General features: G+C 48.9%; 1 protein-coding gene across 7 annotated transcripts; it reads right to left on the bottom strand.

Annotated features, from left to right (window-relative positions):
• Positions 1 to 43,237: 43,237 nt before the first annotated feature.
• On the bottom strand, positions 43,238 to 143,279 carry ADCYAP1R1 (ADCYAP receptor type I). 7 transcript variants are annotated; one of them, XM_053896961.1, is made up of 18 exons: positions 143,064 to 143,279; positions 90,544 to 90,682; positions 88,921 to 89,026; positions 75,007 to 75,114; positions 72,417 to 72,437; positions 71,333 to 71,374; positions 68,830 to 68,939; positions 68,125 to 68,222; positions 67,530 to 67,662; positions 66,444 to 66,597; positions 65,960 to 66,020; positions 65,358 to 65,427; positions 61,250 to 61,341; positions 58,262 to 58,345; positions 54,172 to 54,255; positions 50,908 to 51,037; positions 49,491 to 49,532; positions 43,238 to 48,047 (listed from the first exon to the last, which is right to left on the bottom strand). In XM_053896961.1, exons 2-18 carry the CDS (start codon positions 90,592 to 90,594, stop codon positions 47,859 to 47,861), a joined length of 1,575 nt encoding a protein of 524 aa, XP_053752936.1. In that variant the 5' UTR covers positions 90,595 to 90,682; positions 143,064 to 143,279; the 3' UTR covers positions 43,238 to 47,858. The 7 variants fall into 7 exon arrangements, with proteins under 7 accessions (XP_053752936.1, XP_053752935.1, XP_053752937.1 ...); XM_053896960.1 differs by lacking the exon at positions 143,064 to 143,279 and adding an exon at positions 101,876 to 102,282; XM_053896962.1 differs by lacking the exon at positions 143,064 to 143,279 and adding an exon at positions 101,876 to 102,282 and having other exon boundaries at positions 54,172 to 54,252.
• Positions 143,280 to 144,179: the final 900 nt, after the last annotated feature.

Here is a 144,179-nt window from a genome sequence, read left to right as displayed (position 1 = left end):
GGCAGTGACCTCCTCCAGGTGCAGAAGACTCCTGCGGCAATGACCTCCTCCAGGTGCAGAGGGGCATCGTCAGACCAAGGTTAGCACACTGTGCCATGGGAGAATTTGGTCCCAGAATTGGAGCGATAGCTGATCAATATACGTTATAGATGACTGACCGCACACGTTTGTTCACTTTCTGGGCCAGCCACTGTGCTAAAAACACTGGAGACACAGGAATAAAGAGGACTTGGCTCCCTACCCTTGATGACTTGATGATCCAAAGAAGGGGACAAACAGATAAACACTTCTTTACAATATGTGGCATGTCTACAATAGAATCAGGAAAAAAAGTGCTCTGGGAACTTGGGGAGAAAACAACAAACTCCATCTGGGGGGAAACAGTGGTCAGGAAGGCTACACAGTGCAAGTGACATCTGGGCAGACCCCACACAAGACCAGGTCGTCAGGTTGGGAGAATGTCATACCCAGGAGTAGGAACAGCATGTGCAAAGGCACACCAAGTTTGAAAACAGAAGGGAGAGTCTTCAGCTTCTTGCTCTGGCTTCACAACTTTCCATATCAGGTGACTTAGAGCTCTGATTGTTGTCCCTCCCAAATGTATGACTTGGGTTACTCACAAGATTTATCGCTAGTGGTAACTCTTATAACTGCTCATCTATGGGTCAATGATGGAATGAGCAACATGGTAGAAAAATAAGACCTCCCTTGAACTTACAAAAGTACATGGAAATAAACTTTCAAGATATGGAGCTGCCCCTTCTCGGCTTGCACTCGCTTGCTCACTCTCTCTCTCTCTCTCTCTCTCTCTCTCTCAAAAATAAGTAAACAAACAATAAGAAAATTTTCTAAAGCCCCTTCCACTCAGCCCTTAGACGCATGAGGACTTAGGAAGTATTTGTGGCCAAGCACATGCCTTGCTGACTGTCTCTCAGTATTGCAAGAGCAAGGAGGTTATCAATAGCTAGGATTGTCTAGTTTCTCATAGAAATTTCCAGTCACCTTGGACAACCACCTTGGATTGCTCTGTCATGTCATTTCTCAGAAAAGGCTCATTGTTTGTTTATCCCTTCTTGAAATGAAAGGTGTTATGCTCCCTGAAAAATTCTATTTTTATTTTAAATGCTCAGTTGGGAACCTTAAACTTTGTTTTGCTAACTCATTTTTAACTGAAGCTGAACAATGGTGTACGATCTGAATTCTATAAATTTCTCTCTTAGCTTCAAAGACTTCCACTCCCAAGAGCTTGAACCCCGGCACTTTATACAGCCACGTGGTTTGAACGTATTGGCGGGCTGAGGGTAGAACTTGCCATCAGGATAGCATTTGGGGCTAAAATAATCCCACAGTCACAACTGGGGCATCCCTGCCCTTCTGTCAGCACTTTTGCTGCCCTCACCAGCCATTCTGGCTCCCACGATGACTCCAGTAAGCAAGGAGCTAACCACAGAAGTGGAAAATAGAAGGAGAGGCTCCCTATAATATAAAAATACAGTGGAAGCTCCCTTGCGGTGTCCCCGCATAAAGAATGCCAAATAATAGCATCTATTAACCATATCCAGTGTGCCAAGTGCTAGGAATACCAGGGCAAAAAGACAAAGTCTGGGCCTCCTGAAAGATGCATTCCTGGGGGGAAGACCAAAAACATACACCAGCATGACAGGCAGTTATATGCGGAGATGTAAAGCTGGCTATGCGGGCAGAGATGATGGGGTAGGAGAGGACTGTCCTTGCTCAGATGGTCAGAGCAGGCTTCTTTTAGGAGATAAAACTTGAGCAGAGATCTGTCTGAAAGGAGAGAGAATCCAGATGAATATCCAAGGGAAGTTGCTGGATCATTTTCTGGAAAAGAGGTGTCTGAGGGCGTCACCCCAGAGCAGGAGGGCGAAGGTGGCTCCAGTTCCCATTAGCGACCCATCCAGGTACCGCGAGCAGGTGTGCTATGCCGGGTTGGCCTCCTAACGGAGAGAACTCACTGTCTACACCCCAGAACTGCTTTGGCTGTGATCGTATTTAAGATAAATGGGTTTCAGGAACACTCAAATCGCCAAAGGGAGAAGACCAAATCTGAGATCCTAATACCAATATTCTAGGCAGTGAGAGGAGAATCCATTCTAATTCAAAACAACCACGTGAAGAATTTCTTTACACACAGACTGATTTCTCTTCATCTATTTCTATCAATATTATAGAACATCTATTCACAGAAGCATCTTATGGAAGTTGTATTCATCAGATACTATACTTCCCAGGATGAATACCTTTGTTTATCTTTTCTCCTTTTTTGTTTTCACGTTAGGGGAAATTTCTCCAACTTTACCTTTTAATTCTTCTGTTGAAATTTTAGTTTTGGGAAATAAATGCTTCGTTTCCAAGAGTTCTTTCTTATTCTATGATTGTTCCTTTTTCCATAGCCTACTGTATTTATTTTATGGATACAGAACTTTCTTGAACATCTCTGAGGATATTAAGTAGAGGATTTTTTTTTTTTTTTACTTTCTTATGTTCCCTGGTTTAACCATTTTCTTCTAGGAGAATTATCCTATTGGATCTATCATGGTGTTTGTTTTCATGTTGCTGGTTATCTTTATACCCATCTTTATTCTCTGCTAGTACAACTGGGTGATGCATTTTTTTGCTGCTGTATGTATACATCTCCTTATCCATCCCACCATCACTAGGTCTCTTCCAAGAATAGAAAAATCTGGCTATTTCTATGCGTAGGGCTGGGGCTTGTTGCTGACAGAATTCTATCACCACGAGCTGGTAACAAGCTGGCACCGGCATCCACATTGCAACCCGAATTCTCCTCAGAGATTTTTACCCAGTTTCTTTAGAGAGACATCTGACATGTAGCCCAGGGACAGAGGGAGGCAAAAATTCAGACCACTTGTCCTCTGAGCAGAAAAAAAAAAAAGGCTGTGGGATCAGTACAGCATTCTTTCCAGTGATTCTTAAATGGAAGCAGTACCCCCTTTTCATTTAGAAACAAGTAGGGGCATTTTTCGTTGCCATAATAACTGGGGAATCATTGGTACTAGCATTAAATGGGAGGGGCCGGGGATGCCAAAATACATAGGAGTGTCCCATTTAATAAAATTTGATCAGCAGGGCACCTGGGTGGCTCTGTCTGTTAAGCATCTGACTCTTGGATTCAGCTCCGGTCATGATCTCATGGTTTGTGAGTTCAAGCCCCTCATCGGGCTTTGTGCTGACAGTTGTGGAGCCTACTTGGGATTCTCTCTCTCTCTCCTCTCTCTCTCTCTCTCTCTCTGCCCTTCCTGGCTTGCTCTCTCTCTCTCTCAAAATTAAACATTTAAAAAGAAATAAAATAAAATTTGAGCAGCACAAAATGCCAATATTGCCTCCATTGAGAAAGTATTGGACAGACTTCAGGTTAAATGCTCCCTCTCCCTGTCACCATCCCCAACTTTCCTCCTCACTCACATCAACTCTTATTCTTGTTCCTTAACATCTGCTCCCGCAGGCCCTCTAGGTCTCTGGCCCGCAGACTGATGCCCTCTGGTGTTAAGGGCCCCCTTCTGGATATTTGGAGCTATCGCTTCCCTGCTCTATTTGACCATCAAAGGGCTTCCCCATCTTCATTATCCACACATTTACTGAAAGCACTGTTTGCTGCTAATCTCTTTTTTTTTTCTCTCTTTGGTAACACGGGATTATTCCTATATGACCATTTCACTGAGGCCTCAAGAAAGGGAGAGAGAATAACTAGAATGCTGTGCAACATCATGACTCTGTTTTTTATTCCATCGACATGACTCGGTATCTTCATTCCCTTCTAAACACAAAGAGGCTGAGGGTTGATGGGGGGTGGGAGGGAGGGGAGGGTGGGTGATGGGTATTGAGGAGGGCACCTTTTGGGATGAGCACTGGGTGTTGTATGGAAACCAATTTGACAATAAATTTCATATATTAATAAAAAAAATACTATATAAACACAAAGAGGGTATCGGCACACTTCCTATTCTTTCTAACACTCTCCCCTTCCACCTTCTACCCTATAACTTGCACTCGACTTGCGGCTACTTTCACTACCATTTCCATTAATTTCTGCAACTGCAAACATCATCCATTCTTTGTCCATAAACCCACTCTGAAAGTTGAAAATCAATAACTTTTATTTACATTTAAATATTATTTACAGCTGTCCTGCATACAATGTTGAATTACATTTCCTACAGGCCCAATGTCCTAACTTCTGGACATTCAACAGAGCGCATTTCTAGAAAATAATTAAATGGATTGCCCCCCCCCCCACCATTCTTTCTGATAGAGTGATTATTTATGGTTTTTTATGCTTATTTTTTGTTATTTTTTAATGTTTATTTATTTTTGAGAGAGAGAGAGAGAGAGAGCATGAGCAGGGGAGTGGAGGGGACAGGCAGAAGATCTGAAGAAAGCTCTGCGCTAACAGCAGCAAGCCCGATGTGGGGCTCGAACTCACGAACCATGAGATCATGACCTGAGCTGAAGTCAGGCACTCAACCAACTGAGCCACCCAAGTGCCCCTCTAATAGTTAATATTATGTGTCAATTTGGGCCATGGGGGGGCCAGATATCTGGTTAAAAACATGTTCTGGGGGCGCCTGGGTGTCTCAATCGGTTGGGTGTCCGACTTCGGCTCGGGTCATGATCTCGCAGTTTGTGGGTTCAAGCTGCACATCGGGCTCTGTGCTGACAGCTCAGAGCCTGAAGCCTGCTTCGGATTCTGTGTCTCCCTCTCTCTGCCCCTTCCCTAGCTTGCACACTCTCTCTGTCAAAAATAAACAAACATTTAAAAAATATATTCTGGGTATGTCTGTGAGGGTATTTCCGGATAAGCTTAATATTTGAATCTAAATGAAGTAGATTGCCCATCCCAGTGTGGATAGGTCCCATCCAAACCATTGGACGCCTGAATAGGACAAAAAGCAGGGTAAAGAAAAATTCACGGATAGATTTAAAAATTAATATTGAGTGAAAATAAAGGAAAAAGAAAAGTTATTGCAAAAGTAAAAATGGTTATATTTATAGCATGCTATGACTATTATAGAAATTTTTAAATGGATGGGCAAGATAGGCGAAGGGGAGTAAGAGGTACAGGCTTCAAATTATGGAATGAATGAACTACCGGAATAAAAGGTACAGCTGAGTCACTGATATTGTAACAGTGTTGTATGGTGACAGGTGGTAGCTGTGCCTGTGGTCAGCACAGCATAACCTGTAGAGAGGTTGAGTCACTGTGTGGTACACCTGAAACTGACGTAACATTGTGATTCAGCTATACTCAAATAAAAAAATCGATGAAAAAAATTGAAACAAAATAAGAAATCCAAAACAACACTAACCGCTAAAAAATTAGAAGTGTTGGGAAAGTAGATCGAAAGGGCACAGCTTGAACATACAGCGTGGGTGTGGACAGGACAAGGAGGAGGAGACTGGAGGGAAGGATGAATGGGTGGAAACAACAAAATCAAACCAAGCGAAAGAGACATCTCACATGGACCAGTGACATTCATGGTCCCGAGCTGAGGAGCATGAGTACGTCCATTCTGTTCACCCGAGGTCCCCACCTCGCATCCCTGCAGTGAGAAGTAACAAAGCTGAGACAAAGGGCAGAGAGGGTGGGCAGTTGTCGCACACTCTTTCTCTCTGGGCCTCACCAGCCCCACCTACCACCTCCCTCCCGTTCACCTCCTCTTCAGGACCAACTTCGTCTTTCTAAAAGCATTTCTGGCCAACCACCCTTTCCTGAGGTGTCCTTCCACCGTTGAGCACTTAGGACCTCCTGAGGTGTCCCCAGGGGGAGGCATTCATGCTCACCCTGGGCCCCGCAGAGCACACTCGGTGGGGCTTGTGCATTATCGGTCTTCGTCACAGCGTGAGGACTGTGCGTGGAGTCCTCCACCGGCCTGGGCTGGGGCTGCCTGGGGGGTTCGGATCCCACTTAGGAATTCGGCAATGATTCTTCTAACCTTTCTCCGTGTACTGGGAGCTGCACAGACTGCTTCCGTCAGCTTTCTGCCCAATGCCTGGCACATCTGCAGCCATAACTGAATTTTCGGTGTGCGGAGTGAGGGATGCAAAATACATACCTCAGATGGACAGTTTAGTAACACTGTAGAGAAATGACGGTGCATCTTCCTTTTAAAACTTTGCTACTGTTGTGTTTAATAACTTTTGAAAAGGGATTTCTGAGGGGAAAGAGACAAATTTCCTATACAGAAGAATTCAAATAGTTTATATAGAAGGAGGGGGAACCCAACTCCCTATTTCTTAGGTGTGGGCTGCACATAGTGCATTTGAGGAAAAGTAACTTTAGAGTAGTGAAATCTGACAGACACTACATCATCCAGGTGATCAAGGTCAACATCAGTGGTCAGAAATCATGTTGATAGTACGTGTCTTTGAAATGATGTGATGAAGGCAGAACTTTACCTCTGGGACCTTCCTCCCCAAATCCCCATAACACCTGTCTAATCGTAAGAAAAACATCAGATAAATTCCAATAGTGGGCATCTACGAAACACCTGACAACTACTCTTCAAAACTGTCAAGTCACTGAAAACGAGGAAAGTCTGAGAAATTGTCACAGAAAAGAGGAGTCTAAGGAGGCACAATAACTAACTGGAATATGGTAGCCTGAGTGGGATCCCAGTATAGAAAAAAAGGGCACTAGGTAAAAATGAAGGAAATCTGAATAAACTAGGGGTTTTACTTAATTATGTACCATTCCTGGTTCACTAATGATAACAAATATAATATACTGCTGCAAGACGTTAGTAATAGGGGAAAGGTATGGGGTGGATGGGAACTCTGTACTACACTGGCCACTTTTTCATAAATCTAAAACTGTTCTAAAAAATAAAGGCTACTAAAAAGAAATCAGATTTGTAAAGAAAAGTAATTGCCCATATCGTAAGAGCATGTGCCCATACCATAAGAGCTTATGTGCTTTCCGTTATTATTAGCATTGTTGGCCTACGGAGCAAACCACAGGCTACTCCCTCCCTACCCCCTGTCAAACTGGTTAAGCCCACATTTAATGAATATGGCCACTCCTCTGTAAAACTGACACAACCTGAAAAAAAGAGTCAGGAGGAGACAAGTTGACCCTCTGGCTCATAGCAAGTAGAGCAGGATCAAGACATGGAATCCTCTCCATCTCGAGTATGTGGGGCAACTCTCTTCTCAGTGGAAAAGAGGTCCCACTAGTGGCAAGGGAGACACAGTCTCAAAGAGAGAGACAGACAGATGATAGAGACAGACACAGACACAGACACAGACATAAGGTATCAGGGTTCTCCACAGACCATCATCTGATGCAATATTTTGCTGGCGAAATCAGATTTTTCCCCCAAGACATCACATTTCATTAAAATTAGAAGAGATCTGCATATGAAAGTGGTTTATAAACTGTGATAACTGTTCACATATCAATTATAACATTCTACCTTATTGGCACCTTGATGTGATCAATAGAACCAATACATACTGATCTACAGCCTTAAGGCTGACATATCCAAAAGTATTGCTGATAACAACTAAGAAACCTTAATCTGCAAAAACTATACTGGAAACCCCAAAACAGGGTACATATAAAGGGAGACCTCAGCAAGTTCATATAGAGTGGTGATGGACACTTAGGCAAAGGGACCATCCTTCCATAGCAGATGTGAGAATTAGGCAAGGAAAAAAAAAAAAAAAAGCTAAGTCAAAACAGAAGTGATCTTCTTCATTAGCTGAAAGTATTTGATTTTATTTCTTTTTGGGGGAGTCATTTCCTGCAGGAGAATGGACTGTTAATAAGAAGACAAATGGTATTTTGATACCTTATGTAGTGTTAATAGAAATAGGGGAATATCATCATTAAATGCTTAACATAAGACTAGTGAATAAAATCAAACTCCCTCTTCTCCCAATAGCTTTTGCGAAAGTTTTGTGCCAAGAACAATCTTCACAGATAGCACGAAGGAGCGCGTAGTTATTATGCAAGGAGAGTTTTATCTTGCTGTCAGAAGCATTCAGCAAGAGTGCTGAGAGCCTCTTTGGATGCTCAGAAACAGAGATGAATTTTCGACTTGGAAATCTGACTGCCTGGGATCTCTCTGGTTTCCATTTTGTTGCCTTTGTTTTCACTGCTGTGCGATGCTGGATGGTATCAGGCAAGGATCGAAGGCGGGAGAAATGAAGTTTCGTGGAAACAAAATGATCATTCAGAGACTCTCCTGCTGAATATTGCAAAACCCTAGGGGAGGAGCTGAAGAAAAGCCAAGGAGCGATCCTCGTTTCCCCAGCTGAGTTAAGTTCCTGTGTTCTTCCTGCGCTCCCAACTTCCTTTAGGGAAAAAGATGTATCCATTAAATGCCTCCTCACAGAGTCTGAAATACCTAGCAAAGTGAATCCCAAAAGGATAAATCTAGATGGTTCCTACAACAGAACGAATTGGTTTAATAACTTCAATCGCTGCGATTTTGTTTTGTTTTGTTTTTTCTTAAGTTAGCTGATCCCTGTTTGTGAATAAAAGTTCATATCTGGACAGGCTCTCTCTTCTCTCCACAGAAGCCTTAGAAGGTCTTAAATCAGTATTTCTTAAACTTCTGTGAGATTATAGGTCATCCCTTTAAGAATGTAATTAAAGCTCAGGGCGCCTGGGTGGCCCAGTCGGTTAAGCAACCAATTCTTGATTTCGGCTCAGGTCATGATCTCACAATTTGTGAGTTTGAGCCCCACATCAGGCTCTGTGCTGACAGCAAGGAGTCTGCTTGGGATTCTGTCTCTCTCCCTCTTTCTCTGCCCCTTTCCTGTTTGCATGCATGCTTGCTTTCTCTCTCTCTCTCTCAAAATAAATAAAAGAAATATTTTTTTTAAAAGAATGTAATTAAAGCCACGGATTCCTTCATAGAGTGACATGTGAAAACACACACACACGTCAGGTGAGAATCCTTGCTCTAAATAACTTTCCTAGTTCCTCACATTCCCACAGTTTCATACATTTGGCATGCATTCACAGGAGCTTAAGCAAGTTGTAGCAAAATTAAATGCATTCTTCAGAATCCTTGCAGGTATCATTCCAGGGAGGCATACAAGCACAGGTTTGAGTCGAGAAATAAGGCAACGTGTGAGTAAGCAAGGCAGTACGGCTCGGAGGCCGGAGCGTACAACCCCGTTCCATGCTGGCTGAACTGCTGTGGCTCTTTGGGCACAGTACTTGAGCTGTTTTCTCAGCTGGGAAAAGAGGGTAAAATAGTACTGCCTCATAGGCTAGGTGCTGCCCAACACTGCCAAGGACTTGGCCAACTCTCAGTAGAAGTTCGCTATTATTACTTAGGTTTCAATGAACTCAAACTATGCTCCCTTTTTCACTTGGCTACCCTATCATCTCCCCTCTCCCAAATCTTATGATTCAAAGACACACATGGGGTGCCTGAGTGGCTCAGTCGATTGAGCATCTGACTCTTGGTTTGGGCTCGGGTCATGGTCTCACAGTTTCTGCACTGTCAGCTCGGAGCCTGCTTGGCATTCATTCCCTCTCTCTCTCTCTCTCTCTCTCTCTCTCTCTCTCCCTCCCTCCCTCCCTCTTTCTCAAAATAAATAAATCAATAAACTCAAAAAAAAGAGAGAACTTATGAGAGGTGGAAGGGAATAGAGAATCCAGTCCAAGAATAGCCCAACGGGTGGTCATCCTGTCCCTACAGGAGTCTAGAAGACATCTGCAATTCCTTGTCATCTAAACTACTTTGAATCACCACAGCAGGAAGGCTTGCTGTCTCTCAAACATAACCCCTTCTAACTTGGGACAGTTCAGTTTATAAAGATCCATTTCCTTTTATGAAACTGAAATTTTGTCTTAAAGCCGCCACTATTATTCCTACCTTGCTCTTTAGAAGCATGCAGAGTCAGTCTCCTTTTCCTTCCCTCAAGAGAAGTGTCCAGAAAGCAGGACATATTTGTATTTATCTTCTACCCATCCCGGATTCCATGCACAGTCCCTGGCCCCAAGTTGCTGCTCGGTTCTTAATTTAATTCATTAAGACTCTCAAGAGGTCCCCTCTTGAAAGCTAACTTCCCTGTTTCTTTCAAATTCCTCATATAACATGGCTCCCATGTGGTCACCATCTCAATGGTCCTTCAGTTTGAGCACAATATTCCAGGTGCAGTCTGACCAGGTCAGAGAGGGAACATCGTCATCCTTGTTCCATTCCCTCATTCCCTCATTCATTCATTCACTTACTTATTCACTCATTCACTCATTCAACAAACAATGCCTTTGATTCTTCTTCCTAGAAAATTCTTGGGGATTTAAAAATAGGTATGGTTTCTAATACACAGCTCAAAACGCTTGACTGTTGACGGAGTGATTGTTATATTTCCCTCTAGGGAAAAGCCATGCTAGTGCTTCCTAAACCTGTTGTGGCATTAATTTCAGCTCACACGGACCATTTGCTGCTCCTTACTCTGGACATCAAGCTTTTTTAACGTTCCCAATTGACCTCCTCTTTCTCCAAAATTAATTTTTAAAAAGCTTTCTTCCTCTTGCAGTTGTAAGTTTCTTATTCCTTCAGGCACGGCTTCCAGTGACTGTTAATCTTTGTTTGTTTGTTTGTTTTGTTTTGTTTTTCCACTCAGTGGCCAACACGCACCTCTCCCTCCCTTTTGACCTGTGTCGTTGCAGAACAACGTGTCAGCCATTCCCAGAGGAACTTGGCTTCCAGATACTAACAACCAGCAACCACAGGGGCAGGGGGAATACAAGAAGAAATATTTTGCCAAGGGGAAATTCAAAAATACACAAAAGAAAAACTGCTTCCATACTTTTGCAGGCAAGTCAGCTATACAACTGTCTGCAACTTTGTGATTCTCCCAAGGAACAGCCGACAGGTTTAATTTTAGCACAATTTTTGAAAGAGCTTAGGGAGCCCAGGATAACTGGTTGTACTGTAAATCCATGATACGACAGGACAGGAGGGGTGTGTGTCCCCTAATAAATATTGATACTGGCTCTCAGATTTTCATGGGATGACTGTTTTCAAAGGAAGTCTTTTATCTGCAGGATCGGATTGACAGGTAATGGTTTTGGAGGCTCTTTCATCAACAGAATGGGTGGAGAAACACTGGCATAATTAGCTCTTTTAGCTGCTGATTTTTTTTTTTTTTTTGAGACCTGTATTCTACAACTCTCAATTCACTATTCTCTTTCTGAAGTGAGTTCCAGTTCCCAGGAGGTCGAGGAAGGTCTACCGACTTCTGAAAGGTCAAACTGCAAACTAGTGACAGATCTGAAGTCAGGACACCCCAGTGATCATAGTTGAGTCCGAAAGGAGCACAGGGTGTGGTGAGTGCAACCCTCCACAGGGTGGGTGAAGGTCTAAGGGGGGCAGAAGGCAGAAGAAGGGGCCTGTGGGAAGACCCTAAAGAGATGAAAATGTCCTCTGACAGCATGTACAGAGCCACCTCTGAAGGAAAAGCTACCAAAGTTCTTTGAACCCCTGGCTTGTGCCCACTTACACAATTTCACAGAAAATAAATACAAAGCCAGGAGAAACACGGGGTACAAAGCAAGGGTACCCGAGTAGAAAAGAAAGGAGAGTTCAGGCGGTGTTCCATCTCTTCTTCCCTAGAGAGTTTTGGCTCTGGAAGACAGAAGAGGTTGGGGGAAGTGGCCAACTGGACTAGATTCTTAAGGTACATTTTACAATGTCAAGATGACTACTGGAATGAGGCAGAGGGCATCCAATGCAAACCGAGGAGAAGTTTTGGGCAAGATACTTCCTTTTTTTTAAAGTTTACTTATTGAGAGAGAGCGAGAGAGCGTGCATGTGTGAATGAGGGAGTGGCAGAGAGAGAGAGGGAGAGAGAGGGGGGGAAAGAGAGAGAGAGAGAGAGAGAATCCCAAACAGGCTCCATCAGCACGGAGCTCAACTTGGGGCTCGAACCCACAAAGCGTGAAATCATGACCTGAGCTGAAATCAAGAGTGAGACGTTTAACCTACTAGCCGCCCAGGTGCCCCAAGATACTTCTGAATGGAGCCAGAGAGCTTTAAATTGGGCAAGAGAGAAAAGTGCCCACATGCAATGATAAAAACAGAGGACGATGGAAGACAAATCAACATCACTGTGTGTGTGTGTAACATTACGCTTCTTTAGGCAGCACGTAAAACATCCTAACCTCTTAATGTTATTATTCTTATTAAATTTTTATGTAAGCAATTACCAGTATGAAACTCAGGACTCAAATTCAGCAGTGGAATGGTATACATTGTCCCATTAAAACAGAGTTTATTTTAGTCTAATAGGACCAAGTGAGATAACGCATAAAAGAGCCTGTTGGTGGGGTGCCTGGGTGGCTCAGTCAGTTGAGCGTCCGACTTCAGCTCAGGTCTCGATCTCGTGGTCCGTGAGTTCGAGCCCCACATCGGGCTCTGGGCTGATGGCTCAGAGCCTGGAGCCTGCTTCCGATTCTGTGTCTCCCTCTCTCTCTGCCCCTCCCCCATTCATGCTGTCTCTCTCTGTCTCAAAAAAATAAATAAATGTTAAAAAAAATTAAAAAAAAAAAAAGAGCCTGTTGGTTAAAACTCTGTCCATTCATGTATTGATTCTATGGAGACTTACGGCCTAGCAACTCTATGTGCTGTTAGGCATGCCCGTGCTATAGGCACCACAGCTATGTAAGTAAATGCTCTTGAAAAGCTTATTAGCTAGTGAGTTCCCCATAGTACGTGTCATCAGAAAAAAAGATACAATTGAAGTCAAAGACAGAGGAGAAAAGATTCTAATAAAGATTGTGTGAAGAAAAGACCACAATGGAGCCAAAGTGTGAAAGCTTACAAGCCAGCCAAGCAAGAATTAAATGCAGTTCAGTGCAATGATTAAGAGAATGGTTTTTGTTACCTGGTAGACTTTCTGGAAAGCTGATTTCATCTGTGTGGTCTCATTTTCATTCTCTGCAAAATAGGAATATTAATGCCTGTTCATAGAGTTGTTGCAAAACATGAGTGAGGGTATGTATATATAAAGTATATGGGACATGATAAGTACCCAACAAATAGTGATTTTTTTTTTAATGAAAGAAACTTTCACATTCTGTCATATATTTCTGTGTTATTGGCACTTTTATACTAAATATATATTATGATAATAATCAGAAAAGAACAAAAAAAGGGAGATGCCAAAATACAACTAGGCAAATTAATCCTCAATAAAATGGCTTTTTCTGAAAAAATAAATAAGGAAGTATGTAGGTGATATGCTGATCCCCAAAACAAGGACAGAATTATCCAATGCCATATTCTTTCCCCTGGAGGTCACACTACTGAATCAAGTTCCCACCCAAATCAGGTCCAATCAGGACCATTACTTCAAGTAGAGCCCTATATATGCTGGAACCTGGAAGCCGGCAGGGGTGCCTGCCACACAGAGTGTGCCAACGTCAGATACTGAGAAGGGAAACCCCAGGCCTCCATCAGAAGGGGCAAAACATGAGTCTGCTGGAAAGTCAAGCTGCATGGAGACTTTTCACACAGGACCCTCCTTGGGTAAGGAGCGTTCTCTTTTCCGATACCCATAGAACTGGGTGGGCTTTAGGGGATGCCGGTGCCACGTAAAGAGTAATGAGCTTCTGAAAGCAGCCCTTGATCTCAACCAGTACAGATGGCCCATGTGAGTCATTCAGACCTTTAGGCGTTTTGTCCAGGCTGTGCATTTGAGAGTTCCCAATATTCTGTGTTCTGTAGTGGAAAGAGCAGGGCTTGGGTTCAGACAGACTTGACTCACTAGCCTCTTTCTATCACTTATTAATATGTGGTCACCTGTAGTTTACTTAACTATCTGCTTCCATGTGTTCCACTGTAAAAACAAGGAGAATACTACTTGCCTTGCAAACATCTTGTAATAAATAAATGATCTCTCAGTCTGTGAAATCTCGTAATCTAATGTCACTTCAATATTTAATGTTTAATAAATGGTAGCTATAAATGACTGGCTTTCTGGATTATTATTACTTGATAAGCCAAGGAAATTGAAAATTTGTCCAATATTTACTTAAGTTTATGTGGATTAAGAGGATGATGGTATTATGAACAATATATTAAATATATTTCATGGCCCCAGAATAATAACCACTGACTATTAAGAACTGCCAGTCTAACTTGGTTAGTCCTCTTTAGACAGACCTCTTATTTTTTTTATCCTTTAAAAATTTTTTTTTAATGTTTAGTATTTTTGAGAGAGAGAGACAGACAGAGTATGGTGAGCAGGGGAGGGGCAGAGAGAGAGGGAGACACAGAATCCAAAGCAGGCTCCAGGCTCTGACCTGTCAGCACAGAGCCCGATGTGGGGCTCAAACCCACGAACAGCAAGATCATGACCTGAGCCAAAGTTGGACGCTTTACCAACTGAGCCACCCAGGTGCCCCCATTTTTCTTTTTTCACAAGTGCAAATAATTAAGTAAGTAGTAGCTTCCAAACAGTTTCAATGCATTTTATACTCTCAAAAGTTTGAGCAAAAATAAATAAATAAATAAATAAATAAATAAATAAATAAATAAATAAAACACATACACTTATAGACAGATATAGGGCAAATATAGTTAAACGTTGACAATTGGTAAATATAGATAAAGTATATATAGATGTCCACATTGATATGCTTTCAATTGTTCTGGACAGTTAAAAAAATTTTTAGGGGCTCCTGGATGGCTCAGTTGGTTGAGCGTCTGACTTCAGCTCAGGTCATCATCTCGTGGTCCATGAGTTCAAGCCCTGTGTCAGGCTCTGTATTGACAGCTCAGAGCCTGGAGCCTGCTTCAGATTCTGTGTCTTCCTCTCTGTGACCCTCCCCTGCTCAGGTCAGAGTCTCTCTCTCTCTCTCTCTCTCTCTCTCTCTCTCTCTCTCTCAAAAGTAGATAAACATAAAATTTTTTTTAATTTTTTAAAATAAGAATTTGGGGAAAATTTTACTGAACCATTAAATTAAAATTAATTTAATTAAATTTAAAAATGTAAAATTCATATTAAAAGGACATACTAAAAATTTTCCCAGAATGGCCAAGGCAAGACATACACTAGCGGTTTTATCAAACTTTTAACAAAAATAAAATAAAGCATCTTTTGGATATTCAAACAAAGAAACTAAGTCCCTGATACAAGAAAGGAAATCAAATCATTTTATTTTTGACAGTAATGTGATATGCCAGAAAATGACAGAGTAACAGGTTTACACACTTACGAAAATATGAGTCAAAGATTTTTTATATCTGGTCAAACTGACTTCAAGAATAGAACACCGGGCCCCTGGCAGGTTCAGTCAGTAGAGCATGCAACTCTTGATCTCAGGGTTGTGAGTTCAAGACCCACGTAGAGCTTACTTAAAAAAAAAAAAGAAAAGAATACAGGACACAGAAATTTTAACTTTTTATTTTGCAATAATTTTTATAGTTACAGAACAGTTGCAAAAAATGATAGTACAAATAGTTACCGTATATCCTTCACCCAGGTTACTCTAATCTAATGTGACTGCATCCTTAGAAGAAGAGACACCAGAGAGGCACCCAGACAGAGAAAAAGGCCATGTGAGGGCACAGCAAGAGGGAGCCATCTGCAAGCCTATGAGAGAGGTCTCAGGAGAAACCAATCCTGCCAGTACCCTAATCTTGAACTTCCAGCCTCCAGATCTCTAAGAAAATTAGGTCTTCCTGTTTGAGTCATCCTGTCTGGTATTTTGTTATGGCAGTCCTAGCAGACGAATACAAGGAGTGATCTGGTCTGACTTCCATATTTTCTGCAGCTAGTCCTTTCTTCCCAGTCTCTCTCCTTCAACTTAGGATATTTTACTATACATCTGCCAGAATCTTCACCTCTGATATCCAAGGCTCTTGGGTTCCTTGGAATGTTCCCCACAGGAACTGAGCCTTTGTTGTCTTCTTTCAATCTGGTATTTAAATCTTGTATACAATTCCTACGTGTTTCTGGCATGAAGAGGCATCTTCTCCAATTTCCGATTCTGTTGTATTTTTGCCCTATTTTATATTCAAATAGCCATTTCACTGAGAATCTGCAAATATGGTATTATACACACATACTTCTTCAGCTCTCCAGGAAGTCTGATGAACAGTCTTCTTAAATGAATATTGGTTAGAGTAACAGATTTGTTAAAGATTTCTTGATGTAGCAAGGTTATGCATTTAATAGTCTTTCTAGTTTATGAAAATCTTCTAACCTACCTGGTAATGAAGCAGCAGACAAACAACATCTGGGCATATATTTATCTTGTTAAGTTAAACATGCACCTGGCCCCTTAATTATCAACTATAATTGACAACTTCATCATTGCAGAGCACTTTTCTGTCCATGCCACAGTGGTGCAAGTAATTAGGTAATAATTAATGATTCTTTAAGTGCATTATTTCCTAAGAGTTCAATTCGCACTGTATGTATATTTAAAGAGCAACAATTCTGTTTGTTTTGTCCATATAGACAATGCTAGAATAAACGAAAATTGCCATGCTTATCATGGGTAACTCAAAGTAGCATCCATAATCATTTCTAACCTTTTTCTATTCCAGAGAGGGCTTATTTTCTTTTCATTCAGCCTTACCAAATAACCATAAAGTTTTAGAGCTAATTATGGAAACCAAATGAATACACATTCACAAAGATACTCATCACCATGTTACACATAATAAGGAAACATGTAAATATACAAACGACCAACACCAGGGAAAGGATAATTAAATTATAGTACATGCACTAAACAAAATATTATGCCAAATTTTAAAATAATAATTTTGAACACTATAAAAACATGAAAAAGTTATATAAAAGTAACATAAAGTTATCTTATTATAGCTACATGGAATATGTATATTAATAGAAAAATAATAGAAGGTAATAGGTAGTATAGTAATGCCCACAAGTGAAGACTATTTCATTAGAATACATCAAAGTGAATGTTTTCTTCTAAAAAATATTTTATTTCTATTATTCAATAGGTCACACATGCCCACAGTACAACATTCAAAAGATACAGAAGGTTATGCATTAAAAAGTTAATGTCCATCTGAGACCTGTCTCCCAGTGACCTTGTTCCATTTGCTAGAAGTAATTTTTCTAGAAAGTAGTAATTTTTAATAGTTCTTATACAGTATTCCCAAGACAACTTATTCATTATAAAAAATACATACACATTTTTTTTTGACACAAATAGTAACAGTAACAGCACACACATTTTCCCACACCTTGATTTTCTCACTCAATTCCTCTTGGAATAGTTCCATGTCATTACATAGAAAGCTACCTAATTATTTTTAATGGTTATATCTTAATATATGGAATTTATCATAATTCATTTAACCATCTTGTATTCATTTACATTTAGGTTCATGCCAATCTTTTGCTCTTTGAAATAATGTTCCAGACAATAACCATAGTGGTACATTTAAAATGAAAATGAGATTAGACTTCCAATTTGAAGATAGCATTATAAAGTTAGAATTTTTTCTTTCATTTCCCTGGAAGTCTTTGTAATGTAAAGAGAAGAATGAGAAACATAAACACAAAAACCATAAATAATTTCTCTGTAGCAGTGAGGAAAACTAAAAATCCCATATATATTTATCCAATTCATAGAAAGGAAATAAAAGTGAACTTATATACCAAGCCCTGCATCATAAGAAAATTTTCACCTAGCTTCACACAGAGCCCTTACTATTCCTCTCTCTCTTATAAAAAGTTCCTCTGGGACAACTGCACATTCAGTTAAGATAAGTAATCAGAGATTTATGCTTCTGGTAATGACAGAGTAGCTGGTTTCAGACCAACCGTCCCACAAAAATCCACTAGAGATGCTTGGGAATATGTTTCCTAAATATGTATTTGAAGATGTTGAGGAACTACAAAGGCAGTGAAGACTTGAAAAAACAAGATTCTGGGGAGAAAGAATTACAAAGAGGTGATATAGGCATTTATTTCAAACTGCTTTTCTGATCAAGGAATTTGATGATTCACAAATGGTGGCTAAGAGACAGGCTGAGCAAAGATTTCCTGCATTCTTACAAGTCTTAGGGGAAATAATTGGAGGAGGAACCCTAGTAAACACTCCAGGATTTCTTTTAAGAGCCCTCAACAACCTATACTGCAGGAATAGGAATGAATCAGAAATAAAACATCCCTGGGGAGCCTGGGTGGCTCAGTCGGTTGAGCGTCCGACTTTGGCTGAGGTCATGATCTCATGGTTTGTGAGTTCAAGCCCCATATCAGGCTCTGTGCTGACAGCTCGGAGCCTAGAACTTGCTTCGGATTCTGTGTCTCCTCCTCTCTCTGCCTCTTCCCTGCTTGTGCTCTCTCTCTGTCTCTCAATAATACATAAACGTTAAGAAAAAAAAAATTTTTTTAAGGAAATAAAACATTCCTTACAAAGACTGAAGCCCAACTTCAAATTAACTCAACATCTGATTGGATTGAAATGATTGTATTCCACCCTAACTTTCTACCAGAGGCAAAACAAACCCTAGGCATAGATACCACCAACCAGAGCATCTCCAAAGTGTTTTCATGCTCAATGAAGGGATTAAAATAAAAAATGATTGTTACATCATCAGGAAACAAAACCAGATTGTTTAGGGGTGCCTGGGTGTGCAGTCGGTTCAGTAGCCAACTTCAGCTCTGATCACGATCTCATGGTTTGTGGGTTCAAGCTCCGCACTGGGGTCTGTGATGACAGCTCAGAGCCTGGAGCCTGCTTCAGATTCTGTGCCTCCCTCTCTCTCTCTCTGACCCTCCTACCCTCACATTCTGTGTGTGTGTGTGTGTGTGTGTGTGTGTGTGTGTGTGTGTCTGTCTCTCTCAAAAATAAATAAACATTAAAAAAAACCACAACAGATGGTTTAAATCTTGGGGGGGGGGGGGGGCGGCGATAACACACCCAGAGCCACAGGTGATTCAATATTGACTTCATCAGATATGGTCTTTTTTTTTTTTTTTTTTTTTTTTTTTTTTTTAATTTGAGAGAGAAAGTGTGTGCATAGGGGAGAGGGGCAGAGGGAGAGAGAGAGAATCTTAAGCAGGCTCCACACTCATCATGGAGCCCCTCATCACCCTAAGATATGGTCTTTAAAATAAGTGATTACTGTTGTTCAAGAAATTAGATGACAAGACGGTAGGTTTCATTAGAGAATGTAAGCTGTACAATAGAAAATGCAAATTTAAGGGGTACCTGGGTGGCCCAGGTGGTTAAGCTTCTGATTCTTGATTTTGGCTCAGGTCATGATCTCACAGTTGTGAGATCGAGCCCCGCATCAAGCCCTGCCCTGGATGTGGAGCTTTCTTAAGATTTTCTCTTTCCCCTTCCCTCTGCCCCCCCGAAAAAGAAAAATAGAATTTAAAATGCAAAACTAAAATTAAAAACTTAACTGATGTGTCTAACAGCAATATACACACACATATATATATATTATATATATGTGTGTGTATATATAAATCTGTATCTAATAATAGATAGATGGAGATACAGATGGGGAAAGGAGAGAAAATTAGTTAACTGGCAATAAACAAGAAGGAAATATCAAAAGTGAAGCTTGAAAAAGAAGGAAGAAATGGAGTCAGAGACATGAAAGACACGGGGAGAAAAAAGTCTAGGGGCGCCTGGGTGGCTTGGTCGGTTAAGCGTCTGACTTCGGCTCAGGTCATGATCTCACGGTCCGTGGGTTCGAGCCCCGCGTCGGGCTCTGTGCTGACAGCTCAGAGCCTGGAGCCTGCTTCCGATTCTGTGTCTCCCTCTCTCTCTGACCTTCCCCCATTCATGCTCTGTCTCTCTCTGTCTCAAAAATAAATAAACGTTAAAAAAAAATTAAAAAAAAAAAGTCTAATATGTAGAACTGTAGTCTAGGAGAAAATGTAGAAAACAAATGGGACTGAAGCAATATTTGAAGTAATACCAGACAGAAAGTCTCTAAAACTGATGAAAGACATAAAGCCACAGTTTTGAGAAATACGAAACCCCAAGCAGGAAAATATAGAGATAAAACACAGTAAATTTATCACAGTAAAACTGCTGAAAAAATATAAATAGACAATAAAATGTGTTGAAAGTAACAGAGGAAAAAGAAGACATTTCCTTCAGAGAAGCAAAATAAGAATTACAGCTTACTTCTCCATTTAAATAATGGAATACAGAAGACAATGGAACGTCTTCAAGCACTGAAAGAAAATAACTGTTAAACTTGAATTCTTTCCCAGAAAAAATACTTAAAAACAAAAATGAAAAACAGAAAATTCAGTAAACCTACAATAAATGGAATGCCAAAGACATATGGAAAACCATCCCAGATTTATCATGGTAATGTAGGAAAAAGATAAAGAGCAAAAGAAAGCTCCATATGCGAGTGAATCTAAATAAGTACTGACTATATAAAAATAATAACCTGATCGAGATTAATAGGTATGTAAAATCAAAATATATAATTCTATGGTTTTTGCATTAACAGAAGAGTGGTAAAAGTACTAATGTATGTTGCATTTTAGTAAGTCAGAATTTGCAGACAACATAATTATGTGCAGAAAATTTTTTTAAACCACAGATAATTTATAATGCTTAATAAATACATTTAACAAGGTTGTTTTATGCAAAAATTAACTCTATTTCTTTAAACAAGCAACAAAAACTGGAAAATAAAATTTTTAAATATTCTCAAAAACTATCCAAAAGTTAAATACCAGAAATAACATTTTAAAAAATGTTCTCTCTTCACAGAAAACTATAAAACATTACTGAAAAATATTTCTTAAAAAACAAATGGGTGAGGGGTGCCTGGACGGCTAGGTCTGTTAAGTGTCCGACTCTTGCTTTCGGCTCAGGTCATGATCTCACAGTTCGTGAGTTCAAGGCCCACATGGGGCTCTGCACTGATGGTGCAGAGTCTGTTTGGGATTCTCTCCCCCTCTCTCTCTCTGCCCCTCCCCTACTCATGCCTGCATGTGTGTACTGTCTCTCTCTCTCTTTCTTTCTCTCTCTCAAAATAAACTTAAAAAATGGATTAATATCACCATGTTCATTGACTAGAAGATGATATTGTTGAAAATGCCAGTTACCCCACACATGGATTTATAGATACAAAGGAAATTCATTCAATCAGCTTTGACAACTGATTCTAGAATTTATAAAGAAAAGCAAAAGGGGGAAAGAAGTCAAGACAATCCTGAAAAGATAAAAAGAATTACCGAAAGACTTACATCACTAGATACCAAGATATATAATAAAATCACTATGAAATAAAATCACAGTAATATGATAACAGCACAAAGAGAGACAAACAGATCAATGGAATGAAATAGAAAGTCTGGACACATATATATGGACTCTTGATATATGACGGTTAGTGACTGTAGTAGGCTAAAAAATGCTCCCCCAAAGATACCAAGTCTTAGTCCCTAGAACCTGTGAACATTACTTTACATGGTAAAGTTCTTACAGATGTGATTATTAACAATGAAATGAGGAGATTATCCTGAATCATCCAGATGGGCCCCAAAAGCCATCACAAGTGTCCTTAGAAGAGACAGGCAAAGGGAAATTACACACACATAGAAGGTCACACGAAGATGGAGGCAACGACTGCAATGATGTCCCTACAAACAGGAATGCTGGCAGCCGCCAGAAGCTAGAAAAGGCAAGGAACGGATTCTCCCCTAGAGCCTGTGGAGCGAGTGTGTCCCTGCCAGCACCTTGATTTCAGCCCAGTGACACTGATTTTGAACTTCTGGCCTCCAGAGCTGTGAGAGAATAAATTTCTCTCTTGGTGTCTTAACTCACCAACTTTGTGGGAATTTGTTACAGTAGCCATAGGAAACTAATACAGGGGTGCCATGGAATGCGGGGATAAGGGTGGTCTTGTCAATAAATGTTGCCAGGTCAATTGAATAGCCATATGGAGAAAAACGAATATAGGCCTTGACTTCACATTATACACAAGCATAATCTTGAGATAAATCAAAAGTCACGAAACTTACACATAAATGATTTTTAAAAGAACATCAAAAAGATAACATAGGGAAACATATTCATGAACTTGAGGTGGACTAAGATTTTTTAACTAGAACGTCAACAGCACTAACCATAAGAGAAAAGTCTGGTAAGTTGGGCTACATTAACATTAAGGACTCCTATTCATGAAAAGACTATATCACAAGAATGAAATTGGCAGTCATGTAATGGAAGAAGATATTACAAAACATAATAACTCTCAAGAGATCTGTATCCAGAAAATATTTTAAGACACTTCCAAATCAATACAAAAAAGACTGTCAACTCAATAGAAAAACAGACAAGAGCTTTGAGCAGGCACTTGACAAAAGAGAACATCCAAATGTCCAAGTAAGCATATAAGATGCTCAATGTCATTATTTAACAGAGGAATAAATATTGAAACCATAATCAAATATAGTTATATACCTACAAGAATAACTTCAACTTTAAAATATTGATAGTAGCAAGCATCGGTGAGGAAATAAAGCACTATTCAGTTTCTTACACCGTTGGGGGAAACGTAAGTTGTACACACAGCATCTTTGGAAAAGCATTTGGCAGTATGTCCTAAAACTTAACATATATACACCTTATGACCAGCTGTACACTGTACTCCAGCCAAAGTGACACATAAAATTAATCATCACACTTCCTAATTGTGAAACACTCTAACATTTGCAGAATAAACATGCAATAGCTGTGGAATATTATTTGCATCAATCTGCTCCTGGATTCCGTTTACCATTTTGCACATCAATATTCAAAATAAAGATTGGTATGTAATATTCTACTTCACTTTCATCTTTGACAGGGTTGATATTAAAGCTTTTCACACCATAAAATAAATGTAGGAGAATTTTTGTCTTATTCTCTGCTCAAGACATTTAAACAACATTGGACTTGCAAGACCATCAAAGGTACCATAAGATATTTCCATGAAACCATCTGGGTCTGGAGCCTTTTGTGGGAACTGACAGTAGCTTTTTGGCAAATTTCTCTATTCCTTCTATTATACTTGGCCTATATATTTTCTAACTCAAATGCATCTTCACAATATTGAGCAAAGATGGTATTTTTCTGATTCTTTGAATTTCCTCTGGTTTTGTAATTAGTTCTACCTTACCTTTTGGAATATGTGAGTTTGTGTTTTCCCTTTTTAAAAATTAGATTGTGCAATAGTTTATCTACTTCTCTAATTTTTCAAATAAGGAACGCATGGGTTTATTTAGAATTTCCAAAAAACTTGTCGTCCAATTTATTGATTTCTGCTTTTAATTCTTTTTTTCTGATTTTCTTGGGTGTATTTTATTGCTTCCTAGTTTTTGAAACAATGCTTAATTCATTTGTTTTCATCATTTATTTTTTATGACCATAAGTGTTTGGGGTGTGTGGATTTTTTTTCAAATTCTTTCAAAATATTATTGCATTGTACTATTTAAGAATAAATACACATATGGCAAAGTTTTCCAAGAAAGGACATGAAATCCATGTTCTGTTTTCAAGGCTAATGGAAATATACAAAAGGTGGATGATTACTGATTTCCCACTACTCTTTGGAAATATGGCAAAATAGTATGGTGACAGTCTAGCTTATGGTTAAGAACTTGAGCTGTGTCTTACAGCTCAGGGTTAAAATCTTGACCTTACTACTTACCTGCAATATGATATTTGGGAGATGACTTATCCTCTCACAACTTCTGTGTCCTTATCTGAAAAAAAAGCAAGATTTAAAAACAAAATTAGGGGTACCTGGGTGGCTCAGTCTGTTAAGCATCCAACTCTTGATTTTGGCTCGGGTCATGATCCCAGGAGCCCTTGCTCAGCTCAGCACTGAGCATGGAGCCTGCTTAAAATCCTCTCTCCCTCTCCCTTCGCCCCTCTCTCCAGCTCACACTCGCTCTCTAAAATAAACTTTAAAAAGGAAAAATAAAAATAAAAACAAAATTTTAAAGATCCTATTGTATGAGGGTGTTGGGGGGATAAAAGTAAAAATCTTTATGAACAGCTTAGAAAAGTGCTTTAATACAGAATTCCAATTAATCTGTTCATTTGTTTAGTGAAAAAAAAATGAATATGATTACTTCCAATGTATTTCAGAAGGATCATGGCACAGCAATATTTATTCTACAGAGGTCTGGACAAGGATGCCTGGTTGACACCCAGGACTGAAATTGTGCCTTTTCATTCACTATTTCCAAGGCCCCAGTGGCTCTCGATGACCCTTAGAACAAAGTGTCCAATGGCTCCAGGGGCTGCAAATACTCTCTGTTGGCCTGAGGACAGAGTCTAAACTCCTGAGTGCAACTCTGCACACTCAAGTCTCCAGCCACATCCCCCCACCACGCCTTCCCACCATAACAAAACTCACCTAGTTCCTCAAAAAGCCATGTTCCCTCACCCCATGCTGCTTCCTCTGTCACAAGGTTTCTCAACCCCAGCACTGTTTTGTTTTTTTTTTAATATTTATTTATTATTTTGAGAGAGAGACAGGGACAGAGCATGAGTGGGAGAGGGGCAGAGAGAGAGAAATACACACACACACAGAATCTGAAGCAGGCTCCGGGCTCCAAGCCATCAGCACACAGCCTGACACGGGGCTGGAACTCACGAACCGTGAGATCATGACTGAGCCACCCAGGCGCCCCTCAACTCCCGCACTATTGACATTTTGGGGCTGAATAATTCTTTGTGGTGGGGGCTGTCCTGTGTGTTGCTGGATGTTTATCGGTATCCCTGGCCTCTGCCCACCGGATGCCAGTAGCACCTACTCCTGCTTGTAACAACCAAAAAAATGTCTACAGACGTTGCAAAATCTAGGGGTGCCTGGTTAGGAACCACTGCTTTATGGAGAAGGCCTTTACCCCCGTTTACCTGGCCACCTCCAACTCATCCTTAAGATTTCAGCTTAAATGCTTCTGTTGTACCCCCAGCATTAGCACCGCTGCTATATTCAAACACATAGGTAATGAAGCAAACAGCAGCAGCATTCAGCGCACCGGGACAAGAATAGGACTGAACAGGCAGAGGTGAAGGGAGGCCACATTAAGTGGTAGCAGGTTGGGTGGGAGGGTGAGAGTTATATAGGAAATTGGACGGCTTGTCGGTGAAATGATTGGGTTATAAGGTTGTAAGGAACGAGGAGGGAGCTACAAAAAAAATCGATTGGGGTGCAACAGGACGGAAAGAAGGAAGCAATGGGTTCAGACTCTGAAACGGTAGGCCGAGGTGCCTGTGGGACAGCCCTGTGGGGACGCTGGTGAGAGAACAGGAAACAGTTGTACTGTCTTCATATATATATAATTTTTTAAGAAAATTAATGTTTGTTTATTTTTGAGAAAGAGAGAAACAGAGCATTAGCAGGGGAGAGGCAGAGAGGGAGACAGAATCCAAAGTAGGTTCTAGGCTCTGAGCTGTCGGTCAGCACAGAGCTGGACTCCGGGCTGGAACCCACCAACCATGAAATCGACCTGAGCCGAGCGGAAGTCGGAGGCCCAACCCATCCAGCCACCCAGGCGCCCCTGTTGTACCTTCTTTCTTGCCCGGAGTTAAATCTGTGCCTTTAGAGAGGCCAGCCAAACTTCTGGTGGTACCTGCAAAGTCCCTCTCCCTCCCGGCACCGCCTTTCCATACCAAACACGCACGCACGCACGCACGCGCATACGCACTTGATTCCTCTGCTTCAAAATCACGCATGCAAACGTGCTGCTGGAAGAAGGCAAATTTTTAAATGGGGTAAGGATAGGGCGAGAAGACGGGGAGAGAAGTTGAGAGACTGAGATAGAGGGTGGCAGAGCGGAGAAGCCAACTTCAGAGCCTGCCTTCTCAGCAAGGACCCGTGGAGCTCCCGAAGGAAAGCGTTGTAATCTGAACAGCGGGCGCCATCTAGTGGCTGATTCTTATAAGGAGTGGAACTGTGGTCTGCGGTGAGGACCAAAGCCAGAAAAGGCAGCTGGTGGGGTGGGGGAAGAGTAAGGGAGTTAGGAAAGTAGGGAAGGCGAGAGGTAATGATTGAAAAGCCACATATAAGCTGTTCTTCTGGGACCCAGGATTCACACATCCAGCTTGGAACAGGGCACCTGAACTGCATTCAGGCTGCCCGTTGACTGTCTCCATCTTCAGCAGCCCCTCTCCTGGGAGGCTGGCTTCTCAGAGTCACATCATCGCCCTACCATTGTCTCCAGATCCCTGGTCCCTTTTCTTTGCTTGACCAGAAGACCCCTCACGTCTGGTTGATGCCGTCCCTTGCTGACGTTTTTCTCCTAATTATTAGCAGTCTTTAGTACTAGTGCCTGGATATAGTATTTCTTATTTGGAAATCCAACACGCTTTTAATTAGAGAAGCAACAGGAAGAGATATTAAGCTGTATTAATGCATCTGAAAACCCAGCACAGTTAAAAGAAAGACAATCTCACAGATACCAGCACTGTTGAAAATTACAGGAACAGCTTCCAGTAAATAACTAAATGGAAAATCCCAGAGAGGGTCAATTGTTGTTAGTTAATATTTGTAGCAAAGCACAGCACTTAATAATGAGGCTGTTTCTTATCCTTATGGGAGGCAAATAATCAGAATTGGGATTTCCACTTTAGATGGTAATTCTGGCTCACTTGTAAGGGCCCCAGATTTTGCAATAATGAGCCTCATGAAAGTTTGTCTTAGAAATAATCCCTCCACCATCAACTCTCAGAAGAAGGGCTTCTAAAAATGCCTCTCTTTCCAAAAAAGTTCACAAAAATGACCTTAGATCAGGTCATAAGATAGACCCTGAAATAGATTGTTTGTAATAAAATGGCCACAATTACTCCCTTCTCTGTATTTAGTCCTTGAACCTGGGATGAATTTGATTTGTTTTGTCTAATAAAATGCAGTGGGAAACACTTACCAATTTTGATCCCTTACACACTTCAGCCCAATCTCTTGGAACCCTGACAGCTGCCAGGTGAACAACCCCAAACCAGCCTCGTGGAACATGCAAGAACATACGGGGCAGAGACACGCCATTGTAGCAAGGCGCTAGGACATGCGGGAGAGCCCAACCAAGACCAGCAAAGCCATCCACAGATGCATGAGAGGACCCAGCAGAAACTGCAAGCTCTACCCAGCTGATCCCAGCCCAGATTGCTGGTCTTCAGAATCATCACGAGCTAAACAAAATGGAGGTTTGGAGGTGGTTTGTGATACAAGCATTATGGCTAAATTGCATATAGAAAATGTGTATTTCCTGACTGCATAGGAAATCAGGATACAAAAAAAAGGGGTGAGGAGCACATTTGAGGGATAAGCCAGAAGGAAATAAGGATGTTGGCCCTTCTCGTGTTGCCAGTCAGAGGACTCATGATTTCCTTCTGGGCTATCTAACCCCAGCTGAAACTAACTCTGTTCCTCATTGGTACATTCTAGTTAAGCAGACATGAAATTTTAATAAGCTGCTGTTCCTGTCGTTACCACGTTTGCCGAAATCCTCATTTATTTCACATGGAATTTATTGTAGCAGCTGATTTTTCTTATACTAAATTTATTTCTATTCCAATTTATATTGTTGTTTACAATCGGACCAAGTGTTTTTTAATGTCTTTTTCTATATGTTGCTCCCCTCCTCAAAATGTTTTAAAATCTATTTCCTGTTGCATAAGCAGGTCTCTTTTAATTTTTTTTTTAAATTGATACATGAGACTTCATAAAAATTTCAGAAGTCTGTTCTTCCAAAAATGCTGTTAAGAAAATGAGGACAAGCCACAGACTAGGAGAAAATATTTGTAAAACACATCTCTGATGAAAAACTTGTATGAAGATTTTTTTCGAGAAACGCTCACAACTCAATAACAAGGAAACAAATATCCCAGTTGTTTTGAAAAATGGGTTATATGAGCAGATATTTAACCAAGGGGATGATGTGAGTGGCAAATAAACAGATGAAAAAATATTCAGCAGTATAATTCACTAGGAAAATGCAGATTAAAACTGCAAGGGATGTCATTACACACCTATTAGAAAGGCTTTTTAAAAAACTACCAATATCAGGTGCTGGTGAGGTTTCGGAGAAACTGGAACTCTCATACGTTGCTGGTGGAGATGCAAAATGGCACAGCCCCTTTGAAAAACAGACAATTTCTTACAGACAGTAGGGAGAAGTTATGGCCTAACCTGCAGCCCATTTACACCTTAAAATTGTGCACAGCCTTTTAAAATAGCTAATCACAAAAGCTTAAGTGAAACATAAAAAAACACTGAAGGCAGATGAAGTATAAAAGAGAGAATCCATGATAGTATTCATTTACATAAAACAAGCACAATTTAAGTTGGCTAAAGAGAAGAAAAACTCAATTTGTACTATTTACATTTATTATTATTATTATTATTATTATTATTAGGTAAGGCTCAATTTACAGATCCTCCCATGCATGTCTGATCAAATTATTCAAAGCTACTTACATCAGCATTTCTCTTCTCTAGTAGCGTTTCATTTTTTAACTTTTTTTTTTTTTTAATTTTTTTTCAACGTTTTTTATTTATTTTTGGGACAGAGAGAGACAGAGCATGAACGGGGGAGGGGCAGAGAGAGAGGGAGACACAGAATCGGAAACAGGCTCCAGGCTCTGAGCCATCAGCCCAGAGCCTGACGCGGGGCTCGAACTCACAGACCGCGAGATCGTGACCTGGCTGAAGTCGGACGCTTAACCGACTGCGCCACCCAGGCGCCCCCTCATTTTTTAACTTTTTAACAGTTTTATTGAGATACAATGCACATACCAAGCAATTCACCTATTTAAAGTGTACAATTCAATAATTTTTATTGTACAATTCGCCTATTTAAAGTGTATGATTCAATAATTCAAATAATATTTGCAACCATCTCCACAATTTTAAAACATTTTCATCATTTCAAAACACACACACACACACACACACACACACACACACACACATACACACACACAAAACCTTTTCACTATCATCCCTCTGTATTCACAGTCCTGCCCTAGCCCTAAGCACAAACCTACCTCCTGTCTCCATAGATTTCTCTGTTCTGGGCATTTCAGATGAAAAGCCATGTAATCTATGGCCTTTTGTGACTGGCTTCTTTCACTTGGCATAATATTTTCAAGGCCCATCCCTGTTGTAGCCTGTGTCAGTGCTTCATGCCGTTGTAAAGCCAAATAATATTCTGTTGTATGGCTGTACCACATTTGTTTATCTATGGATCAGTTGATAGACATTTGGGTGGTTTCTACCTTTTGGGTATTATGAATAATGCTGCAGAAACATTCTTGTATAAAGGTTTCTTTAATCTTTATTCGTTCTCACTATAGAAATGTATAGCTATAAATTCTCCTCTAAGCTCTGCTTTAGCTGCATAATATAAGTTTTTGGTATGTTGAATCATTGTTTTCACTCATTTCAAAGTAGTTTCTCACTTCTTTTGATTTCTTCTTCAACCCGTAGGTTATTCAGGAGTATGTTGTTGAATTTCCACAAGTCTGTGAATTTCCCAATTATTTTCCTGCTGTTGATTTCTTATTTCATTCCGTTGTGACTGGAGAGCATGCTCCGTGTTATTTCTATCCTTTTAAATTTATTGAGGTTTACTTTATGGCTTAGCACATGGTCTGTCCTGGAGAATGTTCCATGTGTACCTGGGAAGAATGTGTATTTTCTTGTGGGGAAGAGGGTTCCACACATGTTACGTCTTTGGTTTACAGTGTTATTCAAGGCTATGAATATTTTCAAGACTATGGCTATTGAACTATTTCCCCCTGCATTTCTGTCAGTTTTACTTCATGTACTTTAGTGCTCTATTATTCGATGCATATACATATGTAATCATTACATCTTCCTGACTGATGGACCTCTTTATCATTATACAATATTTATGTCTATGTGTCTGATATCAGCATAGCCCCTCCAGCTTTCCTGTGGTTGCTGTTCACCTGATATACCTTTGCTCATCCTTTTATTTCCCACCTACTTGTCACTTAGAATCTAAAGTGCATCCCCTGTAGCCAGAATGTAGCTGGATCGTGTTTTTTAATGCAATCTGATAATCTCTACCTTTTGATGGAATTGTTTAATCTAACTTTTCATTGTACGATAAATACAGATAAAGAAATTATACAAAAATGTATAGTTTTAATAAGTTATTAGGTAAAACCCTCATAGCCAGCACCCAGAACTTTCATTAGCTCCTTCAGAAGCTCCTCCCTGTGGCATTCCAATCACAGTCCTGTCCCTGCTCCCCAAATTAATGACTATCTTGACTTTTATAGTAATCATTTCCTGACTTCTTTAAAGTTTTCTTATACCAGTGTATATCCATAAACACTATAGTTTAGCCCCTCCTGTTTCTTTCTATCTAGTAAGTTTCTTCTTGAAAGCTATATGGTTTGGTTCAAGCTGGCCTATGCAAAATGAGAATGGAAACAGGATTCAGCCTTGTTAAGAAGGTCTAGGAAGTCAATGAGGCACCTGGGGGGCTCAATCAGTTAAGTGTGGGATTCTTGATTTCAGCTCAGGTCATGCCCCGCGTCGGGCTCCTCACTGAGAGCTCAGAGCCTGCTTGGGATTCTGTCTCTCCTCTCGCCCTCCCCCGATCACACACGCACTCTCCCCTCTCTCTCTCCCTCTCACTCTCAAATGAACTAAAAAAAAAAGTCTAGGAAGTAAAAATTCAGAGAATCAAACGTCTTGCAGAACTGCAAAAGCTAAAAGTCTGCCACACGTATACTAAAGCCTGTCTGAACAGAGGCAGAAAGTGGGAATGCAGCTGGACGTAAGATTCAGACTAGAGAACCAAAGAAATGGGAGACATAAGATCCCCAGCCCCCTCCTGCCCCCTGCTATCTGCCTGAGATAATGCCTGTTGCCATCAAGGAATGCCAGCTGGAAATGGGGTCTGAAGGCAGGAACGGATGGGTCCTACCCTCCCCCACAAAACACAAATGTATTGCTTAACCTTCGGAGGCAGAGGTCAAGAAAGTAACCACTGGACTGGGATGGAAGATAGAGTGAGAGCCTGTGCTAGGAGGCACGAACTGTAAAAGCAGGATGCCGAGTCCAAGGCCACCATACAACATGGCTTAGGACATTGGACAGCAGAGTACAGCGTTTCCAAGAATCAGATTGTCAGTCAGCATTTTAGAAAATCCCCAAAACTGGTAAATGGGGGGGTCAGAGATTACTAATCCCCAAGACTATCTCCTGGTTCCCAAAACAATGCCCACACTTAGCTGCTGAAGCATAACGGCACTTGGCGGAGCAGAATCCTCCTGGATCTTGCTCTCCAGCATCGCCATGGAAATCAAGGCACGAGGGAAGTCCCTCCAGGGTGAAGCTGAGGTCAGCTGCGTATGGCGAATGGTGGGTTGGGAGAGGAGGGCACAGAGAACCACAGGAATCTGGGAACACCATCCTTTTCAGAAGCAGCTAAGAACATGTGCTGCCCGCAGTGTGCTCCCATTCCCCATGGACTATTTTCATCTGAGCCAGCCCAGCCCAAGTACCACTATGTCCTGAACCAGGTCTGGGCCATCTAACACTGGGAATACCGGGAAGGCACTGGGATGCGGTGGAAACCCCAGAGATCCTCCTTGGAGGTGGGGAAATGACTTGCATCATGAGCTCTAACAACCCAGTGAGGAAAAGTTCAGGATGTTCCAGAAACATACCCGGCATTTACGGCGCTGGCCAGCAGGGCATGGCGTACCCAGCCCTCTGTGCACCACTGTGCTGCCCTATATGCCAGTCCTCGTGCTGCCACCAGAGACAGAGTCCTAGAGGACCTGGCCATAGGAGCAATCCTTCAGCGTGTGCTAATAAGAAAAACTCAGCTGAATAGAATCAGCTTTAGAAAATCAGTCCAACAGAGTCAGGAAGCTACTCTTACACATGTCAGTGCTGGGTGGTGTTAGGTAACCTGAAGAAGTATAGGGCAGCATCCTTCTTCAGGAAGACTCAAGAGCTTTCAAGGAAGGAAAAGCCCCGTCTCTAAGTTTACTTTGGAAATTTGGGTGGGGGGCATTTTGGATAATGAAAACAATGAGAGCTGGAGCACAACTGGCATCTACTGGGCAGGGGCAAGAACAGTGGACATCCCGCAATACCCAGGGCAGGTCCGCACTCTGAAGAATTGTCCCACATCCTGGACAGCCTTCCAATATCCTAAAGGACCTTTGTGGAGGCAAAAACATACAGGTTTTTAACTTAAAACCTGGGCCAGTATAGGTTTACTTTCAAACCTGGACCAAGAACTCAATTCCTGTTTATATTTGAAGGCAAAGTATTAGGGGCGTGGTTTTAAAATATTTTACATTTCCCAGCAGAGCAACTGCTTTGTCAATCAGGGGAAGATTAAACTCTTGTCCAAAACTCTACCAGGATGTGTTCCTAATTTTAGATAATTGTGTCAATGACAATAGTTCTGCTGGTGGCGTTTGGGTCACTGGCATATCTCTAAGAGCCTGTCTTTGCAGCAGCTGTATTTATGGTGATACGATGTACATGGACAAAAGCATCTACTTCTGTATGTCTGCTATAGTGTTGTCAGCTGAGGGCTGACATGTACTTATTGAATAAATATCATTACAGTTTAATGCCCCCATTCTTTTTTATATTGCAGTTAGACCATTATATTGCTTTTTAAAAATTTTAATAAGTACATATGCCTACACATATAGACACATACACACACATATATACTATGTGAATTTCATTTTAGGAAAGTATAATGGATGCATCAATCATAATGAGCTAATTATGCTGCAGAAATTAAGAACTCTGTGTTAATCTCTGCGATTTAAAACAGCCAAAGCTTATGTCTGGCACAAATGGCATTTCCGCCTTGATCTTTGCTCCAGCAGAGGGAACAAGAACATGACAGATCTCACATGGCTCTTGAATGCTTCGATAGCAAAGCGGCCCAGCTCACTTCTGTTCACGGTTCATTGGCTAGTCCATGTCACGTGGCCATACCCAACTTCAAGGACTAGGGTGTATGCCATCCAATTGTGTGCCCATAAAGAGAAGGTTCAAAATATTTAGAAAAGCCCTAACAGCCACTCAAAGTGTAATGAGAAAAATGTTTCATAGGATTGATAACTGCTGCATTAGGAAGATCCTATCCTACACAAATTATAGAAAAGAAAAAAGAAAAAAAACGTTGGCTCTAAGGTCACTCTTCCATCCCAGTGATCATGACAGCCTTTGTGGAAGAGGTGAGATTGGAAAGGTGAGTCCTTTTGTTATTGGGAACACAGACTATTTCAGATGTGAAGGGGGTGGAAGATGGGAGCTGGGGAACGAAATACGTTGAGCAGCTACTCTGTACAGGCAGGAGTGGGAGACTGTATGCTTAGAAGCCATTTGCTCTAAGTCACAGACTTTGGGATTCCACTGCAGGCTAGCTATCTCAAAAGCCCAGGGGTTTCTTTAAATTCCCCACACAGCCACCGAGCAGGAGAACAGGCTGAGAAAAGGCAGCAAAGGCTGGAAAGGGCATGAGGCTTGTCCAATGGAGAGAGGACTGTGGCCTGGCCTTTGGGGATCATGAGTAAGGCAAGCAAATGGGGATTAAAAAGCGTCCTGGAAGTCACTCACTTCCACAAACATCACTCGTTAACTCCTGTGCAGTAAAGAAAGATGAATAAAACACACCCCTACTGCGAGAGCTTACAGACCAGTGAGAAGTTTTAGGTCTTAAGGCCACAGGTCTTCGGAAGGCTTATTAGATCAAAGGACAGCGTATTCTCAGGACACTGACATGGAGAATGGAACTGATAGCCATGCAGAACGAGGACAGCCTGGGCTCCCAGAAGGACCCAAGGTCCACTAGGTCACAAAGGCCACCTGCCTTTGTCACCAGGGCCATTCATCAGGTGACCAGAGGCATTCACTACCAGAAATGGCAGAGACTTGTCTCCTACTGGTTTACACCATCCCTGGTCCTTTAGAGGGACTCTTGGCTCTGAATCCAGAGACTAAATGAAAGACTTCAATGCCTTAAATGTGGAAAGCCTAGAGAATGTTCCAAGAAACCAAATACAGTGCTTGTTTGAAACGGTGTGGAAAACGCTCAGTGGTCAATGCCATGGTTTAAACTAACCATCCATAGCAGGAATTCTGGGAGTTGACACTGACTGAGACCTCAACCACTGGATGAAAAGAATTAGCACATTTGTCCCCATGGGCAAGTTTTTGGAAAATTGTAGGAAAGAAACTTGGTGACATTAACTAGTTGGCATATTTTATTTTCACTACAGAACTTACTTCAATGTATCTAATTGTCCATCACTTGTTTTCTTGTTTCTTTCCCTTCCCACTAGACTGCAAATGCCAGTGATAACAAGACTTTACCATATTTGCTGCTGGGTCCCCAAGGCCTGGAAGCCTGCCCAGTTCGTAGAAGGCACTCCGTCAATATGTGTTTGTGGAATGAACGATCATGTCTAAAGTGCTCAAATCTAACCTAACCTTCCAGGCACATTTTCCTGATCCTAAAACTAGATATGGTCTTTCCTGAGCCTTTTCAATGGCACATGTTTTTATCTGGATTCTGTAGAAGCAGAGCCTGAAACGGAGAAATCTTGAGCAAGTAACTTACGGAGAGGGGTGCCCTTGGGAGAAACTGTCGTGGAATGAGGAAAACAGGGAGGGACGGAGGAAAGGGATGGGCAGAGATGTCATTTCAGCAGAATCAGCCCCCTCCTGCCCCTGCACAGTGCCACACAGAGGCAAGGGACTGGGCTGTTCTATCCCTCCATCCGTCAGTCCCTGGACACAGGCTTCACCCGATGGGAAGTATGGAGGGAGGGTGATATCACCCCTTGGGCATCCCTCAGCGACCATCTGGAGAAGGGGGCAGGGACACCATCAGCAGCCCACACCTGCAGCATCTGGACCTGGGTGGGTACCAATAGTGTCTGTTAAGGCACATCTCCCGGTTTGCCTTCTTAGTTATTTACTTCCTTACAAACAGCAAGCTCCTCAAGATCAGAGTCCTTACCTCTTTCACCTCCGTGTCTCCCACAGCATGGGAGGCAGGACACAGCAGACACCTCAGTGGAAATCTGAGGAACGAATGAATGAATAAACGCGTATATTCATGTTTACAACTGAGTGTGAAAACTCTTAGGCACATATCTACCTCCTAAATGACACTGAACATATGTTTGTTATATTTCTGTGGTCTTCAGAAATCAACTTTCTGTATGATGAGAAAAAAAACGTAAGTGTATTCTTGCCAACCAAAAATGCAGAGGGTTAAACCCAATGCAAAATCCTCTCTAGGCCACAGTCTCTCCGCAGGCAATTTAAGATGTAAGTTTTTCATCCCGATGTTAATTATAGTAAATATTTTAACTTGCTTTTGCCCTTCATTATCTCATTTATGAGTCATTGTGTAAAAACAAGTCGGGTTGGCAGAGAAATCCGAGCTGGGAAGGGCTCCTGCGATTTCTAGAAAGGAGCGTGGCGCTGCCTTGTTGATAACTAAGTGACCAGAAGGGGGCAGTGCAGACCCATGCACTAATTTTCCTCCCAAAGAACTCAAGATCAGGAAACGTGCCTCTAGATGTATTGACTGGGGGACAAATGGGTTCTCAGTTCCTGGGCTTTTTATATTTGCTCTTTCCTCACTTGCTCGTTCAGCTTAAATGACAGGTTGGGTCGTGACCTGTTTTAAGTATTTCCCTGCTCGTGATGCAGATGAATGAGGAGGCAGGTCCACTCACTAGGCCACTTGCAGAGACCAGGACACCGGTCTTCTGCACTCTCTGTGTTTCCATGGTGCCTGCTTTGTGGGCCAAGGCCCAGCCTCAGGTCCTGGTGCTGCTGGGGGCGGGGGATTCAGTGCAGGCTGAGTCTCACTCCTTCAGCCTGTCCAAGTGTTCTCTGAGCCTCTAATTCCCCCTATTAAAACTCCTCATACTTGGAATACCCAGAATGGCTTCTTTTTTCCTGACTCCTGACTGATAAAGTCAGTGACATTAGAAGTTGACCCTTCTGTAACAGAACTCTTCGAGTCTCCCCCACAGTCTACCCTCCTCCTCTTCATCTACACTAATGGCACCCCCACCCCAGCCATTGTTCAAGAACTTGATCATCATCTTTCCCTTACCATGCCCAACCCAAGAGCAACTCCCACTGGCTTGAGCTCCAAATGCCCCTGATCCAGTAGTTTCTCACCATGTCCACTGCTACAGCTCGACTCCAAGCTGAGAGATCCTCTTTCTCATCTGGACAATGGTAGCTGCCTCTGGACGAGGCTACAGTCCATTCTCTACAAGGCTGCCAGAGTGATTTGAACATATAAAGTGCATGACCTCACTTTCTAGCTTAAAACGCTCCCAAGACTTTCTACCGCCCTTGAGAAATATTCCGGATTTCTTATCATGGCCTACAAGGCACTACATGACCCGGTCACTGCCTGCTTCTCAAACATTATGACCTTCCCCAGGACTTGCTGCACTCATTGCTTATTTCCACTCTCCTTTTTTCCATCCCCTGGAGATTTCCCTTTCTTGCATTCGTTCTGCTATATTTCTAAACATGTACATATGTATACATATCACTCTTCACCCATAATTTCTATGTATTTGAAACTAAAGTTTGCTTACCAGCCTTGTTCATCAGACATTCTAGCCACACTGGTCATTTTTCTGTTTCTAGGAACACCACGAAGTCTGTACCTACCTCAGGATCTTTGCACTCTTCAGATCATTGCCCTTTTGATCTTTGAATGGCCATACCCTTGTCTTTTAGCACTCAACTCAAATGTCACCTTCTTGAGAGGCTTGTCCAGAGCACCCTATTGAAATCTGCTCTATCCCATTACCCTATTTTGTAGTACTACATATAGCACAACCTGAAACTATGTTATTATTTACCTATATTTTTTCTGCTTTTCTGATTAGAATGTATTCCCTACAAGAAAAAAAAAAATCTTATCCTTAACTCATGGTTTTATCCCAGGCATCTAAAACATATAGAACTTAATAGACATGCCGTTAATATTTTTTGCATGAATGCTCGCATTCAGTAGGACTTCAGTACAGAATTCTAGGAGAAAATATCAGAGAGGATTTAGCCAGATTTGGGATCATGGAAAGCTTTTCAGAAGAAAGTCAGTAAGTCTTTGCTCATACTACTTTTGCTGCTTTTAATGGTATTTCTTTCCTCTCTTCTTATCCATTTGTTCATTAATACTCAGACTTAAAAAAAATTCTCCTGGAAAAGTTGACTTACCAAACCCCTTCCCCAGCTATTAGCAGGTGTCTCTAACAGTCAAAATACTACATGTTTCAAGAGACTAAAAATGCAGCACCATGTCACATGTTGAGTAGTGTTAGAGATACATCCAGTTTGGGTTACAATTAAGAAATGTACTGTTGCTTCATTATATAGTTAGATGATTACTAAGCCTTCTAGGAATACTATTATATTTCATTCAGCATTACATATAAAAACAGAGGGCTAGAGATCATATCAAAATGTGAAAGTGTCCTACAGTGTCTGGCATTGTGACTCCATTGTTTGCGGAGAAACAAAGTTTGGCATATATGGGGCCAGGCACTGGTCTGTGAAAATAATCGTCCAATCACCAGATATGTAACATTTTAAGTGGAGGATTCTGTTCTTACTGGTACTGAGACCAAATTATCAATAGTAAACTACATATTTTATTAATCGTGTGACTAAATTAGATTTCAATTATCTGTATAGAGAATGATTTAAAAATTATTATCCAAAATAAGATATAACCAAAGAGTGTATAGCCCAAAAAGTAGACAAAAGTGTCATAGAGTAATTAATATAAATATTATACATTTTGGGGGATTTTAAAATATTTGTGACAGTTGTCAAATTTTCTCATTCTAAAAAAGAACATCTCATTGTTATAACTAAATTTGAATTTAAATTTTGCGTTTTTTATTAAAGAGCCTCCCCCCAATTATATGTGTTTCAGGCTCTATAAATCCCAGATTTGCCTTTGATCAAGTTAGATAAATTAGCCACAAAAAGATTTGACTCTCAAGTACTTATAGTATGTTGGAACTGTCTGTGGTGCTGGACCTGAAGTTCACTCAACTCTCTCCATAGTACTTATGTTACAAACCCCTGCCTTTGCCAATAGATTGGGCCCGGAGATGAAGAGTTGGGGTTCAACTCTTCATGACCAACTGAGGTCATGGTTAATTAATAAAAGTGAAAGTTTTCACCCATGGAGAGAGTGTCTAAGAAGAAGAGGGTTGTGCAGAAAATCACAGATGACTCTCAAATATCAGGAAACCCAAAACACAGGGACACAAAAAGGGTATTATCTCAAGGAAAATGTTGACCACCAGCCCATACCTGAATCTAGATTAAAGGCAGAGAGGAGGGACCCAGGGTGCGAGAAAGTAAGTAAAGAGATTGTAATAGACTGGGGGCACGGACTGTCTTGAAGGGAAACGAGAGAGAATGACTGAGAGGGGTAGCCTGAGAGTAAGCCCGAGGGCCAAAACAAAGATCATTCCCATTGACGTGGTGGGACTTCACTCCTAAATCTCCATGTGAAAGTCTGTATGAGTTGGAACATATGTAAATGATGGTGTTAAACAAGTCTGGCATCCATGAGTATGTGTAGCTGACTCATTTTTTCAGTTTGCTTTTGCTTCTGCTTTGGAATGGGCACTCAACTTCTTTGAAAGCTGGGGTTATTTGGACAGTGACACAAGGTCAGTGTCTAGCCTTCCTGAATGAATTTCATCCAGCTTCACCTGCTGAGACTGGGCCCCCTAAGCGTTTTGATGCTGCTGTGGGGGTTGTGATCTGGCAACGGAATCTGAGGAGTCAGTCAATTTCCATGGGAAACATGAGAAATTCTCAGCAAAAGACCAGACCAGGACTGGGTGGGCCAGGGCTGATGCATGTTTTTGTTTTGTTTTGTTTTGTTTTGTTACTCGAATGCATTAGTGGTGCTGAGGGGTAACTGTGGATGAGAGGAGGCTGTGACACCCACCTTTGCCCCACATTTCCATCATCAATCCCTACCTCTGCCAAATTATCAAAGTCAAAGCAGTGAATCAGCTTAACCAGTGAAGGATCAAACTTTCTTGCCCTTTGCTGTGCATTGAAACATGTCCCCTCAAAAGACACATTGAAATCCTAATTCCAGATACCTGTCAATGTGCCCTTATGTGACAATAGGGTCTTTGCAGATGTAATTAGTTAAAATGAGGTTATATTAGATTAGGGTGGGTTCTAAACCCAATATGACTGGTATCCCTGTAAGAGTGGAAGACACAGATACACAGACAGACATACAGGGAAAAAGCCATGTGATAACTGAGAAAAGGCTGGAGTGATGCCTCTCCAGGCCAAGGAATACAAGAATTGCCAGCAAGACAGGAAGCTAAGAGAAAGGTACAGAACAGATCCTCCTGTAGAGCCTTCAGGGCCTTTAGAGCATTTGGGTACCCTGCTGACACCTTAATTTCAGCCTGCTGGCCTCCAGAACTGTGAAAGAATTAATTTCTGTTGTTTTAAGTGACTCGTTTATGGTAATTTGTTACAACAGCCCTAGGAAAGTAGATGCCCTTCTTTGAATATGCATTTCACACTTTGGTGCATTTTCTCTTGCTGGTTTCTCTACATGGAATGCTTTTCCCTTTGGTGTTTGCAGAGATCCACAGGGGATGGGTTAACGAGTCTGAGAGGGGCAGAATGTTCAGGTACTTAATGTCTGCATCCTAAATAGGTCTCCCCTGGCTGGCCGATGCCAGTACTCTCTACTTATCAATAGCTGTTTTCTTTATAACACTTTCTCTCTATCTGAAATCACCTCATCTCTCTCTTTTCTTATTTAGAATGTAAGATCTTGGAGAGCAGGGCCCTCATCTGTGATGATTACCAGTGACAGAACAGTTCCCGGCACACAGTAAGCACTGAGGTGATATTTGCTAAATGAGGAGTTAGATACTCAACAAGTATTTGTTAACTAAACAAATGAAAGGCACATATCCTACTGCCATCATCCGTCTTCTAAAAACATTGATACCCATAAGCCTCTCCCATATAGAAATTTAGGAAACAATTATTTCAGAGGCCAAGGAAAAACTATCTTTACATGAGCATTTACAAGATAGTATTCTAAAAATTAGAAGAGCTCTTTGTGACTGAGTTTCACACATCAAAATCATAATCTTGCACCCAGAACAGGGGGAATAAGCCATCTGCACACCCAGACCAGAACAGCAGCAATGGGCATCACCAGGGTGCAGTCCAACAAAGTTGGGAAGCTCAGAAGTACCTCACTTGAGTTCACTTGAGAGTGACTGACAAAAATTCAAAGACAAAAAAAAAAAGTGAACTATATAACTACATCCCTACTCTGATGATCCCCCCAATTAAAAAAATACATAATGTAGAATCCATGGCAGAACAGATCCACTCAGGAAATGTAGTCATGAGAGAGTAAGCAGGGTGGAGAAAACCAGAAACAATGCAGACATGCCCTCACGCCTCACACCAGAGCTTCCTATATGTGGACATAAAAAGTTCCCTCAATTATGAGTGGGGCCCTCCAGAGTCCTTCTATGGACAAGGTTGGAGACTGCATCCCTCACTTTGTTCCCACTGTTGGAGAGTGGGACATCAGTGGGATCATTCAGCCTCTGGTTTTTCACAGATGTGGATGAATTCAGTGACCACCACCTATGGGAGTCTGAGACTAGCACACAAATTACTGTTTGCCAGACAGTATCTATTCTCTGCTTCCAATTTTCTTAGGGGTGCATAATACTGCCTGCCTTGCAGTAAACTATGGCCATGTGATTAATTGTTGGCCAAAAAGATATAAGCAGATGTGAGGCTTCTTAAAACAAAATGAACAAATTAGGAGGAGGGGCATCTTGCCTACTCTGACTGCCCCTGAATCTGGTGATGTCCAGACCTCCAGGAGCCATCTTGAATCATGTGACCTTGAGACTGGAAATCACATGCTAAGAATGCAGGAGCAGAAAGAGGGAAGTTTGAGTCCTCAGAGAGACCATAACACCACCACACCAACTTTGGAGTGTTTACCACTGGACTTCTTTAACGTGGTAAAAATTAACTTCTATCTTTGTTAAACCACATATTTTATTTTTATGTTTTTATTTTATAGCCCACTGAAATCCATCCTAGTTGGTTCAGAGATGATCTTACCCTTTGAGACTAAAAGTACATCTATGGGCTGATTTCCTCTTGGAACTTTCTGCCTCCTTTCCCTAAGACAGTGGCCTGGGAAGAAAAGGTGACTAAAGCTTATGCTGCTGACATCTGCATTTGTCCTCCCCACCTTGGGAAATTAATCATTGTCCAGGCCCAAGGTTCACAAAAAGGGACTGTGATGTCCAGCTGGTGTCCTTGGTAGAGTCTAAAACAGTGCTTCCTAAAGTATAGTCTCCAGACCAAAGCAGCACCTGCACCTGGAAACTTTTTAGAAATGCAGAATATGAGGTAGGCCCTACTTCATACCTGCTGGATGAGAAATTTAGGTCCAGCAATATGCATTTTCACAATACTTCAGGTGATTCTGATACATGCTAATGCTTGAGAACCACTGGGTACCCAAGAGGAATTTCTCACACTACCAGTAGCAAAGAACATCATCAGGAATAACCGGAGTTGAAGGCATTCTTTTAAGGGGCTTGGCAGAAAAGAAGTCTGGAATAGTTGATAGACTTGGTGAAATGGATAGGACAGGATTTAGTAGTTTGATGATCTTCACGGTTGCCAAGAAATTCAAGTCTAACACAGAATTCAAGGTTCCAGTTACTTCTGGCTCCTTATCTTTGCTTCTGGAATGTGACCTCCAAGAACAAAACATACGGAACCTCATTTTATCAGGGTCACATCAGTGACACTAGACTTCTAGGCACTAGAGAAGTCTTCTGAGTGGTCAACAGAGTCTGACATGCAGAGATTGATTTTCACCCATTGAGGGTAGGTTCCATTTTGAAAGCAGCTCAAGATATCTGCTAAGTGGGTTATAAGACATAAGCCTGGTAATATTTTTTAGGGTTCAAGAAGAGGAAGACCTGGAGAGGAAAAAAGAGGGGCAATCCTAGGAAGCAGAAATAGCTGGGGAACACCCCCACTAGATACCTGGTGCATTTGGCAAGAGGCCTCTCTCTGCTTGTGGGGCTCACATGTTATCCGGTTGGGATTTATCTTGTCATTGACTTCTTCAGAGTGGCCCACCCAATCGCTACAGGGTGCTAGGGCTTTCTGCCATAGCTGTAGACCTCAGGCCTGCTGTAATGGGCATTCGCTATTTCAGGGCTTTTAGGAAATTCCTAGACTGGGGAGCCTGACTTACCTAAGGTAGAATCCAGAAAAGTCAAATTTCCAGCCTCCTTTGCAGCTGGAACACAGCCAATCTAATGGACTCATGAGGCTTCAATTCAGAAGTGAGAGACTTAAGAGGCTGCACGTGGAATCTGATTTGCTGGTGAGGATGGCAGCAAAGCTCCCTGCTCGGAACTGGTAACTATGATGAGGGGGGTCGCTGGTACAGAAGAGGCTTCTGGGCTGGAAGCAGCAGCTTTGTCACCAGTTCCATGGCATGCTCCAGCTTGAAACACCTTTGCTGTTTTTCTCCAGCCTCAAGAGAGTTCTAGGAGGTGCCCAACATCTTTCTCCTAAACCCCTTTTCTGAATTATCAAAATTATCTTCTGTTGCCGGCAACTGTAAATTCTGACTCATATAAAAACGGGCACTGGAAGTTGTGACGATCGGTAGAAATTCAAGGAAACGGAGGTTACCTGGAATTCATTAACTGGACTGGCCTGGGATGATGGTTCTGAATATCCAGATTAGGGGGAGGGACTCTGGCAGCCAATGATGCACCTGTGCTTACCTGGAATGAAATGCTCACTGTAGGCAAGTTTTGAGGGATCTGGTAGCCATGCTGATAAAACAATATGAAGGCCACGAGGCATCAGAGACCATGGGGTGAGTTACTTCCATTTCTAGGAACCCAAAACATCCAAGACACCTTCATTCCATTCAGTTTGCATGATCCTAGGACCTGACTCTTCCAAGCCCAACCTAAGCTCATTTATGCTTGTTCTCACACCTCTCCCTTAGAATCCAGAAGGCCACAGGACTGTGTAAACCAGATTACTCTGGATGATCAGATTTCCTCCCCTCCTTACCTCCTCTCCTCCCTGCCCTCCACTTCTGCCAAGTTACAGCCACCAGGAAAAATGATAATACATTTATTGAGTTATCTACAGCAGGTTGACATCCTTAAAATCCAGGACAAGGTTGTGAGCACAGCATTAATGGCGGCAGCAGTAGCAGTGAGGTCTGCGGGGTTTATCTTTATTGTGGGAGATGAAACACAGGTGAGCCTGGTTCCACAAGCAAGCCTGGAGCCACGTCTGGGATGCTGGGGACTGCCCCACTTCAGCCCTCACAGGGCAAACTATAAAACACGGACATAAGACAAGACACAAATGGCCAAGCACAGACGCATCCCAGGACTTCACATTTAGGGAAAGAAGAAAGGGCCACATAGCCCACTTCAGGGATATCCCAGATCCTTGAAGGATTCCCATGCAAGTGACATGGAAATCACCACCCACATGAAATTCTCCCATCCTAACGCCAGGAACAAACTATTCAGTTGTTGGCAGAGATAAGCCTGGAATTCTGTGTCTGTCAGAGCCCACTGGCCTTCCCCTTACCCCCGGTGCTGGTGGTTTTACAAGTGGGGCAAAGGTTAACTCAGGAGGGCTCAAAGTAGTTGACAAGCAGCATGGGATCCCTTTCAGGGATCTTCACCCCAGAAACCAGCCCCTACCTGCGTAGTTTCCAAAGCCCTTTTACACACAAGAATGTCTCATTTCAACCTTATCCCTGGCCTGAGGAGCAGGCTGCAAATCATGTCCTCCCATGTCTCATATTAGGAAGCAGAGGCTCAAAGAGGCTAAACCTTGGAGGACAGAGCAGGTGGTAAGGCTTGAGCTACAACACAGGTGTCCCCATGCCACACTGACGCCATTGTTCCTCCTGCAATATGGAGTCCTAACAACTTCTGTAGCCAGAGCCCCTCTCTTGTGCAAGGCTGAATGTTTTCCGTACGGACACTTTATTCTGGCTCACGTGCAGGGCTGGGCACATGCTGGTGGGCCCATTTTCTCACTCAGGTTTGTAAAGCATATTGGATCCCGACACAATACAGGCACTGTGCTAGGCCTGCTGGTAAGTGATTTCTCATCAGCCCAACGGGGAGGTTTGACCTGCAGATCTCCATTTTCTTTCCCAGATCTAGTGCTTCGTGAGTCTCCCTGAAGATATATGGGGATGGGGTCAAGGCCAGGTCAGTGGCAAAGCTGGGAGAAGCCTGGGTTCCCCGCTCCCTGCTCTGAGCTCTTCTGGCAGGCTTCCATGGTCACTGGGCTCAGGCAGGAATTTACGATGACAAAGCACTCACTGCTTTCACTTTGGGGTGACCTTGAAGGGGTCAAGGGTACTCACAGAATCACAAAGAAAGCCTCTTCTAGCTTTCCTTCCAGGAAGGGAAAGGGTCAGATGAAGGAGGTGAATGAGCACACTTGGTGAGTGATGATGTGTACTTCGAGCCTTGGGCCCAGCTCCAGCTGCCTGGCCCTGATCCCCAGAGAAGCTTGTTTGGGGAGGGGTAAGGGTCAGAGAAGGAATCACTGCAGGCCACTGGATATGTCAAGGAGGGCCACAGAGCTACCCACCGAGACAGGAAAAGTAGCCCAGCCTCTAGTAGGGGGTTAAGAAGCCCACAGTGCTGGGTACCACCAAAAAGCCACTGAACCCCTCCCCCCTGCCCAAATCACACACACTTCCCTCTCAGATTCCCTGACAGCCTCAGCATCCCTGACTTGAAATCCCATTTCCCCTAGGGCTGGAGACTCTCTCCTAACACGGCCTTTCCCATGGCGGGACATTCATGGAAGAGGTTGAAAAATCGCTTCATTCCAAGGAGAATTCAGCCTCCCCTGGGTGACGGTTGCCCTTTAGGACCGCATAAAACAAGAAAAAAAAAAAACCCTTCCTGGTAATGATCTTCTAGAGTCAAGGAGTTGGATACCTCTGCTCTTCTCCAACCTAACCATTCCCAAGGCCCTCAAACCCCTGCTGGCTGCACAGGATTTCTTATCCTTTCCAGTCAGGCAAATACAATCCCTGCCTGGGGCCCATTCCCAGCAACTAGATGGCTGGTATTTAGACAGAGAATTCCAAACATGCACTGGGCTACACCAATCATCTAGTCTTACTTCCCATTTTACAGATTTGAAAACCAAGACTAGAGAGGGAAGGTTTTTACCCAAACCTTATGCTTCTCACCCACTGCCAGTGACCTTTAAGCCAGCTGCCTAACCTCCTGGAACATTCGAAATACATTGGGTACATCTAGTTCACAAGACTGGCAATAACTCATTCAGACAGAAAAACAAACCACAGACCAATGGGAACCTGGAACCTCTACAAGGATGCAACCCAGGGCTCAGGTGACAGCACAGCACATGGAATTCAGGCCTGATGATGTTTTTGCTGTTTTGTGATGACATGTGTGTGTGTGTGTGTGTGTGTGTGTGTATGTATGTGTATATAAAATCAAAGTCTCTTTTTCCACAGTGAAGCAGATCTGCTGGTGGGGACAGGGGTGAAGAAATGGGGTCCAGTTAAGGGACTGCTCCTAGGATCTGGAGGTGGCTACTATCCAAGCAGCCATGGCACCCTGCCCTGGCTAGGCACACGGCTGGATCAGCACATCACGCCCAAGGCACCTGTCCAATTGTCCCTGTCATGACCTTTCCCTCTGGCCCACCAGCTTCCACTGGGGTGTCCCAGTGGAAGAAACAGATGTTTCCTTTCTAAGAAAGAGAAAATAAACAGCATCGTCCCTTCCCTCCACATATACACAAACATGTACACTTCAAAACCTTAGATGATACACATAACAATGACGCATGCCCTTTTATCTGCTTACTTTTGAACTGGAGAATTACTGAAGTACAGAGCCTAGAGAAGCTTTAGAAGTCCCTGCATCCCACAAATGGAGAAACCAAGGCCCAGAACAGGGAGCTGCATGTCCACAATATCAGTAGTCTGAGCCCAACTAGGGCAGATTCTAAGTTTGCCAAAGACCCAGGGACCCACAGTGCTTCACTGGCCGCGGACACAGGGCTTGTCTCCAAACAAAGCAACTAAGTCCTTCTCCAGTCACTTTGAAGACCTCTCCAAAAACAGACCCCCAAGCCCCTTCCTCTTTATAAAACCAAGCTAAGCAATATTTCCTCTCCACGCAAATTCCCCAAGCATTCCAGAACATGATCATGAAACAAGTCCACAAACACACTTGGACAGGAACACCACCAAAAGTTGACATAGAATGAAATGGGCCCCCCACACGGGCCATGGCACTCTAGCACTTCTGTCCATCTTCCCCCAACCCAGTTGCACCCCATCTTGAATTCCTAGACTGTGGCCAAGCAATTTGCATCTGGAGAACCATAATAGGCATTGGGGATCTGCCATCACTCCCATTTGCAGCTTCTGCTAACAGGCATGGCACGTGTGGCTTCCCCTCCCAACACTCTAGGACACTCTAGCGTCCGTGGTGATTCAACGTCAAGAATACACAGAGGGAAGTCTTTGCAAAGGTCTCAGAGATATTTCAGTAGCTGAGCCCAAGCCGAAAGAGCTGGTGGCTGGGATCCTCATTGTCCATGGGGGTGGGGTGAGGGGGAAATCTAGGCCCTGGACTCGGGCACATGGAGGCATAAGGTGTTTCAGGATTCACTGACATCACAGGAAGGCGGCTGGTTCATCCTAATCATGGCTTTAACTTAAGGAGAAATGAGGAGGGGGAAGGCTTAGGCATGGGTAGGGAGCAGTGTCTCTGAGGCATCCATCTCTCACAGTCCGCAGCTGATGCCTGGGGATGGGAGGGGCAGAAGGGAGGCTACCAGATGAACCCCCTCTCACCTTGAGTTGGGGGTAAAATAATGGAGCCAGTGAAGGTCTTCTTCCATGGGAGCCCCAAACTCTTTCCATCTCCTTTCCAATCACATCCACATTTCTGGCTCTTGGCAATTTTTCTTCTACCAAATGAAGAGCACCAGAACATTCTGGGACCCTTAGCCCCACACCCAAAATGAAGTCTCTGAATGGAAAAACTCTGGAGCTATCCCACTGCCCTTGTACCCAGGAGCTGGGCACCTAGACACCAAGATGCTGGGGGAGGGTATGAAGGAGTCTCGACTCAGGTCTCGCCTGCACTAAAGGATGCTCTGGGAGCCCAAGTTGGACCTCTGGCAGGCCTCAGACACTGGGCCAGGTCTGAGAAGGGCCTCAGGTGGCAAGAAGATTCAAGGAGTCCACGCTGAAAGTCAGACACTTGGTGGGGGGGGTGGCTGTTGGACATGCCCACCCCAAGCCCCCAAAGCAAGGTCATCAGCCTCAGTTGACAGGGCCTTACTGACAAGGTCAAGGTCAAGGAGATCACTGAGGCTGGTGGAAACAGGGCAGGGTAAAGCTGGGGACTTGCTTGAGGTGAGCAGGGACAGTGGGCGAAAGGGTAGGGAATGAGACAACTTTTCAAAATTTGTGGCGTATTTACATGTCTGGATCAGGGCCCAGCGGCCCACAGTGGGTGGGGCCAGCGCCAAACGGGGAGAGGAAATAACCCATCTGCGCCCTGCATCCTTCTCCCACCTCAGGGAGCCCAGCCTCCAGCCTCAGGCCCGCCCGAAGTGAGAGAAGAAGCACAACATGCGTGGGCCGGCGCCTGCCCACAAACCCAGCCTGCGTGTGGAGGAGAGGAGGAGGGGAGCGCAGGCTCAGGTGGCCAGGTTGTCAGCTGGGAGGCCGGACATGCGGATCTGGGAGCTGCTCTTGCTCAGGATGGAGAGCTGGGTGCCCCCGTTCACCCCGCTGCTGGCCAGGGATGGGTGCCGGTGTTTGAAGTCCACGGCAAAGTAGCGGTTCACCTTCCAGCTCCGCCATTTACGCTTGATCTCCGCCTGTACCTGCAGGGAGCAACTTGGACGGTCACTTCCAGACAGACACCTTCTCTAGCCTCATCCACCTAAATGCTCTGCCCGGGACCCCTCCCAGGCTGGCCCTGCCGCCTCCTACAGTACCCAGCAACCCCCAAATGGCACTTGTAGCCCTCAAGGCCACCAATGGGAAAGAAGGCCTCTGAGGGGCTGACCTCAGCCCCTTTCCCAAGTCACTGAGCAAGACCCTCCAGTGGCTTCTTGTTCTCTGTGGGCCTCTGTTCCTGGGCCTTGGTGCTCCATAGTCAGAGACCAGCTCACGGGATCTTTAAAAAGCAGGCCCTTGGGTCAGACAGATCAGGGCAAGGAGCCCCACTCTCTCAGACCATTAACAGTGGGCTGCCGATTGGAATTACCTGGAGAGCTTTAAAAGTCCAGATGCCCATATCATATCCCAGAACAATTACATCAGAATCTCTGCGGTAAGGCATCCATAGGTTGTAAAGCTTCCCAGTGGATTCCAATATGCAGTCAGGGTTGAGGACCACTAAATAATGCACTCTCTGGCTGAACACACCCCCCATGTTGCTCTTAGCATGGTTAAGTACAGGGCATGGCCAGTTTCAGCCTCCATATGCCCCCTCAGTCCAGCACGTTTGCTTAGTGCATGAACTGCACGACTAGAAGTGAGTGGTACCAGCATCCAGCCCTCCAATTCCAGCCTCCACCTCCCCCACAGGCTCCTGGTAAGCTCCACACACTCCCACTTCCCAGCCACCCCCTGCAGGGCTCTGTCTCCTTATCTATCCTCATCTGACCTTCCCATAGACTGTCTTGGCAATCATTGAACCCTACCTTCTGGTTTCTCACATGCAAAAAGAGGGGGAGCCTGCTGAGGTCATGCAAGCAAGATGCCAGCAGAGATGCAATGATTCCTGCCCACTCTCTAAACCCATCCCACCCATTCAGTCCCCATCCCTATCCCAGCACCTCTGTTATGGGCTCTATTCAAAAGCATCATCCTGGGAATGGAACAATACAAGAAGGTTCTAGGCCTCTCCCGGGGTCTCTTCCAAGTCCCCAGAGTCCCTCCTCAGCAGCCCTGCTCATCACAGCCTCATAAACTATAGGTCCCATTGTCTGTACCTCACCCTTCCTCACTTTCCATTTTTCTTTACTAAGGTAGTCTTACTATGCAAGCCTTGCCAGGAAGGGCTGTGCTCAGCAGGCAATGCCTTTCCAGGCACAGCTGATGCCTTGCACAGTAGGCAAAGTGGGAGAGATTCTGGCACGGGGTGGAGGCTGTCAGGGGACCCTAGAACCACTGCCTTCCCCCTCGTCCAGGTGCTGGGAGCCTGGCATTGCCCTGGTCTAGGGAATCAGCTCTGGTAGGCAGCAGGCGATGTCCCTACCTGCCTGCTCCCTGGCAATCCCCACCTCCACTGTTAAGAAGTCAGAGGGCCAGAGTCTTACCTCCCCATTCAGAAAACAGTAGAGAACAGCCACCACAAAACCCTAGGGAGAAAGAGCAAAAATAACCTGAGAATGCTAGCAAGGGACCTTGTGCACTGGGAGTATAGGAGGTGGAGGAAAAGGGGAATGACCCTAGAAGGCAGAAAAATATAATGAACTGGATAGGAGGCCACCTGCCCAGGAACCTGCAGTAAGATGGGTAAAGTTCTGCTGAACCAAGATGGCCGTCCCCATGAGGCCAAATGGCTACACCCCGACTTTGGATCTCACATTTCCTAGGTCAGATCCTTCCCATTCCCAAGGGCCAGCTCTATCCTACTTTCTACAAGAAGCTTGTCCTAGATGTCCGTTGGATGTTCTCTGGGCCCCCTAACCAGTTTGCAGGACCCTGAGGATGGCACTACTCCAGGATAGAACAGACCTATGTCTCTATCCCTGATACCTCCCATCCCACCCCACTTTGGCCAGATCCTCTTGTACACAGCACACACAACACACACGAGTAAATGCCCGGCACAGAGCAGGCAGCTGTCTATTCTTCCTACCTTTACGCATATTCTTTGCATTTAGAATTTTCTGTGCTAAGACAGAAGCCCTGGGTTCTGACTCCCAAGCTGGGGCTGTGTCTGTACAACTCCCAGCCTCACCAGGCTAAGAACTCTAAGAGGTGAAATGGCCTTGGGTTAAAATGGGGGCGGGGTGGGGCAAGAGATTAAGTCAGATACACAGAGTAACCTTCTGACCATCAAGAAGCTGGGTTCAACAGCTGGCTTAGGGAGAGGTGCTCCGTCCTGGGGACCCAAGGTTGCCACTGCTACTTTCCCTGGCCACCTGGGCTGCCATCTGTTAATGCAGTCACTGTGCGTCCTCATACCAACTCGCTCACTCCTTCCCTCACATGCTGAAAACCCCACCTACCTATGCCTCCATGCATGGATTCATGGCTCCCCACTTGCTAGTCCCTGGATCATTTATGCATCTCTTTGCTCATCTACCTGTTCAGCTCATTCCGCTCTCTGTGGCCAGGTCCTGTGCTGGGGACCCCAACCGGGGTAAGACCGAGCTCCAGCGCTCAGAAGAGACATGGTCTGTAGACTGCAGTCAGGCTGTGGACACAGAGGTCTCTGGAGAGCACTCTGCTCACGTCCCAGGCTGAAGGTGAGGGATGGGCACCCAAGGGAGGCCTTGCTCAGAACGCCCAGATGTGGCAACAAGACATCAGTGTGTGTTCTCTCGGGAGCCCACGGGGTACACGGCAGAAGGGGCTCGCCCAGCTCCCCTCTCTTCTAGCACTCATTTCAGAGACAGAAACACGAGGCTGAGACTGGGTTAAAGAAGTCAGAAGCGCTGGCAGGTCAGGGGCCAGGGCCCTCCCTGGCTCTCCACGAGTTCCACCTGCCATTTCTGCCACACCTACCTGGAAGGAGCCCAGCCCCAGCTCAAACACAAGCCTCTCCCTCTTGCTGACGTTCTCCGGGGAGAAGGCGAATACCGTGTAGTGGATTCCAAATAGCGGGATGAGCAGCAGGGTGGACCGGGCTAGCCGTCTGTTGGGAGAGAACAAGATATTGTTCTGGGGAACTGCCAAGTCTTGATGCTGGAACCAGGGAGGGCAGAGACGCCGGTCCCAGCTCCCTGCTCTCCCCCAGGGCTGGGGCTGCTGTCCAAGACCCTCTTGCGATTCTTTCCTAGAAAGAATGGGGCCTGGGACGAATGGTGGCCAACAGAGCAGGCCTTCCAGAACTCCCTGGGAGGTTCTCGGGGGACATCCCATCCCTCTAGGCCATGTCCGTATCCTGTAAAGTCACTAAAAATGCACAAGGGAGTGTGTGATTGACAGACACCCCTTGTGGGAGGCGCAAACCCCCTGGGAAAAGTGAAGTCAGTGCAAATAGAGGGATTGGATTCAGAAGGCTTGAATGACATCAGGGACCCTCAAGCAAAGCAAACCCTCTCCTGCTCTGGAAGGAAGTTCCGCGTGCCTAAAAAGACAACCCCCTAAGGGGCCACAGAGGCAGTGGGCTTTTCTGAGTCTGGGGTTGCCAGGACACTCATGGAAAGTGATGGGGAAGTGTAGCCCAGGGTGGGGCGGGGGGGGGGGGGGGGCGGGGGGAGAGGTGCGGTGCTCAGTGGGTGAGACCTAGGAGGGATCTTAGGAAGGATTTACTGACACTGGGAATAAACAAGCACCAACTAAGCCAGAGGAACCTGCCACCAGGGAAACAGTCAAGAGAGAGGAGGCTATCTGCTCGGAGCTTGTGGGTTAAAAAGAGACAGGACCAAAGGGACTTCTGTGCCCCCTGAGGCTGCTGGCCATTGGCTGCTAAGCCTAGTGGGTGGGGCTCTGCTCTGATGGGCAGGGGCACAGAGCTATGGTATGACATCTGGAGGGTAAATATTGCATATCCTTGTGGGTCCTCTTCTATCAGAAGGGGTACTCCCAGGGAGTCTCCAAGAGTAGCACCCCATCTTCGCCCACCCCAGTGTACTGGCTCCCTCTGGATCTTCTGGAAGAGCCAGCCCTGCCCTGCAGGTGCAGTCTGCCCCCTGGGCCATCGGAGTTGGGGATAAGTGGGAGGTTCGGCTCCCCTCCCTCTCAGTTATTGTCCACAGGGATGGACAGCCGGGTGTGGGATGGCCCTTTGAGTTGGGGCAGTTACATATGTACCCTGTCCTCTTCCCCATCCCAGCCTTTGTGAGAGAGCATGTTCTGTTACATGTGGGGGCTCCAGATTTTAGGAGAAGGTGAATCCATGGAGTCTGAGTGAGGCCCTTGGCTTCCCAGTTTCAAATGAGAGGGAAGGAAGGAGGGAGGGGGAAGGGAAAAAAGAAAAGCAGAGAAGGCGACACAAAGGAAAGAGGAAGGGTAGCCTAAGAAGACCTTCAGGTGGACCACCACTCAGCTCTGGAAGGAAGAAGCCCCCCAGAGAGCCAGTGCCCATGCCTTCCATTCCTGCTCACAGGCAGCCCATTCTGTAGGACCCAGGTGCCCCAGAACCAGAGCTGGAGCCAACAGGATGTGAGGAGGTCCCACTCTGAGGCCAGGTGTGGTTCTTGAGTGGTCTATCCTCTCTCAGACTGTGGCTCCTTGGAGGTAGGCATGGTGCTTATCAGTTACCTTCCCTGGCCAGCACCCAGCACATGCCAGGCTGGGGGCTTCCCGCTCAGAAGGCACCTGCCTGCCCGTGAAAGGGTAAATGAATGTCCAGACCGTACGAAAGCCTCAGAGCTCTGAAACCTGACCACGACCCGGGGCTCGGGTCCTATTCATCTCTGTGCATCCAGTGGTTAGCACCAGAGGCAACAGGGAGTGATGGCTGAAAAATGAAGGTCCAAAAAGGAGAGGCAAGTAGCCTGGAACTGAGGTATGTGGGCGCCTGGGAAACCACTCTGCAACCCTGCCTAAAGGGGTTACTTTACAAGTGAAGCTTAATTGAAGGGGCTCAGGAGGGAAGGCAGCCCTGGGGCGTGCCTGTTGTCCCTGCCCTCCTCCTTCCCTGCCTCCTCTACACACGTGGGCCTGTTTGCAGGGACTTGACCCTACAGTTCCAAAGTGTCTTGGAAACCAAAAGGCCAAGCCTCTCCAGCTTTCATGGTGGCAGTGGATGGATGGGCCCATCGTGTGAGAAGCAGGGCTCTTTCAGACACGAGCTCAGGTCCTTCCAACTTCCTGGCCATGTGGCAAATGGCAGCAAGGGCAACACTTTTCCTCCCTGGTGGCCCTGTAGCCGTCCCCTGGAATGGACGGGGACTTCTGTCAGGGACCCAGGGCATCCCGGTGACCCCTTTGGTAGACAGGGCAGAGAGGGCAGATGAGGAGGCCACTAGGGCCCATACTTCTGGGACCTCTCTACTTCAGAGCTGACCAGAGGTCATGGAATAGGGACATATGGTGTGAGCCTTGGGACCCCTTGGAGGTCAGTCACAGAATCACCCTATGATCTGGTTAAGCCACAGAGACAGTGACACAGGCCTCGGCCTCTGTCCTGTCCAAAAGAGGCATGAATGGGCAGAGAGCCTAAAAAATACCAAGAAGACCTTCCAATTTGGTCAGAGCTGCCCAAATTACAGTGGGCTCCTCCACTTCAAGCAATTTCCAAGTTAAGACTGAGCTTCACTTAGAGACGCCAATTATGTGACCTTGAGTGAGTACTTCACCTCTCTGCGTTCAGTTTTCTTATCTGTAAAATGGCGTTTCTACAAGAACCCATCTCATAGGGTCAGTGTGGGGATTAAGCCACTTGGCACATGAAGCGTGAGTGAGGTTCCTCAGGGTGAGGGTCCTGTCCCGTGCAGGGGGACAGTCTCTGAGAACTCAAGCTCTAAGGGTCTTAGAACTTGATTTGGCAGCTGCAAAGACGAGCCCAGGGAAGTGGGGGATTCTGGGAAGACCACACATCGGGGCGGCTGCAGGAGAGGCTTCCAGGCCTCAGCCCTGCCACTCCATCCCCACGACCTCCCCCCACCCCACCCCACCCCGCCCCGAGGGCCTCGAGGCTGCAGAGAACTCACAAGACACACAGACAACAACATGCAACAGTGCAGAAAGGGCCGGGCTGGAGGCGTAGGCTCGCTCTCCGCTCTCGTCCAGCCGGCGGGATGCAAGCTCCGGGCAGCGGCAGCAGCATGCGGCCCCCTCCCCTCCGGGCCTCCCGGCCACAGCCACGCCACGCACACTTACAGAGTTATGGTGGACAGTTCTGACATCTTGCAAGGGTGCTGCTGAGCCCGCTGTGGCTTGCAGTAGCATTTCTGCACGCAGCTGCTGGGTGTGACAAGATCAGCACTTCTGTCAGCTGGGGGCATCGGGCAATGAAGAAACTGAGGTGGACCTGGAGCGACAAGGCTCAGGGGAGGGCAGAGGAGCCCAGGGATGGAGACAGGGCTGGGGCAGTGACATGGAAGAGGATGAGGAAGCCAGGGGCCAAGACATGGTCAGCTCTGGACACAGAAATGCATGCCCATACGTGTACAGGTGTGTGCACGAACACACGTGCACGCAACGAGCGCTCACGCTGGGTCCACAGACAGGTAAGGGGAGCTGGCGGGAACGTGTGTTCTGAAGGTGGGGGCGGGGCTGGGTCTCAAGCACGGGCCCCAGAAATTGGCTGAGTCAGGTCCAGGCTCAGAGCACGGCCTTGTCGGAGGTCACTCAGCCAGGTGGGCAGCCGGAAACACATCCCGTGGACCTCGTGCTGCCTAGCCCGGGCCCACCCAGCCTGAATCAGGCCAGTCCTGGGCTTGGGTGTCCACTGGTCTTTCTCCTCTACACCTCTCACTCTTCTGCCTGCACCTCGTCCTCTCTGAGCCCCCAGGCAGTTCAGTGCGGGCATACGGGGTGGGGGGAAAAGAGGCGGGATGGCTGGAAGAGATTGTTAATTGGTCTCGATCTGCACTGTCCAATAGGACAGCCACTACCCATCGGCAGCTATTGGAATGAAAATTAAATCAAATTAGAAATCCGCTTTCCTCCGTTCCCCTAGCCACCTTGCCAGGACTCAACGGCCACGTGCAGCTAGTGGCTCCCATACTGGAGAGCACAGGCTAGGGCACTGCTGTCCCTGCTGAGAGGTCTACAGCACAGCGCTGGGCTAGACTTTCTGAAGTTCGAAGGGCAGGGGCTGAAGGCTGAGAAGGGCACCTTTTGGTACCGCCCCACTGCCTGCAGAAACACCGAGGCATCCACAGGTGAGCCCCGGGTTAGCCCTACTAGCCTGGGTGAGGCACTGAGAAATTCCACCCCCTCAGAGAGGTCAGGCGGAATTTCCGTCTGTTCTAGCTCATCACGGTCCTGCTTCTGCGTGGGTGGGGACAAGCCACAGACACTTCTTCTCCTTCTCTGATAAGCATGTAAGACATGGATGAAGAGCTGTGTTCTCTCATCAGACCTCAAAAGAGCAGCCTCCCTCATGAACCCTCCTCAGGCACCATGAGGTATCGAGCTCCTGGCACCTGCTGGTGAACGGATCTATCTGCAGGGATCTGATACACATGAGAACAAATACACATGAAGAGACCAGACCTTGGGCATTCACTGATTTGTAATCTATGATTCCCGATCTTTGAGAGGAAGTCTGAAGGTCCTTGACATGTGGAGACACGTCATTTTGCTGAGGCACGAATGTGAATCACACACTTCAAAGAGGAGGCAAGCCGAGGTCCACCCAGGACCCTTGCCACAGTCAAGCGTGGTGTTCCCACTTAACAAATGGCACCTCTCAGCTCACACCCCTCTGTGAGGGCACTACTGGCCCACTTTACAGACATGGGATGTGAGGTCCTGCGTGAGGCTCTGCTATCCAGATCAGCGGCATCAGTACCACCTGAGAGCTTCTTAGAGATGCAGAATCTTAGGTGCCGCCCCAGCCCTGCTGGCTCCGGATCTGCATTTTAACAAGGTCCCTAGGTGATCCACATACAACTCGAAGCTCTAGACACACTGTCATGAGGAAGTCCCATATTTGAGAAGTTTCTTCATGTGTCCTCAGTGAATGTCAAAGGTCTGTTTCATACACATACAAAGAGACAGATGGACACATAAGTATGCTTTTTCTCACAAATTAAAACAACTTAATTGGGAATTCGGGAATGGGAACCATTGTAGCCTCTAAATTTATTCTCTACCTGGTCCAGATTGAATGGCTGGCTACTTTCTCCTACAGCCAGTGGCCTGATCCCTCAACCATGGCCTGGCTGAGGGCCCAGGAACCCAAACCTCAGATGCCACCCCGTCCCCACCAGGCTTAAGCCCTCACCCTGAATTTTAAAGCTTCAGCTACTCTCTTCTGAGACTGTTCCGTCTCTGAGCTCCCAAGTTGTTGTCCCTGACCTTCCTGGGCCCTGGACACAGTAAATATAGACTCCTCTGATTTCCTTAGAGGCCACTTAGTTAGCTGGGAGATCAGACCCCTCGTAAAGATGTGGGTCTCGGACGGGGAAGGGTAAACAAAGTGGGGGGACCTGATGCCCGGGAGGCCTCTTGGGAGAAGGATCTGGGGAAAGAGGTAAGTGGCCTTCTTCCCAAATACTCCACTTCTCCCAAACCTTCAATGGCTCTGTGCAAAGGGACCCACTGAAATGACACAAGAGAGGGGCAGAAAAGCCAGATATAGATGTGAGAAAGGAAGACATGTCATGACCTCTAAAAAGTCACTACAATTAGTGAAAGGAATTTAATCAAAAGGAAGACATAAACCCAGACTGGCTGGTGAACTCAGTTCTGATTTGGACCCAAGGGAGGATAAGACATTCAGACAAGGGTGCTGGGCGGGAACTGAATCAGAAGGCTGGAGATCCCCATGGCAGGTGCAGGGCCCACGGCTGCATTTGGAAACCAGGAAGCCCTGGCTCCCGGGCCTGGTTCTGCCAAGGCTTTGCTGTGTATCTGCAGGAAGGTCAAAGCCACTTCCAGGTCTCACCACTTCAGTCTGTAACCCAGGGAGGCAGCACATGGTTTCTTCGACCCCTGTTTTGGTCACAGGCTAAACTCCATGGAAGCTTTGGAGCTTTGGTGACTTTTGTGTGCAAAGCTGCTGTAGCCCCAGGAAATGCCCGACAGAATGTTAGACCCCCATCCTGTGGTGGTGGGGCAGCTTTGAGGCAGCACCCCTCTCTATTTCACCTTGTTCCTAGTGATCACTGAAGCACTGAGATAGTTGGCAGGCCTACAGAAGGTCTCAGTCTGAACCGAACATTCTCCATAGGGTCTCTCATGATGGCAAGATGCTGTAAAGCCCCAGAACCCTGGCCCAGCCCCCAGGCAAGCGCTGCACACCATGCTGGTACTCTGGCCGGAAGCTCAGCTCAGCTCAGCAGATCTTGGAGCTTCTCTGCCCACCTCTCCCTCCTCCCCCACCACTGAGGACAAGCTCACCCTCTGTGCCCCCTCCCCAGCCTGGGGGGTCAGGGCACCTGAGCTCAAGGCTTTGTCTAGACACTGACTTGCTGGGTGGTCTCAGGTGGGGTCACTTTCCTTCTCTGGGACTCAGTTTCTTCATCTGCAAAATAGGAGTAACCATTCCCCCGCTGCTGATCCCTAACAGGAGTTGTGAGGACGGGGCCCTCCTAGACAGAGAAGGGGTGCTTTGGAAGTGGAAAATGGAGCCCCATGTGAACTGGAAGCCTTAGGCTGTGGGCTGAGTTCCTGGACTGATGGCTTCCTGGCTGCATTTCTGCCAGTACAGAGCCTGTCTGTGGAGTCGAGGTCATCCTTCAGACGCTGGGTATGTCACAGCCCTGCTATCTACATCATGGTATCTGCTCTCATCTCCTTCCTTCACCCAAGGGGCTGTGCAGACCTGCTCTGCAAGGTCCCTGAGGGAAATACAGATGGGGGTTCTCTCCCCGAGCCCAGACCCAGCTTCCAATGCCCATCCTGTAATGGAGAGACAGCTGGGAGTGAAGCCAGCTCCTGGAGACGGTCTCAGCACAGTCCATGTCTGTGTGGGAACTCACCCTCCCTTTTCTGAGCCAGCCGGCTTCTCGCAAAGCTAAGGGCAGGAAAGAGCAGACTAACCCTGATCCCAGCCTCAGGCTGAGCCCTAACCCCCACCCCAGACCACAATGAGCCAGAGCACATGCCAAGCCCTGACCCAGGCCCACACTCCACGCCTGGCCCCTGCCCAAGTCCTGGTGCCGGCGACTCATTTCATCAGGAGCACCAGGTGAAAGAGTGTGGGTGGCTCAGTGCTACCACCCCCTGCGGGGGTCCAAGCCTCCAACAGAAGCGCCATCTCAAACCCTTATCATCTAAGCAGCTGGAACCAACCTACAGGAAAGGGAGTGAATGCTGGTCTGAGGGCACAGGCAGGGGGTCCTCTCGGGCTTTCTTGGGGACTCCCAGGCTTAAATTTGTTCTGGAAACAGAGGAAAAAATCGGAAAGCTGTTGTGGGCAGATCTGAAGGGGCCTCTCCGCCCCACACATAGCTCTGGTGGCCCAAGGGGACTCAGGCACAGCCCTGAAATCTCCTCTCCCACCAGGTCCTGCCCCTTCCCATCCCCCCGATAGTCTCCCCTCCCCCCACAGCAGACACCTCCCAGCCCAAAGCACTCTGGGAGGGGGGCAGTTCTCTACAAGGCTGGATCCCATTGGGGCCGTTTGTTCCAGGAAGCCTTGCTTATACACTTATTGAACACCATCTCTCATCTGTCATTTCCTCGAGGACAGGAAAGATGGTGTAGTCAAGCTTAGAGCCAAGGGCTGGCGGCACCACAGCTATGGCTTCACTTGCTCCTACTGGATTCATTGCACTACACTGACAACTAGTTCCCTCAGCTGTAAAAAGGGATGCTTACTCAGCCCACCAGATCACTGGGTGTTCGTGGGCACTAAATGTGCATGGACGGAGTTGCAAGTGTTGGCAAAAAGCCTGCAGTCCTCAGCAGCACCGTCTCCTTGATTATCCCTCACCTTCCACCAACAGGGTCTCCTTGACCCTGGAAACACTCATGTAGGTTGCTAAATGTCAGGGGATCAAGGGCCCCGCATCCTGTGTTAGCCCTCCCACCTGGCTTGCCAACCGCACCTGAGTTTTTTGTCTTTGGGGCTTGAGACTAGCACCAAAGACGATTCTCTGAGATTGCAAGGGGATTTTTTTTTTTGGTCCACAGCAGAAGCAAACCAACCAGCTGGTTCTTAAATGTACTTAAATGTATAAATCATTCTTACAAATGGTTGTCTATGCATTAGGAAGGCCGGACAGGATCCTACAGCTCCCAGTTTGGGAATATTTCGGAAACCCTGACCCCACACTTCCCTCCTACCAGACCTGGGGAGCTTCTGGCTGCCTACCACAAGATGTCTTAGCTGGTGAAGTGTGCGTTGGGGTCAGTAGAGTGTCCTTATTAGGTTGCAGTTGGACCCCTGTGTGTGTCCCTGTGGGAGGGAAGGAAGGGGGAGCCTCCCAGAGAAGAGATCCCAGAAACCCCAGAAGAAGAAACCCTTCCCAGCAGCAAGCAGAGAGTAGGGGGACCAAGGCTGGAGCTCAAAGGAAAGAAAAGGCCAATTTAGCTACCAGTAGCTTCAGATGTCAGAAACAACTGCATGGGAGGCATTCGGCCCTAGAGCAGTCCCCCGTGTGGCTAGACATAGGACATGAGAGCTGACGCCAGACAGGGAGGTGAAGGGAGCGGCAGGGCTCGGTTTTGTGGGTGCTAGAGACTAAGGTAGGAATGATCCCTCCTACCTTAGTTAGTCACAGGGAGCCAGTCCCACTGGTCCCCTAGTGCAAGGCCTTAGAGACTTTATGACTTATATGCATGACAAATTTTTGACTACATAAACACATACAGATAAGCAGAGGTTGGTAAAAAAACAAAAACAAAAAACACTTGCAAAAACATGAAAAAAAAAAAGACAGTAAATGGACACCAAAAAAAAAAAAAAAAAAAAGGTAGGGGGTCTTTTCCAATGAAATGTAATCATCCTCAAATGCAGGGGAAACAAGGCTGACCAAGCCAGGCCCTATGCAGATCCCCCAGCCCCACGGGAAGGACTTCTACAAGGCAGGCGCCCAAGCTGACCACACAGACCCAGGGCAAGTTCTACATCTCTGGGGAAGCCCTAAGGATCTGGGATGGGTCTCTGGGTAGTTCCTGCCACACCGTCTATCCAGGAGAATGGCCGGTGGGGAGAACCCTCTGGTGGGGTCTCTCTGCTGCTCTACTTGTCCACTGGCAGCCTTCAAGGTTCTGAGCCCCATTGGGTTGGAGTCTCCAATGAAAACAGGACCAAGCCCCCACTGACGCCATGAGAATACCTCAGCTCCTTCTAATCTGCTCTTTTCTTTAAAAACTAAAGAGGCAACACATATGGCTTCCACCTTGCCCATGGACAGACCCCAGAGAATGCCCTCAGACTTTCTGTGCCCATCTGACCCCACCAGCCAACCACAGGGGTTCGTTTTCCCCCCCTCCCCCAGCAGCAGCAGTGTCCCCACACCCCACACACCCAGCTGGTCATTCTCCTGATCATGAGGCAAGAAGGGTGAAATGGAAGCTTCCTGGTCTGATTCAGAATAAGTGGAAGGCTGGGAGAGGGGTGGCAGAGCAAGTGGGGCAAGCTGTTAGGGACGTGACTGCAAAAAGATTTGTAGGAAGCAAAGCCAAACAGCCATGGAGGTGGAGAAAACCCTGCACTCAATGGTAAGTGTTGCCTGGGGAACCCCAGCTATGTCAAACATATCAGCTGTCCCTCTGGTCAGGGAGGAGGGAGTTATAGAAGGAAGACCAGACCCGAAGATAGAGCTTCCCTGAAAGAAGGTGGAGAAGAGAAAGAATCCCCTCTTCCAAGAGCCAGCAAGAATGTCCACCTGGTTCGCTAGTCGGGGCTGAGCAACTTGCTCAGCCCCACTGGGCTGGGGTGGGGACATCAGGCAACAGTGCATCCAGTGGCATTCATGAACTTCCCACAGAACCAAGATCCCCAAAGGAAATCCAACTGCGAAACAACTAAGACCCTAAGTACCCTAAGGAATCTGGTGTCTTCCATATTGCTTTTCCTCGTGTGACACAGGGTCTGACCATCTCTTCCTCTCTCTCTCTCTTCCCTTCCATGTAATCACCATGTGGATTAGCTCCTGGGCTGGCTAAAGGATAGGCAAGGCAACTACATTTTAAAGGCACTTTGATCAGAAAGAAGTCTTGCAAATGCCGCTGCTGGTTTACCCTGTCAGCAAAACCTAGGCCTTCTCCTGTGACCTCAGTGCAGGGCCCACATAGCTGTTGGAAGTGACTATGGCATTCACACAATGGTACTTACAAGTAGATGCTGGACTCGTTGCCTCCCATGTCTGGAGACTGAAGTTTCTGCACGAGGATGACGATGATGCCAATGAAGAGCACAAAGTTAACCTGAAGAGCAAAGAAAAGACAGAAATGATTCTGGGCAAAGACTTGCCAGAGCTCTCGCCTCTGCATGGACTGTTGCTGCCCCAGAAGGACCCTCTCTGATCAGTCAAAATCCCATCTAGGCTTAGAATCCAGGATGGCAACGTGAGAACACTTGTTTACCTCCCATTTACTATTGCTGAAATGACAGAAGAGATAGAAGAAAAAGAGTTTCATAAGAGTACTGAGAAAAACTGAGTATTTCTGGCTCATGACTGAGCCAGAAAAGTAGGCAATTTCTAGAAGAGAAAGCAAATCGGATCGGGGTGATGGAAAACAATGCCAAACAGACAGAGAAGAGGCTCCTGCCGAGGTGAGAGCTGTCCTCTGGAGAAACTCCAAGCTCAGAGTAACTGAACATGGGGAACCAGAAAGGACAACCATAAGTATTATTAATTAAAAAGCTGCCTGGGAACGACAATGACAGCATTTACCTTCAGATGAAGATCAGGGACAAAATCTCTGTAAACAGAAAGGGGAGGACAGGGAGCAAACTAATAGAAACAAGGTGCAATGAAAGGACCATACAGTGACATCATCTGGATGGAGCCAAAGCAGTGCCTGGAGAAAAGAAAAAGGCAGAACGTGACACTAACTTACTAAAACGTAGTAAATATCGACAATAATATAATGAAGCATTCAAATCAAAAGCTAGGGGGAAAGTGCCACAATTTAAACTTACACAAGAAGGAAATTAATAAAGATAAAAATGCATTATAAAGAAATAGGAAAAAGGTAGACAGTCAATAAAAACTTTATTTGGGGGCTTTTTTTGTTTGTTTGTTTCCACAGATCAATTAGAATGATAAAACATGCTCTATGACGTCAGGGTTCTCTCAATGATCTCCACTACAAGCCCAGCGTCTACACAGTACCTGGAATTCAGCACAGAACACTGTTCACTGCCAATGTTAGTCGATCCAAAAGGAGAAAATACAACTAAACAAATTTAGGGATCAGAAGGAGGACAAGACAACAGATGTATAGAATATTTTAAATCACAAGGGAAAATCAAACAAAATGGGAAAACAGAAATTAACAAAATCGAATCAAGAAGATATAGAGGGTGCCCGAGTGGCTCAGTCAATTGAGGGTCTGATTCAAGTTTCTGCTCAGGTCATGATCTCGTGGTTCATGAATTTGAGCCTTGTGTGGGGCCCTGTGCTGGTGGCATGGAGCCTGCATGGGATTCTCTTTCTCCCTCTCTCTCTGCCCCTCCCCTGCTCTCTCTCTCTCAATAAATAAACTTAAAAAAAGTTAAAAGAAGATGTGGAAAATCTGAGTAGAGCAATGTCCTTAGGAGAAATTTAAATAAACTAATCAAAGATGGATGCATTAAAAGGCATTAAAATGCAGATAACTTTACAGACCAGTTTCTTAATACCTTCAGGGAAGATGTAACTTACAAACTACCTCATTTGCTTTTGTTTAAAAGCAAATAAAAAGAAAACCTCACAAATTACTTATTAGGCTAACAAAACTCTACTCCAAATCCCGGACAATGAAGAAAGCATATAAATACACACACACACACACACACACACACACACACACACACACACCACATACCACACACTAGAGAACATACAAAGAACAATGCAAAAACTACAAACAAAATGTTAACAAATAGAATTTAGCAGTGTATTAAAAGAACAAACAGATCGTGTCCATAAAGGTTTTACACCGGAAGTTCAGGGGAAAAAAAACAAATCTACTAATATTTGTTACATTAACAGATTAAAACAATAAACTACCGTTATCCCCCATAAGATCGGTGAATAGTTCAGTAATCAAAACATCAACAAAGACATGAGAAATGAGCACTCTTGTATTCTGTTCATTTGATATCTATGAAAATGTTAAGTGTACGTACCCTTTGTCCCAGAAATTCCACTCCTAGAGATTAATTCTAAAAGATATATTCACACATATTCAAAGATACACACAAATATATCCATTGTAGCATTGTTTATTAGGAAGACAAATTGGAATATTATAAACGTCCATCACGAAGGGAAGGGATCACTCCAGAAAATGTTTCCAAAACATATTGGATTTCCTGATTTTTAAAAAATACACACTAAAACAAGCCAGGAATAGGAACTTTCCTAGTTCAATGAAGAATAACTTCCCAAAACTATATAGCAAACACCATCCTCATCAAAACCTAGGAATAAATGATATAAATACTAGAAAGAGTAAAATTATTTTCATTTACAGATTATGTAATGTTCTACCTAGAAAACCCATGAAAACCAACTGAAAAGGGACAGGAACTAATAAGAGAGTTTAAAAAGGTAACCAAGAAAAGGTAACCAAAAATACACAATAACTAATAGTTTCCCTATTAGTAACCCATTAGAACATACAATGACAGAATGAGTCCCAGATTCAATACAAGCACAGAATGGAAAATACCTTGCAGGTAAATTGGACAAGACAACTAAAAAGCTATACAAATGACTCTATGAGAAAGGCTGAATAAATGGAGAATCATGTCATGTTCTTGGAGAGGAAGATTCCATATTTTTAAGAAAATCACTTCTCCAAATTAATTTATAAATTCAATGCAATTTCTCTAGAACTCTTGACCAGACTCTTTTTTTTTTTTTTTTTTTTTTGCAATTTGACAAGGATATTTGAAAGTTCACTTGAACAAGTAAGTGTGCAAGAAAATTTTGAAGGAAAAAAGAATAAAGAAAGGGATATTAACATACCAGATCTCAAAACCTGCTACCAGGTTAATAATAACAAACACAAGAGGGCATTCACCATGGAAATAGCCTAATAGATTAGTAATATAACATAGAAAGTCTGGAACTAAATACAAGAAGAATGTATTGAATGTTCATGATAAAAGTAACATTTTAACATAATAGAGAAATGATGGTCTATTTAATAAAAAAAATTAAAAGGGTGGAATGTCTATCCAACTGGGGGAAAAAAAACTAAGGAAGATTAGATATCATTTCAGATTAGACAAAGAAATAAAAATTTAGCTTGACTGGGGTGCCTCAGTGGCTCAGTCCGTTGAGTGTCCGACTCCTGATCATGGGTGAGATCATGACCTCACAGTTTCATAGGCTAACGTCAAGCTCTGTGCTGACAGCATGAAGCCTGCTTGGATTCTCTCTCTCTCTCTCTCTCTCTCTCTCTCTTTCTCTCTCTGCCCCTCCCCCACTTGTGCGCGCTCTCTCTCTCTCTCTCTCAAAATAAATAAACTTTAAAAAATTAGCTAAATTAAGGACATATATATAATAATCCAACCCACAAAATTGTTATAAAACAGTTAATACTTTTATATCCTAGGATGGGAAAAGACTTCCACAAACAAGAAATAAGTTTCAGAATTCATGAAGACAAAACCTGATAGTTTGACTGTAATAAAATTATGCAGTCTTGTAAACACACTTACAACGTGTTTAACCGACAAAGCATTACTATCTTTCAAACAGTTAGAAAGACAAGTGATCAAAGCAAGTAAAAGAAAAACGAGCAAAAGAAATAAACAGGTAATGACCAGAATAAAAACAAATTTTCAATGAGTGCTTGCAAAAAAAATACTTCACTGCACCAGCAATGTGGAGAGATTCACGTTAAAACGATGAGCTACCATTATTCCCCAGAAGAGTATGCAAAAATGTAAATGTTTGATATTTTAAGTGCAGACAATGATAAGAGATACTCGTTCCGACCCAGCAATTCCATTTCTAGAGATTTATTCTAAAGAAATACTCATGCTCAAAATTATGCACACAACTGCTCCAAGTAGCATATTTTGTTATGAGGAAAAATGAGATAATACAAACGTCCAACACTAGTGGGATAGCTAAACAACTTGTGTATCCATGTTCCAGAATATAATGTAGCCATGAAAAGGAAAGAGGATGGTTTATAATGCGACCTCTGTATTTCTCCTCTTCTCCTGTTTTCTGCCCAGGCCCTGTCTCTTCCCCCCTCCTTGTCTCAAGGATACTCACCATTATGGAACCAACCACAGGGCCTTTGATCACCCACCACAGAGCTGTGTTGTCATTCATATCCCAGCAGCTGAAAGACAGAGAGAAAGAAGAGAGATTATGCTCAGGGCTGGGATGCCCACAGGACAATGCCCCTGGCCCCACTGTGGCACTTTTCCCCTACAGCGCTCTGAGGAGGGGCTGGCTGGAAAGAAAGTGCTCAGGCATGCTGCAGACCCGAGCCCAGTTCTGGTTCTTCTAGTGCCCCAGGCCTTCCCTCTGCTCCCTGTCAAGGCAGGAAGTGGAGCACAAGAGTTGGAGTCACCAATGGGCTCCTGGGCAAGGGCCGTGTTCCCCCTTCAGGCCCAGGGCTTGTGGAGGGGTGATCTCACCCCCAACACTCTTCCTCCTCTCCCTGAAAGGAAAAAAGACACTCAGAGCTGGGCCCAAAAGTAGAGAGGGACTCCGAAGCCCTGCACATTCTCACTAGGTTCTGGCTGAGATTTGACCATGTGATCCACCTGTGGTAGGGTCAGGGTGTGGGGGTGGGCAGTCAATGTTAGGTCAGAGCAGCCACTGAGGCCCGTCGGGGCTCTCGCCCTGGCCCTCGGGTATGTACTCACCCTGTGTTGTCGAGGTAGAGCCTCAGCACAGCCCACACAGACACACACACAGTTGGGGTCCCTGGGAGAGTAAGAAAAGAAGCTCGGTGATAACAGGAAAACCCACGGGCCCTGGGTTCCCCTCAGATTTGAGGCTCCCAGAAGATGCTGTCCCCACTCAGACAGGGGGTTCTGACCCATGGGGCAGGTCTCCCTTTTAGATCTGGAGTCTTGGGGACCCTAAGTGCCTCCTGGGGGTTCATGTAACCCGTAAGACCCTGGGCTATCTCACTTCTCAGAAGGACTCCTGAGCCTATCACCTCTTTCTGATGGTGGGTTTCTATAGGCAGGAAGAGCAAGAAAGGGTCCAAGAACCAGAAGCACACCATCAGCTGCAGGGCAGGACAGCGCCTCCCTCCTCTGACCTAACACACCCTGACTGCGGGACCAAGGACGTACCTGGCCATGAGGCCTGAGCCTGTCCAGGCCACAGCCAGTGACCTACCCCAGCCTATAATGGTGTACCAGTAGAAGTATCTCCTCTCAGGGAAGAAGGTCTCCACCAGCAGGGTGAAGAGGTATAGGCCCTCGATGAACAGCCAGAAGTAGTTGGACACGACACAGTAGTGGAAGAAAACCATTATGGCCTTGCATTCCACCTGCAAAGAGGGCAGGGAGGGTGAGGGAGGCATGAAGCTCCCACTGCTGGCCCCCACCCAGCCCTGGAAATCCAGCCCAACAGGACCGGGTAGAATCCTGAAGGCCCTACAGCTCTGACATGCTGGGATTCAAACACCCCATGGGGCTGAAAGACTCAACATTCCTGGATTCGAAGAGTTAAAAATGTAGCATCCTATGATTCTGGGTCGAAGCTGCCCATAGAGGCAACTCTACACATGCCAGAAAAGAGTTGGGCCGGGGGCGAGCACAGGACTCTCTCCCCTCCCCAGGCTCATTCTCCCAGGTCTTTCCTGCTCTTTCTCCAGCCCCTCCAGGTAAGGTGGATACAGAGGACCCTGCAGGAGGCTCCTTGGTAAAATAAAGGTTTTGGACATCAAGGGGGAGTGCTCTTGGCCCCCAGAAATCTCAGAGAGACACCGCCCCCCCCCTGCCCCCGGCTCCAAGTATGCCCTCCTGGGTCAAGACCCTATGCTCTGGGATGTTCTTTCCATCTTATTCCATCAAAGCCTGTATTTTCTGCTTACCTCCAAAAGGTATGACAATTGGGGAGGTAGTCTGGAGAAAATCCAAGCCAAGCAGCCCCTTGGCTCTGTCACGGGTTAGTTAAATGCCCAGGGGCCAGGCCAGCCCTCTCCCTGAACCTAGTTTCCTTCTTGGGCAAGTGGGACTTGGCATTTCCACTCTCCCTTCCACATCTGTTCTGCCAAGTACATGTACAGAGAGAGGGACAGGAAACGACATCATACGGGCATCTCACTGGCTACTAGCAACCTCACGGTCATTCCCGGATTTCCGCATTCACTGGGGACAATGCCTTAACCTGCAGAAAAACACCTGGATGACCGGGTGTCGCAGGGAAGGGAGTCCTGGGAGGGCAGGAGGCCTTCCTGCCAGGGCCCGGCTCACTCACAGTGGAGATGAAGCAGTGGTTGCTGTCCTGCTCCGCATAGAGGATCCAGTCTTTGATGAAAACGGAGATGGCCCTCAGCATGAATGACACGAACAGGTTCATGTGGATGAAATTGCGGGTGCAGTGCAGCTTCCTACGCCAGCAAGCCAGGGGAGGAAGAGGCCTTGAAGCAAGGAACCTGTTCCACCCCTCCACTCTGTGGTCTGCTTTGGGCCAACTCCACGGTTTTGTCTCAGGGGGTCCCCACCTTGCCACCTCCTTCCCACCTCTCTAAAGCCTCATTCACTGCCAGGCCTTTGTTGCCTGGCTCCACTATTCCGAGAGGCCAGACTTTCCCCTCCTGTGAGCTCTGTCTATCTAGGATAAAAGTGAGGAACATAGGTCTACCTTGCTGGTGGCCCTGGACACGTCAGTGGCTGTCTCTGGGGTCAAGTTTCCCATCTGTTAGCCTAGGGGTGGAGGAAATGTCCTTGCCCTCTAAGGGACCTCCAGGGCTGATATCCAGGGGCAGGGGTGGGGGGTGGGTGGGACAGAGAAAGGGCTCTGAGCTACAGTGGGCTGCACTAGCTCAAACACTGCTGGGGGAGGGTCTTACCGGAAACGACACAGGATGACCATGGCAGTGGTGAGGGTGACAAGGGATGTGCTGTAGCCAACTGTGTACAGGGCCTTGACTGACAGGTAGTAATAGTCCTGGAGCAAAGCACAAAATACTCAGCGTTCCACACGGGGCTTGCCCCAATCCCCCAGCCCCCTCAGGCCAGGGCTTTCCCACCTCGGGGACCACTACCCAGCTCCTCCTTTCTTTCTTGCCTCCTCCTCTCCCTCTACTACTCTGCCCCTCACCCCATCCCCCATGAGTTTTTTACTCCCCTCTGCAGCGTCTGTATTCTGCTGACATTCAGTAAATGTTGGCTAAATAGAGGGGCACCAACCAATCAGAATAGCCTTAGCCTGGAGAAGTGTCCAGGAGGCCCCCTGCTGAGCCCAGCATCAACCTTTCAGTTGTCGGGCCACAGGAAGGATGAGCACCCTAGCAGAGTAGCCAGAGAGGTAGGGGACATGTGGTGGGGGCTGGAGGAACTCAGATAGCAAACCAGATGCTTCTTGGCCCAGAATGAATGAATAAAAGTCTTGCCCTCTGTGTATCCGCCTTGGGTACACAGCAGGTGCTCGTGGACTGCCTGGGGACCTGAGCTTCCTGGAGTCCCAATAGGAGCCAAGGCCTTTGCTGGGAACACCCTGCCACGGACCTCCTCGGCTCCACCCCCACCACCTCCAGGTGGGGACAGATACTCACCTGGTCCCCGGTCTCTGATTCATATTCATCGAACCCACAAGCATCCACATAATGAGGGAACGGCTCCGACCATCCATCCTCAGTGCAGTTCCGGCTCACCACCCTCATGTCTGCAGTAGAACAAAAACTCAGTGAGGCATGGAAATGATTTAAAAGGACCCTGAAATTCTCACTTGAAAATTACTTCTTCAGTGGCAATTTCTGGAAACCCATATGCCCATCCGGGAAGCATGGTGACTGAAGGTTCACAAAATCTTCCACTGTCTGAGGGAAAATAGTGATTGCTGGTGCCCTTAAGCCTTTACACAAAGGACACTGGGGAGGACCAGGCACTGCAGATCTCTTAACAAGCGGTGAGGGGACCGAGCCAGGCTGAGTCCAGCCTCCTCCTCTTCTGGAACTAGCAAATACTCACCCGGGAAAGGCCTGAGCCCCTTGCCTAGGCCCTGCGTCAGCACTTGTCAAATTGCAATGGGCAGAAAAGAATGATGTGAGGTCATCATTGCAAACCCCGCTGTGTTCCAACCCCCAGATTCTGGTCCAGTAACCACCTCAGGTGTCTGTGATGTAGGAGCTCCTGTCATACATGGGGAGCTGCGAGCCTTCCAGCAGCAATATCCGCACAAAGGGGACACACGGCTTGCTTAATTAACAAGGACCAGACCTCCATTAACCTAGCACCAGATCTTATTAAGATATGTATTTAAGTTTAAAAAAAAAAAAAAAAAAAAACTTTTGTCTTCCCAGGTTTAGAGGTCTGTTTTCTGTCACTAATGCGCTTTAATTTTCTTTTGATAGACTTTAAAGGCCATTTTGCAGGACACCAAAGCAGAGGGAGTCATTTCCTGTCTACAGAGTGGAATCTAGATTGGTTTTTACCCCGCCTGGGGCCTTTTAGCCTTTAATGATTGCTCATTTCATCCTCCCCGCTCCTGACTGTCTGTAAGGGTGAACCACAGACACCCCATGGAGGGGAGAAGGCAAGCAGCACCCTCTGCCTCCATCCCTGCACTTGAGTGTGGCCCCAGGCTGTCCCCTGTCCCCAGACTGGCTTTCTGGGAACTTACCTGGTATATTAGGACACATGGGAATGTTTTTTTCTTTTACAGGATTCAGGGGCCAGAAAATTGTGTACAACAGGTAACATCTATGGAAAAGGGGCCTCCAGAACCCATGTTTCTGGAAGGATCCCCCTGCTGTGGCCAAGGCCACCTCTGGGGAGCTCAGGAAGGAGGAAAGGGCAGAGACCAAGACCAGAAAGCCCTCCGCACTTTTCCAACCTCATGTCCCTGCCAGTTGAGTTGGAAGAGCTGGGGCCAATTCTTTTTTACCAAGAGAGTCAGAAACATACTTCCTGGGACTCTGGGAAGCAGCAGAGGGTGGGTGACCCCTTCCATAGAAGACAGCTCTGCCCCGAGTGGGGGATTACTGGTTTCCATTGCTTCTCGAGTTTGGAGTCCTGTGACACAGGATGAGGAGGACGTCTGCCAGGCCCAGGGAAAGAAGGAGTCACTTCTGTCCCACATTTTGATGCCAAATTCTTTCTTCCAGCAAATCTATGTCAGGCTGTTACTGGCTGGCGACCTCCTTCCAAGTCCCACTGAAAGTCTGCATGTCCTGGGGGAATCAGGGCCTTGGCCAAGTCCCTTCTCATTTCTGGACCTCATCTCCTCTCTGCTTTGCCCACATCAGGGTGGTGGGAAGAGGAAAGGGAAGCTGTTTTGAAAAGCAATTTTGTAAAAGTGTCCTAGAGGTAGAAGCCATTTCCTTTCTTTTATTTTCCTTCTTTCTCTGTTTCTTTTTATAAGACAGTGTGGGCACAGAAGCGTGTAAACCATTTTGTTCAGAACTATTCCACGAATTTGCCACTCTATTGTTCTGATGGAAATCTCCAGAAGATGGAGTACTCTCCAGAATGTCAAAAACTTGTAGTGGCTGTGCCTACTTCACTAGGCTATTTTGCCCCAGCAATTTCATAGGAGCACAGAATTTTAGGGCAGTAGTTCTCAAAGTGGGCACCCTTCCCAGACCAGCCCATCAAGCAGCAACTGGGAGACTGGCTAGAAATGAACATTCTCAGGCCTCACCCCAGGCCTACTAAATCAGAGACTCTGGGGGGTGGGGTCCCGGAATCTGAGTTTTTATAAGCTCACTAGGTGACAGATCACAGTGAAAGTTCGAGAACCACCACTGCACCTTTGGAAGTTCCAAACTATCAGGGGCCTTCTGATCTAGGGGATCTGTACTTGGGAGTCCACAATGAAGCTTTGAGACATCTGCACTCCCGGAAATTATATGCACAATGTTCTATCTGAGCACACGAGTGCAAGTTTCCCTGGAGAAAATCCACAGCTTTTTCAGAGAAGGAGAGCGACCTGTCAAAGATCACACAGCCACAGAAAGGCACTGACTGCCCTGGAATAGGGGCCCCCAAGCTCACGTGTCAGCAGGTGCCCTCCCTCCAGCCAGCCCCTGGTTGGCCCCAGCTTACCCATAACCTCACCTGAGAGATCCAAGGAGTTACTGTCAGGGAAATCGAACTCTCCTGCAAAGCACAAAAGTGGGCATGAGTCAGCACACACAGCCATCCACGTGTGGGGCCATGCATGGTATACTCTCCACCCTGGTAGCCCAAGGCCATCCCTGGTCCAGACGCCAGAGGTGGGGTCTTGGCCAAAAGGCCTCAGCGCACATGGCAGCCACACACCGCTCTGACACACCATGCCTTCTAGCATCAATCTCATTTGCTTTGTATTTCCGTGATGCTAATGATGGCCCATGACTCAGTTCTCCCCACTGGGCAACAGGAAGTGGAAACGGGATATTGTCAGGAAGGTGGGAGGGCCTCTGGACTGGGAGGGGAATGGAAAAGGATGACTGGCCCTTTTCCAGAAAAAGGCAAGGAGCAGCAATATGGGTCCCGGCCTTGGGTCTCTTCTTTGGTCTGCAAGCCTCCATCTCAGACCCAAACCTATCTCATCCTGGATGAGCCCAGGACTTCATCCTCAGACATTTTTTTTTCTCTCTCCTGACTCTTTATTCTCACCTCCATCCTTTCTTATCAAGAATCCCCTGCTGGCAATGAACCCTCGTTTCCTTTCCACTTCTCAAAGTCCTGCTTTTAACACGTAGCTGACATGCCACCCTCTCCAGGAAGCCTCTCCGGACCTACTCATTATCCCGCCTGCATACTGCATAGCGAGGTCTCCCATGCTCTCAAGCCTACCCTACATTTCAACTTCACAGCCACCGAGGATGTCAGTATCTACGTGGGCTCACACACACATTCAGGCCTGTATGTATGCTTGGGCACATGGGTAGGCTCGTTTTCCAACCCCTCCATGCGTGTGTCTCATACTCCCAAATCAGCCCGTGAGCACCCAACACCAAGGCACCTGTGCCTTCCATCTGCCTGTGTCCCCCACCTCCCGGATGGCCAAAGGTGGCTGGTGTGGGGAGAACCTGGTCTCTGATAAGCCTCTGCTTCCGCCCCCACCCATTCCCAGCAGTCAGAACTGGGCTCTCGCTGGATGGACAGATGGACAGACAGATGATCAGCAGCCTGTCTTCTCCAAGGTTCCTCTTACCAATGGTTTCCATCTCCCACACTGAAACAGAGAAAGAGAGACAACACAGAGGTGAACAAGGGGGCTAATGGTGAGTCTGCTCTCACTGGGTCCTGTCGATTTCCTCCCTCTCCTGCTCCCTACTCCCAGACTCTGCTGGGGACCCAAGGCCATGAGGACTACAGGCTGGGGGTGGGCCAGACACGGGACCCAGTTAAGGAGAAATGAGAGGAGGAGAGAGATTAGTGCTCTTGTATCTTCAATAACCTGCAAAGCAACAACTACTACAGCGAACAGATTCAGCCTTGGAAACTGCAAAACAAAAGGAGAAATGCCATTCTCAACTTTCTAACTATTTAAGGCAAATCTCACTGATCCAGCTTTGTGAACAGAGATGCTAAAAGGCCCTGCCTTAATGAGCCATTAAGAATCAGGTGTAAATAACACATTCATCATGCAATTGCCAGAGGGAGGGATATAGTGTGAAGGTCTTAAATCTTAAAATCTTAATTTACTGCTGATTCATGTTGCCTTTTTTGTTGTTGAAAAGCAGCAGTCTTGCCATGGTACCTGACTCAAAGTGGATGTGTAAGAAACTTCAAGTAAACGATGAATGAGAGGAATACGTGCACGGAGGAAGTGATGAAGGTGGTTTCCATAGGAACGCATCAGAGATGCGGCTGAGTCACCTGCGGTCACCACACCTGATGCCCCGCCATGCACATGGTACCCCACACCCCAGCGCTTCCTGAGTTTGTCTCCTCTTTCAAATTCATTTCCTGTCCTGCTCTGGGTCACGCCCAGTCCCCCAGTTTTCAGGATGAGACAGCCCAACTGCCACCCTCCCTCTGGGCTGGCAGGTCTGGAGGTGGGAGGTGTGGCTGAAAGCTCCACAAGGGGAAGTGGGGGGGAGGGGAGGTGGGGCATTATAGCTAAACCCTGCTTCCATGGTCTTTGCATGGGGCCTTGCACCCCAACATACTGCCACCTTCTGCAAGCCCCTTCCCCTCTGGGCAGGGTCAGGGATGTTGTAGAGTAAAAGTCCCAAGAGTAAAAGAAAATATGCCTCTGCCTCTCACAGACAGGGTGGGGCACGGAGGTAGGCAAGACTCCCTAGTGGATTGGAACTTGGAACTCTCCAGTTCTAGAAGGACATTGGCCTAAGCCTTAGGCAGGTGAAACAGGAAGCTGAGGGCCAGGTGGCAAGGTCCTGTGCATGACCACACAAGTGACTCAGATCCCTCTAATCCCTCCATCCTCCTCTAAACAAGGTTCCAACCCAGGGCTCAGCAGTCAGTGGGCCAGTTCTCAGGATATCACCTGCCTGGAGTCCAGCCCTGCTTCCTCTCCCTGCCCCCACTACCTTGGTGCCCTGCTTCCCTTGATGGCCACAAGGGGTAGGGTGAGGACCAGGGTCTGGCTATAGGCCCCTCCCAGAGTCAGTGTGGACTGGCTGGACAGCAGCCTTTCTTAGGAGCTACAAGGTCCTAGCTGAAAGGTGGGAACTGGCCTGGAAAGCCCAGCGGACTCACCCCCAAAGAAGAGATCTGCATGATCCCCTTTTCCTCAGACCCCTGCCCTTGGAGATGTAGTCATTAAGGCCTTGTGCCTTTAGGCAGAGCACTGCCCCCTCTCCTCTGCCTCCTGTCCTTACATCTTTTTTTTTTAAGTTTATTTATTTTGAGAGAGACAGAGACAGCGTGAGCAGAGGAGGGGCAGGGAGGGAGGAGAGAGAGAGAGAGAGAGAGAGAGAGAGAGAGAGAGAGAGAGAACCCCAAGAAGGCTCCACATTATCAGCGCAGAGCCCAACGTGGGGCTCAAATTCACAAACTGTGAGATCATGACCTGAGCCAAAATCAAGAGTTGGATGCTTAACCGACTGAGCCACCCAGGCACCCCTCCTGTCCCTACGTCTTGAGTCATACAACTCAGCCACTGCCCACCCCTAGGACTCTCAAATTGGTCTGGGGCCCCTGAGTATCTCCATAGCATGTCAATGGCCCCCCAAGACCTGAAACACAGACATGTCCCAAACTGAGCTCTTTGTGACAACATACCCAGTATCTAAGTGGGTATGTGAGTGTGGACATGGGCGAAGAGTCTTACATCCAGCTGCCTAAGGGTGTCTTGTTGTGTGTCCATATCTGGGTGTCTCTCTGAGCCTCTGAGCATCCCTGCATGAAGTATATTGATAGTAACACCAACTAACATTATTGACCATTAAAATGTGTCAAGGCCTGGACTGAGTGACTACCACATGCATTCCTCCACTGATTCCCCAGTCACTATGCCACATTCCCATTTGACAGACTAGGGACAGAGGGGTGAATTGCCTTGCTCCAGGCCCCACTTGGGTAAGTGATGGAGCCCACATCTGAGAGCACATTGCCTCACGCATACGGCACATCTCCACGTCGACCTGGGGGCCCGGTCTGCAGGTGCCTCCGTGGCCCCGTGTGGACCAGGGTCTGTGGTTTCACCCTCCCACCAGTATGGGAGCTCTGGAGTGGGGAATATCGGCCTTCAGGGTGTCCCAGGTAGGTCGGGGGCCCAAGTGTGGGGAGCAGACTAGACCAATCGAGGCCTAAAGAGGTCCCAGGGGGAAACTCACTTTGGTCTGGGTTGAAGATTCGGAAGAGTTCAGGGCAGCTGACGAGGACCATCTCCCCCACACGGGCAGGCTTCCAACACGTGAGGTTGTCCCACATCCCGGGGCAGCCTGTGCGGAAGAGAGCCGTGGTGAGGGGGGCCCAGCCCCACACATGCACACGCACCACACACACCACACACATGCACACATACACCCTTGTGAGCCAGGCCCTTGCAGTGGGAGGGAAGAGTTTCCTGGAGGGAAGGTGAGGCTTACTGTGTGAGGCAGGGCTCAGCCTCATCCCTGAACACCCCTCAAAGAGGAGCTGGGACATTTAGGAGTTCCTGGGGTGGGGAGGGAGCGCTCATCTGACTTTGCATCTCCCACAGCCCCACGGTGCTGGCAGGACGGCAGGGAAGAGAGAAACAGAGCAGCAACAGGACAGGGCGGGATCAGTAAGCATGAGAGGCCGGGGGTCTTTACAGCAACCTCCCATCATCTCGCACCAGCTCCCCCCAGTCCTCCAGGCCTCCACTATCACTCTGGGGGCCAGCTTCAGCTCGGCCTCCTTGGTGGGCCTTCCCTGCCCCTAAGGGGAGGGCTGGGAACTGGCTGGCCTGAGGGTGCTGCTCCAGGGCCGCACCTGCCTTCCAGATGGCGAGGCTCTGACACCTGAAGGAGGAGGGCAGAGGCATCCAGGCAGAGGCCTGCATGGCCACGGCCCGGGACTGTGAAGGGACGCAGTGTGGGGGCAGGGGGGACACGGGCCCAGTTCAGGCAAATACTGAGAGCTGGAAAGGGAGGAGGGAGCAAGGACAGGCTGAGGGGTGTCTGGGAATCATCCAGATTTGGGTCTCACTGGACATGCACTGCTGGGAGCATGACGAACTTGATATAATTTGATATTATTTGACGAACCAGATATTATTTGGGGGCTCAGCAGACCCTCCTGCCCCTCTGCCCACCATGCATCCTCTCTCTCCTTCCAGCTCCCACACTCCCTGTGGCCACTTTCTCACCTCCCTTCATGCCCCACCCTTTCCTGACTCTACCTCCCTCTCCACTGAAATGTCTCTGGCCTGGGCCACCAGCCGCCCACAGCCCACCTCGTCACCCTGGCAGGGCTTGCCCTGCTGACCCTGTGTGAATGCAGGTGCTGGCGGCCACCCTGGCCCTGGCCTCTCCCCTCGGACAAGACCACTGGTTCATGGACTTAAGGACAGAGCTACACACAGACAACCTCCCCATCCCGAGTCCTGCACTCCCTGAAAGCAGCCTCCCGTGGCTGGATATCCCCAGCATAAAGGGTCCGGGGCAATCCAAACCCAGCATGTCCAAGACTCAACTCAGCATCTCCTACTAAAGCCTGATCTCCTGTCTCAGCCCCAGCTAGACACCTAGACTTGATGTCGCCTCAGTTGACCCTCTGGCTAACCTAGTCGTCTTCAAACTTTAGCAAGCACCCTTAGCCCGCATAATTAGCTAAATCTCTCTTTGTAAATCTGTAGATCACGCATTTTTTCTTAGAAAAGAACAGAGCCCTTCTGCCTGTCACCAACCTGGCCAACCTCCTAGCACCATAATGTTGTCTTTATAGCTGGCACCATCGAGTGGGCATGTAATCAAGAAATGTAACAGACCACCGCACTCCCTTAACTGATTAACTGCCCTATACCCATTAAACAAATCCCTGTTGGTGGTGGGGGTGGGGGTGTCGCCTCGGAGGCTCAGCTGGTTGAGTGTGTGACCTCGGCTCGGGTCATGATCTCACAGTTCCGCGAGTTCGAGCCCCACATCAGGCTCTCTGCTGTCAGTGCAGAGCCCGCCTCAGATCCTCTGTCCCTCTCTCAGCCCCTCCCCACTCATTTTCTCTCAAAAATGAATAACCATTAAAATTAATTAATTAATTTAAAAAATAAAAAAAAATCTCTAGGCCAGGCAGAAAACTCAGAGTTGGCCTTTGGACAAGGCTGCCTTCTCCCCGGTGGCCTTTGGACAAGGCTGCCTTCTCCCCAGTGGCCAGCTTCCTGAACAAAGCCTATATTCCTTTCCAATCAAAATTCATCTCTTGAGCATTGGCTTTTTGAGCAAAGGGTAGCTGAAGTTGGGTTTCGGTAACAGACCACCCTTGCTAGGTCTCCTTCTCCTTCTTGTTCCAGGTCTAACTGAACACCATATCCTGTTGGTTTGAGTTCCAAATATTTGCGGAATCCATGCCCTATTCTCCATCCCCCTACCCCCACCTAGTTAAAGGGCAACCTACCTTTCATTGGGACCATAGTCTCCTCCACCCCACACAGCTGTGACAGTGATCTTTCCAAAAGGAAGATCCAGCCTGGTCATACAGCCCACCCCACCTCAAGTCCTTAATATGGCCCCCAAGGCCCGGCCCTCACTTTCCCCTCACTTTTCCCCTGGCAGTTCACCCAGGGAAGGGACATGAAGTGAGAAGGGCATGGAGGAGGGAGCCCCAGGGAATCCCACATTTACCAGGTGGGCAGTAGAGGTACATGTGGTGATGTAATTCCTAAGAGGGGACAAAGGTGGAGGAGAGAGGTGGCTGCATGGGGCGGGGGGGTGGGGGTGGGCGGCGGGTCTGACAGCAGAATACAGTTTCAGGAAGAGACCCACATCCTGCTGAGGGGTCTATAAATAAGGGCTTTAGAGAGGGCTTCTCTACCAGATAAGAGACAGCCAGTGGGTGACCCACAGTGTCCCACCCCACAGAGCTATTGTGACAATTCATGAATTCATACATGTAAAGCTCTTAGAACTCCAGGCTCACTCAATGCATGTTCACCGTTGTTACTGTCATTAATTTCATTATTTCAATTAGGTGTCCCTGAGAATCATTCCCCTGAGACAGGCCCAGGCAGGGAGAAGCAGCAGAGCCCTGCAAGGTGAGGAGAAATGCCAGTGGGGTGCCACCAACAGGTCACAGAGGATGCCTGGGCAGGCACTAGCTGGGACAGGGGGTCTAGGACTGGCCTCATGTGCTCCCAGCCTCTCTGTTGGGGCCCATGACAGACTTATGGGAGGCGTTTGGACAAGAAGGCACCCAAAGCTTCCAAGTGCAGAAAACCCAGTCTCTCAGAATTCAGATCTGACTATTTTGGAATTCACACCCAGTCACGTTGGCATATAGTCTCCTGCTCCTGGAATGACCAAGCTTGGGAGCTGGAAGCACCATAGAAAACTCTGAAAGGTAACAAACCAAGAAGACAAGGACACTGGGGCGAGAGGGGAGCAGGGTCCCAGGCCTCACTGGGACCACCGATAATATCCAGTGATCGCCGATTCCTGTCCACCCTTCACAGCAGGACATCCAGCCGGCATGTGGCTCCTTATGACATCATGTCCTTGAAAGAGACCCAACAGCACATCTTTGGCTGCCACGGTCCATGCTGATGGTGGAATGGCTGTGGAGTGTGGCTGTGTCTGGCCCATGCCCTAGAAGCCCCAGCCAACAGATGTTCCCTTAATGTGGAACATTAGGCCCTGGCAGTGCCAGCTGCTACTGCCAGCTGACATTCCCAAGGTCTCAGACCACTCTAATTTCTCTTTTTGTTCTGTGTGTGTGTGTTTATTTATTTATTTTGATAGAGAGCGAGCATGTGCAGGAGGGGCAGAGAGAGAGAGAGAATTCCAAGCAGGCTCTACACTGTCAGTGAGAGGAGCCCAATGAAGGGCTCAAACTCAGGAACCCGAGAGATCATGACCCCAGCCAAAATCGAGAGTTGAATGCTTAACTGACTGAGCCACCCATGCGCCCCTCAAGCCACTTTCAATAGAGGGAGCATAGTCCTGAGGGCTGAAGGGCAGGGAAGGATACAGGGCTCAGGCAGAGGTGCCAGGAGGGGAGAAGGTGGAGGCCAGAGGTGCACAGACATGGTGGGAAATGCATTCTCTGTCCGGGGCTGCCCTCCCTGGCCCCATTGCCCAGACAAACATCTACCAAGGGGTATCTGCCAAGGTGTGCGACCCTTCCCCGTGGCCTGCCACACTATCAAAGCCCTCCTCGTGCCTCCTTAGGCTCCCAGCATGGTTCCCCTCCAGGGACTAAGGGTCCTAGGAGCAATTCCTACAGCTTCAGGGCAGATGGAAAGACTAGAACTAAAATCCGTAACTCGATTTTAGTGACAGAGCCAGACACGCTCCACAAACTGGGCCCAATCCCAGTACCTGGACTTAGAAGACTGTAATATCATGATATAATAAGAACTATATGTTTGGTCTTCGTCCCAGGTCCTAGGCAGAGCTCCTAAGTCCTTGGAATTTCCTCAAGAGGATGAGACTGTCTTTTGTTATTCATAAGCCCCTTTCAACAACTCCTGAGTTTATGCTAATGAGGTGACTCTTGGCTGCTGTGGCTGGTTGCCAGGGGAACCAACCACGTGATTTCAGCCGCACCCACCAACCTCAGAGGAGGAGGGGCTAATCACCAATGGCCAAGGGTGTAGTCAATCATACATACATTACAGAACTTCCATAAAAACCCTAAACAATGGGGTTCCAAGAGTTTCTGGGTTGGTGAACACATCCACATACTAGGAAGGTGGTGCACCCCAAACTGCACAGGGACAGAAGCTCCTGCGCCTGGGATCCTTCTGGACTTTGCTCTGTGAACCCCTTCGTCTGGCTGTTCATTTATATCCTTTAGAGTAAACTGGTAAACATGTTTCCCTGAGTTCTGTGAGCCATTATCACAAATTATTGAACCTGACAAGGGGGTCATGGGAACCCCCAATTTGTAGTCAAGTCAGACAGAAGAGTGTGTAACATGGGGACTCATGATTTGCAAAATTGGTGTGTGAAGTGGCAGGGGTGGGGTGGGGGGGCAGTCTTGAGACTAAGACCCTTAACCAGTACGGTCCATGCTAACTCCAGGTAGTTAGTATCAGAAGTGAATTAAATTGTAGGGAGACCACCTGAGTCCCACAGAAAACTGGAGAATTGCTTGGTGTGGAAAACTCACAGACACAGTTCTCCTTTAGGGGAGAATGTCCCTGACCCCATCGGGAGCTCACAGACCTCTGCCCACTGGGGGCAGGAGGAAACTCCAGTGGCCACATCAAGGCTTCCCAGAATGCCCATGCACACTTCTACAGCTCCCCCTCTCAGCCCGTCCCTGAGGGAGGTGGTGTGGGCTCTGATGGGGCCTGCTCTGAATCCCCGCCCAGAAACCCTTTCTGGGGAGATGAGGAGGATAGGATCTGGGCTCTGGAAAGAGCCTTGAGTTTCTCTAAGTAAGGACAGCAACTCGTTTTCCTCCCACCCCCACAGAATATATCCAGCTTCTCTATCCCCATCTGTTCGGGATACCGAAACACCTTTTCTCCTTCTCTTCTCCCTCCTCCTTTTACCCTTTTCTTTCTTCGCATTCTCCCCTCACCCTCCCATTTATTCTCTCGTTTATTCAAGAAACTCTGTGTCTGTTATGAGTCAGACGCTGCAGAGCAATACAGGAGTGAATAAAACAGCCCTAGTCTCTGCCTGCACAGAGCTTATAGTCTGGGGGTCATGACAAACATTTTGCATTTTATGCTAAATGCTAAGAAGAAGGCTCAGATGATGAATTACCTTCCTATGCTACTGCAACAAAGCAGACTCAGTGACCTAACTGCCCCAATTTCTTACGGTTCCGGAGGTCAGAAAGTCCAATATAGGCGTCACTGGACTACAATGGAGATGTCTGCAGGGCTGCGTTTCTTCTGGAGGCTCTAGGGTGAGTCCATCTCCTTGTCTTTTCCAGATTCAAGACATTCTTTGCCCTGTGGCCCCTTTCACCATCTTCAAAGCCAGTAGCAAAGCATCCTCAAATCTCTCCTTCTCTGACCCTCCCGCCTCCTTCCTTCCCTTATAAGGACCCTTGTGATTATATTGGATCCACCTGAATAATCCAGGTAACTCTCCCCATCTTAAGATCCCTAACTTAATTACACCTGCCAAGTTCCTTTTGCCATGTGAGGTAATACATTCACAGGCTTTGGGGATCACGACGTGGACATCATTGGTGGGGGCATTATTTTGCCTCCCACAGATGCGTTTTAAGACAAGGAGTCACATGGTCTGATTCAGCTGCGTGGGAAGGTAATACATTTCAAGAGAAGCAAATCAAACATGGAGACATGTCTGTTAGGATATGGCAGAAGTCCAGGGGATGGCGGAGGGACTTGATGTGGAGCCAGGACAGCGGAGATGGAAAGGCATTCTGTGTGTAGGTGAGCTGGAAGGCAGAACGGATGGGCTTGGTGACAGACAGGCCAGACACGGCTGGCAAGTGCACTCATCCACATTATGCGGCTGAGTTCTCACCAACAGTATGTGGAGGTGACAAACTGCTCTCAAAGGCTCCCCTCACATAGTCCGCGCCCTTTCTCTCCCTCTCCCTTCTCTGTAGCATCCTTGGAGGCCACACGTTGAGGGTGGCAGTGTCCTGAGATGGAAGGAACCCAGATCTCTGAACGACTGTGCAGAGTCAAGCCCCACCTCCCACCTCTGCCAATCACACCGGCCTATGACGTGTGCAAGCAATCAAGACTGGTGTGTGCTGAGTCTCTGCAACTTTAAGGTTTTTTTTTTTTTCGGTTGGTTGGTTTTTGGTTTTTGTTACTGCAGCAAGAAGTCTAGGCTACCTTGACTAATGCGGTGAAAGAGAAGGAGGTACCAAGGATGCTACCTGGATTTCTGGCTTGAGGGTCTGCGTGGCTAGAGAGGTTCGCCATTCCCCACAGGGGAGAGAACCGGGTGAGAAGCAAACGGTGGAGGGTATTGGGCTGCGGCTCAGGAGTCTCGTTTGGAGCGCGTTCAGTTTGAGGTGGTGCCAAGAGCCAAGTGGAGGTAGATTTCAAATAGGCGGTTAGATAAAAGTCCAGAGTGCAGAGGGGAAGTCGGAACTGGAAGCAGGGAACGGGGAGCGGTTGGCACAGGGGTGCGTGGTAGGGCCACGGACCTGGATGACAGGTCCCGTGAGGCGGTGTGCATTAGAGAAGAAAAGGGAAGACAATAGGGCCTGGCCTCAACAGAAGAAGGCATGCCAGCATTCAGAGGAGGGGCTGGCAAAGAAGACGGAGGAGGGGTGGCCAGAAACATAGGGAAAACCAGACGTTAGTGACATAGCAGCCAGGAAAGCAGGCTCCAAGGAGGACACAGTCAAGTACATCATACACTGCTTCCCTCCCCTCCTCCCCCCTGCAGAAGAGGTCAAAAATCAGAATGGCTCCTATCCCCTGCGAGAGTTCTTTGCTTTGACGCCCCCAAGCCTCCCGCTTCACCTTTCCTCTGGTTCCCCAATTCTACGAAGTCCACCTGTGCCCTCCTGGCTCAGTCTGCGCACCCCCACCCCCCGCCCCAACTCAAAGTCTCTATGGCACCAGGTCAGAGGAATTCAGACACCTCGAGTTTCCTGCTCCAGGGAATAGCCCTGTGCACTCTTGGGGAGCTGCTCCCACTAAGACACTGCACAAAGCAGCCAACGAGAGGAAGTGCCTTGCAACAGCAGGAGGGGAAAAGACCACTTGGGCACACTGAACAGAGAGAGAACACAGGGCCATTAGCCTCAACTGGAACAAAATAAGGAGCTAATCGCAGGTTGTCATGGTGATGATTTCGTCCAGTTCCCCACAGTGCTCAAAACCCATGAGACCAGGAGCACCAAAGGGACTCAGACAAAGACGCCGTCCTCCCTTTGAGGATGCTTGGGTATTGTTAGAACAAGCCCCTCATTTTAGCACACAATTCAAGGGTAAAAAATGATTCGATTTACTGCAATTTACTTTACAGCCAATATTTCTGATCCGTAAAATGGGGACCAGCTGTGATCTCAGTGCAAGGGGCATTGGGGGTTGGGGACTGAAGATGCAGCCCTCCCCTCTGGAAGTCAGTGGTTCTCGAAGTGGGGACCCCAGACCAGGAACACCATAGAGAACTTGCCAGAAATACAGATGTTCAGGCCCCACCCAGCCCCACTGAGTCAGAAATTCTGGGGCTGGGTCCAGTAATTCTGTGTTTTAACAGCCTTCCAGGAAGTTCTGATGCAGGCTCAAGTGTGAGAACTACAAGACTAAAGAAAAACCAGTTTGGACAGAAACGGAACCCTTTGTCAGACAGGGGCAGTAAATTCCTCCGGGTGAGGGTCCCTGTAGACCCCACTTCTCATGCTGAGGGCCCATTCAATCTCAGAGCAGCAGGGAGGTACAGTCAAGAAGCTGATCTTGCTCCTGGGGTGAGGAGCCTGGGCCCAGCCCTGAAGTGGCCCCCCTTCCTCCGGGCCTCTCCTCTTCTGGTGAGAGTGGAGGTGGGGGCTGGGACGCAACATTTTGCACCCAGGACAGGCCTCAGGGACTGGATCAGAATAGCAACAAGCAGGCTTTCTCATCTTCCCTCCAAGCCTCCTCCCTCCTGCCCCAGCCATGGCCACCGTAGGCCTCTTCCATCTTTTCCAGAGTAGGGGGCACCCCCAAGGAGGACCACACCCAAAAAGCCCACTGAAATGCAGAGAGGGCCTCCAGGCTGTGGAAGCCCACAGCCCTGCAAAGGGGAGGTGCTGGCTGGACTCACCCTGCACGGGCAGGCCACTTGGGCTGAGCAAGGAGAACAAAGCCACCAACCCAGCAGGCTGCGCCTGTGACTTGTGTGGGTCCCGGGGACTGTCAAGAGTGGAGACACCGTTCCCACGCACAGGAGTCCTTTCTCCTTCTCTCTGGGCACAAGAGCACTGCGGCACAAAGGGCACCCCCCCAGCTAGAAGGGCAGACCTGGGTCCTGTCCCAGAGCTGGCTCCGGCCTTCTGTGTGACTCAGCCAGTGACTGCCACCTCCAGCCTCGACCTCTCCCTGTGTCATGTGACAGAGCTGGACTCAGTGCTGTCTCAAGCCCCATTGAGCTTTCAGGGCTTAGGATGAGGTACAAAACCATTAAATATAGCTCCTCAATAACAGCCTCAATAAACATCTTTAAAACACACCAAGGACGCTGTGAACAAAACCACGTAGTGGTCTGTGGCCTGACCTGTATTTTCTAGCCTCTTCAGCTGTCTGCTGAGCTCCGGTACCTTTCCCCGCTACCCCAATCCCACCCCTACATCTCTCTGTCCCTTGGCTTCTACTCCGAAGGCCACTCTGTGCATTACCATGTCCTCTTTGGGGTGTCCCAGGGACAGACAAGGATTTGACCAGAAACAGCTGCCTTCGTGGGAGCTGCCCACAGCCCCAACCACACACGCACAGTAGCATGGAACAACCTCACCTCCAGCAGACCAGTGTCCTCCTTCCAATGCACTCACTTCACTGGATTTAAAAGATGATGGGGAAACATACGAAATACATATAAATATATTTCTAAAACAGGTCAGTGCATTACTGTGAGTTCACAACTCACAGTTACTGGAACAAGCCGACAGATCTTTTTCCATTTGCAAGTGCATCGTGCGCTTAGGGACAGAAGGGGCAGGGGAGGGGCAAAGAAGGGGTGCAGCGAGAGGGCTGGCCTCTCTCAGTTCACCCAAGCATGGACTGGCAACCCCATGCCAACTGCCAATTCTCCGTTACATCTGACTCTTGGCTAAGAATGAGCTCCCAGCCTGGCTTGCTTGTGCTCTGGGACCTGTTCCCTCATCCAAGACGACGTGGGCACCCCGTGGATGCTATCCTCTGCCCACACCAATGGTTCTCAAACTCGGATATCCTGTAGAATCATCTGAAGGCTTTTAACACATACTTTTAATAACCTCCCTCCCCCTCCCTGCCCCCAAATGCTGATCACATGGGCCCGGGAAGGGCCTGGATATCAGCATCTTTAAGTGCCCCCCGGGGTTTCTAACGCACTGCACACAGCACAGAGACGAACTGCTGCCTGTATTTCACAAGCAGGCTGAATCGGAAGGTCCAGCAGCCTGGCTCGGCTGCACAGCAACAAGGATGCCGCAAGGACCTGAGGCTCAAATGGAACACACGGGGGAAATGAAGGGGCCAGCAAACTCTCCCCTGTCTGCTGACAGCAAGACCGGTGCTCTCCCAGAACTTCGACACTAGAAAGATGCCCAGAGGCCACATGCTCTGAAGCCCCCTGAGGAGGGGCTCTTCCAACCTCAGCTTGTAGGGAAAAACTCTGCTGACCACGGGCCTGCAGTGAACCGTGCTGGACTCTCCTGGGTCTCTCCTTCCACGGCCCTGGCGCTGGGGCCTGGGCAACCCGGCCAAGCGGGTCACTGGAAGCTGAGGCCTCATGCTATCCTGGCCCCTAGAAACACAAATGCCCTTTAGCCTTTTTGTAGCCAAGTGAAGTACAGGCCTCTGGGGGCACGTTGAAAGCCCTCCTCACCTACCTACCTCTCTCTCCAGCCTCATTGCAACTTCCTCTTGCCAAGTGATATTTCACTGCACAAGGCAGGAGGGTGTGGTTCCGCACCTCTTCTGAGCCACACAACAATGTAGAGGTTAACAGCAAGGACTCCAGAACTACCAAAGGCACACGCCGGCCCCTCCTTCCCTGGCTGCGGGACTTACCAGGTAACGGGCTAACAAGCTCACTTCTGTGAGTCTGCGGAGCCTCAGCTGTAAAATGGGAGGGAAAACTCTGCCCAGCCCATGGGTGGCTGAGGTTACGTGAGCCACACCATGCAACGATGTGCGTGGGAAGATTCAGAAGCTGCCCCTGGTATTTAAGTGCCAGCTGTTACGGTCCCCACCCACCCTACTCACTGTTCCCTTCCTACCTTTATCGGGTCATCCCCCTCCTGGAGGTCTCTCTCCCCTTCCCATGCTTCTCCATCGGCCTTCTGCAGCCTGGATCTGGTTCCCAGCCCCTCCTCTGGTCTTCCAGAAAACCTTTCCAGATTGTTCCAAAATGTACTGCCCTGCTTCCTGCAGAGATTTCCACACTTCCCCAGAACTCAGATCTAGCAGAAGATGGGAGGGACACCCTAGAGGCAGTCCACACTGTAAGATGACAACTCTAAGTAACTGTAACATCTCTGCCGAGTACTCAGCAAATGTCACATGTCACCCTTAGCACTCTCCACGATTGGCACTAAGTGCAATAATCTTATTTGATAGATATTATTTTCCCCTCCATTTTGCAGACCGAAAAATGAAGGTGTTAAGTGCCCTTCACAAGGTCACTTGGCTGGTGATGGGGACTAAGGCCTCAGGGTATCCTATCCTTCTTCCGAGGCAGTGTATCCCAGTGGTTGAGGGCACAGAATGCCTGGATACAAGTTTCACTTCTGCATCTTATTGAACTGTCTCTAAGCAAGGTATAAAACCTTCTTGTGCCTCAGTTTTCTCATCTATAAAATAGGGGTAATAATAGGCCCTACCTCCTACGTTGCTGCAGAGGGAGAAGAAAAGCACTACCACAGTGACCAACACATGGTAAGTCTTTGTAAATATTGACTATTAACATGATCCATCCCACCCCCACATTTTAATAGAGAATGTTCTAAGCCACAGAGAAAGAAAGGGCCACAGAGGTGGTGGTCCGGCTGGGCCCTCAGCCTCCTTTTCTTTTCCACCTGTTGGCTGCCTTTTGACTTTGCTTAATAAGGTTTCAGCTTATCATGTGAGTTGAAAGAATGAGTGAGTGAATGAGTGGGTGAACGAAATAAACGAGAGTGACTGAGAGTGAACGAGTGAGTGAATGAGTGAGTGAATGAATGAGTGAACAAATAAGTGAATGAATGAGTAAGCAAATAAGTGAGCAAATGAGTAACTGCCTGAATAAGAGAATGGGTGAGCGAATGAATGAGTGAATGAATGAATGAATGAATGAACAAATGAATGAGCAAGTGAAGGAATGAATGAATGAGTCAATGAATGAGTGTGTGGGTGGATGAGTGAATTTCTTCCACAGACCTGGGGTCCCTCACCCAAGTCCAGTTTTGAGGGTGACCTGTGGTGGGTCCTGACTCACAGGGCCCCTAGGACTCTCAGCCAGACCCTCTCTGTAGCCCACCCCCAGCCACCCCCTCTCTGTAGCCCACCCCTCCAATTCAGGGTTCCAGATACAGGAAGTTACCAATTCCCCTCCCCCTCCTCTTGCTGCTGGGGTCCCCTCAGCCTAGAATGTTCTTGCCACTCATCCATCCCTGGGCTTTCACCTGCCATCACGTGTCTGCTCCTCCCTAAGCCTAGCTTACGGGTTTCAACCTCAGGAATCACCTGAGGAGCCTTTAAAAATCATGACTATAATGAGCTGTGGTTCTGATTTAATTGGTTTGGATTGTGGCTTGGGTACATTTTTCTAAAAGCTCCTGGTGATTCTGATGTGCAGCAAGGTTTGAGAACCAAGAATCTGGTTTAAATACCCCCTTTTCCATAAATCCTTCCCTATCTTCCCCACAGAGAACTCCTTTCCCCCTCTTCTGAGCAGCACTGTGTGGGGGACAGCGAGACCCCCTCCCCCCACTCCCCCTGGGGAGGGAGTCCATCGCTACATCTGTCTCACTCATGCTTCTTCTTCAAGAACACCCCTGTGGGCAGGCCTTCATGTCCTTTCCTAACCCAGGGCTCCACAAATTGCTGTACAATTAACCTGCACCCCACCCTCCACCTCTACTCTTCCCTCCTGGATGCTTCTCATTGTTCAACCCCAAGTGTATCTGAGACCTGCCCTGGGCTGGGAAGCAGGGCACCTCAGCCTGATACCCACTCCCACCCCTGTGTGGTCTAAAGAGTCCCTGCCCCCAGGGCTCCCCACCTCCCATCTCCTGGACTAAAGGCTTGGACCAGATATTCATTTGGTTTCCTGCAACTGTTGTGCCCATTTGGGACCCCTGCTTCAGCCTCCCTGGATGGCGGGGCCTAGAATCCACTTTCGGCCTTGGTTAGGGCTCAGCCAGAGCCCGGCCCGGAGGGAAAGGCCAGCATGGCCAGGAGCAGCTTCATTACCAGTTAATGTTCACTGACTGTACAGGGAGCTCAGCCCAGAGGGACCGTTACATTTAACTGGGCTGCCGATTAATCAAGTATTTAAACAGATGGTGCTCAGAAGAGCTCCTCATAAATGGGGAGGATCCAGAGGGAAAAGTGGAGCCCTCTAGCCTGGGCAGAGAGCCCAGCCTCCAGCAACTGAGGTGCAAGTGAGGTCGGCAAGACCTCCAGGGATGCCCCCACCCCCAAATCCCCAAGCTCCCACACAGACCCTCTTCCTGGCCCCACTGGGACTCAGGAAGCTGAGGGTGCCTCGGCCCCATGGGCCTCAGTGTGCCATCTGCAATGGGGAGTCGGGAAGGGAGGGTTACACAGACCCCTGGTTCTCAGCCAGGGGTCATGCCACGCCCTCAGGACACTTGGAAAAGGTGCAAGGGATTTTGGGTTGTCACTGGCATCTAACGGAGAGAGCTCTGGCTGCTAAGCATCCCGCAGCGCACAGCCCCATCCAGCACCAGAAAGCAGTACCCACCCCCCCCCACCCCCGCCCCGCCACAATGCTAACGGCAGCCCCAGGAGAAGGACTGCAGCCAGGAGTGGGGTTCCTCCTTCAGCCTTGTTCTCTGGCTTCTGATGGAGTGAGCAGAGGAAGAGGGAAATGACCCCACATTGCCTGCCCTGGGTGCCCAGGTGCTCTCTGGCTCGGCCACTGGCAACAGCTGTGTCCCTGCTGCCACCAGGCCCGGGCTGCTTGCTAATGAGCTCTCTAACGGCAGCTTCCCAGCTCAGACACCAGCCCCCATGGGAAAGAAGTGGCCACAGCCAGCCACCCAGAACAGCCTCCTCCAGAATGAGACATCCAGGGCAGGCTGTCTCCGAGGAGGGAAACCTGAGGGTCCTGCCCAGAGCAGATCCAGGACACTTCGCCCTGAAGGGTTTTCAGAAGGACCCAGGTACCTGAACCTTCCACAATTCTCTACAAAATGGCCAGAGGCTGGGACGCCAGTTTCCAAAGGTTGGGCTGGATACGCTGGGGACGCCAGGCCTTCCTCACCACCCTACTCACCTGGGAAGGAGTCATTCAAGCCCATCAGGTCGTTCACCCTCTGGATCTTCTCCAGGCACATGGCTTGCTCCTTCTTGAAGATGCAGTCAGAGTGCATGGCAGTGACCTGCGAGGGACACATGGGATGGACGGTAGGAGCGAGCCAGGAGGTTCATGTACAAGCCCTTTTACCTAAGCCCCAGGGGCAGTGTGTGAGGGATGGGGAGCAGAAGCAGGAATAGTGCCAGAAAGATTTCCAGGCCAGCAGGGGCCCCAGACTCCACTTTACCACAGATTCCCTGAGGCTCTTCTTCACCAATTCAATGTGTGGCCTTCGGTGGACTCCACCCCACCCTGGGTCTCAGTTTCCATGTGTTATAATAATATTAGCAAACACATATATAACACTATATTACGCACATGCGTTATTCTGTCATATGCACGTACACCTCAAGAACACTACAGAGTAGGTACTATTTTCATCATTCTCCATTTGACAGATGTGAATCTAAGCACAGAGACATTAAGTAACTTTTTCGAAGTCACACAGCTTAGTACACCATACAGCAAGGCTCTGAACCTAGAGCAGTCTGGCTCCAGAGACCACGAGGCTATTGGTGTGCCTTAGGGAAGCAAGTAGGGGGTGGGACACAGAAGGGGCTTAGAAAGCTCATCCTCTCTCTCCTCTGGGGACTCAGAAAGGAAGTGCACTCCCAGGGGCGGCAGGCAAGGGAGCAGTGGTTGCATTCAGCGGGACCTACTAGCTGCTCTCATTTAGTCCTGCCAACATTTTACAAAAGCAGAAACCAAGACTCAGAATATTAAAAAGTTCCTGCCCAAGGTCACACAGCCAGCTAGCGGCAGGTACTACATTTAAGCATAGGACCAAGTAACTTCAAAGCCCATGCATTACTATCATGACAGCTGTGTTCTAATGCTATCACTTTAACTTAAAACTCTGGGGCAGGGATGGTTCTTCAAAGGGATGTCTGCAAATATGGAGGCAGGCACAAGACATGTTGAGGGATCCAGTCTAGTCTTGACTATTCACAGATGTGCAGGCTTCCGGGGAGAGAGGCAAGCTTCTCCATGGTCACGCAGTAAGGCAGGAAAGAGGCAGGACTGGCATCCAGGGCTCCGAAAACAGCGCATCCACTGCTGGTCTAAATTCCCAGGTTGAGAGGCAGAAGCCAATGCCTAGGAACCCTCCTCCCTGACCCTTCCCGTGTTCAGGAAGAGGCATGAGCAAAGAGCAGGCTTCTGAGCTCTAACCTAGCAGAGACTCATGGGCTGGGGACTGGGATCAAAATACTTTCTGCCGCTGTGACTAGGGCCCCTGCATACAGTCAAGCAGGTTGTATACTGCACAACCCTAAAGGTTGCCACACATGTCACCAACATAATAGATTTATAAATTGTGTCACAATTTCTGGCCAAATGAGTACAGGGTCTTGAGGAAGGGGCACCCTTTGTAATTCACACAAAGGCACTGAATGGCCCAGTGGGGGTTCAGGCAGAGACACCAGCCAGGTGAACTGAGCTTGGCTAAGGGCATACAAAAGACGCAGCTTCTTCCCTGGGATGAGGGTTCAGATGAGCCTGGGGCTCCAAATGATCACAGAAGGGAGGGTCCTGGGCTCTTACCACAGGCAGCAGGAGGAAGGCAGCCAGAGAGGCCTGCAAGATGCTGGCCATGACGCTTCTCAATCCGGAAGGAGGCTCAGGCCAGCACTGCTCGCCTCCCACTCAGAGCAGCGCTGGGCAGCCCCAAGGTGTCTACAGGCTAGAGAGAAAGGAAGGCATGAGTCCCGTGGGTCCAGTGGCAGAGGAGGGGCAGGGACAGCCCTTCCTCTTGACACCCCCCCCTTACCTGTAGCAAGGCTCTCAGTCTCCAAGGGTAACCCACCCCCCGCCTTTGTCCATGCATTCTTTATTCTTCTATCAAACAAACACCTGCTGGGCTCCTACTCAGTGCTAGGCTCTGGGGACACACCGGCTCAGGCCCCCATCAGACTACCAGAATGGTCTGGATGGCTTTCCCCTCTGCAGGGGATGACTGTCTCCCCCTATCTCCCTCCACTGAGACAGAGTTTTATCTGGCACATGTGTGCCCACCCAGCAGGGACATTTCTTGGTCCCTCTTGCTCTCAGGTGCAGGCATGCGGTCAAGCTCCCACCTACGGAATACAGCTGGCAGGGCCACGTGTCACCTCTGTACCACCTGTCCATAATGCAGCACGAGCTCTCCGCTTCTGCACCTTCGCCCTTTCCCAGTGCTGGACCCTACAAGCCTGGAAGGCCTACCTAGCGCCGGACTGCTACGTGAGAAAGAACCTCTCGCCACAGAGGGTCACTGTGTTCCAGCTGCCGAGCCTGGCCCGCTAGCAAACAGAACCTCCTTTCACCCTGCCTCAGCCCACCTGACCTCCAGGATAAAGCCTCTGCCACCGCGACATACAAAACCAAGTGAGTGCTGAAAAGCATGCTCCAAGGGGGGAGGCTCTAGAGGACTGGGGCTGCTGGTGGGCACCAGACAGGGTACAGGGAGTCAAGTACGGAGGGCATGGGAGCCCTGGAACATTCCCAGGGGAAGAGCCTGGTCTGCTTCTCAAATCAATCGTAAACGCATATTCCTTTCAACCTTGCAATTCCGCATCTGGGTATCTGTTGAGAAATATTTACACTTGCCCAAAAAAAAGCACATGCAACAGTATTCACTGCAGCATGGCTTAAAATAGCATCAACAGCAAAAAGCGAAGCAACAAAGCATTCATCAAGCAGGCACTGTTAATAGGTCCCAGTAGCCATGCAATGGAATACTACACAGTAATTTAAACATTGTTATTTTTATTACTATTAAATTATTAATAATTCCATAGGCCTGTGTCAGGGCCACCACTAACCCATAGGTGCCTGGTTCAGAGACCCGTGGGGGCTGCGTCCTTAGTCACTGCATACACCCCCCCCCCACAGTGGCAGAGCTGCCGTTACCCCAGTTCCTTTGTGCCCCTGGCCCTCTGCGCACCCACGCATCCTCCTTCTCTGCTGGCCTCTCCAAGCGCAATCTGGTGACAAGCAAGTACCCAAAAAGGAGAAAGAAAATGAGCCACAGGAATGTGCAACAAAAGGCGGCCCTGTCTTGCCCGCCTCTTGCTCGACCTACTCAGGGCCCACTCAGAGATGTTGAGGGAGGCCTTGGGTATCCCCAAGATATGCTCTGAGAGGCCCCGGGGGCCCTGAAGGTGCTGGCACAGGCTCTCCCTCGCGGGCCAGGAAGGACTGGGCAGGCTGGGGAAGCGCTGATCCCATCATCCCCAGGCGTCCCGGGGCACCAGCTGTGCTGGACTCGCAGGCTTTAATTTCTGCACCCACTCCCAGGGCCCTCCACACCTCTGGTGATCACGGGCTGCTTCTGGCAATGACCTGGCACTGGTGGTCCCCAGAGGGCTCAAGCACCTGCACCATCCGTGGGAGCCTACAGCCTTGTCTGCTGAAACAGGAGCCGACACTCCTGCCCGCCTGGCTGGAACAGAGGCATGTCTGGCCCCCTGCCCCTCAGCACATGCTGCAGGCTGTCCCTCTCTCGGCCAGCGGAGGGCTCAGAGAAGCCACCCTAAGGCAGAAAGCCTCTGAGATCTGAGCTGCCTCTTCCGCACCGACAACAGTGTCAGACAGGCTGGAAGGCTGGTGAGATGTGAAGGCAGGTGGGCCTCCACCCCGGGCAATGCCAGGTAGCCCCAGCACCTGCATCAGCCCTTCTGGCGGGGGGCCAGCAGCCTCAGCCTCCGGCAGCCAGCCATCATCTAGACCACATGCTTCTGTGGGTCTCAACTTTCTTAGCCAAGAGGAAGGTGACTCCTCACCTCAGCTCCCTCGTGGCCAGCAGGGCCCAGACAAGAGCCAGAGAAGGGAAGTGAATATACAGCCCGTGTCGCCAAGTGGACGTAGTGCTCCTTCCTCAGGGGCCACCTCTCCTATACTCCCAGCAAGGCGCCACCACAAACATGAGCTAGCTGCTGCTTCAGCCCTCTTGGGGGAGGCCTCTGCCCTGGGGCACAGAGCGACGTTCCTGGAGGAAGACAGTGGGCAAGAGCACTCAGAAGTGAAAGCAGAGAGCTCCCTGCTGTCAGTGACACCCTGAGACGGCAAAGGCACCACCAGCTTCCTTCAGGATGGGGCTCCCACAGGCGGACACTTGCTTCCTGCTCCCCGATCCCCGACCCTGGTCCGCAGGTATGCTCACACTCAACTGGGATGCCCACAGAACCACTGAGGAGCATTTAAAACTACCCCTGGCCTGGGGCGCCTAGGTGGCTCAGTCGGTTGAGCATCTGAGTTTTGGTTTTGGCTCAGGTCATGATCTCACAGTTCATGGGATCGAGCCCTGCGTCAGGCTCTGTGCTGGCAGTGCGGAGCCTGCTTGGGGTCCTCTCCCTCTCTCTCTGCCCCTCCCCTGCCCGTGCTGTCTCTGTCTCCTTCAAAATAAATAAACAAACTTAAAAAAAAAAATACCCCCGGCCCAGCTGAGTCAGTCTCTCCGGGGCCAGGGCTCCGACATCAATGTTGTTTACAGCTGTCCAGGTAACTCTCACGTAGAGTAGGATTTTAAAGGCCTTGTTTTGACCTTTATTAGAACGAAGAGAGCTGGTCCGGAAGAGCAGGCAGCTTTCACGGCTCTGCTTGCTCTAGGGGCAAGTGGGTGGTAGCAGGCAAGCAGAGAATGAGTTCATGTTTGAGAGCAGGCTGATTTCTGATTATCTCTGCTCTCTCTCTCTCTCCCTCTCTCTCTCATACACACACACACACACACACACACAGGTTCACGGAGAAGAGCATAAACACCTGTCAACCCCACAAAGAGAGATGTTTATCCCCAGGGTACCCACTGGAGGCATCAGTACACCGCCACGTGTGGAATACACAAAGGTGGAAGCTCCTTCAGGGACTGCCAGACAACTCCACGCACATTCACACACTCCTTCACAGAAATGCAGAGGCACATTCAGAATGCAGAACAAAGGTACGCACAGATGCGACCACACAGCATTGCAGAGATTCACGCGTGTTTATCAGATTCTTGATCTGTGCCCCAATACACACACTGATTCTGCAAAGGCATCCGGATGTACAGAGGCAGTCAGAAATGTCTGGATTCAGGCACGGGCACACACGCACAAACATGCGCACGCTCACGCGCTCGCCTGGGGACACCAGACTTGCAGGATGCTCACGCCTGCTCTCCGCAGGCCAGCTCCTTCCTCGGCCACAGCTGCGCTGAATTAAAAACAAGCTGGAGCAGAGGCCCCAGCCCAACCATCCCCCAGCTCTGCTTTGTCACCAGGCTGCTTAGGCGATGATGTGAAGCAGCCCAGTGACGCAGGGTGGAGGGGCTGGGGTCTTCTCAAACATAAGGCCTCATCTGGGACTCAACCAGTCTTCCCGATTCCCACTGTTGCCCTCTTTTTTTTATTGAGATACATAACTGGCATATAACGTTATAGTAATTCCAGGTGCACAACGTAACAATTCGAGATTTGCACGTATTATGAAATGATCACCACAATAAGTCTAGTTATCATCGTCACCACACAGTTACAACATTTATTTTTCTTGTGACGAGAACTCCTAAGATCCACTCTCTTATTCACTCTCCCTCCCCCTCCGACCCACTACAGTCCGCCCCCTGCCCAACTGGACTCACCAGTGAGAGAGAGGGTGGGAGCTCCCAGGCCTTGATCTTCCCATTCCCTCACCTCAGCTGGAGACCTCAGGGATCACCTCCTCCAGCCTTTGCAAGACGAAGGTCTCCTCAGCCCCTCCTGGCACTCCTGCCCTCCCCCCATCCATACCCTGACACCCACCTGCACCACCCTCGCTGGACGGTGCTCAGAGTCTCCAGCTGTTGGCCACCTGCCCCAAACCCGCTCCTCTTGTGGGCCACATGCACGGTTCCCCTGCCCTCTGACATGCGTCCCTTGGGTCTGCCACCTGCAGCCCTGTCAGCTGCTCCTCTTCCCCCTCGTCCCGGCTGCCTCCCTCCTCTGCACTCCTCCAACCTGCCAGTGACCTTCACACAGGACAAGGTCAGGCCTGGCCACTGTGGTCTGGGGTTGGACTCTCCCCTCCCTGAGCACGGACACTGGGCTCTTTTGGCCCAGCCACATGGCGGACTCAGGATGACCTGGTCACTGATATTCCCAGGTTCGCTTTCCTGGGTCCGGGCTCTGCTGGGGCCACTGGCTTTTACAACTGATCTGAGAACAATTCAACTCTGCTCCCTGGCATTTATTGTGGTGGACTTGGGGACCGTTTTGCTAGAGGTTTTAGCCTTAGGACTTCAAGCGAGCCAGTTTTGCTGTGCCTCAGTTTGACTGTAAAATAGAAATAATCATAATACCTACCTCAGAGCTATTACTCTGTGATACCACCAGATTCATGTAAGTAAACTACAGAGTATATAGCATAGCCTGGTTCCAGTGAGGGCTATACCTGCATTAACCATTATTAAATTTCTTACTACCTGTGTCCAAGTTTTTGCACCTCTTGTTATCACCTCTATCCCCATAGCCCTGTGTGACATTCCAAACGGGAATGGCCAGACTGCTGTACCTTTATTTGCTGATGATTAACATTTATTAAACACTCAGTATGTGCCAGGCACTCTTCCAAGTGATACATTTGCATTAACTCCTTTCACCTGCTCAAACCTCTGAGGTAGTCACTAGCATTATCCTCATTCTATAGCTGAGATGACTAAGGCACAGAGAGGCTAAGTAACTTCTCCAAGGTCACACAGCAAATAGGTGGTAGAGCTGGGAAGGGAACCCAAGCAACCTGGCCCCATAGCTTGTGCACGCCTTCCCTACACTCCTGCTATTTTTTGCCTTTGGCAAGAGAAAGATCAGCTCAGAACTCATCTGTATGTTACTAGTGATCCCTCTCACACCTTTGGGGACTTATCAGAACTTCTGCTACCCCTTGCCCATATTTCTATATCTGAAACACCTTGCTTAGGAAGAGTGAATTATAGACACAGCATTTCACACCTGATATGGGCTTTAAAGGCCACCTTCCATTATTACTACTGAGTTACCTATGGGGAGACTGAGGCCAGAGAGGGGGAGATACTTCCCAAGTTCTCACAGCAGAGACTACTGGAGTCCTGTCTGACAAGAATGGGTGTGTGACAGATACCTGGTCTAGCGGGGAGTCCGCTCCCCCTTCCATACTGGGGAGGCCCTCCTCAGGCCCCATCAGCCCAGTGACTGATGGCAGTGGGAACAGACAAGAGCAGCCGTGTCCTCCGGTGAGCCACTGCGCCAAGCACACAGGAAGACAGCGTCATCAGTCAGCACACCGGAGCCAGCGGTGACTCACCAGGCTCCCAACTTTCTGCATGGAATGGGAGGGGACTCAGAGACCCTCTAGCCATCCCTCCCTGCCCCACACCTACAGGATGCTTTCTGCTGCCCTCCGGCTGAGGACGGCCCAGCCCCCGGGATGGGGTGCTCACCTCTCTCCAGCGGCTGGTCCAGGGCCTTCAGGGGAAAGCCCTGATGCCTTTCCACCCTGTTCTTCTGGGCCAGCTTTGCCTTACGGATGCTCCCACAGTGGGAGGGCAGCACCTCACCTTCCATTAGGCCACACAGATCTAGGTCCTCCTGCTCTCATGGGGCTGGGGCCATCTGGGCTATCCCCGATTGAACTCCTCTGGCCACTCAGCATCCCTCCCTGTCACCCTGCAGTGCCAAGCCTGACCTAAGACAGATGATCCACGAGAGCCTTGCTCGCCACATACTCCCTTTATTAATGAACCTGCCCCCCCCCCAGTTCCTTCTCTCCCTCCCAGGTGGTAGAGAGGGGTTCCTTCTCTCCGTCCCAGTGAAGGAAACCAGGGAGGGAAGACTGAAAGATAAACATTACCCCCCCAACCCCTGCCAAGCTCATCCCTCAAAGGGAGGGAACTACACTTGCTTCTGGGAAGGAACAGGGAAACTCTAGAACCTCTTCCTCCTCGGTAGGGGCAGAGCCGATGAAGAACAGAACCCAATGCCTGGGTAAGGGGCAGCCTGGCAATCGCAGGATAAATCGTTAATGCTGATGCTCCTCTGGGTATTCAAACCTTCCCCTTTCAGAACCTGGCCACTGGGGTCCTGTGCACAGTAGGTGACAGAACGCAGGTCCCTAGAAGGGCCCCCATGGTGCCACCCACACCCTTCATTTTACATGTGAGAAACCTGGGCTCAGGGCAGGGAAGGGCTAGGCTGGAACACATGTGCACCTTGGTAATGTTATCGCATTTCACTTGTGAGGGTTTGAGGCCCTAAGAAACCAGGAGACTCTCCCAAGGTCATGTTGCAAAGCCTTTCCACACTGACTAGTCCAGGCACATCTCCTGTCCTGGAGGGGGGTCCTGGGAGTTCTCTGCCAGGGAGAGCCCCGCCCCCCTCCACCAAACAACAGCAAGACAGGAAGAGAGGGGGAGGAGGAAGCAGAAGATAGAAGAAGGGGAAAGAGTGTGTACAGCAGGAAGGGCATCCTGGAAGGCAGTAGGAGGTATGGCGGGAGAGGCTGGAAAGGGAGGGGAAGGGAAGCCAGGAGTAGAGTCCTGTTTGTTGACAGTCTAGTGAGCCCCTCCCAGGCACAGAGGGACTGAGAGCGTCTCACCATCTGTCTGACGCTTGTCAACCAGCAGTCCCTCCTGAGTGGGTATGAGCCCCTGGAAGGGAGGGCCGGCTCTGATTGGCATGTGCCCCCATACAGGGTGGGGACCCAGAGAACTCTGACTAGTGCCTGGTGAGTGGGCTTGGGAAGGGGACGTGGGGGTGCCGAGGGGCTCAGCAAGGTGTCAGGAGGTGGGGGTGGACAAGAGGGTGGGAGGTTGGTGCCAGTCTGCAGGTGCTGGAGATCCTGCCGCCTTGGTCCCTGGGATAGGGTGGGAGCACAAAAGAACCGTAAGCAGGGGAGTGCAGTGAGAAGCTTCCTGGTGAAGCAATACTCCCCAGAAAGCTGGCAAGCTGAGCAGAAGGGGAAAAACCCACACTGAGGCCATTTTCTGGATTCAGGGTAGAGGTGATGGGGGCCTGGGCAGGATCCAGAGACACGGGAAAAACAGGAGACGAAAGCCTCCCTGGCCCACTTCAGGGGAAAATGGCAGGCAGGAAATGTCAGAAGGGAACAAGAGGGAGGAGAAGAAACCAAAGGCAAGACCTGGGTCACTACACAGCCTTAAATCAGAAGCTGGGAAATCTGAAGGAGCCTACAAAGGAGCGATTTATTTTTTTTTCTCGGTCAAGCCTCGGCAGTGCCCATTTGTCAGGGGGGGAATGTTGAGGACAGGTAAGGCACCACAGCACTGAAATGAGAGCACCCAGCTACTCCTCAAGGTCAAACCCACCTCCCACCACCACCCTGGTTGTATCTGCCTGGGCTGATCTCACCCTTGTCTGAGAACCACCGGCCCTCGATAAGGAGACCCTCCCTCCCGCCTGGGCCGTTTCAAGGCTCATTCTGCTCCCTGTGAGTTTCAAGTCCCGTTGGAAACATGAGGCATGTCCAGGCGCTCTCACATCTCCCTCCTGGTGGAGGTGGCATGGACCTGGACACGCAGGGTGAATGGGTAAGGGGGTTCAGGACCTGTCTGGTGAGCTGAAGTGACATGATGTCATTTCATTTTCATGAATGTTGTCTCCAGGTGTCCTCAGCATAGGAGATTTATCACATGGACACAGCGGAGGCCTGTCTGGAGCAGGGGTGCTGAGGTTAGGCAGGGAGCCTCTCCTGGCACTCACCCATTAAGCAGATGGGCACTCAGAGCTCCAGCCAGAGTGGAGGGAAGCATCCAAGGCCACCTAGGGCAGCTCGGGCTCCCAGGACTAAGCCTTTCCTTCTTCAATCTTTTAAACCACTTTTCTCCTCTAACCTTACAGCCAAGAGGTTGGCAAACACTTCCAGGAGGTCAGAGCCAGCCTGTCACCTATTTTTGTACAGCCAGTGAGCCAAGAATGGTTTTTCCATTTTTTTAAATGGTCAGAAAAAAATTACAAGACTCATATTTCATGACACATAAAAATTGTATGAAATTCAAAAATTTCAGCATTTGTAAACGGAGTTTATCAGAACACAGCCATGCCCGTTTGTTTTGTTTACGCATCATCTCTAGTTGCCTTTATGCTACAACAGACGAATTAAGCAGCTACAACAGGGTGTATGGCCAGTGAAGCCTAAAATATTTACTATCTAGCCCTTCACATAAAAAGCTTGCCAACCCTCAATGTAGTCTCATTCAACACACGCACTTTTCTCCACTCCATTCCACATGCATCTGGACTTTCATTAAGGAAGGTTTTTGTGATCTCCCTCGAGCAAATGTCTGAGTCCCCAGGTATCTGTGTGCCCAGATCTGTGTGAGACGGTGTGTCCCAATGTCCATATGTCTTTCTGCTGTTGCATGTTCTGCCCCACCTCTCTGGCAGGTGTCTTTGGAAACCTACATGCCTCCCAGGCAGTGTGTCACTCCCTCTATGTGTGTCACTGTGGGGGTGGCTGTCACCATGTGCCTCTTGACGGCATCCAGGGCTCAGTACAAATGTCGCAGCTGAGGAGTTTCCAAGCCTGTATGTTGCCAGGCAGCTGGACCACTAGACAGGCACGTTCGGTCTCTGCACTCAGATTGCTCTGTTCAGGAGTGGCCAAGGTTTCCAGGGCCTCTAGCCCTATCAGTGTGGAGAGCCCCCCAGGCGGCCCTGTTTGGGGCATCAGACCTCTGCTCACATACCTCCCCAGACGGGAAACCCACTGTCACCCCAGGTGTTGGCTCCATGCTGGGTGGCTCTCAGGGAAGCGAGGCCTTCCTGGCACTGAGCTGAGCCCCCGCTCTGTGCCTGGCACACCTTGGTTCTGCCCTCTGGCAGCCAGCACAAAGTGTCTTCCACTTAATCGGGGCCAGCCAGCCCTTGGTCAATGAAGTCTTCATCCCTGCGAGGCTAGAGACCTGGGACATTAAATCTGAGGCCACATCCCCAGGAAGAAAGCCACCTTGTGGCCTTAGCTCTTATCTTTCTTAGCCTCTTAGTTGCATATACTGATCTGTAAATACCTATTTTATGTGTTTGTTTATTTTACACAAATTGAGGGAGCGTCCCAAAGTAGGAGCCTGGCAGGGAGGGGTGGTCACATGAAAAAAAAAAAAAAGTGTCCCAAAGTATTTCTCCAATCAATCCCCTGACGGCCTGAACTTTACACAAAAGAGAACTTTAATGGACGCTCTAGCCTGATTAGTCCTCAGAATGTAGGGAAGGGTCCCTTGAGAGGCTCCCCACAGACTCCTGTCCTCATTGCACACAGGGACAAACAGACTAGAGGTAGCTTGGCCCAGATACAGACCCACCAATGAACCATCTGGAGAAGAAGGGGCCAGGTCTGCATCCTCTGTCAGCCTGCACACCTGTTGATGGATTGGTTAGAAGCTTTGACCAAGGGCCCACCCCCATGTGTTCTGTCTCTAATCATATGTTCCAATTCCAGCTTGTGTCCAGACTGGCACCTCTCATTGCCCTCCCCAAGGTCAGTCAGTGGGGAGCAGGAGCCCCAGATTCAGCTGGGAACTGGGGGCTCCACCAACCCCGCCTGCAGCCAGCACCAAACTGAGACTGGGACCTCCTGAGAAAAATCTGGGTGCTGCTGTTGCCCAGCCCCCAAACTCACAATTTTTCATCCCCTCCATTAGCTCACATCCATTCCAAAGCCTCTAGCCTGACCTGATGCTTGTCTGCCTCCACCCAACAGCAGTCCCAAGGCAAGTGGCCCTCCATAGACTAGTGTAGCCCCATCCCATTCCCTAGCCACCATCCACCCCCCACCCCCAGGGCTGTTCACTAGAAAAGCTAAATGCTGTGTCTTTTTTTTTTTTTTTTTTGGAGGGGGGTGTTTTGTGGGACACCGTATGGCCTGGGTAAAGTCAGGGAGACGAACTGTGCTAAAAGTGTAGAAATGGTCTGGAGAATTCCAAGGGGTCCACCACCCCTCTCCTCCCCCTGCAGTTTCCGGAAGGGGGGCCTGAACTCCTTCCAGTGGTGAGGCTCCACTCCCCAGCTCCGTGTGAAATGCAATCAGCTTCTGGCCCGGGTTCCCTCCAGAGTGGCTAGCTTCATCCACCGCCCGTTCTGGCCCCCTCAAACCGCCAATGTCCCGCCCAGGATGTGGCCCCCCGCCTCCTGCAGCTGCAGCGGGAGCCTGTGCCTTTAAGGCAGTCGGCAGGGGTCTTGGACTGGCCCGCGGCAGCCCGGGAAGGCCGGTGCTTTTCTCCCAACAGCCCCCTTAGGACGTTTTCTGCGAGACCAATGAAGCCCAAGCATCAAGACCCCAGCCCCTCTGCGCCGCGGGAAACCGAGAGAGGATGCTCTTATGAGCAATCCCAAATGTGTCACTATAGGGGGACATTCTAGGCGGGCCCTGTCCCCCACGCATCCAGCACATCGCCAGCCCACCCCTAAAGCCCCGTGAGGACTGCGGTAGCCAGCTCCCAGAGACCCTCCAGCGTCACCTTCCCGATCCGCGTAGGCGCGTCCGTCTGCCTTGGAAGTAGGGAGACAGGTCCCCTCTGGGTCCCTCCGGCCGCAGTGCCTTCCCAGCCCCTGGTCCTCCCTCTGGCACGGGGAGGGGAGGGAGGTGGCCCCCTGGGGGATGCAGGGATCGCTCGCCCCGAGTACTATCCCAGATATTGGGGGGAGGGGGAGTGGGGAGAGGCTGTCAGATTGTCGCGCACGAAAGGAGCAGCAGTAGGAGGGGGCTTCGTTTTGGAATCGGGAGGCTGGCCGGCGTTGGCCCTGGCCCGCTCTCCGTCGGTGGAGGACGCGGCTTGGGGGGGAATCACGGAGCTGGAAGAAGGAGTCCGCGGTCCCCGGGGGGCAAAGGTTCCCGATCAGGAGAGGGCGGGCGCGCTGTGGAGGGGCAGGGGCGCCTGGGCGGCCCTTACCTGCTCACAGCCTGGCCTCGCTGCGGGGCTGCGGGCGGCGGGCCGGCCCGGGGCAGACTCCACGGGGAAGGCGCACAGCGGCGAGTCCGCGCCCCGCGCCGCCTGGGGATGGGGAGCGTGTGCGCCGAGAAGCGCGCGCCGAGCCCAGGTCTCCGCGTCCGTGTGTCAGCCGGCGGCGGGTGTCCGTGGTCCCTGCGCGGCGGCGTGTGCGTACGCGCACGCGGGGACCGCGCTCGCCTAGAGCCGCCGCCGCCGCCGCCGTCAGTCACCGCCCGGGACCGGAGCGCGGCGCCCCCCGTCTGCACCCGCTCGGCTAGCGCCGCGCGCCGCCCAGCCGGCTGTGCCTGCGGGAGAGGCGCCGCCTCCGCCGCGAAGCCAGGCCCGGGGTCGGAGGGAGGCGACCGACCACCGCCTCCGCCGCGCACTTCGCAGGCTTGGGGAGGGGCGTGCAGACCAATGGGCGACCGGGGGAGGGGTTAGGCCGGGGTTGTGCTGGAGAGCGGGACCCCGCCCGCCGGGTTTGCCGGGCCTCGCGACAGACACCAGCAAGAGCTGCGGCTGGAGACCCCGGAGCGAGCGAATGTGTGGAGGCGATGACCTCCCCTCCCCCTCTGTCACCGGCCTTCCACAGCTCAGGGTTGGGCTTCGCTGGGGCTCGCTGCCCTCCTTTCTACCTTCCTTCCCCAAGATACCTAGAGGGAGAAAGCCCTTTTCAAACTTCTCCCTTCCAGGTCCTCACGAGTCCCTGTCCATCTGGCTGAGCCTGTACTTCCTCCTCCTCCGGGAAGCCTTCCTTACCAGGCAAGTCCCAGACTCTGTTCTGGTTACTCTTTGCCCCCCACAGCCTGGGCCTAGTAAGGTCAGCTAGCTTTGGCCAGCCTGGATGTCCTCAAATGTGACCCCCTGGAGAGCAGCTCTAAGGCTAGAGACAGGTTGGGGGAGGGGGGCGGGGGGATTACAGCAACTTAAAATGACACTGCTCTGGGGTCAGGCTGCTTGCTCCAGTCTTCACTGTGCCAGGGCTAGCTTTGTGAGCTTGGGCTGCTGACTTGATGTCTCTGAGCCTCAGCTTCTTCACCTGTACATGGGAATCATAATACCTATTCCTGCCCCTGCCCCAGGTCCATCTTGACAACAGCATTAAGTAAGAATGGTACATGTATCCCATAGTAGGTTCTCACTGGTTTTATTTACTCACTAGTGAATAAATTACTATTGCTACTGTTATTGTAGTCGTGCACAACCTCCTGCTAGTACAGGTGTTTAAACTAAGGTTTAAGAAGGGAACTAAACTGGTCAAGGTCATATAGCCAGTCAGGAGTGGAGCTGCAGCCTAACTGAAAAGAGTTGCCCACCCCACTCCCACCCCCTTGCTCCTGCCTGTCCCTGCTCTTGGGTTTCTGGTCACACCCCAGGCTTGAGCATCCCAAGACCTCCCTCCATACCCCCATCCACAGTTCCGCAACCAGCCTGTCCTTCCCCAGTCAAGTAAGTTATTGTCCAGCCTCCCTTGGGCCAAACTTTGGGTGTGGCCACCTCATTAAGGAAGCCTCAAGAAGGAGGAGGGAGGAGAAGGACATGAGGCTTTCCTTGGGGATTTGGTTCCAAATGAGAAGAGGAATCCATGACAGAGACTTAAAGGAGGTATGTGAGGCCCCAGAAAGATGCAAGGAGTTCCTAGGTTCACACAGCGACTTGGTGGTTTCTCTTCACTGCACACTGAACACTAGCCCCTGCTGGTACTCCACACTGTGGGTCTGCATGAAACACATTCCTCTCAGTCCAGGAAAACTTCCTGGAGGAAAAGAAGGTCAGTCCTTCTCTGTGCCAATAAAGAGTGACATCTCTGGAGAGAAGAGAGCCAGGTGCTGCACTATAGTCAGACACAGAGAGGACCTCCCTCTGGACCTGGCTACATCCCTTCCTAGCTTGTTGCCCTAACCCCTGGGAGCCTGCTTCCTTCCTCTGCTGTGAATAGCAAATGAAATGCTGTGTATGAAGGTGCTCTGTAAACTATGAAGTGTCTTGAGAGAGAAGAAAGCCTGCCAGGAGTCTCCGAGTCTGGAGGAAAACAGGGAATTCGGGATAGCAGGGGGCCTGGGAGTGTGAGAAAGGGTGGAAATCAAGAGTCACCTATGGCAGGCCAGCTCAAGCTGGAAATGCCAATAACCAGGGCCCCAGAAGAGGTCCCCTTGGCTCTGAAGTTCTGCATTCTGTTCCAGGTTTATTCCCTCTTTTTATACTTAGTGTTCCAGTTCCCACTCAGGGTCTGGATCCCCTGCTGTCTGTTCTGTGTCCCCACATGTATGTCTTGGTGTGGGCAGTGAGCGCTTTTTTTAATTGGTCCTGGAGGGGGCACCTCTCTAATTCTCTCCAAAGTGCTGTCTGGGCCAGCCGACCTTGTAGATGGACTGCCTGGTAACATCAGCCTGGGGGAGGCATGGAGGTGAACATCAGAGCTGGGGTCCAGGAGGCTTGTCTACCCGCCTTTCCTATGAATGAAGTGCCTGAGCCCAGAGGGACCACAGGACTAGACCTGAGGACACACAGGCAACTTAGTCATCAGATTGGGGGCTAAAGCCTGTGTCCTCGTGCTCAACTTTGTGGCGTTCTACCTGAAGGCTGCCCCCATTATGCCAGAGGCCCAGGCTGGGCTTTTTACACCCTGCACTCTTCTCTGCTCATCCAGGCAGAGGCTCTGGTCTCTCCAAATAAGCTTGGTTCTCCTTGAGCAGCAGCTACACCAATTCTGTTTCCCAGGCTGGGCTTCCCCAAGGACAGGGCCAGAGTCTCCCGCTTCTTCTGAGCCAGCCAGCCCATTCTCACCCTACCTGCCTGGCTTTGGGAAGACTGGAGGCTGAGGGCCCCACCCTTGGGAATGGTGCTCTCCCAGAGGGCCCCTTGAGTCACCTTCTCTCTCCTAGGGAGGGAGGCTGGGGGTCTTTTCAACAGCTATTCCCTACCCTGAGGTGCTCCCTGCCTCAGCTCCCTTCCACAAGCCAGCCAGCCAGGCGGGCAGCAGCTGAAAAATATGGGTTTTAATTCAATTTACTGAGACATGGCTGAGGGAGATGGATGTCGGGCTGCCCTACCCAGCATTCATCTCTCCTGTGCAGCAGTGCCCTCCATGACTCCTGGCCCCCTATCCCAGCCCTTACACTGCTCAGTCAAGGAGACCACACATTGGGAGGACACGGAGGCATTTTCACTGTAGATAGCTGACATTTGCTGAACAGTCACCTTGCCTTGGGGCCAGTGCTTCTCAACAATCGTGGTGCTACAAAGTCCCTGGGGAGTTTTGAAACTATACCTATGCCCGGGCCTCATCCAAAATCATTAGACAGTTGGTCTGTGGTGAGGCCTGGGCAAAAGTATTTAAAGCTCATTCCAATGTGCAGCTGAGGTTCAGAACCACTGTCATAGGCCCTCTGCTAAATGCTTCACATGTGGGCATCCCAAGGTGGCATCCTTGCATGTCCAGAACTGGTTATATGTGTGCTGGGATACTGTCCCTCAGCCTGCTAGGCAGGGAAAGTTTGATTCCAAAGGCCTTCTGATCACCTCCTGCATCCGTGCTGGACTCAGACTGCACAGGGAGGCTCTGAGAAGCCCCAGGTACACCAGGGAATGCCTACTGGAAGGCCTGGAAGCACAATAGGACAAGTAGCAGGGAGGCTTTGGAATGCTCAGCCCCCCTGCACGTGGGTAAATGATGCCCATTGCCACCATCAAGGTCCCCTCCCCCACAGAGACACAGGCCACAGGGACATTGCAGGTGTCAGGGCCTGGGCTCCCCTGGGATGGTTTCCATTCCAGAAACAAGCCCACCAGGTCAGGTACTGTCTTATCCCCTGCCCTCTCATCTGAGGTCAGCATCCTTATCCCATGAACCAATGCCATCATCAAGCACCTTTTCAGTTCCCCTGTGGACACTGGTCCTCAAACCCTCGGGATTCTCTGAGAAACCAAGGCAGAGAACATTAGGCTGCCTATATCCATGGTTTTTAAACAGTGCTCCAGGAGCCCTGGAAATCCTTGAAGCTGCCTCACCGGAAGGCCTCGAGTACAGGAGGAAAGGAGACTCATCCTCACAGCTGAGGAGTCCTGAGTCTCACTGTCCTGCCCCCCCGCAGGGCATGGCAGGGGATAAGGATGAACCTGTCTGGTGTCGAGAGAGGTAGGACCAGGGGACCAGGGACTTGGAACCCTAAATTCTAAGTGCAGATGTGACTGGTTAGCACCCCATTTCACAGACGAAGCAAATGAGGCTCAGAGAACAGAAACGACTGGCTCAAAGTTACAAGGCTAACTGGTGACAGAGCTGGGCCACATACCACATCTCTGGACTTTTCCCTGTTCCATGATAACTCAGAGAGTTGGGAAACGTGGGTGTATTGGGAGTCTGGTGGCCAAAGAAGTAATCCCTTAAAGCCCAGAGTAAAAGCGAGAGATGCGGTCTTCCTCCCCCATGTTCACAAGTACTCAAATGCAGCCTCAGGCTCAAATATGCATACTCCTGAATATACATACTTGTGACACATGAATGTACTCCACACACATACACGTGTGTATTTCCATCCAATATCTATGCCCAGGGGCACATTCACAGAGGGTCCAAGCATGCGCACACGCACACGCACCCACAAGGGCACCATCCACAGATCTGCGGTATGAAAGTACATCTTGTCTACCAAGATGGAGAGATGTTCTCTCTCCTGCAGAATTGCATGCAGGCTGTGGGTCTGTCTGCGGAGGCCTAGCTTCTTCACTGTCAGCCAGTGACATTTCTCGCTCATCTTCCATAGTCCCCTCCCGGGGAACTCAGCTGTCTACCCGTGGGAGCTGACTACCCTGCAGGGGACCCTGGTTGAAGGAGCAGGCGCTGTCTATTCTCCTCTCCAACTCCTCTCTATCCACAGGACTTCCTTTGCTCATCCCTGCCCCCGTCCCCTCCTCCATCTTTGGCACACTGGAGTTGGTATAGAGTATTCGTCTTCTGCAGAAAGAACCCCTCCTGGGCATCCTACAAATGGGCCATATTGTGTGTGCTTGAGAGCCATATTGCGCACGCCCTGCCCTCTGATTGCTAGGGGCTTGGTCGCTGCCCTGGGTCTGGCTCCAACTCCTACTGGGATGCGTACCCGCTCCCCTCTGCCTGCCCTCCCCGCCCCCTTGCAGATCCCACACTCAAAGCCAAGTCCCACTTGCTCTCGCTCCAGTTTCTTCAGAGCCTGACTTGGCTGCCTTGAAAATAACAGTGCACCCAGCCCACCACCAGTCCTGGCTTTAACACAGGGCCTCGGCAAGCACGGAGGTGTGGAAATTACAGATAATTTGTGTGGGAGGCAGCAGCAAGCATGAGGCACGGATACAGCCGTTCCCAGAAAAGCAGCTCAGGATAATAGGGGCCTGAAACAGGCTGAGCCCTGACTCGGTGTCGTGCAAATGATGCTGATAATTATATTAAAAGTAGGGCAAATAGAACGTTCTTTGACGACCAACTTTGGGAGCAGGTTGGCAGCTGATGAAACAACTCTTTGCCATGGCAGATGGGAGCACTGTCTGCAAGGAATTCACTGGGGCACTGGGGGCTCTAGCCCTGAGCAGGGGCCGGGAAACTAGTTGCAGCCGGCAGGATGGGGTTGACCCAAGGCCTTGCATACATTCAAGGGCAGGGTTTGTATATCAGGTTTCCGTTGCTGTGTAACAAGTTACCACAAACTTAGGGGCTTAAAACAAATCACACTGATCATCTCGGTTTCTTTGGGGCAGGACTGCAGCCGGGACCCCTGCTTAGGGCATCACAAGACTGCAATCAATCAGAGTGTCGGCCAGGCCTGGGGTCTCAAAGGAAGCTGGGCTCTTCTCTCAAGGTTGTTGGCTGTCTGTTGCTCATGGTTGTGGGGCTACAGCCCTCGCCTTCTAGAGGGCCCCTGCCATCCCTGCCATCTGGTCCTCTCTACAACATGGCAGTTTGCTTCTTCAAGGCCAACAGGAAAGAGCCTACTGCCTCTCTGCCCTTGATTTCTAGACCCTCTTTTAAAAGGTTAGTTCAGACCCTCTCAGAGTAATCTCCCTTTTGGCAAATTTAAAGTCCACTTATTAGGGACTTTAACAACATCAACAAAATCCCTCCCCCTTTGCCACATTACTAGCCTAAGCAAGAAAGTAAAATCCCATTATATTTATAGTTCCTATTCATATTCAAGAGGAAGGGCTTGTATGGGCTTGTACACTGGCAGCAGCAATCTTGAGGACCTCACAACTCTTGTCTACCACAGTCCCCATCACCTGGAGCCTGGTGGGATGGGGGCAACCCATTGACCAAAGATCCCTGAGGCCAGAGTCTGTGTCAGTTCTGTTCCATCTCCAGTGCTTGGCATGGAGTCAATGCTCAGGAAATATTTTCTTGGTTGAATAAGTGAGTCACCAACTCCTAACTCCATTGTACAGGTGTGACAGCCAAGGCCCAGAGAAAACAAAGAACTGTTTCAAGTCACCCAAGGCAACAGATGACAATGGTGAACCAATGATGAGCACGACCATGTGTTGAGTATTTACTATATGCCAAGCACCATGTTCAGCTTTTTTATTAGCTCCTTGAGTCATCATGAAGCTGTAGGATTTGGGATTATGATTACCCCAGGATTACAGACAAAGAGAACAAGCCTCAGGGAAGTAAGATAACTCGTCCAAAGATACTATTAGCACAATCATAAAGCCAGAACTCAAGCTCACTTGGCTTGATCCGAGTGTCCCTGATGTCCCCCCTTTTCTACGCTGCACTGCCTGTGTCTACGGGCAGGACGGACAGACAGCATCATCAAAAGGCCAGGTGTACGGGATGGTCAAGGATGCTCAGCCACCTCCCCCCCACTCCCTGCTTCTCACCACCATCACCACCCTCCTTCTTCCCAGGGGGATTTAGTCCTCACGTTATCACTCCATTTCACACTGGGCCACAGTGTGTGGGGGGGTTCTAATTATTCATAATTAGCCAGCCTGATTAGTCCTGTCATGACAGGATTGTCTCTTTCAGTTCTTTCTTTTGTGTTCTGAAGGCACTTCTCTGGAAAGGAGGGGACTCATCTGCGTGAGCAGGGAGAACACAAGGGAATCTGACTGGGTTAGCAAAGGGACCTTTTATGGCCACAGAGACAAGCACCTCTTGGAGCCTGCCCCTCCCACCAGATCCCCATGGAAAGTTTTTTTTCCAGCCCCAGAATGCAGAGAACAAGGGTCCTCCACATTGGAGGACTGGACCTGGCTTACTCCCCATACATGCACCTACATCACCCCCTCACCTTCTGGGAAGTCTCTGGTCAGATGTCCCTGCCCTCCCTGTGTGACAGCACCCTCTCTCCATCACACTCTACCCTCTTACCCTGCATTATAACACCGTGGGTAAGCATAGATTTTGGAGCCAGACTCCTGGGTTCAAATCATGGTTCTGCTAGTTGGACAAATTATGTAACTTTCTGTACCTTGATTCTCTCATCTCTAAAGTGGGACTAAACAATAGCATCTATTTTTTCACATTATTATAAAACTTAAATAAGTTATGTAAGGCATTAGAACAGTGCCTAGCACAGCGCAAGTGCAATAAAATATTAATTATTCCTTTGTTTGCTCTTTTTATTTACAGCACTTAGTGCTACCTGCACTTAGTTGCATATTATTTATCTATTTGTTCAATATTTGTCTCCCCTAAGAGAGTGGAAGCCCCTCAAGGGCAGGGTCTCTCTTTGCTCATTGCTCTATTTCAGCACCTAGAGGGCTTGGACAGTGTTTGTTGAATCAGTGAGTGAGTCCCGCCTTCCATCTTCCCAGGCAACAGTTTTATTATTCTCTGAAAGTTGCTCCTTAAAGAGAATAAAAATGCAGCTCTCTTGCCCTCATCACCTTCTGACCTCTGTCACCCTGGTTCATGACTTCACTCTGGAACCACAGACCCCTCTGTAATACGAAAGCCAAATTCTAGAATACACTCAAATGCGCTGAGACCCGTGTCATATAATTTGGGGATCGTAGAATTCATGGATTCCTAGAATGGGCTCCAGGATTTGGAGAATTCCAGAACAGAACTCTGGAATCTCAGCTTGTCATCTGAGAATTACTGATAGGACCTAGGAATCTTGGAAAGGAGGCCCAGAGTTTCAGAAGAGATTGTTGGAATCGGGTCATTGGGAGAATCTGGTGCGACCAGCTGGCTCCGCTTTGCTGGCTTCTTTGCAGTGGTGAAAACACAAGTGATGCCGGTGCTCAGAGCAGAGGGGCAGGGACAGGGGCCAGGACGGCGGTGGGAAAGGGCTCCCCTGTGAGGGTTGCTAGGCGCTGGCACTGGCCGAGACAATGCGGCTGGCGGGGAAGGTAGAGCCCAGGGCTGCATCCTAATCAGGATGCAGGGGGAGGATGGGAGGGAAAGGTTTGGGGCGGCATACAGTGGGGCGGGCATGGCCAACCCTAATCCCATTACAACTGGTCATCCAGCTGCCAGGGCTGGCTAGGCACCAGGCCCGGCTGTGCCCTTTTCTCCAATTGCAGTCTCAGGCTGCTGAGGACTTTGGATTCAGAATGTTCTCTATCTTACTTTGAAGTCCATACCCCAGAACAGGAGTATGGCTGCATCCTGAGCCCCAGGGGACTAAGAGCTAAAAGGGAGGTGGTGGCAAGGGGACTAGAGAGTGGAGGAATCCCTCAAGGAAATGGACTGACCCGGAGTAAAATGGTAGTACTTTGTAAGAAATTTTGGATATAAAACAGAGGTTCATAATGGACCCGACGTGTCCAATAAATGGACACCTGACATTACTTCTACCCTGAGAACTATCTCAGCCCCAGGCAACGCTTTAACCCAACTAGACACTGAACCCTGACCTTGTCTCAAATTGGCCTCTAATCCTAGTCTCAGAGGAAGTCCCTGCCCTGGCCACAGACTGACTTATAACCCTTTGCCCTCACCCAGGACCAATCCCTGATCCCAGCTATGGATTCCTCCTTAGTGAGCATACAGATCTCTGAAAATAGACTTCACTTCAAAGAACCCCAAAGACCAGCAGCGTTCTTTAAAACAGTGAAATAAAGCCCCCTGGCTTTTGGAAACTCACAACTACAAAGACCACTCGAGCTGAACTCCCACTCAGAGCCCAGAGCGAGCTGACTCACCCTCACTGTGTGGAGGGGTCTTCTCCCCAGAGGTAGCTCTGCTCCACCCCGGGCATCTTCCAACGTGAGCGAGAGAGTCTGGAAGGAGGTTGATGGACCAGGGGTTAACCTGACTCAGAGGTTGAAGGCAGAGACGCTGACCGTGGTGAGAAGGTTGGGTGAAGTGACCAAAGAGGTGGCCCTGGGGGTGGTGGAGGTGGAGTGGCCCTGGGGACGCTGATCTTGATGATTTCTGACAGTAGAGATGACAATACACGTGAGTATCTGTAAGCTTGGCAGTAGCCACCTACGCACACGGGTCTCCTAACTTCCCTTCCTCAGTCGCACTGTCCTCCTTTCTGCCACCTCGGCTTCAGCGTGGCTGGTTTCAGCATCTTGCAGTAAGTCACTGTTTTGCTCAGTGAGCCTGGCGCTTTTCGAGGAGGAACTCTGTACCAATTCAAGCAACAAATACACTTGAGTCTCTGTATGCTTCCTGCTCTGCTTTCTGCATCTCCAAGGTGGGGGACAAACTGGCCTCTTCCATCAATATGGCTGCTTCCCCCCTTGGGCCCTTAACACGGCCGACCCACACGCCACTCGCTCCCAGGAAGATCAAAGGAGTCCTGGCGGGAAGAGATGGATGGACCCGCAGCTGCAGTCATCGGGACAGAGGAGTGAGAAACCGTAGACCCCAGAGCCGGGGCTGTGCCAGCCACACCACACAGGCGCAGCGTGGCCAGGATGTGAAGGCTGCAGGGCAAGGCCCTCTACCCCCTCGACAACTTTCCTCCTTTAGTGCCTTGCCCGAATCTCCCCACCGGGACTCATTCTTCTTCAGTGACGAGTGGGAATGTGCAGTGCAGAGCGCCGTTGTCTGGTGGTAAGAGGCCTGCCTGCTAATCCGGGTCACAGCACTGCTTCTGACCGATGCTTCTGCCACCCACCCCTGCGTTCAGTTCGCAAGTACTGCATTCAGTACAGGGGAGGGGGGGGCGTCTGGGTTAGTACACGTCTTTATTGCCAGGCTGTTTTTTGCAATGCACACCCTTCGGCGTCCTGAATCCCGTTCCAAGTGCTAGTGGCGTTGCCCGGCCACTGTGGCATTCAAAACGCGCCTCTGCATTTTCAGCGCTGCCCACTCTCTGCTCCCTTGAGAACCATTTGGGCAGGTTGTCTCTGCAGGGCTTGCAAGGGGAACAGCCTCGAAACTGTTTCGCCAACATCAGCCCACCACCCACCTCCGGGCTTTATGAGAGAAGGCGAGAAGTTGAAACGAAAACCCCTGGGGATACACGGAAGGTGGAGTGAATTAGTGCTGATCACACGTGTTATATTCACGAGAAACCCCTTTATGGACCTATCCGTCCAGTGGGAGCGACAATAGCCATCCTCGCCAACCACGAGGAGATAATCCCGCACCCCTAAGCTTGTTTAAGCAAGGGGGTCTTTCTCCTTCTTGCCACTCAGTGGCCGTGGTCGTATTTCTAATTTTGTGTTACCTCAGTTTTCCCAGAGGTAAAATGTGAAGGATAATGGCATGTCGTTATGCTACGGGGTTGTCGTGAAGATTAAATGTGTTTAAACAGACGGCGCCTAGATGGTGTCTGGTATCACTGAGTCCTCTGTAAACAGTAGCTATTACTACCTCTACTTTCCTGCCCCTCCCACTGCTGTCATCACTGCTCTCCCCCCCCCCCACCTCCCCCCCCAACCCAGTGCCTGGCATTCCATAGACACTCCATCTGTGTTTGCTGAGCTAGAGTGCCTGCAGCCGTGGCGTGTGGTGGCGGGGGGGGGGGGGGGGGGGCTGTGCACTGTCACCAGGTGGGCGAATGCACACCCCAGCCCTTCCCATGCTCACTGTGCATGCCACTCAGCGCCTCAACCTCCCTGACAGGCTCAAGGGAGCTGAGCAAGCCCTTCTGAGACTAGAACTCAGAAGAACGTAGAACTCGGAAGTAAGGAGAACTGGAGCAGGGAGTTCTTCTCGTGCTTTCTTCCCATTTCTTCCCCTCTAAGGTTGAACACGTTGCCAGGATTCCCTCCCACCCCCACCCCAAATGGCTGCCTTTCTGGTCGCTTGACTTATGATAACCTTGGTTGGGTAGAGAGTCCCAGGTCAACTGACTCAAGTAGGACATCTCCCCAGAGGTCCGTATCCGTATGTCCAACGGCCCAGCTGACATCCCAGCCCAGTGCTTCCAACACTAAATGCAAGATCCTGCTCCAGTCTGCACCCCTTCCCACTGCCCCATCTCCACAGATGGCACCACGTTCAACTCCTTGATGAGCCCAAAACCAGAGAATCACTCTTGGTACTTCTCCATCCTTCACGATTCATCTAGGGAACCACCATTTAGTAAAGGATGCTCTGTGGGCAAGGCCCCATGCCAGGCACCGAGGTTGCAGTGGCCCTGCCCTCCTGGAGCCTACACTCAAATGAGTACCCAGAACTTAAGCAATGATCATACAAATAATATAATACAACTTGTTATGCTGAAATTAAAGAATAGGGGGCCATAAGCCTAGGGGTTAAGGGAGTTTTCTAGAGTAACTGTCAGTTTATCTCAGATCTGAAGGACAAGTGCAGGGAGGTGGGAGGGGGTAGAAGAAGGTGGGAAGGGGAGAATGCTGCAGCAGCAAAGGCATCAAGAGCAAAGGCCACGAATAGAGGTGGCCTCACTCAACACATGGGACTCAGACCAGTGTGGCTGGAGGACAGACAGCAAGGAAGAGAGGCTTGACTTGAGGCCAGAGGCCTGATCAGATTGTGAGAGTCTTGGGGGCTGATCAAAGGGCAACAAAAGCCCTCAGACTTTACCCTAAGAGCAGTGGAGAGAAGCTGCTGAGGAGATGATCAGGTCTCCTTTGCATTTAAATGATATCACCCAGGGGCGCCTGGGTGGCTCAGTCGGTTGAGCGGCTGACCTCGGCTCAGGTCATGATCTCGCGGTCCGTGAGTTCGAGCCCTGCGTCGGGCTCTGTGCTGACAGCTCAGAGCCTGGAGCCTGTTTCAGATTCTGTGTCTCCCTCTCTCTGACCCTCCCCCGTTCATGCTCTGTCTCTCTGTGTCTCAAAAATAAATAAACATTAAAAAAAAAATTTAAATGATATCACCCAGGATGCAAAGGAAAAACCAGGCTGGAGGATGTGGGGAGACCAATGAGGAAGCTGTTGCAGTGGATGAGGAAGGAGATTATGGTTTGGGCTCAGGGAATGGTGGGAGAGGTAGAGAGAAGTGGGGTGCTGGAGACCATCTGAGGAGATGAAATCAGCAGGACTACATTTCCCAGCTTCTCTTGCAGCTGAGTGTGAGCCTGTGACAAAATCCTTCTCAATGGGACACAAGCAGAAATAATGTGAACAACGTCCAATTTGTGCCCCCAAAAAGGGGCATGACCTCTTTGTGGTCCTTTCCCACTGGCTGCCATGGGGATGTGATGGTTGGAACGAGAGCACCATCTTGGACAAGGAGAAGAAGGCTGCTTATGAAGAGGAGCAAAAGCACCCATTTGAGGAGGAGCCTGGGTGCCCAGTGGTTATGGAGCAGCCACAGCAGCCCAAATTGTCCACCCAGACTTTTATGTGAAAAAGAGGGAAACTTCGATTCTGTCTGGGCACCGCATATTTGGGTCTCTCTGTCCTAGGTGCTGAATCGGACCTCCATCAAGTGGCAATTAGACACTAAGAACATGGACAAGAAAGGCAGGGCTTCCCTCAGGTCTTGGACTTATGCCACTGGATGCAGGTGATTGAGGTTCCTAACACAGAGAGCCCTGAGGGAGAAACAGGCTGCACGGTGGGGTGAGATGGGGTGTACAGATTATGAACTTGATGGGCAAGCTGAGCTGGAGGCATCCTAACAGGAGACAGGAACAGACGTGAAGGGAGCAGGTAGGGAGCTTCAAGGACAGGAGGCAGTTGGAAGAAAGTGCAACCAGGCAGTTCCTGGAGGACTCAGCAGTTTCCAACCCTGACTGTGCAAGAGTAGACAACAAATTCTGATTCTTGGGCCCATCCCCGAGATTTTGATTTATTGGGTCTGGGACAGGGCCTGGCATCCATGTTTATTAAAACGGGTGGGGTGCCTGGGTGGCTCAGGCGGTTAAGTGTCAGACTCTTGGTTTCAGCTCAGATAATGATCTTGTGGTTTGTGAGTTCAAGCCCTGCATCAGGCTCTGCACGTATATGTGGAGCCTGCTTGGGATTCTCTCTCTCTCTCTCTCTCTCTCTCTCTCTCTCAAAATAAATAAACTTAAAAAAAAAAAAAAGCTCCCCACGGTGCAGGGGGTGGGCAGAGGAAGCAGGGGTGTGGCCACAACCAAAACCACAGGAACGGATGAGATGCCTCAGGAAGGATGGTGGAGTGAGAAGGGAATCCACCTGCCCTCCCTCCCATGCCTCCCAGGACAGCGGAGGGGAGAGAATGAATGATCCCGAGCAGCCACCCAGCTATCCGCATCCTAGTCCTAGCATGGACTGCAGTAAGGAGAACCAAATAGGAAGCACAATGGTCCTCTCAGGAGTGACAAGGCTTTAAAGCAACAAAACTGGTTCTTTCCCCTCCTCTCTCCTTCCTTTCCTCCTTCCTGGGGCTCCCTGCATGTCACTTGTCACTCATTACTCACTCAGGAAGCTGCTCTAGCCTTCACTGGACCTGGAAGCTGACCTGGCCAGAGCCTGCTAGCAAGGGGCTCCGCCTTCCCTCCAGGGAAGGACCCCCTGCCCAGGGCAATTCCATGAGGCTGTCACTGCAGCCACGTGCTCTGTCTGCAATGTCAGGGTGGCCTGCGCAGTGAGCACACACACACACACACACACACACACACACACACACACACACACGAGTGAGTCATCGGGACATCTACTGCCTCCGCTCTTTCTAGCCATCTTGTTTTCCTGGACCTCAAATTGCTCATCTGTAAATATCCCTCCACTGGGTCCCCACAGCACATGGCCAATGTATGTTCTGGGAGGTGAAAGTGGAAGGTGGCAAGGGTCAGCCAGATCTGGTGTGAACATCCGTGCTGCCGTGCCCATTGTGTGACACTGGGTGAGTTATGCAGCATTTATCCCCTCTGAGCCTGTGTCTTCATCTACAAATTACTTAGCATAAAACCTAGAACATAGCAGTAGTCAATAATATATATTAGCTACTTTTGCTCTTAACAGGATTTTACCAAATTCAGAGAGGGTTGTGAGCTAATATGTCAGGAAAATGCCTGACCTGGAGTATGTATTCAGTGCATACTGGTTCCCTTTCTTCCTTCAAGTTTAATCAAGTAAACCTTCAGCGCGGTGCAAGTGTAAAGTCTGCAGACTGCCAGTTCTCTGTAAGGGTGAGGTTTCTGCCAGTGTCATGGGCTGGTGGGGGAAAGGGCTTTGAGAACCAGCGCCTGTCATGACCATCTACAAAGCGGGAAGTCAATCACTCTGCTTGGGGTTACTCCTGCAGGAGCAGATGTGAAAGGTCAGACACAGGGCCAGGGAATAAAATGCGCAGCCTGCGGGGTGAAGAGGAGCTCTGGGGCAAGAGGTCAGTGGTGGCATGGGGTCGGGGAGGGGGCAAAGGAAGGCCTACCAGACAATGTCTCTTGGATGGGTGGGTACATGAATGGATGGAATCCTAGGGCCCCCGCTGGGACCAGAGGACCTGGCAGACTTGAATAATCAGATTCTGAGCACCTGCCCTGAGGCTAACAGATCCTCCTGCCCCTATCTCTGACTGCTGTTACTCCCCTGGGCCAGGATGGTGCAGTGGGCCGTGGTGGGAGTTGCTCTCCCAATGCCCGGCCCGGAGTCACCCCTCAGAGCCCTGAGTTGGAGGGTTTTCCCAGGGCTGACTGCGACCTCAGCCCACAGTCCCCCCACTGGGACATGTCAGCAGGGCCTGAATAACTTGAAGGCGTTTTTCATGTATCTGGCCCCAAAGTCCTGCTCTTCCCACCTTCCCCTTTTATTCCTTCTCTTTCTGCTCCCCCAAATGAGAAGTTAGGGTCCAAACTGAGGCCACGTCTCCTTGCACTCTGCTGCTTCCCTCCAGGGCACTCCCTGCCTTCCTTGCCCCAGCACCTGGCCTACCTTTTCAGGCAGGCCACCAGTCACTACCTCTGTCTGCAGAGCCCAGCCACGGTATTAGAGTGCCCTTGGTGGAGTCTTGAGGTTCTCAGAGAGGGAGAACGTGCCTGCTGGAGTCCAGCATTCCTGAGGCCCTCAGTGGCAGAATGGCTTCCAAAGATCCAGGCCAGTGAGCTCACATGCTGGGCTGCAGGCTGAGCCTGGTCTCAGCGGTGGCCAGTCAAGGGACGTAAGGGGAGTAGCTGCTGCCTGGAGTTGGGGCTCTGGGAGCTCTTAGTGGAGGCTCCTGAAAGTTCTGGCACATGGATGGAGTTCTACTAACGTTTGTTGCATACATTATTCCCATAAGGGAGTTTAAACACCGTCCCTCCAACTCCCCTCATTTTGAGACTGAGCGATGTAGTCATGGAGAGTAGATGGCGGTTCCCCCCTGTCCCTGCAGAGGGCCACTCTCTTCCTACTTTACACCCAGAGTCAGAGAGCTCAGCTGGCCTTGCCAGCTTCTCCTCTGGCAGGATACGCTCTTCTCAGCTGGCCATCAACAAATCCACTCCAGGTGTTAGCCTCCAACAGTGCCCTGAAAGCTCCCTCCTGCCAGGGACACCCCAGCAACTGAGTGGTCAGCCCTGCGGCCCCAAAGGTATGAACAGAATTGGCAGGAGTTCAGACAGAGGCCCTCCCTACTAACGTCACGCGCCCCCAGCCAGCCCCTGTGGGTGTGAGCAACACCAGAATATCCCAGGCACTCGGCAGAAACTAACACAATCGGGCTGCAGAAATCCATGAAAAAGAATGGGTTTTCTTACTGCGCTCCGAAGCTTTAATTTCCTGTGTTTGCCCCCAAAGGGCTTTTTCATCGACAAAGCACTTGGTCCTGTGGGCAGTGCGGTTGAAGAGAAGTTGCTGATGGAGAGATTAGCGATGGGGGACATACAGGGGCTGGTGCGCTGAGATGCCGGCCCTGAGGTAGTGGGAACAGAGCCAAGACCAGGCCTGGACTAGGGACGGCGGTGCCCCAAATGGCCAAGAGTGAACAGACCAAGGACAGAAGCCAGGTTGGGCTGCAGTCAGGAGCCAGGTGGCAGAGAGCAAGTTGCCAAGCCAGAAACAAGTGCTCTTGAGAACAGATTCCTGGAGACAGAGACCTTTTTAATCGGCTGAGAGAGATGGTGAAGTTAGGGATGCGGGCCAGCTGGAAGCGTCTGAGAGGCAGGACACAAGAAGCTCAGATCAGAGTTTCTACCTATTGCTCCTCATGGGTCCTGAGCTGCAAACTGTCCGAGCCCAGAGCTGAATTTGTGAGCTGTTGCAAGGAGGAGAAACTTCTCTAGGTGAAGAAAGGAGAATCCTGGGGAAGACAGGGCTGGCAGGTTTGTGGTGGGGAGGGAGGGAGAAGCATTTTCTGTCTTCAACCCTGGAAGGATGCGTATGGGTGGTCTGCTCGGCTTAGCTACAAAGAACTGTAGACTCACTTGGAAGCAGTTAGGATTACAGTCAGACATAAGGAAGGACTTCCTGACAAATGAAACAAGCTGCCCGGGTGGCTCTTCCCACATCCCTGGGCCTTCCTTTTACCTTAGCTGGGGCCACTTGACATGGCCCTTCCCTGATGTTTCAGAAACCAGGGATGCCTCGTTCTAGGGACTCGGCATGAATCTGGCCAGCCTGCAAGGCTCCAGCCCAGACATCCTACCTTGGGCCAGTGAGTTCTCCTCCCCACTTGCTCTAACCAGCCAGAGGCTCACAGGCTGTCCATTGAGCCTGAAAACTGACCCCACCCTCCTTCCCCAGACATCTTCCTTTCCTGCCTAGTTTTCCTCTTAAGCCACTGGCTTCTCTCTCGGTCTCCCATTCAGCTTCTTTCTCTGTGGCTCACCCTCCAAATGTTGGTGTGCTCCCAGGCTCCATCCAGAGCAACCTTCTCTTCAACATCTATACTCTCTCTGGGTGATAAAATCATCCCCCGTGTCCTTAAATTTGACCTGCTGATGACTCCCAAATGTCCGTGTCCGTCCCAAATGCCTCCCTCCCTGCAAACCCCACTGCCTTCTTGACGTCTCTAGTTGGATGTCTACAGTCATCTTGAACTTAGCAGGACCAGCACGGAACACTCGGGCTTCCTTCTGCAGATACCTCATTTCCGTGAATGGCATCACCCCCTGTCTTCTGTTCAAAGCAAACCTAGTGGGCATTCCTGATTCCTTCCCTTCCCTGCCCCCTTCCCTACATCCACCCATCAGTGAGTCCTGTGGAGCCCAAGTAGATCTTGAATTATCCCACTTCTGTCTGACTCCATCTTTTCCATGATAAGCTAGCCATCATCTTCACGGGACCTGGTTAAGCACAGAGTCTGGAGCCAGCTCTACCCTTACTCCCCGTGTGGCCTTGGGCAACTTACTTAACCTCTCTGGACCACAGCTTCCTCACATCAAAGTGGGGATAATAACAATATCTCCCTTACAAAGTTGTCAGATTAAGTTTAAAATTAAGTCAAGTGATGTATGTAAAAAAAGAACAGTGCTCAGCACATAGGAAGCCATTTCATCAACATTATCACTGTCTAATTCAGCACCATCCAACAGAAACATAATATGAGCTACAAACGGAAGCCATATGTGTAGTTTAAATTTTTCTAGTAGCCACATTTGAAGAAATAAAAAGAAGCAAGCGGAGTTAATTTTAATAAAACACTTTATCTAACCCAATATATCTAAAATAGTATGATTTTCGGGCGCCTGGGTGGCTCGGTCGGTTAAGCTTCCAACTTTGGCTCAGGTCATGATCTCACGGTCTGTGAGTTCGAGCCCCACGTCGGGCTCTGTGCTGACAGCTCAGAGCCTGGAGCCTGTTCCAGATTCTGTATTTCCCTCTCTCTCTGTCCCTCCCATGCTCATGCTCTGTCTCTCTCTGTCTCAAAAATAAATAAACATTAAATTTTTTTTAAAATAGTATGATTTTCACATGCAATCAACATAAAATGTGAATATTTTACGCCATTTGTATTGTATCAAGTCTGAAATGCAGTGCATGGTTTATACCCACAGCCCATCTCAGCTGAGGCTAATCACATGTGAATGTGCAAAAGCCTCCTGTGGCCAGTGGCCACCGCATTGGGCAATGCAGGTCTAAGCAGTGTCCATGTTTCCATTCTTCTTCTGCAGTGGAGTTTCTTAACCTGTGCACCACTGACATTTTGCACAAGTGGTGGAAACAGAATTTGAACCCAGAGTATATGTAGAAAGAGCTAGATGTGAGTACAGTGTGACCCTGGGTTATTTAAAAAGAAGAGCAGCCCTGGGAACACCAGCATTTAGATGATTTCACAACCCCACCACTGCTGACATTTTGGACCAGATGATTCTTCACTGTGGGGCTGTCCTGCATGTTAGATGTTTAACAGTATCCCTGGCCTCTACCCACTGAGTGCCAAGAGCACCCACTCCTACCCCGAGTCAGAACTGCCAAATATCCTGGGGTGGAGGGTCACTCCTGGGTGAGAATCACTGCTCTTGGGTCTCCTCTGTTTAGACTCCTCTACTGGCTTCTCACCACACTGAGGATAAAGTCCAAACTCCTCACCATGGTTGGCAGAGTCCCCAGATCTGGCCTCTGTCTGCTAAGTGCTTCTCCTCCTCTCTCCTCGGCGCCCACCACACTCCAGTCTTCCCAGCCTCCTTGCAGCATCTGAATAGGCCAAATTTCTTCTCTCTGTGGGGCCTTTGCCAAGCTGTTCCCTTGATTTGGCCATGCTTTTCTCCTTGACCTTTACTCTGCTGATTCCTTATCACTCAATTCTCAGCTTAGGCTCAGTGGGGCCTGCCAGACTTACCCACCCATCCCCAATCCATCATGGCACTTTGCTCACCATCCATCTGCATGGTGTATGCCTCTGCATGCCACCTGATTGATATTTTTAGATTATTATTGACTGTTTCTCCTCTACAAGCTCCAGGACCACAGGAACCTTGTCTATCTTGAGCATCACCAGGCTCCCAACATCCAGAACAGAGCCAGGCAAAGAGTAGGTGCTCTCAATTAGTACTTGTTGAAGGAATCAATTCCCTCTCTGCTCTGGCATCTGTCCTCAGCTTAGAGACGCCAAAACCTCCCCCACCCACCATGCCAGCAATGTCCCTTGATTCTCCAGTGGGTTGATCAGAGCTGCTGCCTCTCCAATTTCTCCTTGGCAGGCCCCTATGGATGGCAATTCAGGTCTGCCTCCTGCAGCAGCAGTCTGCGGAGGTGTTGAGGGACTGAAAGCCATGCACTGCACAGCCATGTCTGCCCAGAGAGCGTGCCTTTCTCCAGTTCACAGGAAGGGGCCATGGGAGCTGACAGCATCCTTGCTTACGTGGCTACCCGATGCTTCCTGCAGCCCAGTCTCAGTGGAACACCCCATCATAGCAGGGGTCCCTTCTGGTGCCCCAGGCCAGGTGAGCATCCAAGGACCCAGCCTGGATGCGGAATGCCTGGATCTTTCCTCCAGACCTGGGAAAACCGTGGAGGTGGGACACTAGCCCTTTCCCCAGTCCTTGTCTTGGGAGCCCTCCCTACACCTCAGCTGTTTACATGCAGAAGCCACAGTGCCCAGGACCCTCTCCTCTCTGCATGCCCCCTCAGCCTCCCCTCCCAGAGCCAGCTCTGCCTTCCACATCTCTCAAGACAAGGGTGGAATGGTGCCTTCATGCACGAGTGACTATAATTTAGGAAAGAACTGCCCAGCCACCAGAGCCTGCAAATCCTGGGAGTGGCAGATGGAGAGGCTAACAGAGCAAAGTTCCCCCTGGAAAAGGGTTCTCAGCAGGGGCATGGAATTAAGAGTAGAGGGTGGTTTCAGGATCTTGGAGCAAATGGTCCCGGAGACTTTGCCTAATAAATGCCCTTGAGAGACACACCCTCCTAAAGACTGTTCGGGGCCCATTCCACTGGCCCCTGACATCTTGGCTGGGCTCTTGTCTCAGGCCATTAGAGTCTGGAGGGCTGGAGATCACCCCCCCGTTCCTTTGATATATGGGGAAACTGAGGTCCAGGGCTGTGAGATTCCAATGGAATGTTCTGGAAAGCAGGGGTCACTGAGAAGGCAGTGTTAAGAGGATGAGGCAGGGGGAGGGCAGCCAGGGCCTCTGAGCTTCTTTCCCACGCCCCCCCTGGCTCCAGCACTCCCTCCTCCCAATCCTACTCAGCTCTCGTCTGATTTGCTCCCTGTGACAGCTGGGGAGGCTGGGCCTTGCCCTGGCCCCTGCCATCAGCCATCTCTGTGTGGCACTAAAGATGTGCGCAGGAGCCAGGCCTCGGCAGCGAGCTTGGCAGGCACTTGGCGTTGCCTGGGAGACCACGAAGGAGGAAAGCTGCTCCACATGGCTACTGAGGGCCAGATGGCTGGTAGTCCCCGGGGTGCCTCTCCCGGGGGCCACCGCCTCTTTTGCATCTAGCTGGGGTCTTCTAGACACCCACAAGGCAGATGGGAACACTGAGGTCCCGAGGAGGGGGAAGAGCCTGACTCATTGACACACTGAGGGTCAGTCGCAAGGAACCAAGGACAGGGCCAGGGCCCAGGAGCTGCAGCCCAGGAACACAGAGCCAGGGGCACATAGTCTGCATGGCCAAGTCTTCCACCATGCTCCTCTGCAAAGAGTCACTGTTAAAGGGCACTGGTATACCTTGCTCTCCAGAGCAACTGGAATGAGCAGCCGCGGAGTTGGGGGAAGCCTCCCTGCCCTGGATGCACCGGAAGTGAAACACGGAAGGACCAGAGCTGGGCTCTCTGCTGGGCCGTCGCTGGGGAGCCAGAAAAGGGGTGCCGAGGTGGGGGCAGCGGGGCTTTGGAGCTGCGGAGGTGTCCACCCTGCTGAGGCAGTCCACCCCTTCCTTCCACACAGGAGGAAATCAGAGTGTGTTGGGTGGGGAAAGAGTTCAAGTCATCCAGAAAGGCTGTCCAGCTGGTTCCCCTCCTTGAAACTGGGTGAAGCAGGTCTGTGGCCTCCCTCAGACCTCCAGGGACCCATGGCGTGGGGGCCCGTCATCCTCAAGGTGGATGTGGCTGTTTCGCTGAAGGCGATTCTAAAACAGCCATTCGTCAGCCCTGCTGTGCTCAGGTCACAAGCCACCCAGCCAAGCGCTTGGAGATGCTGGGCTGGGCAAGGCCCTGGGTACTGACCCTGGAGAAGAAGACCTCACCCATGGCCTGCCCACGGAGACCCCAAGACTGGCGGATACCTCTCCCCGACCCCCCAGCTCATGAGTGGGTGAAGCACACATGCCTGGCTCGGGCTGGAGTCCGAGGCTGGGCCTGTTCAGGGCTTTGGGATAGGGAAGCCGTGGCCGTCTTCCCAGGGAAGGGGAGGGAGCTCCCAGCGCAGATCCTGACTGGTCTCCTCTCATGGAGCAAGGGGATGGCTGGCTGCTTTTCAGCACTGACATCAGGCATGAATTAAGTAGGGAGACAGCCAGGTGGGCTCTCGGGGTTCACGTAACCGAGCTATTTGCCCCACAGCCCTCTCCTCCGAGGCACAAATGGAAATCCCCACCTGCTCAGGGCTGTCGCCCAGGCAGCCAGGCAGCCTCTGCTCCCCCCCACACCCCCCCCCCCGGGCCTCCCACCCCCAGCCCCCGCCTGCTGCCTGAGCTGTCAGCCCGACTACCAAACAGGCTGATTATCCCCATCTGGGGAAAACAAAACATGTCAGCAGTCGTGCCTGAGAAGAGGCCTGTCTTATTAGTGAGAAGTAATCTTAGGAAAACTCCCAGCTCTGATTGCAATAGGAAGTGAATGAACGCATGCAGCTTTCTCAGCCTGGCTTTCTCCTGACGCCCGAACAGACTTCCGCCAACATCACGTCCTCAGAGAAGCCTTCCGGGCCTAGGCTGACCCTGCCCAGGCTGCCTTCGGGCTTCACTGGACCCCACCCCCCACCCCCCAGGGCCTGCGGTGAGTTTTCAGTCAATATTCCCCTGCATAATCCTAGAGCTTTGGTCTGTATTTCAAAAGTGGGCCATCAGTTGTACTGCTGGTCACTTTGTAGGAATTCTGGAGATAATTCTGGGCTAGAAGACTTGCTGACTCCTCCAGGAGGAGTTCTGTTCCTCCTTGAATGGGGTGACCCAGGTAGGAGGTAGGGATGCAGCAGGGTTTCAGATCAGCTTGCCTATGATTTCCTATCCCAGCACTTGCCTATGGGTCCCCTCCTCCTGGGATGCTCTTCAACCTCACTGGCACGCCTGAATTTCTTCTCTCATAGCTGTCCTTCAAACCCCAGCCAAACAAAACCAAACCACATCCAGTCCTCCCCAGCTTAAAGGATCCTCAGCCTGCAGGCCAACCTTTGTACTTCCACCTGGCCTAGTGTTCATCTGAGCGCACATCTTCACCCCACTGCCCCTCGCTTGGGAGCTCCTGTGAGCAGGGGTTATGTCAGCCACGTCTGTCTGCCCAGGACCCAGCCCAGGGCCCCGACACAGTTAATGTCTGAGAAATGTGCTCAGTGGATGAAAATGCACGTTTCCTCTGTCCCAGCCTGGTTCCTCTCCCTGCTTCCATCTACCTTAGCTGCCGGCTGCTGCTCCCACCTTCTTCCCAAATTCTAGGGAATTTGGTGGGATACGTTCCCATCTTCTTCCCAAATTCCCTAGACCCTGGGGAACGTATCCCTTATGTGATACATTACCCAGGGCCTCCTGCGATCCTCTTGGGGGGGTGGGGGGGGAGGGAACTTTCTCTGAATGCCTCCAGTCTGGCAGGTCAAGTGGTAACTATTTCACACATTCATCTGATCTAACACTGAGCACCATGGTGTGTTTGGTAGAATGTTCCCCACTTTACAGATGCAAAAACTGAGGCTCAGAGAAGACACAGCCTTGCCCCAGGTCCTTGGCAGCAGAGTAAGGATCTGGGTTCCAAGCCTCTTGCTCCCAGGCCAGGGGCTATGTCCTCTGCAACAGGCTGCTCCATTCAGTGTGGTCTGATGACCAAGCCTCAGGCGAGAAGTCCTGCCCCTGGGAGAGCTCAGACCACAGCTCCCCTCCCAGGGTGGACACTCCACCTGAGACCATTTCAACCCAATCATACATCATCATTATCATCAGCTAACTGCACAGGGGCATTTACCATACGCCGGGTGCAGCGCTAAGTGTTTTGCAAATTGATAACACGCTAAAATTTCCCAACAACTCTTTGAGGCCTGTAATTCATAATTTCCACCTTGCGGATGAGGAAACTTGAGGCACAGAGAAGCGAGCAAAGTTGCCTACAGTCACAGCTATTAAGTGATAGAGTCCATGTTCTTAATGACATTCAGGCTAGAGACAGGAAATATGGGTCACGTGCCTCTGCCATGCAGCTCCCAGAATGATGCCCGGGGAGGGAGGAGGGGTCTACCATGCTGCTTAGCCCACCCCCCCCCATGTGGCACACTATACGGTTCCAGCTCTGATCCCCCACCTGCCTGCTGTTCCTGAGAGCGGGCCACCCTCTCCCCCATCCCCCATCCCCCATCCTGACTGTGAGCTCATCAAGGGCAGGGGGGCCAGATTCACCCTCTTTGATTTCCCCCCACAGGGGAGCAGAGACCGGAGTTGAACAAAAGGAAGCATAATGGTTTTACATATGCATCTATGATGCTTACTCTGCCTGCTTCCAAAGCAGATGTAAGGTGGCTTAGAATATCGGGATGCATAATTAGGACAATACAATTATTCTTCAAAACAGAGCTGTTGGAATCCAATCAGTAGGCAAGATGGAGTTCTATCAGGCAGCTGGGAGGCCCCAGGCTGGGATGCAGGAAACTAGGTTCCTGTCCCCATGTCTGTCTCTGCCACAAACAACCTATAGAAGTTGCTCCTCCTTCTGAAGCCTCAGTGTACCTATCTACAAAACAGGTAGACCAAGTATATCACTCAGAGATTGAAGTTGGTCACTAGTTTTTCAAACTGTGCTACCCAGAGCCCCAGGGGTTAATCAAGGACATGCCAGAGGCTGCTGGGGTGGGCTTCAAGGATAGGAATCAATAGGTAGGCCCGAGCCCACCATCCCCACTGCAATCAGAGTGACTACCATCATGTATTTTAGTCATTGGGCTTCTGCTAAAAATGTCTGAAACCCCACACCAGACAAGACATTCTGTAAAAATCCTTCCATGTTTCAAGTCCTCCCTCCCTGCCCCCGCCCCATGTTGCTGGCCCACCTACCAAAACCAAGCTTCCATTTTGGGCATAGCTGGGCATTCCTGATCTCAGGGGACATTTGAGCCCAGTAGGTGAGATCCAGGTGCCCCTTATCAGGGACTACAATTCAGGGGCTCACACCTGGCAGGGGCTAGGGTCCCTTCTCTCTCTAGACAGGAGCTTATCTTGTGCCTCTGAGTCCAAGACTTATGTGTTGGTGCAGGGACCACGGACTTCAGGGCCCTCCTTGACCCCCCATCAGCCCAGCTCTGCAGGGCTCTGTGCTGCGGGCAAGTGCTGAGAACACTATCTCCTAGCAGAGATCACATCAGACGGGCGGGCGAGTGGCCCAGATAAGCTCCTGTCCACCAGCAGGGACTGGATGTTCCAGCCACAGCAGCTTTGAGGATGACTCAGCCGCTCCTAGACTGGTTGGTGCCCCCTGTGTGGACCTCAGAGCCCGTGCTATCAGCTCCCTAATACCCGGGCGCTGACTGCCTCCTCAGTCATGGGCATGGCTGTGGGTACTGATCTTTAATCACTGCAGCAGGGTGAGAGGCACAGAGACATCCACGTTCCCTGCAGTGTCCCTACAGCCAATTTGCTGGTATACTTTGTCACCTCAAAGTCTGGTCCTAGCCTGAGCCTCCCCCAAGTCCTGCCATGGGGTATTCACGTAATAGGAGATCTGAGTGGTAACATACAATTCAGGTTTAGTCTGCATGGTACTCCTGCACCCCTGGAAAGGGAGTCCTGGGTCCCAAGACCAGGGTGCAGAAATTGGTAACAGAGTCAGGCCTGTAATGGTCTAGGCCTCTGGCTCTGAAGTGAGGGGAAGACAGAAAGGGGGTAGGAGGGCCAAGAGGACAGATGGTCAAGACATAGGACACATGGGCTGGGAAAGGGTAGAGAGGCCAAATGGTTAGCAACTCCAATCCATGAGCACAAGATGGGGGGGCCTCCCTGGGGCCTTGGGGGCCCAGGGCAGTCTGCCCCCACATCGCTTCCAAGACAGTTTGCAGACCCCAGCCTACCCAAGGGGCACCAGCAACAGCAGGTAGCATGCGGGCTCTGGGCTCTTCCACCAGCTAACCCCATGCTGTGACTCTGGAGGCCTCGTGACCTCCGCTAGCCCCTGGCCTCGCCACACTCCCTTCTTCAACACCAGACACCCATGACCTTGCCCCTTGGCTTCCTCGAATCCACCCATTGCCATTCCTCCTCTGCCTCCACTTGAATGACGGTGGTCTCCAGACTTGGGCTCTTTCTTCTCACTCGTAGCAGAAATTCTCAGGCAGCACTTAGACTGGGGTCACAGCACAGTGTCTGTGGGAGGGGGTAGAGATGTTCCCCATAGCCTCTGCTATGCACAGCCACCCAACTGAGCACCACGTGCTACTCCACATCTATTTGCCAGTGGGCCCACATCCCTCATTTGTGCCCCGCCCCATCTGTCCCACCATCCAGTGGACTGTCTCCACACTGATGCTTCACAGATGCTTGGTAGTCAGCCAGTCCAAAGCTAAGCTCATCGTTATCGTGTTCTCAGTCTTTGCAAATGGCATCCATCCCCCTAACTGTCAAAACCAGAACTATAGGTAGAAATTCACCTTTTCTGCATCGATGACTCCCATCCCCATCTAATCCACCCCAGCCTATCCCTCATCTACATTACAAAGGTATCTGGTCTCTCCTTTCCAACCACCAGGAATTGCCCAAACCAGGGCACCATTGCCCTTCACCGGTTACGTTGTTCTCCCAACTGGTCACCAAGCCTCTACTCTCACCCACTATCCAGCCAGAGGTAGAGTAAGTTTTGCCACCTGCTAATTTGACCAAGCTATTCCCTTGCTCTAGAATCCTCAACGGCTCTCTATTTCCCATTGTATCATGTCTAACACCCCCGGCCCAACTATCTCTGCAACTAGTTTCCAAGTCTATGTTTTTTTTTTCTTTCCTGACTTACTGGCCACTCCACCCTTCCCTGATCTAACTAGGTGGAGTTTTCCTTCATCTCCCCCATTGTATCATCTTTCATTGCTAACTCTGCCCCAGCTAGGGCAAGACAATGCCTCCACCTGAGGGCTCTTCCTCAATCCCCATGTCCAAGTCCTGAAGAACCAGCTCTATCCACCCCCTTACAGGAGCCTCCCCAATTGCCTCAACCCCCACTGACCTCCCTTTTCAGCACTTCCCTGCCCCAGTCAACTGAGCCTACCCTTCCACCAGAGCTCTCATCTGAGCCTGGGCTCTTCTCTGGCTGACCTGGGCTGAGGCTGGTCCCTCCACCAGCCAGGGGCTTCCTGGGGGTAGGACCCAGATCTCCTACCCCAGTCTTTCCAGCAGGTCAAGCAAATGAAGGCCAGGATGCGGGGGAGGGAATGTGAAGCAGGGCCTCCTTCAGTATCTGAAAGGACCACTCATGCCCTCCAGACTTTTTTTTAAAATGTTTTATTTATTTTTGAGAAAGGGAGACAGAGTGCAAGATGGGAAGGGTTGGGGAGAGAGGGAGACACAGAATCTGAAGCAGGCTCCAGGCTCTGAGCTTTCAGCACAGCATAGGATGCAGGGCTTAAACTCATGAACCGTGAGATCATGACCTGAGCCAAAGTCCAATGCTTAACCGAATGAGCCACCCAGGTGACCCATGCCCTCCACTCTTTTATTTTTATTTTGCTCAGAGAAAAACTTTGGGACCCAGTGGTCCTGCCTGAGTTCTGCACCATGTCTTTTTGAGGGAGGAGGGGTTTAAGAGCCTACATCTCACAGCAGGGAGGCCAGGGTCTAGGACCCTGACACCTGACATCTACCCCCTCCCTGGGCACCCACCAGGCCTGGGGTGGCCACTTCCGGAGGCGCTGTCAGTGAGAACACTCTCACATTCAGGAGCCACTCTCTTCCTCCCTGCCCATTGTGCAGCCCAGTGCCCTCCCTTCTCCTGAACTGGAGGCTGAAAGCTTCAGGCCATTTTAGTCCAATTTTCTTCTTAAATAGCTAGGTGATTGAGGCATTAAGATTTGGAGTATGCTGTTCAGAATCAGCAAGGAGCAGTACGTGGGACAAACAGTGACTGAGACAAGGCAGGAGCACTTCCTCCTCCTGTCCCCCACTTCAACACCCCCAACCCCCTCCCCAGAACCCAAATCAGGGGGAGCCCTTCCTGACACAGGGGGTCCCAGCTTCCTTTGCTGGGCACGTGACCCTGGGCAAAACACCTATCCTTCCCCATTTCCATCCTTTCACCTGTACAATGGGCTTTAATGTTCTCTTCAAAGAATTAAACAGAGATTAGAAATGTTTTTAAAAGTCAAGGAGGAGACCAGTGATTATGAACTGTTGATGTTCTTGTCTAATATCAGCTTGGATCCTCTCTCCATCCTTGGCAGGTTGTCTAAACCAGGATCATTCTCCCCCTTTCAGTGGAGAAAAACACAAGTGTGCAGAAGTTCAAAGTTCGCCTGTTACCCCACCCATTCACAGAACCCCAAGGAATAATAGCACATATTTATGGAGACCTGATGATGTCCCAGGCTAGGGCCTCTTCTTGGATTATCTCATTCAAAGCTCATAACACCTCCATGAAATGGTCCTATTATGATCCCCAGTTTACAGATGGGCAAACTGAGGCAGACAGCATTTAAGCAACAGGTCCATAGAGACACTTAGCGAGCAGCTGACACAGTGCCACATTCCTTCACTACCAAGTCTCCCTGACTCTAAGGGCTGAAGGGAAGAGCCTGGTTGGCTCTGGTCAGCCATGCCCCAAGTGCTTGGATTGGAGCCCCCTGGGAGCCACACCCACTTTCACAGGAGGTGGGCCAGATTCGGAAACCTGGACACAAACTGGTAGATTCCTCTTTGTCAGGCCAAGCACCCTCTGGGATTCTCCATCCTTGCTTCTATCCTTTGATCTCTCCCCTTCTGCTTGTCTCCACCCCCACTTCCCCCCCCCCCGCCCTCTTCCACCTGCTCCTATCTCTGACTCCAAATCTCTGCAGCCACCTGTCCCTACCATCCCCAAAGCAGCTCCCCTTCCCCAAGATAGGAGGGGTGTAGGGTTAGGCTGCTCACTGCTTGCCCTGGCTGCAGAGCTGGTGGGCTAGGGGCGTGCGACCTCCCACCCCACGTAAGTAAGCAGACAGAAGGTCTGGAGGGCCCTCCAGCGTGCCCCCGTGCTTCCTGCTGAGAGGCAGAAATGAACCAGCAGGCCAGAACTCGCACCCACACCTAGACTTTCCTCTAACACTCCCACCCCTTCAATCTCATCTCCCCTCTTCCCATCCCTGCTTCTTCCTGGATGCATTCGGTCATTCACTAAGCAAACACTGGTCACATGCCTATTCCATGCCAGGTATGGGGCTCAGTGCTGAGGTTCAGAGGCGAACAGGACACAAGCCAGGCCCTGGGCCTCAAAGAAGGGGATGGGCACAGTGGTCATTTCCCTACAGCGTGTGAAGGGCTATACCAGGGGAATTAGCAGGGAGGCCTGTGGGAGTCCGGGTAATGGGGCTATTCCCTGGGAGTTAGGACAAAGATGTTAGGCGCCAATTCCTAGATATTTCTTGGTTAACCTGACCTGCCCCATCTCATCTGAAAATAAAAGTTAACTCCCAACCTGCAGGACATAGGTGCTGAGGCCTGAAGGAGGTGCAAGGACTCCTGGTAATGAACCCATCCCCCTACCCAGTCTCTGCCCTGCCCCCACAGCCCTGTCCCAGCCCACAAGAGGTCAGGGGCATGCCTCCCCAGCATTTTGATTAGAGAGGAAAGGAAGCACTGGATCCCCAGAACTTGAGCCCCTTACCAGGTGGGAAACCTACACCCACTCCCCTTGCCTCATAGCAAATTCTCCCTCTACCCAAGACCAGCATCATGCTCCAGCTGGGCACCCACCCTCCTCCTCTGCACCCCACATCCAAGCACTGACTTGGCCCTCTGGGGTCCTCACCCTCCTCCATGGCCAATTCCCCACCAGCAGGGCCTTGTGCTGGCTAAGAGTGAGGTTAGGACAAGGAGGAGGAGAAAGCCTGGAAACAAACCAGGTGTCAAATGCTCCCCCTTCCTCACCCTCACACAGTACTCAGGAAGGAGGAGGATAAGGGCAGGGGCAGGGACATCCTGACCTCTCTCCCGCTGCACAGAGGGGCAGGGGAGACTTCAGAGACCGGAGGGTGTCCCCAGCAAGCAGCAGGAGCTCGGAAGGCTCTGATGGAGACATGAACTCAGAATCCTCGAGCAGCTGGGGAGTGGCTTTGCTTTACTGCTTGGGGCCCAGGTGGGAGCCAGGAGAACAGAGAACCTGCCTGCTCCCGGTCAGCAGAAAGATGGCCTTACGCAAAGTATGTAACCTCTTTATTCTATAGAGGAGGACAACTAAGACCAAGAGAGCCTTTAACAAGGTCTTTAACAAGGTCACACAGCAGGCAAGTGACCCAAGTATAAGGCATCCTACATAGATCAAGTTCCTTTGGGATGGTTGATCCAGTTGATGAAAGGCCCCTGTGGCTGGGTGGTGGGCTGTGGGATAGGCACTGCTACCTGTGATGAGGGCCATCTCCTTCCCTGGACTACCAGAAGAAAGATGGCCCCCACTCAGGTGCTGCAGAGGAAGAGCCACTTACCCACCTGCCAGCCTCAGGATACGAAGCCAGCTCATGATGCTGCCAGCTCGCCCTTCCCACCTCCCTCCTGCCTCTCCCATACCCAGGAGGGGTCAGAAACTGGCTGGCAAGCTGGACAAGGGCTGGAAGAGGGAAGAAGCACAAAGAAGCCAGCTACGTGCCCCCTTCCCACTGTAGACCTGAGCCAGGCAAGGGAAAATGGCTGTTAAATCTATTTCAGATCTATAATTAACGTCTTCTCTGCAGCCTAAGAGTGAGCAGAAAAGACAGGGGATGTGCCCAAGTTTTCATCTTATAAAACAAGAGACAAGTTCCCCAATAATGCATTTTTAAGGGGCTCTAGGACACAAAAATAAAATTGTTTCCAAAAGACACAAGCTCTGCTTGTTGGACACATACAGGTAAAGCACCAAGACTGGTAACCATCCGAGTAAATGTTAGCTAAAATGATTATAACTCCTGGGTCCTCTTGGTCCCATATAACCTTTTTTATTTTTAAGTGTATTTATTTATCTTGGGGTGGGGGGTGGAGAGGGGCAGAGAGAGAGGGAGAGAGAGAATCCCAAGCAGGCTCCGCACTGTAAGGGCACAGCCCAACACAGGGCTCGAACCTACTAACCATGAGATCAAGACCTGAGCCAAAGTCAGATGCTTAACCGACTGAGCTACCCAGGCGCCCCTCCAGTCGGACCTTGATGGGGCAAGGTGTTCGCCATGGGTCCCAGCAGCACATGCAGTCTGGGTTGTCTTTCTGTTGATCTGCACCAGGCACCTACAGCTGCAGCCCTACCACCAAGGTATTCCGTGCCCTTGGCCAGGCAGGTCCCAGCCCTATCTGGGTCCCAGTACCCTTATCTGGCACAGGATGAGGCAAATGAGATTGTTTCTAAAGGCTTAGTCCCTTTTAACTGTTTAGGTGCTAGCCAGGGGCCCCTTGTCTTGATCTTGAGAAGTCCTACGTCTAGGTGGGCACAGGACTCTGGTGAGGAAAAAGGTAAAATTCAGGAAATTTCGCAGAATCAGGACTCCTGGCTTCTCCTGAACAACTGAGCCGGCACGTCCACATGGCAACAGTCAACTGGAGTGAGTAGGCACAGTGCCCGTCACCCAGAAAAAAAAAAAAAAAAAGCTCTCCATCTGGCTATGGTCCCTACCACTCCCCATCGCCCCCATTCTTAACACCAGCTGCCAGTTAGCACTGGCCGTGTGCTGTTGTTTTAGTGGAAAACTATTTCTTTGTCACTGTCAAAAGTGGAAAATTGAATTGGAGGGACATATGTTATAAGAAACAAATAGCAAGGGGAGACTGTTGCCTTGGAAGAGTGTTTAACCATCAGATGCTGGATACTGTGCCCTTATGTGATGACCCATCCCAAGGCTTACGGTGGTTAAGTTTGTGTCTCAGGCCACCCAGAGGACCCCCTGGCCCTGCATCACCCCTGGCTGCTGCCCCCATAGGACCAGGGGGTCAGCATTGGCCCCAGCCACCAGAGATTTCTCCGGGGGGGGGGGGTTCTCCCTCACCTGTCTTCACTCCCACTAACACATCCTTCTCCAGACCCAGAACTTCACGTGGTAGCAGCGACGAGGCCCATGTTTCCCTCAAAAGAAGGAAAGCTTACATGGTGCAGAAGCCAGCTGAGACACGGGTCGAGCAGGGAGACATGAGGGCCCACAGGACCTCCTTAGGCCAGCGCCTTTGTCTGGGTCGTCAGCCTTCGTGCTCTGCAGATCCCCACTAAGAGAACCAGCTGACAGCGGGATAAATTCACCCCACTCAGGCCCTCTCCCTCCTTCCCTCTGCTGGAGTTGCCATGACAACCAGAGTTCACCCTCTATGCCAAAACACCGCAAAAGCACAAACAACAACAGAATATCCACCTTCCACTAGAAGGAGAGGAGGCAATGGCCAGGTGTAGGCAAAACGGGAAGGAAGGCACATGGTGCAATGTCCTGCCCTTTTCCCACAGCCCCCCAGAGGAAGTGTGTGGCTGGGAACTGGGGAATCTTCAGCTGGCAGAGTCAGAGTGGGGTGGGGTAAGGGTCTGAAGGGAGGTTTCACTTTCCTCCATTTTCCATATACTCACTCACTGCTTACATCTGGCCCAGCAGCTCCTCCACAGTAGCTACCTGGTCTGCCTCCATTCTGAGGCGGCAGGCAGAGGACAGAGGGGACGGTGCAGGTGCCCAGAGGACCAGCTATGGCCCTGGGATGTATGTTTATAAATATTTTTTTCAGGTTTATTTTTGAGAGGGAGAGACACAGGAGGTGAGCAGGAGAGGGTCAGAGAGAGAGAGGGAGACGCAGAATGCGAAGTAGGCTCCAGGCTCTGAGCTGTCAGCACAGGGCCCGACGCGGGCTTGAATCCGAACGGTGAGATCAGACCTGAGCCAAAGTCAGACACTTAACCGACTGAGCCACCCAGGCACCCCTGTCCTGAAATGTATGTTTAGGACAAGCCCAGGCTCCCGATCTCTACCTGGCCCACGCTATGTGACCTCAGCCAAAGGCATTTCCCTGTCTGGTGCCCTGAATCCATCCTTAAATCCCATTATTAAAAGCCAGCTTGAGAAGGAGTCAGGATCTCGTTCACCCTGAGGTATAAGGCTGATAAGGCTATAATCCCAGGCTGGGCATTGGGGAACATTTTCTAGAAGCCATGTTAACCCAACAGCGCTCTCCCACAGCATATAGGGCCACAGGAATGGTCACCATTGGAGCTTAAGGACATCTTGCCCCTTGGTGCCATCCCTTTAAGATGGACCAGATTAGGAAGCAGTGTTTGGCTATAGAAGCGGCCCTGAAGACCTGTGGGAGGGAGGAAGGGCAGGAACGATGAGGAACAGGAGGAGGGCAGAAGCCAGCCTTACAGACTTGGTATTTGTATATAAGAGCACAAGAGAGGCACAGTCTGCTTTGAGCCCCACCCTCAGCAAGCAATGTGTCCTTTAGCAAACTGTTCCCCTCCCTCGGCCTTGGCCTCCTGGTTCTGAGGGGGGTTGGACGGGACTGTTGTGGAGACAACAGTGTTGTGATGTTCCACAAGCCTGGGGGCTTGAGGGGGCAGGGACATCCCCCCTTCACCTCTCTGACCTCTAGGTGCTCAGTCTGGGGGTGTGGAAGGAAGAAAGGGCTAGGACAACAGTGGGTATGGAGGTGGTGAGCAGAGGCAGGCATGGTCCTGACCCCTGTCCCCAAAGATGGCCAGGACCCCAGCCACCTGGGGCAGGCTAAAGAGCTGCTTCTGCCTGTAGGATCCTGCAGCCCCCGCTGCCTGTGCCGGAACAGGGAAGAAGTCACCGTACCCTGGGGGTTCACACCCACCCCTAATGCCAGAGGAGACCCGCAGGCAAGTAATTGCAATTCCCTGCAGCATCTGCGAGGATGGAGTCTGCCTTAGGAAGCTTCTGGCAGGAGGAACAAGGCAGGCGAGTGTGAGGTGGGCACATTTATACCTGAACTTGAGGTAGCTAAGCAGAAAAGGCTTCCCAGAGAAGGGGATTAACAGCCCATGGCCACGTGAGGATGTCATGTGGGGGGGGGGGGGGGGAGGGGAAGCAGGAGCAGCGGCCTGCAGGCAGAGAGAGCCTTAGGAGCCAAAGCCTAGAGAGTGGGACCAGCCAGGTGCATAGGGAACCCCAAGGACGGGTGTGTGTGTGAGCGTGCACATGTGTGTAGCTGGCAGAGAAGAGGGCAGAGCCCAGCCTTGGCCATCCCACAGTGCAAGGACAGAGGGGAAGGGGTCAGCCGGGAGGCAGGGAGATCAGCGAGGAGACTGTGGTTGTCCAGAGAGGAGAAGACAGCCCTCTCTCCAGCACCCCTGGCACAGTTCTACACCACAAACTTCCCTGAGCACCTACTTAGCTATAATGAGCCACACTTTTGTAAGGCTTATGTGCACCAGGCCCTGTTCCAAGAACTTTACACATATCTCCTGGTTTAATCTTACAACAATGAATGGGGAAGAGGCAGGGAGAAGAGAGAAGACAGAAGAGACAGGGAAGGAACAAGGTGAACAGATAGGCCTACCTCCAAGGCTAGGAGGAAGAAAACACGTCATGCAGTGTTTGGAGTCTAGAGTATTCAGGGTTAGAAGCAGGGGATGGGGCTGCAGAGGTTGGCTAGGGCCAGACAGCAAGATTCACAGGCCACGTGACAGGGTCAGGTTATCTCAAGGGCAATGGGCAACCACTGGGCATGATCAGATTGAGAGAGGTTTCTCTGAGCCCCACCAGTGAAAAGGAGAGCAGTCGGGCTGTTGCCGTCCAGGTGAGACATGATGCGTGGCCTACACTGGTCAGGGTGGTGGTAGAGACATGTGGGTGGGCTCACAAGGTGCTGAGGAAGTAGAACTGACAGTGCATGATGGTTGACTATCTTGTTGGCAAGTGGAAGGACCCGGACCCCGGACCACAGGTGAACGGTAGGGGCATACATTACTGCAGGACTCAGCAGGGAGGGCAGGTGTGGAGGGCGTCATGATGAATTCAGCTGGAGGTATGCTGAGTTTGATGGGGCTGGGGACCCACATGAGGACAGCTCCAGGACACTGCTGGGTGCACGGGTCTGGGCTCAGCGGGGAGAGCTGGGCAGGAGAGTAGAAGCAGGGACCACCGGCATGGAGATATGCCAAGAGGTCCATGCAGCTGTGTCACGACACCTGTACAAGTAAGCCCTGCGGGTTGCCCCCACTCCCACAAAGTCCAACTAAAATGACAGAAGAGGACAGACAACCAAGGAAGAGACAATAAGAGACAAGGAAATTTTGGAAAAGCGGAAGTGCCTTGGCAGAATTGAGAAAGCAGACACCTAAGTGCCCGTGGAGGGGAGGCAGCAAGGAGCAAGCCAGATCTGCCTTGATGCCTGGAAAGCCTCTAGAAGGAGAACTGCCAGATTCCTCTGAGAGCAGGAGTGAGGATGGAAACAGAAGAGGCAGCATGAAAGCAGTCAGAGCCGCCCTCCCCATCCCCCCTGCAAGTTCCCTCCCACGTAGCTGAGGAGAGAAAGCCTCCTCTCCAGAGAGACTAAACAAACCTTGGTGACACAGGGACTGTGAAGTGGAGGGTGGGAACAAGGCACCATACTGAAGCGGGGACTGAATACAGAATTGTGGACCTCCGGCCCCCATCTGCTACTCCACCTGCAGAAGGCTAAAAACCCCCAACAGAAATTAGAGATCTCCTCTTGGAGTGGGCAAGAGGGGGGTACTACTCAGCTCAAGAGCAAAGACCTAGAGATAGTGGCATTTAGGCTCAACACCCAGTCACCTCTTGGGAAGCCCATCCAAGGACAAGCCCTGTCTATGCACACAGAGCTTCCTGTCAGATTGTTGGTGCCTCTTTCTTAAGTAAGAAGGGTCTTATCTGTCTGCCCAGGGTCTCCAGACATTTCAGAAAGGCCTCCAACATGAAAGACATGAGAGAGGGAAGGGGAAGCAAGAAAGGGATGTGGCAGGTAGGAAAAGAAACTTAGAGGAAACAGAGACAAGTAGAGAGGGAAAAACTAAAAATAGCTAATATTCTCAGAAAATCAAAAAAATGTATTACATACCTAGCAGGGGGGAGAGATGAACAGAATGCTATTTTTTAAAGAAATATTCAAAGAATGTCATGAATGGATGTTGTACTTTGTCAAATGCTTTTTCTGCATCTATTGAGAGGATCATATGGTTCTTATCCTTTCTTTTATTAATGTGGTCTATCACATTGATTGATTTATGAATATTAAACCACCCTTGCAACCCAGGAATAAATCCCACTTGATCAGGGTGAATGATTGTTTTAAGATACTACTGGATTGGATTTACTAGTTTTTTGTTGAAAATTTTTGCATCCATGTTCATTAGGGATATTGGCCTGTAACTGTCTTTTTCAATGGAGTCTGTCTGGTTTTGGAATCCGGGTAACGCTGGTCTCATAGAATGAGTTTGGAAGTTTTCCTTCCATTTCTTTTTCTTTTTCTTTTTCTTTTTTGGAATAGTTTGAGAAGAATAGGTATTAACTCTTCTTTAAATGTTTGTTAGAATTCCCTGGTGAAGCCATCTGGCGCTAGACTTTTGTTTGCTGGAACTCTTTTTGCTTTATCATGAATATCCATTCATGACAAAAACCCTCAACAAAGTAGGTTTTAGAGGGAACATACCTCAACACATAAAGGCCACATATGAAAAATGCACAGCTAATATCACCCTCAATAGGGAAACACTGAGACCTTTCCCTCTACGGTCAGGAACAAGACAGGAATGTCTACTCTTACCACTGTTATTTAACACAGTACTGGAAGTCCTAGCCTCAGCAATCAGATAACAAAAAAGAAATAAAAGGCTTCCAAATTGGCAAGGAAGAAGTCAAACTTTCACTATTTTCATATGACATGATACTCTAGACAGAAAACCTAAAAGACTCCACCAAAAAATTGCTAGAACTGATAGGCAAATTCAGTAAAGTGTATACCAAATCAATGTAGAGAAATCTGTTGTATTTCTATACACCAATAATGTAGCAGCAAAAAGAGAAATCAAGGAATTGATCCCATTTAAAAGTGCACCAAAACCCGTAAGATACCTAGGAATAAATGTAACCAAAGAGGTAAAATATCTGTACTCTGAAAACTACAGAACACTTATGAAAGAAATTGAAGAAGACACAAAGAAATGGACAAGCAGTCCATGCTCATGGATGGGAAGCATAAATATCATCAAAATATCTATACTACCCAAAGCAATCTACACATTTAATTCAATCCCTATCAAAATACCACCAGCATTTTTCACAGAGCTAGAACAAACAATCGTCAAGTTTGTATGGAACCAAATAGCCAAAGCAATCTTGAAAGAGAAAAGCAAAGTTGGAGGCGTCACAATTCCAGATTTCAAGTTATATTACAAAGCCATAGTGATCAAGATAGTATGATAGTGGCACAAAAATAGACACATAGATCAGTGGAACAGGGTAGAAAATCCAGAAATAGACCCACAACTATATGGTCAACTAATTTTTGACAAAGCAGGAAAAATTATCCAATGGAAAAAAGTCTCTTCAACAAATGGCGTTGGGAAAACTGGACATCAACATGCAAAAGAATGAAACTGGATCATTTTTTTATACCATATATGAAAATGTACTCAAAATGGATGAAAGACCAAAATGTAAAACAGGAAACCATCAAAATCCTAGAAGAGAACACAGGCAGTAACCTCTTTGACATTGGCCATAGCAACTTCTTACTAGATAGATCTTCTGAGGCACAGGAAACAAAAACAAAAATCAACCTTTGGGATTTCATCAAAATAAAAACTTCTGCACAGCAAAGGAAACAATCAACAAAGCTAAAAGACAACCTTCAGAATGGAAGAAGATATTTGCAAATGACATATCTGATAAAGGGTTAGTATCCAAAATCTATAAAGAACTTCTAAAATCCAACACCCCAAATCAAATAATCCAGTTAAAAAGTGGACAGAAGACATGAATAGACATTTTTCCAAAGAGAACATACAGATGGCTAACTGACACATGAAGAGATGCTCAACATCACTCATCATCAGGAAAACACAAATCAAAACTACAATGAGATATCATCTCGCACCTGTCAAAATGGCTAAAATTAACAACACAGGAAACAACAGGTGTTGGCAAGGATGCAGAGAAAGGGGAATCTTCTTACACTGTTGAAGGGAATGCAAACTGGTGTGGCTAACATGGAAAGCAGTATAGAGGTTCCTTTAAAAGCTAAAAATAGAATTACCCTATGATCTAACAATTGAACTATAAGGTATTTACCCAAAAGATACACAAATACTGATTCAATGGGATATATGCACCCCGATGTTTATAGCAACATTATCTATAATAGCCAGATTATAATAACCAAATTATATATATTATATTATAATTAAATTAATATAATTAAATTATAATATAATATAATTAATATAATCATATTAATATAATCAAATATATATAAATAATATATATATAATGGAATATTATAAAGAAGATGTGAGATAGATAAATATAGACAGCTAGATAGATAGATGATGGAATATTAGTCATAAAAAAGAATGAAATCTTTTGGGCATTTGCAATGAAGTGGATGGAGCCAGAGAATATTATGCTAATACTATGCTCAGTGGAATAAGTCAGCCAGAGAAAGACAAATACCATATGATTTCACTCATATGTGGAATTTAAGAAACAAAATGGGTGAAGATAGGGGGGAAAAAGAGAGAAGCAAACCAGAAAACAGACTCTTAACTATAGAGAACAAACTGAGGATTCCTGGAGGGAGATGGACGGAAGTGCAGGTTGAATGAGTGATGGGTATTAAGGAGGGCACTTATTGTGATGAGCACTGGGTGTTGTATGTAAGTGAAAACAAATATTCAAAGAATGGGCAAAAGAACGTGGAAAATAAAAAGAAAACTATACAGCTGAAATTAAAAAAATCAATTGAAGGCCAAAAGATTAAGCTGAAAACATCTTTTGGAAAATAGAACAAAATGGCAAGTTAGGAAATAAGAGAGAAAAGATAAGAAATTGGAGGTTCGAATCATAAGGTCTCATGTCTCGCTAATAGGACTTCTGGATAAGCGCAAACAGAGAGAACAGAGGGGAGAATAAAACAAGATTTTCTAGAACTGAAGGATGTCTCTACTTGGAAAGCACCCATTCAGCAGCAATGAATCATTGACGATCCATACCAAGGCATAGTATCATGAAATCCAGAGGGTCAGAGACAAAGAAAAAAACCTGAAAAGGAGAAAATGGGAGGACAGATCATATAAGGGGTAAAAACTTAGACTAGCATCAGACTCCTCAACAACAAAACTGGAAAATAGAAAACAACTGAACAATCAAAAATCTTTTGAGATTTCAAAATCTTTGAAATTTATTTGCAAGCTACAATTCCATGCTTTGCCAAACTATCACGTAAGTAAAATAGGGGTTTTGTGTGTGTGTGTGTGTGTGTGTGTGTGCGTGTGTGTGTGTTTTAAGATAGAAAAACACATATTTATTCTGTATGGACATGCAAGGATTCACAAAATTTATGTCTTTTGTGTATTTCTTAAGAAATTGCTGGAGAATATGCTACACCAAAGGCAGTTAGCCAAGAAATAGGAAGGCGCTGGGTCCAGGACACCGTGGGGTCAACTAACGAGGAAGAGAGGGAACTCTTCAGGCAGATGGGGAAGGACAGTTCTAGAATGACAGCCAGAGAAGAGACATGGTTTGTATGTGTAGATTATCTGAGGAGGCGGGTAGAATTGAGAGCAGTTTTAGGTTTTGCTGGAGAGTTTGGGAAGAACCATGGTAGGTATAGGAAAACTAAGTAAGCAACAAACAAGAAATAACTTCAGGGAAAAAATTAGTCCTATGGATTCCACTTCTGAAACATCTCTCAGCTGTTTCCCCTCCACTTCTCCTGGATTCCAAAATATTTTAAAATTTTAAAGTAATTTCAACTAAGCTTGTTGTAATCGTTTCACAATGTCTCCTTATATCAAACCATTATGGTGCACATCTGAAACGAATACAATGTCATGTGTCATGGCCCAATAAATTTTTAACTTTAAAAAAAAAAAGGCTTGATGATGAACAAAACATGACACTTTTCAATTCCACGGGATCTGCCCCTGGCCCTGCAGGACACTGAGAGTGACACAAGAGAGCCTTACTTACCTCACACTAGTCCCCGCTCAGCGCTGAAGCCAGGCTCCCTGCCCAACACAGGAGGGGAGGGTCAGACTCTCCGGGAGGCAGAGGTCCTATCTGGGGAAATTCTGCATGTATTTCTGCTATGCAGAGGTTGAGTATTCCTGCTCTGGAAGAAGTGACAAATGTAGGTCTGAGAGTTGCAGAGGAGAAGGGAGGGACTGCCATGTGCTCCTTGAAACGGGACTGCAGCTGTTTAAGAGATATATGCCCTATCTACCAGGGGCACTGACACTCTTCCTTTCCTCCTCCATTCCTTTGGGGCTTTCTCCATGGGCTTGTCTTTAAAATGCAGACACTCTCAGGGGCACCTGGGTGGTTCAATCCGTTGAGGGTCTGACTTTTCTGTTCAGGTCATGATCTCATGGTTTGTGAGGTCGAGCCCTGCATTGGGCTCTGTGCTGACATTGCAGAGCTTGCTTGGGATTCTCTCCCTCTCTCTCTCTTTCTCTCTCTGCCTCTCCCCTGCTTGCTTGCTCTCTCTCTCTCTCTCAAAATAAATAAAAATAAGCTTTAAAAAATAAAATAAAATTCAGAAACTCTTAGAATGATTAACCAATAAATTAATTAGCTGAGTCTTTGAGGACCCTGTGCCCCACCTGTCCACTCCAGGTGATAAGGGTCCTTCTCTCTCTGCTTATCCAAATCCTCTGTGGACTCCAGTCCCAGTTCACCCCTTCTTCCCCTTCCAGGAAGCCCCTGAAACCCCTTCCTGGACAGCAACATGCAAAAGAACGAAACTGGACCAGTTTCTTACACCATACACAAAAATACATTCAAAATGGATGAAAGACCTAAATGTTAAGACAGCAAACCATCAAAATCCTCAAGGAGAACACAGGCAGCAACCTCTCTGACATTGGCTATAGCAACTGGGATCTCTCCTTCTATGTATTCCATAAGCACACACTTGAGAACCACCTACTATATGACAGGCTGGGTTGCAGAGACACAAGGATTGATTTTTTTTTTTTTATTCTACTTGAGGAACTCAGAAATAATACCAGCACATAATTAAAGTAAAACTGTACTTGAAGGTTAGAAAGAAGTCAGCAAGCTCTGCTCCACCTTCTCCAAGCTCAGCATCACCTCTGGGTTTCAATCACTCTTAATCCTTTTGGGTAGTTCATCCAGTATTTAGCTCCATTTAAAAAAAAAAATACAGGCGTACGTGGTATTTTTTGATATTTCAGTTTGGGGCATTAGCTCCTGACTTCCTGCCATGGTAAATAAAGACGTAAATCTCCTATCTCTCCCCTGTTTCCTTTCCTTCCATCCTCCCAATAATGTCATTTTCCAATTTTTCATTGAATTAAAGTACCACTGAGCCCAGGTGTGCATTATAACTGCATTCTTTTTGTCTGACCCTTTTTTTTTCTGGAGTTCACAACTGCCTTCTTTTATTTGCCTGATGTCTAGTATCTATTGTTAATTGTTAATTCTAAGTGTTCAATATCTCTGCCACTCACCTGTCAATAGTAGTTTCCGGTCAAACACCTCAGGTCCATTTTCCCTCCATTTTCTTTGTAGAATCTGGATGTGTTGTTTGCAGGGCCTGATACTCAACTGTCCTGTGAGGGCACTCCTCATTTTCTTGCTGACACATGCCTTCACTGGACTTCCTATGTTCAAGGCCTCATTTCTGGAATCTTCTTTCTTTCTCTTCCCGGGCTTGCTCCCTTGTTTCGGTGGTGTGCATCCTCCAATAATTTCCTGACAGTGGGGGCATAGGAGGTAAGAAATTAAATCACTAATCTTGATTTACTGAGTTTGGGGCACCTCTTAGATCGTGCACCCCAGGTGAGCACTTCACTCTCCTTGCCCTAGTTCTGGCCCTGGTGAGCATCAGCATTGTTTCTTCCACCCTGTCAGGGCCTGAACTGTGGGGCATAATCACTGCACAAAGGCATAGCATGAGAAACACTGCTCAGATGAAGGTGGGCTATATCCCAGGGCAGTCCTGCACACCCAGAGTGCTTCCAGAAAAGACCGGGCAGGATCCTGACTTTGCTGGCTCCCTCTGCTTCCCGGGAGCAGCCTCAGGAAGAGTGGAATGGCTCTGTTGCCCTTGCCGTGCGCCGGGAAACTTCCACGAAGGGCAAAATGTCATCTGTGAAACCTTCTCTTTCGGAAAACCGATCCAAACAGTCCCTTGACACAGAACCCTTCAATTTTCTGAGGGAGTAAATCGAATGCCTGTTCATTGCTTGAATAGCTAATGCTCGTTATGGTTCACACTAGTTTTAAGGATGTTTGCGATGCAGTAGGGCTGAATGTTGCATAATAGCTGATAATCACTTATCATGTGCCAGATGTGATGCTGGGGCTTTGGAAGCACTTTCACGCCGCCTCATGAGATAGATGTCCTTGTCACCCGCATTGTGCAGATAAGGAAACTGATACCCAAAGAGGTCAGGTGACTGGCTGGAGTTCCCACAGCTGGAAGAGGAGGGAGCTGGAACTGGCGCCCCGTCACCCTGCCCCCCATGCTTGGAAACACCCTGTAATTCTGACTCTACCAGCAGAAATGTCCAGAGGCCAGTCCGGAGCCAGGAAGCCAGGGTCTCAGGATGGAGTCACTACAT

Source organism: Panthera pardus, unplaced genomic scaffold, assembly GCF_024362965.1.
Source record: "Panthera pardus isolate Hobbes unplaced genomic scaffold, ASM2436296v1 HiC_scaffold_8, whole genome shotgun sequence".
NCBI lineage: Eukaryota > Metazoa > Chordata > Mammalia > Carnivora > Felidae > Panthera > Panthera pardus.
Note: the sequence above shows the minus strand (reverse complement) of the source record. Positions and strands in the feature narration are given on the sequence as shown.

Excerpts from the sequence above, each read along its gene's own strand:
- ADCYAP1R1 (XM_053896961.1), bottom strand. The coding sequence starts at position 90,594 with ATGGCCAGCATCTTGCAGGCCTCTCTGGCTGCCTTCCTCCTGCTGCCT. Across the intron at positions 75,115-88,920 it reads CTTGAATGACTCCTTCCCAG|GCTGCCCCGGGATGTGGGAC; the intron begins GTGAGTAGGGTG and ends TCTTCCGCACAG. Across the intron at positions 65,428-65,959 it reads CTCTACCTCGACAACACAGG|CTGCTGGGATATGAATGACA; the intron begins GTGAGTACATAC and ends TCTGTCTTTCAG.